Source organism: Leguminivora glycinivorella, chromosome 25, assembly GCF_023078275.1.
Source record: "Leguminivora glycinivorella isolate SPB_JAAS2020 chromosome 25, LegGlyc_1.1, whole genome shotgun sequence".
In the NCBI taxonomy this organism is placed as follows: Eukaryota; Metazoa; Arthropoda; class Insecta; order Lepidoptera; family Tortricidae; genus Leguminivora; species Leguminivora glycinivorella.
Window position 1 is genome coordinate 7,392,512 of NC_062995.1, and position 144,179 is coordinate 7,536,690.

At 39.0% G+C, this 144,179-nt stretch overlaps 6 protein-coding genes and 1 non-coding gene across 13 annotated transcripts in view; 4 read left to right on the forward strand and 3 right to left on the reverse strand.

Annotated features, from left to right (window-relative positions):
- Nucleotides 1-1,244: 1,244 nt before the first annotated feature.
- Nucleotides 1,245-55,612, reverse strand: LOC125239212. The gene is made up of 5 exons (XM_048146734.1): nt 55,521-55,612; nt 48,187-48,338; nt 10,857-10,997; nt 2,700-2,867; nt 1,245-1,574 (listed from the first exon to the last, which is right to left on the reverse strand). The coding sequence occupies exons 2-5, from the start codon at nt 48,329-48,331 to the stop codon at nt 1,501-1,503; spliced, it is 528 nt and encodes a 175-aa protein (XP_048002691.1). The 5' UTR covers nt 48,332-48,338; nt 55,521-55,612; the 3' UTR covers nt 1,245-1,500.
- A 12,472-nt stretch (nt 55,613-68,084) lies between these two features.
- LOC125239225 (prion-like-(Q/N-rich) domain-bearing protein 25) lies at nt 68,085-84,743 on the reverse strand. The gene is made up of 14 exons (XM_048146753.1): nt 84,596-84,743; nt 82,945-83,088; nt 81,927-82,019; nt 81,241-81,444; nt 78,366-78,473; nt 77,770-78,015; nt 76,352-76,471; nt 75,688-75,852; nt 75,245-75,391; nt 73,028-73,147; nt 72,349-72,477; nt 71,378-71,518; nt 70,112-70,240; nt 68,085-68,194 (listed from the first exon to the last, which is right to left on the reverse strand). Exons 1-14 carry the CDS (start codon nt 84,624-84,626, stop codon nt 68,124-68,126), a joined length of 1,848 nt encoding a protein of 615 aa, XP_048002710.1. The 5' UTR covers nt 84,627-84,743; the 3' UTR covers nt 68,085-68,123.
- Nucleotides 84,744-95,296: 10,553 nt separating this feature from the next.
- Nucleotides 95,297-95,369, forward strand: Trnav-uac. Its single transcript has one exon. It is a non-coding gene; the product is annotated as a tRNA-Val (tRNA).
- Nucleotides 95,370-97,292: 1,923 nt separating this feature from the next.
- On the forward strand, nt 97,293-107,373 carry LOC125239220 (venom protease-like). 6 transcript variants are annotated; one of them, XM_048146744.1, is made up of 10 exons: nt 97,293-97,367; nt 97,655-97,839; nt 99,018-99,105; nt 100,050-100,238; nt 101,218-101,285; nt 102,269-102,429; nt 104,515-104,709; nt 105,521-105,710; nt 106,257-106,420; nt 107,137-107,373. In XM_048146744.1, exons 2-10 carry the CDS (start codon nt 97,776-97,778, stop codon nt 107,308-107,310), a joined length of 1,293 nt encoding a protein of 430 aa, XP_048002701.1. In that variant the 5' UTR covers nt 97,293-97,367; nt 97,655-97,775; the 3' UTR covers nt 107,311-107,373. The 6 variants fall into 6 exon arrangements, with proteins under 6 accessions (XP_048002701.1, XP_048002700.1, XP_048002705.1 ...); XM_048146743.1 differs by having other exon boundaries at nt 97,313-97,403; XM_048146748.1 differs by having other exon boundaries at nt 97,314-97,403; nt 100,050-100,169.
- Nucleotides 107,374-114,284: 6,911 nt separating this feature from the next.
- On the forward strand, nt 114,285-118,588 carry LOC125239378. 2 transcript variants are annotated; one of them, XM_048146942.1, is made up of 4 exons: nt 114,285-114,372; nt 115,715-115,969; nt 116,688-116,786; nt 117,777-118,588. In XM_048146942.1, the coding sequence occupies exons 2-4, from the start codon at nt 115,717-115,719 to the stop codon at nt 118,160-118,162; spliced, it is 738 nt and encodes a 245-aa protein (XP_048002899.1). In that variant the 5' UTR covers nt 114,285-114,372; nt 115,715-115,716; the 3' UTR covers nt 118,163-118,588. The 2 variants fall into 2 exon arrangements, with proteins under 2 accessions (XP_048002899.1, XP_048002900.1); XM_048146943.1 differs by having other exon boundaries at nt 114,291-114,445.
- Nucleotides 118,589-119,777: 1,189 nt separating this feature from the next.
- Nucleotides 119,778-121,661, reverse strand: LOC125239379 (transmembrane protein 267). The gene is made up of 2 exons (XM_048146944.1): nt 121,279-121,661; nt 119,778-120,406 (listed from the first exon to the last, which is right to left on the reverse strand). The coding sequence occupies exons 1-2, from the start codon at nt 121,558-121,560 to the stop codon at nt 120,077-120,079; spliced, it is 612 nt and encodes a 203-aa protein (XP_048002901.1). The 5' UTR covers nt 121,561-121,661; the 3' UTR covers nt 119,778-120,076.
- Nucleotides 121,662-134,416: 12,755 nt separating this feature from the next.
- LOC125239294 (tubulin beta-2 chain-like) overlaps nt 134,417-144,179 on the forward strand; it is a 62,316-nt gene continuing 52,553 nt past the window's right edge. The window contains exon 1 of the mRNA XM_048146836.1: nt 134,417-134,592. Within this exon, the coding sequence (XP_048002793.1) occupies nt 134,536-134,592 (57 nt within the window). The 5' untranslated portion in view covers nt 134,417-134,535. The remainder of the gene's footprint in view (nt 134,593-144,179) is intronic.

Consider the following 144,179-nt stretch of genomic DNA (forward strand, 5'->3'; position numbering starts at 1 on the left):
TAATAAAATTAAGGAATGCATTATACGTATTGTAACTTGAGTAGGAAGGTTAATATAAAATTACTTAAATAAAATCCATGAGTCAATCGGTATATTCGGTATAGATTTCTAATCAGAATTACATAGTACATATAACCTCTTCTTCTTCCTCCTACCCTTATCCCACGTTATGTGGGGTCGGTACAACACGTCTTCCTCTTCCATTCTCCCCTATCTCTCGTCATCTCAACACTCACATCTTTCTTTCTCATGTCCTCTTTCACACAATCCATCCATTGTTGTTTGGGTTTACCCCTCCCTCTCCATCCATCAACATTCATCTCCAACATTCTTTTGCCTATATGACACTCATCCCTCCTCATTACATGACCGTACCACGCCAACCTGCCACTCCTCATCTTTTCCGTTATAGGCGCTCATTTCTGATCCGATCCATTCTGGTCATTCCACACATCCATCTCAACATTCTCATTTCCGCTACGTGCACCCTCCTTTCATCCTCCACCTTTGTCGCCCAGCATTCAGATCCATACAATACAACAGGCCTCACAATCGTCTTGTAGATTTTTCCCCTTAAGTTTAAGGGGCATCCGTCGATCGCATGTTGTCCCTGAGACCTGTCACCATTTCATCCATCCCGCATTTATTCTGTTTTTCACGTCACGGTCGATGCTTCCGTCATTTTGGAATAATGACCCAAGGTACCGAATACACCATCTAAGGCAATAGGGGAAAAACTGGATAGACCACCGAAATCGCAGAACATATGTTCCGTTTTGGTTCTACTGATTTTCAGTCCCACACTTTCCAGTCTTTCTTGCCATTTTCCCAGTCTGCTCTGGACCTCAAGAGCATTTTCCCCAATGTCACATATAACCATAATATAATATAAAGTATTTTTCACCACACCAACTTGTAAATGCCCTCTTGATTCTTCGAAAACAAATAGTCAAATTGCATTTTCTCCACAAGAGTGCAAAATATATGTATTTTATCAAAGTAATTTCAGTACTAATTATAACTTCATGCCCCAAGCTGGCTGGTAGAATTTACATGTAAATGACGACTTTGAATCCTAAATAAGTATTGAATAAACTGATGGATTTGATTTAGTTTGATATTAACTAACTTGTTCCGTCTATTGTCCTTTGAGTCGTCGGCAACCCGAACCCTCCTTAGAACTTGTACACTCCTTTTTGCTGTGTACTTAACACAGCAAGAGGGAATGTACAAGTTTCTAATGGGGTGGCAACGCGCATGTGACACTGTCTGAGTTTCAGGCGTCCATAGGTTACGGTAACCGCATTACATCAGACGGGCCGTATGCTTGTTTGCCACCGACGTAGTATAAAAAAAAATTAAACCGTTATTATTTGTTCGTGTTGGCGTGGTGAAAATTATTTCTTTAAGTTGTTGTTTTATGGGTATGTCATACTGAAATCTTTTGATATGAACTAAAATAAATGATTTTTACTGATGTGCGTACACTCGTGTAGTAAACTAGTTCGCCAGGATCTTTCTTATGCAGGAGACGACGACGATGGCGAAGAGTGACGTCTTCAAGATGTCAGCGTCTGAAAAAAGAGTGCATGATATCAAAAAATATTATATAACCTTTTTTTTGGGATTGAATATATACTTTCCCCAAAAATGTAAAAAAAACTGACTTTTGGGACATATTTTAGGGTAAAAGGGGGGATTGCGTCAGGTGGGGGGCAGGGGACGCTAGTGTGCGCAAGGCACCTTATACCCTAAGGTATCAAACCGTATTTCTTTTTTTTTTTTTCGAAAAACGGTTTGACCGAATCATTTGTTATCCTACTTACTATGGTCTTCATACCATACCTGCAGCAGTTCGTCATCTAAAGTCACTGTTGTTATTGCAAGGAGACAGTGAACTTACTATTCTTGTTTTGGAACTACCACTGCAAGTGTGGTCCTTTTCTCTGAACCCGCTTTCCGTATCACAAAGGCAGATCGTGTCATTAGGCCCCAGCATGCGGAGATGAGGGGCCTTGTCTGTCTGTCTGTGGCATCGTAGCTTTCGAACGGATGAACCGAATCAGATTTAGACTTTTTTTGAAAGCTGAATTAGTCGGGAGTGTTCTTAGCCATGATTGATGGAAATGGGTCCACTATCTCACATTATTTGACGACCGGTCTGGCTCAGTCGGTAGTGACCCTGCCTGCTGAGCCGCGGTCCTGGGTTCGAATCCCGGTAGGGGCATTTGTTTGTGTGATGAGTACAGACATTTCTATGTATATAAGTATGTATTTATCTATTTAAGTATGTATATCGTCGCTTAGCACCCATAGTACAAGCTTTGCTTAGTTTGGGGCTGAGTTGATATGTGTAAGGTGTCCCCAATATATATTTAATATAATATATATATATATATATATATATTATAATAAAGAGTACTATCGTACAGTATGGCCACTCCCGCTCCCCGCTGAAAGTGCCGCCCACCCCCTCTCGGTCACCTCACAGTTACCGCCTGTCAAAAATACGAACAGTCGACCTGTCATATTTCACTCATAACAAGCATAGTACGCGTTCACCTACACGAGCTAAGACTGTGTGCTAGGAATGCGCCTCTTTCAATATATTTGATCGCCAGTGTCCGAGGTGTGACTATGTCGAGGGTTTTTTCTTTGATTTTGTGGTGTGATTGTGCCACAAAGGTTAAGTTACTTACCACTGCAAGTATGGTCCTTTTCTCTGAACCCGCTCTCCGTGTCGCAAAGGCAGATCGTGTCTTTAGGCCCCAGCATGCGCAGATGAGGCGCCTTGTCCGTCGCGTTCGGTGTGCCGCAGGAGAGACCATCGTTGCATTCCTCGCTTGTAGTGCAGGCGTGGTATAACGCTGGCGACATAACAATATATTCATACTCATACTCATTTATTCATAATATTCTTAAAATATTAGATGTCAATACCGGGGAATAAATTATTTTGTACCATCAATTCATCACATTATTTACAACGGGTAATAAAATTATTAACATCTATAAAATTAAGAGTCAATATTACAATAAAAAATACCATTTAGGTACATTTAAAATAGATATAGATAATAGTTATTTGTTATACAAGGGTTTTCATCACTAGATTCTCCCACTTTTATCAATTTTAAAGCAGGTAATTTTACTATAATCAAAGTCAAATTACTTTATCCACTAGTGGATAAAATGCGTTTTTACCCGCTGGTAAAGGATAAAACGGATAAAACATGTGTTTCCGAGCTAGTGAGCGGAAAATAAATATATTTTGACGCTGAGGGGACGTCATGAAGCGCTGGTCTTGCGGTAAGAGGGTGCGACTTTCGATCCGGAGGTCGCGGGTTCGAACCCCGGCTCGTAACAATGAGTTTTTCGGAACTTATGTGCGAAATGTCATTTGATATTTGCCAGTCGCTTTTCGGAGAGGAAAACATCGTGAGGAAACCGGATTAATTCCAATAAGGCCTAGTTACCCTTTTGGTTGGGAGGTCAGATGGCAGTCGCTTGCGTCAAACTAGTGCCTACGCCAAATCTTTGAATTAGTTGTCACAGCAGACCCCAGGCTCCCATGAGCCGTGGCAAATGCCGGCATAACGCAAGGAGAATGACGATGATGATGATGAGGGGACGTCATGGCAGAATATTCGCGTCCCCTATATACCAACTTTATAGGTAATAAAACTGAATCACAAATAGATGAGCTAACTCTAAAAATAAAATAAAAAAAACTTAAAATTAAATTAAAATCTAATCTAAATTCAAATATATGTAAATAGGGCCCCCGCGGCATTGTGGCAAAGATGCTGGCGGCATTTCCTCGCTGAATAGCAATGCTTATGCGTTGCGAGAGAAAGCCGCCAGCTCTCTGGTCAACGTAACTTTTTTGAGTTCGTCATTATTTTTTTTAGTAAGTTATAGGTTATAACTGAAAAGAAAATAATGAAAGTAGATATTTCATTATTTTCTATTCACCACGGACAATTGCGAACTAACACGAAAGCGTCATTAAAATCAAATTAAAGAATTTGACATGAAATGTCCGGCACGATGAAGAAACTAACATTAATTTGGTTTATTTTTCATACTTTCTGTATTCAATGTTGGCGCTTTCTACTTTTTGAATTATTTAATTGTGGGATTCATTCAACATCGAAATAGTACATTACGATACAAGTGCGTAAAAAAGGAAGTTCGAAACGAGTGGCGATAAATTAAAACACGACCAAAGGGAGTGTTTTAAATCGACACGAGTTGCGAATCCTTTTCGCACGTGTATCGTACGACGTTTTTCAGTACAGATGGCCCTCCGAAGTTTCGACCTGTCATATAATGAACCACTTCTCGCACTAGTGCGTAAAAAAACACCATCTGTACTGAAAAAATACTATTTTGACTGTTAAAAAAAACATCTCAATTATGTTTTTGAAAATATAATGTTTATTATTTCTATTTCCTCTTGCATTGTCTAGCAAGAGTAAATAGGTATCTCATAGGTAAGCGTGATCCACCGTAGACCGCATCATCACTTACCATCAGGTGTGATCGTGGTCAAACGTCTACCTATTCATACTAAAAATAAAAAATAAAATAAATAAAATAATTATTTAATTATCATTAATTTGTTGTTAACTTCTAACGTGTTTCGTAACGTTTCGTTAAATAAAGTTTACTTGTGATTTGATCGTGGTTTGATTGTGGAACCACGCCTTATTGATGTCGAGTCGAGCTCCCGCCTGCTTTCTTCCGTGATCAGGATGCATGCAACTGCGTCGAAATATCGGGAGCTCGACAAAAAATTTAAATCTAATGAAAAACCGTGCATTTTTCAAAACTCTCAATGTCATAATGCTCTGATGTTTTTTTTTATGGGATAGGAGGCAAACGAGCAGACAGGTCGCCTGATGGTAAGCGATCACCGCCGCCCATGGACACCCGAAACACCAGAGGTGTTGGAGGTGCGTTGCCGGCCTTTAAGATGGGTGTACGCTCTTTTCTTGAAGATTTGAAGGTCGTATCGGTCCGGAAATACCGCAGGCGACAATTCATTCCACAGTTTAGCTGTGCGGGGCAGGAAGTTTCTGGAGAAACGCACAGTTGAGGACTGCCAGCCATTACTCCTATTTCGAGATTACAAGCGTGAGTTTACATATGGGTATGTATGTATGGAGAAGCTTGCGGAGAAGCGGACGGAGTGGCGAAAGTGCGTTGGAGATGGTCGCAAGTTCGTCGATGAGACCTGGTTTGCGGCACTTGCTGACAAAAGGGAAAGAAGACACCATAGCGAAACGTCGCAATCGGTTGGAAGCTTCCCTTGTCAGATGTGTGGCAAAATGTGTCGCTCTCGCATAGGTCTCTTTAGTCATCAAAAGCGATGTCTTTCGGACATTGCACCATAAATCGTCTGAAATAGACGCTAAGGCCATATATATATATATATGTATGTATGTATGTATGTACGATATACACTACTGACCTTTAGGCTGGAATTAATTGTGACATGCAACCTTTCTTATAATTGCGGGCCTCTACACGAAAGGCCTTATCTAGGACACGAAAAAGAGTTAACAAGTTGCCGACAAAGCTAGTATTTTACGATAATAAATACTTTAAAACCGAAATAAATTACACATATGAAAGAAAAAGTGACCAAGTCCTCTGGTGCCTGAGGCTGGAATCGAACCAGCGTACTTTCCAATCGCGGGAAATGCCTCTTAATCCGCTCGGCCACCCAGGTCACAGCTGTCGAGGTCGAAATTATCTCTCATATGAGTAATCTATACAAGGACTCGTAGAGCCCTCTGTCCATCCCTAGGGCAGAACGGTATGGTTCTTGCCCCCCGTGTAAACCAAACTCAAGTTGGTTTCGACACAGCTCGAGAGATGCGCTGCTAAATCAATTCTAATGAACACAAGTTAAATTATAATCTATTGAAAATATTTCAACTTGTGCTGTCTTAAAGTAGTCACACTACTATGTATATAAATTAAAACCGAAAAACAATAAACCGAAAGATAATAAATACCTCGTAACTTTTGTTTCAAAAGGGCCGACTGACTATCAGTTTGCCGGATGTTAACGGCCTGTCAGTTATACTGCAAAAAGGAGACAACGTTTTCGTACCGCTCTTTGTAAGCATAAAACCACAAAATGTAGAGGTATACAGGTATAGTGGGGAGTTATATTTTTTTTTCATTTCAACCCTGTATGATATAATGTTGGATAGGTATTTAAAAATGAATAGGGGTTTACTAAAGTCATCTTTTGATAATGTTCATATTTTCGGAAATAATCGCTCCTAAAGTTAAAATAAATGTGTCCCCCCCCCCCCTCCCCGCTAACTTTAAGTTAACTATAAGTTTAAAAAATATGAAAAAATCACAAAAGTAGAACTTTATAAAGACTTTCTAGGAAAATCATTTTGAACTTGATAGGTCGAACAGTTTTTGAAAAAAATATGTGAAACTACGGAACCCTACACTGAGCGTGGCCCGACACGCTTTTGGCTGGTTTTTAACCCCCGACGCAAAAACGACGGGGTGTTATAAGTTTGACGTGTCTGTCTGTCTGTCTGTCTGTCTGTCTGTCTGTCTGTCTGTTTGTCTGTCTGTGTGTGTGTCTGTCTGTGGCATCGTAGCTCCCGAACGGATCAACCGATTTCGATTTAGTTTTTTTCATTTGAAAGCTGTGTTAGTCGGGAGTGTTCTTAGCCATGTTTCATTAAAATCGGTCCACTATGTCGCGGTCGGAGGTTTTTTCAAAATTTTAATTTTGTGGTTAGGTTATAATATTAAAGTATGGATTCTGGATTACCAATTTAATAACTTCTATAAATAACCTAACCAATTTTGAAAAAACCCCCGACCGCGACCTAGTGGACCGATTTTCATGAAACATGGCTAAGAACACTCCCGACTAACTCAGCTTTCAGACAAAAAAAAACTAAATCTAAATCGGTTCATCCGTTCGGGAGCTACGATGCCACAGACAGACACACACACAGACAGACAAACAGACAGACAGACAGACAGACAGACAGACACGTCAAACTTATAACACCCCGTCGTTTTTGCGTCGGGGGTTAAAAAATACTGTCAAAGTCATTATAACGCTACAGGTACTTCTTAACAAGTCTCAGCAGATCGATACCCTTTCGTGCAGTGAGGCCAATTAAAAGATATCGTATACTCAATCAAGGTTACCCCTTCTTTAAGCTTATACTTTAATATTAAGTAATATGTGAAATTTGCCCGATTTGAGAATAGATTGGGGAGGTACGCGATAATAAGCATGCATTATTAAGTACGTTCTTGAAATGTCCTTCAATGGTTAGTCAATTAGTATTTAATATTTTTGATTTTTTATGAAATCGTTGATTAAAAATCGGGTAAAGCAATGAGGGCTGATATTTACAGTAGATATTTCCTCATTAATTTATTTATTTTATTTTATTCGGAAAACCAACAGCTTAAATATCTAAAACTAAGTTAGCAAAAATGTGTATCTGAAAAGCCAATTACAGGTTTCCACAGATAGGATGCGAAGGTAATTTACAGGCTAGCACAAAACAATCAGAAATTAATGAGATAGCAGCGTCAGGACATGCCACGGAAAAATAATGAGGTATTGATTTGATACATATTAAACTTATTAAAAACGAGACCTACCTTAATCTTCTGCTGGCGGGGGAGCAAAGAAACTAGATACTATAAGGTTCTTTACTAATGCGGGTTTCAATAGGTGCAGATCCAAATGATCATTGCTATGACACAGCTCATTCATCGACCTCGCTGCTCGGATAAAGTATGAATTTTTTTCTACTCCCGTACTGTTATTCGTGAGTTACAAGGTCGTGCATAGAACTTAAAAACCCTACATAAAAGATGTCAGGACAAGTCTATCTAGTCTATACCCTGAAAACATTTAGTAGAAGTAGCACGATATAGCTGTTACAGTTCAGTAAATACATTGCTACCAACTTAACAAACCAATTCGCAGAGTCGAGACTCCTTCGTTTTCTGCTGCGTTCATTGGCGACGCGTCGAATCGCATTCAAATGTATGAGAACTCGATTCAACTCGGCTCGATTCGTCTTAGTGGCCAGGCTTCAAAGAACCATACCATAGACAGTTTTATTTTCATGTTTGCACTCAAACTGCATATTAAAAATGGTAGGCGGTCCACTAGATAACTAAGATGACTGAAAGTAGGTATTTGTTGATTTATAATTTTCTTTCAAAATAAGTGCTTGGTCGTAGAAAAAGTATTGTATGCAACGGTGTTTAACTGAGTCAAAAAATGCTCGTGGCGTCTTTATTAACAATTTTCGGCTTCGCCTCAAATTGTTACCCACGCCACTCACCTTTTTTGACCTCTTTTAACCACCAGTTGCATAAAATACTATTACGATAGTTGGTTTTGGTCGGTGGAAGAGACAAAGGTCGGTAATGTCTGGAGGTAACAGCTCTAGGAAACAGGAAATACATGCATATTGTTTTTATAAATTTTGTTAAATTCGGAAAAAAAAACAACAATTTTCTTACATAATAAAATGGCTTTATTGAGTGTGAAAGAACCTTAAGAATAAATCGCAATTTAAGAATTTACGCGCGCGAAGCCGCGGGCAAAAGCTAGTGAATAACCTAACCACAAAATTAAAACTTTGAAAACACGCCCGACATAGTGGACCGATTTTCATAAAACATGGCTAAGAAAACTCCCGACTAACACAGCTCTCAAACAAAAAAAAAATCTAAATCGGTTCATCCGTTCGGGAGCTACGATGCTACGCCAGACACACACACAGCCAGACATACTGACAGACAGACACGTCAAACTATAACACCCGTCAGTTTAGCGTCGGGGGTTAAAAAGCAGCGTGTTAGTCTGTCAGTTGATTTCAAACATCTGACGGGAAGGTACTACCCTTCTATCCTCTTATTATATCTACTGTCTCCTAATATATTTTATACAATCGTGAAATGAAATGAAATGAAATGAAATGAAATAATACAAAGCTTTTCAGTCGAGTACCATGTTTAGGCCACGAAGCTTGCTGAGTGGCCTAATAGTACGGTACGAGAGTGAAAAGCTTAATTATATCACTATTGTATACAATACTTTTTCTACGAATCATCGTCTTCATCATCAATGGACGGAAATATCATCATTCATGCAAGTTAAAATTAATGTTAATAGAGTCGTTCACCGTTGTATCAACATCGAATTATCTAGCAACCAATTGTTTGTAATAACCGTCTCTCATTGGCCGATAACGCGACAGATAAAAAAAATGTGTTTCAGATGTAGGAAAATTTGCCAGATATCGCAAATTAGTATAGAAATTGTATGAAGTTCTATTTTTGAAATTATTACAGTTAACTAAAGTCAACTATAATGAGCTTATTATAATTGAGCCGGAACTGCCATAGAGTATCCAACACTAAAAAGTTAGCACTTATAGTTTAGTCTGTGGTGCCCTAATTGACAGATTACACTCGACAAGTAGAAAAAGTAACATATATGTCAATATCTATCAGACCATCACTCTCTGGAGTTAGGCGGCCAGTAGTGATTAAAGCCTTTGTGGTGGTACAAAGGCAATCACGATATCATAGTAACACTTACTTTTCTCATACAAAAGTGACTCAATAGTTGCCACGTGCGAAACGATTTACGTAGACGGTGGCGCCCCCATTATTTTCTACTCTTCGCCAGGCTATATATTACTAGACTTTTCCCTGCTTTTGACCGCGTTCCGGGGGCCGATTTTCGAATTCGACCGCTCGATTACCTGAGTACGTAGCCGAATGGCACAAACGCTCACGAAACGAAACGCTCGCAGATATCTATCTCTATCGCTCTTGCGTATTGGCGCAACAGAGCCAGAGTACGTTTCGCAACGTTTCGTTTTCTTTTCGCGTCGTAGAAATGCCATTCGGCTACGGGGCCTGTTTTTAGTTTCTGATCCTACCGACTGTGCCATGTTGGAGGTATACTAACGATTATTCTGAACATAAAACTAATTTATTCATATATCTATTACATACATACATACAATCACGCCTGTATCCCATAAAGGGGTAGGCAGAACACATGAAACTACTAAGGCTTCAGTGCCACTCTTGGCAAATAAGGGGTTGAAAGAAAACGAAACTGTGACATTGCAGTGACAGGTTGCCAGCCTCTCGCCTACGCCACAATTTAACCTATATCCCGTAGTCGCCTTCTACGACACCCACGGGAAGAAAGGTGGTGGTGAAATTCTTAACCCGTCACCACACAGGCAATATATCTATTAGCCTGACAAACTACCTTGTATATCAAATAGAGTCACTCATACGTTTAATAAATAGGTGCACTATTGTCCCCGCAAATACACCTCATGTGTGAGTCGAAATCAGTAACACGTAAGTGCTATATTCTACTCACTGCGGTCCCTAGACACTTCGTCTGTGAGTCGAAGTGAGTTATCAGTGTCATCACGCATTTGCTGCTAATACTACTCACATTTGGTCAGCGCCTCACACTGCCCATTAATCGGCTCACTGTTGTCCACTATAAATATACCCCATCTATGAGTCGAAGTGAGTCCTCACACACAGATGGCTGCTGTATTCTACTCACATTTGGTCAGCGCGACACTGCCCATTAATCGGTGCACTATTGTCCCCGCATAGACACCTCGTTTGTGAGTCGAAGTGAGTCCTCACGCACGAGCTGCTATAAATGTTATTACTCTACTCACATTTGGTCAGCGCCTCACACTGCCCATTAATCGGCTCACTGTTGTCCACCATACCCTATCTGTGAGTTGAAGTGAGTCCTCACGTAGACTACTGTAATATATACTTACATTTGGTCAGCGCCTCACACTGCCCATTGATCGGCGCACTGTTGTCCCCGCAGAGACACCTCGTCTGTGAGTCGAAGTGAGTCCGCACGCACGAGCTGCTTGCGACCGCGATGCACTCCGCTTGTCTCGAACACGGCTTGGCTGTAAAATATAATGTTAATTAGCATTTTATAAGTATATAATAGAACGGGATAGATATATTTTTTATTGTAAACACAAATTACACACAATAAAAACTGCTGTCACTGCCTGGAAAGAAGAGAAAGGAGATTTCCCGGAAGTATGCAGGACTTGTTGGCAATTACTTATACACCGGAAGAAAGCGATTGGCTACTTAATTTAGATGTTAAACTGTAATTTTTCCTATGTATATGACTTAATTTAATTTTATCAGGAATGGTTATTCCTGACCACATAATAACTGCCTAATGGCATCATTTTTTTCTAAGGAATTTTTAAGACTTTGAAGCACGCTGTACCCCGAATCCACAGCGTTTAGAGTGTCAATCAGTCTTAACATTTCAACAAAATCACCGAATTTGGCAGTATTTGATATCTCCATTCATCACCGAGATGTAAATTATAAACAATTTGAATACAAGGTTTATTTATATTTTCTGCCAATTCTATTAATGGCGACTTTATGCCTCTTTAAAGGTCGTCATAATCCATAGGGTGCATTGGGGTAATTTCGAAAGTCGTCCAATTTTGAAAGTCACATAAAGTCAACATTACTTCCGTCTTAACAAGATTCCCCTGTCGAAATTACTCGAGCATTTCTGTGCTCCGAAATTACGCCAATGCACTCTACTTAATATATTATAAATGGGAAAGTGTGTGTGTCTCTTTGTTTGTCCGTCGATCACGGCAAAACGGAGCAACGAATTGACGTGATTTTTTGAGTGAAGATAGTTGAAGAGATGGAGAGTGACATAGGCTATTTTTTGTCTCTTTTTAACCCGCCACTTCCCTAAAATAGGGGGTAGAAGTTTATATGGAGCATTCCGCAATTTTTGAGTTCAACGCGTTTACTAGGCTCATTAAAAAAACTGTTTATTTCTATAATAATAAAAACTTTTACAAAAAAATCCAACCGACTTCAAAAAGAACAATCATCATCATGAGGTTCACTTTATGAAAGTGCTAGTTTTCGAGAGAAACTACTCGAGTTACTTAAGAAGCCACCGAAAGCAACATACATGTCATGTACCTCAACTCTTCATGGATCCCATCATCAGAACAGCTCCAGATTAATATGGGACCACCTTGGAGGAAGCTCCTTTCAAACAAAAAAATATTAATAAATAAAATAATACTAAATAAAATGAACCCGAGTATGTAACCTCCTTCTTCTTTATTTTCAGTAAAGAAGTAGGTTGAAAAATAATAACAATTAACTAATTACTTACTTACCTTCTTATTGATTACTTTCATACATTTTGTCAAGTGTCTAGAATAGAAAAGCGTCACTGGTGTCCCTCTCAGCAAAAAAAAACATCACTTTGACATTTCCTAGCTACCACAAAATTAAAATTTTGAAAAAATCCCCTACATAGTGGACCGATTTTTATGAAACCTGGCTAAGAACACTCCCGGCTAACTCAGTTATAAAAAAAAACGAAATCTAAATCGGTTCATCCGTTCGGGAGCTTTATTAGACTTTATTAGATTTCGCCGGCTCCTCTTTTAATAAATATCAAGCCTTTAGGCACTGGTCCCACCGCGAGCTAGTAAGCTATGAGCTATCGGCTATAAAAACGAACAAAATATAAGCACTCCCGTGCAAATAAAAGAGACAGGGCTATATTGATAGCTCACCGCTGGGCGAGTAACTATAAACATCGCCGTGTCTCTTTTATTTGCACGGGAGTCATTATCTTTTGTTCGTCATTGTAGCCGATAGATCATTGCATTTTTTGTGTTGTTTTGCGACAAATCTTTTAGCTTGAATTTAATATTAAATAAATTATTTCTTAGCATTGTGTAGTGTCTTGAAAACTGAATTGAACTTTAGCACACATTGTTATAAAGTAACTTATGTTTGAAACTGAAACTGTAATCGTTTCAGCTTTTTCAGGTCGTTGCTGCTAGGGTTGTCGATCATGGAGAATTGTTTTATTTTTTCTGAAAACCTAGTTTTTGCAACGTGTTACTTACTTTGTCACTTTTTGCCATCTATCAATAAGAAGAGATTGCATGGCATGAATATGCATGCGGTCCACCTGATGGTAAGCAATCTCCGTAGATATAACGATACAGAGTACACGACGACGATTGCATTCTTTCAAACTCTTACCTCTGATTTTAAAAGGGTAAATATAGTTTTACTGTATCCGCTTAGCCACACCTCGGACACTGGCGACCAAATATATGAAAGAGGCGCGTTCCTAGCACACATTCTAAGCTCGTGTAGGTGAACGCGTACCATGCTTGTATAAGTGAGATATGACAGGTCGACTCTCCGCGTTTTTGCAGGCGGTAACTGTGAGGTAACCGAGAGGGTTACTGTACAATAGTACTCTTTATTATACTGTGGCTTAGAATCGGGCGGGCTGTTTGCTTTTACTACCGATATTGTATAAATAATAAGAAAATAATTAAATCGATACCATTTATTTAGTAATGTGACAGACAGAGTCGCAAGGTTCCTTTTGTACCTTTTTATTACGGAACCCTAAAAACAGTAATTTTAAAAAATTGATGTTTTTTCCTCACAGTTGGTAACCTTAAGTTACACAAATCAAGCTGGCGTGAAAAAGTATGCTAATAACGTGCCCGAATGATAGCAAAAACTGGAGCAAAGGTTAAATGTGGACTTTTGTTTAGTTTTACAGTTTTATACACTTATTTGGAAAGGTTTTTAAACCTAATACAAATAGATAGCAAAATTGCATTAGGTATATCCACAAGAGTGCAAAGTAATTTTATGAAAATTGTAACTTGATGTCTTAAGCTGGCTGGTAGATTTTACGTATAAACATAAATTAAATATAACAAGATCATACCATCCCATACATTAAAATGCGACCGCCTAAGACCGCGCTTACACTCCATCACACATAGATGGCGCCACAAAAAAAATGTCTTGTAGCTTTCAATTGTACTTGTAGATGGCGTTAAGTGTCACTTTTGACATAGATTTATGGGTTGGAATTGACATTTAATGCCAATCTACAAATAATCGGTGGCAACAAGGCATTTTTTGTGGCGCCATCTATTGGTGGAGTGTAAGCGCGTTCGTAGGCGGTCGCATTTTAATGTATGGGATGGTATGATCTTGTTATATTTAATTTATGGTATAAATGATGATTTTGAATCATAAATATTGAATAACTTGATGGATTTGATTTTATTTTGATGTTTTATACTTAGTCAGTATTTTGTTCGTGTTGGTGTGGCGAAAATTTTTGTGTTTCACTCGGTGGCATATTTTTAATAACGGCACGTGCCAATAATGATACCCGAGCAAGAAAAGATTCCAATATTCAAAAAGTGGAATCTTGAGCGTTGCGAATGTATCAAGGCACAATAACTTTGCCCCCTTGTAAAACAAATAACTATTAATTCAGTCAATGTATCTGTAGGCTACTTTACTTTTAGTCAAATCAGCTTCTTTTTAATAGAATAAAATAGAATAGAATAGAAAAGTTTTATTCGTAAACACACAGACAATAAACAATATTTATAAATGACATAGGAGAAGTGCCACGAAATGGCCTCACCTCAGCATATTGCTGGCGACTTCCAGCGCTGGTCTTCCGGTGAGACCATTAAGTGAGAAAAATGACTTTCGAACCGAATTTGAACGACTTGCTAATATGGAATTTATATGAAATCGAGTTGAGTGACGTCACGGTCAACTCATTTACTTTATGTATTTATGTACTATTAATTTTAATTTTTTTAGAGAAAGAAGAAGTTTATTTTTCTGTCATATTAAAAAACATTACATATTTAAGCACTAACGTTTTAATATATTTGATGAAGTTTAAAAATAACCTCAAACAGACTTTATTGCCTTCGTGTGAAACTCTTATAAGGCCTAAATGGATTCCGGAAGTAACATTTTGCCACGTGTTTCAGTTGACCTATAGATTCTGTTCAATTGTCTATGGTCTGTTTCTATGGTAACCCGGAAATGTATAAAAAATACAAACAACATTATAATAAATATGTTATATCTACTTTTTATATAACTTTAATTATATTATAACAAATAAAAATAGATACATTGTTGAATGTTATTATTGTGAATGATTTACTTGTATTAATTGTAAAATAATGTATAATGTATGACTTGTAAATTGGCTTTATATGTATATCCTAACCACAAAATTAAAATTTTGAAAAAACCCCCGACCGCGACACAGTAGACCGATTCTCATGAAACATGGCTAAGAACACTCCCGACTAACTCAGCTTTCAAACAAAACTAAATCGGTTCATCTATTCGGGAGCTATGATGCCACAGACAGACACACACATAGACAGACAGACAGACAAACAGACAGACAGACACATCAAACTTATAACACCCCGTCGTTTTTGCGTCGGGGGTTAAGGCCATGCATTGACAAATATTAGGAGTTTAGATTCACTGGTGTGCTTAGCCCCGGAAAGTTTTGGATATGTATTTCTTGACTATATGATTGAAATTTTTGTACGGGTCGAAACACGAAAGCTTACAATTTTCTCGGTAGAAATCTAATCCAAAGAGAGGCCTTAATTTTTCGTTTGACTAACATTGTGAGAAAAATATGCAAAGTTAATCAGCCTAACCTACTTTAAAGTAAAGGTTTCCAAATTATCTAGTCTGTCGCTGAAGGAAATATTTTTTATTACCGTATATCCAAAGATTTATCAACATTTACGATATCATGAATTCAACAGAAAACGGCCATTTTATGCGGTTTCGTTTCTCTTTCTTGACTGACTGACAATGACTATAAAATATAGTTTGTCAATATTGGTTCACTGAATTTGACACGACGAAGACGCGTGACACATGTGAGCAATGGACACTGTTTAATAATGTAAAAATTATAGACCATGAAAAAAACACGATTAGTTATAATTGCGCGCTATTCTACATGTCCCCTGCCGAATAACAATCATAGTAAAATTAACGAAAATACTTCGGATAGGATGTTTTTTTTATTATTTATCTACAAAATTTAAGTTCAGATACGTTTTGAACGTAAAATTTAGAAGTTCGTATTTTTATCCAACTTGTATCAAAGTGAGGAAGCAGTTTTTTTTTTTTTTTCAGTAAATGCGCTGTTTGTCGTCACGCTTTTATAAAAAGCAACTCGTGAAAACTCAAAGGTTTTTTTAATAAATTATTTTTTCATTCAAAATTTGTCAAGGATTTAAAAAAAATTCTTAACTTCGAAAACTACAAAAAAAATCGTCTAAGTAAATAATTCTGATAGCCCATAATATAATCTATCTTCTAATACCCACTTGGCCGGTAATTCTCATTTTCTCGGCCTCAGATGTAATGTAGATCTTACGTCACTTTTAAAAAAGTCAAAACACTACCAAGCTCTAGCAATAAAAACTACTAATAAATTTATTCCTACAATCGCAAGTCGCAACTACACTACAACCTAAATCCAACCGCCCTTATCACTCATTCTATTTTCAAATGCTGTTCCATCTGAAATTCAAATTCAAATTTAAAATACAGATAGAACAGTAGCGTCCGACTGGCTCCACGGAGCTCTGATAACGAATGGAAATACTATCTTCACAGTTCAAGATATGATGGTAAATGTTCTTAAAAGCCAGCTTAATATGGGCTCTTTTACGAGTCTGTAGCAGAGTTGGGCAAAAAGTAATCGACTAACGATTAACGATTAAAATTAGACGATTAATTTATTGTAATCAAATGAAATGGACGATTATTAGTTGTAATCGAAAAGCGTCGATTAACGTCAAATAATGTTCAGCGATTAATTACTTCTATCGATTGATTATTCGAATATTTTTATCACGATTACTTTTCGGAGAAAATAAAAAATCATGTTTTTATTAGGGCTCTGGATACACGTGATTCACGCCGAACCGTAGCTACGTGATCTTAACACCAGCGGTACTAAGATCACGAATTTCACGAACACGGCAAGGTACGTACCTCGTACGCACGTACGTACGTACTTGCCTTAGCGCCCGGATTCACGTGACACGCCGCGGGCCGTGACACGCCGCCGCCCGAACTAAGTTCGTGTGCAGAGTACTTATCGTACGTTTTGTAGATTTAACTCGCCCGGGAGAAAACCAAATCATGACTATTATTGAATTATCACTTAATACCTATACTTAATACTGGACGAAATTTTTTTTACATATGAATTAAACTTATATTTATGTTTTGCTTCGATTTTTATACAATACATATAACTAGCGGCCCTCCCCGGCTACGCACGGGGATTATGATAAAAATTGTTATAATAAGTTATCCGTAAAAGATAGACATATGCCATCGCGGACTTTTTTGTAGACCTATTAGAGAGACACAATTTTCCAATACATTATTTTGATATAGCTCAAACGGTTTCGGCAGCGTTTTCGATTAAAGCTCTCAGCCAGCGGGATTTTGTCCAACTCGATTAGAAAATATCGTCATATTTCAACCAATTCAAACAAAACTTTAACAAATTATATACCTGAACTTTCCTCAAGAATTACTCTATTCATAAGTGAAAACCATATGAAAACCCGTTCAGTTTTTGAGTTTATCACGAACACACAGACAGACGCGGCTCCCCGGGAGTTTATTTTATAAGAGAAGATTAAGTGATTTACGGCGTTATTCTGTTTCCGATTTTATTGAAATTAAAACTAGCAAACTGTCCGATGCCTTACACTATCTATATACCTGTATGGTAAATGTCAACCTGTGTTACGTTACGTCTTAATATTGTTTATTTTTTGACATGTGCCGTCAGAATCCTCAAATACTTGACACTAACTTAAAACTGTATGTGGTGACAGTTTAGTATAGTATGGAGTAACTATTGTCCCAGAGCTGTAAGAAGTGTAAGAACCTCTTTTTCACACATGACAGCGTCCACAAAACGTAAAATCCTGTAATAATGGTTAAAAAAATCAGGTACTTAAAATAGTATTTTATACAATCGCGATATAATACAAAGCTTTTCAGTCGAGTACCATGTTTAGGCCACGAAGCTTTGCTGAGTGGCCTAACAGTACGGTACGAGAGTGAAAAACTTAATTATATCACTATTGTATACAATACTTTTTCTACGAGTCATCATCTTCATCATCAATGGACGGAAATATCATCATTCATGCAAGTTTAAATTAATGTTAATAGCGTCGTTCACCGTTGTATCAATATCGAATTACCTAGTAACCAATTGTTTGTAACAACCGTCTCTGATTGGCCGATAACGCCACAAATAAAAAAAATGTATTTCAGATGCAGAAAAATTTGCCAGGTATCGCAAATTAGTATATAAATTGTATGATGTTCTATTTTTGAAATTATTACAGTTAACTTAAAGTCAACTATAATGAGATTAAGTACATATATTATTATAGTTGAGTCGGAACTGCCATAGAGTATCCAACACTGAAAAGTTAGCACTTATAGTTTAGTCTGTGGTGTCCTAATTGACAGATTACAATCGACGAGTAGAAAAATAATATTTCCCTTACTTTAAACATAATCTAAAACATGTTACATTTTTACGGATCTTCGTTAGTATTTTACGATATTAATTTATAACGCAAGATTTACTTATTAAACCATTTATCATTAATTTTTATTTTTAAACTAGTGCTGTGGCAGAGTGTAATTTCGATTCAAATGACATTTCAGTAAGTTGATAGAAATCGTATATTTGTTTAAGCGCCTCCTTGTCCATAGGGCCTAATCGATTCAACCAATTCGAAATTAATCGTTAGATTTGGCAAACGATACGCCTTAGCCACATCGCAACATATGTACTTCAAAACAAATGTGTCAAAAATGTGAACTTACGGATCCGGGACAATAGTTCTGATGAAATTCAGCAACACGACGCTTAGCCATATATTTCTGGTCAAGCATTATTATGTTATTCTTAAGGTTTTCACATTTATTCTTTCATTTATTATGTATGAAAATGAAAACCTACCAAGTGGCTTTAATTAATTAATATTTAAGCTTGCTCTTATGTAAGCATATAACGTAATCTTAAATGTAAACAAGACAAACAGGAGTGTAGGTGAACAAAAGAGCAAGTTTATGATGACTATTATACTCCAGGCAAAAAATATGCACACATGTGCGCGGGGCCACGGCTAAGACAAAAAAAATGACAGCTGCAGTTCTTATCAGTTTCGGTACATTAAATAATACTTTTAGATAGTATATTCCTTTATAGCACTGTATTGTTTGACGAACGAGCTCAGCTATCTTACTGTGGTGGTATTTTGCAAATAATAAGCGCAGTTCCACCACGTGGTAATAAAGACAGTAAAATTTACGAGCAGCCTTTTGTACGTGAAGCTGAGTGAAGTGAGCGATGTGTTATTTTTACATTTTAGGATTTTTTATTTAATCTGGATGGGGCAGTTTAGAATTTTAGTTTATTTCAATTAGTCACTTGTAAGATCCCAGTTGATCAACACTTGAAGGCCTTGACATTTTACTTTAGCGGTGAATTTAAAAGTTATTGTCTTGTTGTTTTGTTAATTTTTTGTATTGTTACTGTTAATGTTTGAAACTCTTAACAACGAAGAAAAGTTTGGTGTGGAGATATGCCACCAGAGTCGGAGATTCAACTTTATGTAGTCTCTGCAAGGATCGGACAAACAATGAGTTTCCGTGTCGTCATGGTACTACAGGATCTATCGCGAGGCATTTGACGTCAGTTCATTTGAAATCTGCTGTTACTGTTACGACATCAAACGAGTAAGTCAATTTTTTAAATAGGTGTAATCCATAATAAGTAAATGAAAGCAGCAAAGGTCTAAGTTTAAATACCATGAAAAAATAATTTTAAAGTTATTGCATGTAAATAGTATAACGAAGCTCACTTTATTAAGCAGTGCCTATTCATTATTTTTGAAACAATATATCAGTCATAAAACAGTGTTTACATCTTAATAAAATGATAATCCTGCGCCTTGAACCCTCTTAAAGTAGACTTTTTTTACTACCATCAATCTTATTACTATATAACGTAATTACACTAATTACCTAATTAAATAGTGGCTATAACAGTTAAGTAAGTTCGCGTAAAATGTATAACATAATTATTAACTAGGTATGTGTTAAAATTACGTTTCCGTGGATGTCATCCTATCGTCACATTCTTAATTTTTATACTAAATTGACAAATTTCTTACTCCTTGCATCAATAATTGAATGGTACCGTGGATACTTATCTTCCTATTAAATCTTATTAATCAGAGGGTAACTAGAGAGTTTTTGTCAACGAACATTGCAGAAACATAATAAGCAGATTCAAGGGTATCACGGTGCACGGTTAAGCCCATATTACCACGTTAACGCATGGTATTTTTCAACCACAACCACTCAACAGATAAGCTTAACAAAGGATAAGGTATTAGTCATGGTATAGTGCCATTTTAATAAACATAAAAGTAATATTTTAGTGAAAGTATAAGCATTTTTTGAATTTGTACTCGAAGCGTCGGTTGTAGCGTAGAGACAATGCTAACAGTGGTTATTTAATAATAAGTCGAATTTAGAATTATAACTGTTGAAAACCTTTAGATAGAGTAAAAAACTCAAATGACTGGAAGGAAACTTTATCTGAAACGGTTACCAAATCTAGCAGTTACCCTTACAAAAGGTTACCTACCCATATCGTTGGTATTTTTATAACCACTTCTAAATTAAGCCTATCGGAAACCCCGGATCGTTTATTTAGTTATATTTATTTATTACTTACATATTAATATTTGAAAAACCGCAGTATTGAATATAAATTTTAATTCAAAAGTAATTAAGATATAACCTCACGATACCTACATTTTTATTCATAACTTATAGAGACTGCATCCGATCTTATCTTCTCTCATGAAACGCCGCTGGCGGACCGAACGGGCGTGTCACGTGAATTCGTACGTACGTACGGACGGATCTACGAACGTACGTACCCTAATTTCACGTGATTTATTTTCACGTGACGAACGAACCAGAAATCCGTTGCCGTGTATCACGGCAACGTGCGTACGGCTACGTGTTCACGATACACGGTCACGACCGGGAGCCCTAGTTTTTATAGGTTTAGGTAATGCTGGGTGGCTAGCCGAATGGCACAATCGCTCACGAAACGCTCACGAAACGAAGCGCTAGTAGATATCTATCTCTATCGCGCTTACGTATTGGCGCGACAGAGCCAGCGGCGTATCGCTTTCGTTTGGCGTCGGAGAAATGCCATTCGGCTACGGGGCCTGGTTATAAAATTAATGACCAATTTCAAACTCCTTGGTGTAGAGCTGTAGAGTTAGTTAGCTTAGCCTGACTTTACGTACAAATTGACTACATGTCGACTTTCAATCGAGAATTAATCTTGAAATCAATCGATTAATATACGGATTAAATCAATTTTATTGTATGGGTCGATTAAATTAATCGTCGACTAATTTTGACGATTAATTTTTGAAATCGATTAATTAGTCGAATAAAAAGTTAATCGAATAATGCCCATCTCTGGTCGGTAGTAAAGGAAATGGGGTCTACTTTGAATGGAAATTTCGATCTAAATCTGCTTCCGAATGTTATCGGCCGCCATCTTGGAATTAGGTCAAGACTTGTTTAGTCGTGCGTGTGAACTAATTGTTTGACTGTTTGGGGTTAAGTTCGTGATTAAGTTGACCTTTGACAGTTAGGAATAGGTTGCGCGGTGGAACCGTAGTTAGACGAAAGGGGAATGTTTGGGACCGATTTTTCCTTGTTCTTTTTCCTTTGACATGTGACAAAAAAAGATACAATACAATATGATGATGTTTTTAGGGTTCCGTAGTCAACTAGGAACCCTTATAGTTTCGCCATGTCTGTCTGTCCGTCCGTCCGTCCGTCCGCGGATAATCTCAGTAACCGTTAGCACTAGAAAACTGAAATTTGGAACCAATATGTATATCAATCACGCCAACAAAGTGCAAAAATAAAAAATGGAAAATAATGTTTTATTAGGGAACCCCCCCTACATGTAAAGTGGGGGCTGATATTTTTTTTCATACCAACCCCAATGTGTGATATATTATTGGATAGGTATTTAAAAATGAATAAGGGTTTACTAAGATCGTTTTTTGATAATATTAATATTTTCGGAAATAATCGCTCCTAAAGGAAAAAAAAGTGCGTCCCCCCCCTCTAACTTTTGAACCATATGTTTAAAAAATATGAAAAAAATCACAAAAGTAGAACTTTATAAAGACTTTCTAGGAAAATTATTTTGAACTTGATAGGTTCAGTAGTTTTTGAGAAAAATACGGAAAACTACGGAACCCTACACTGAGTGTGTCCCGACACGCTCTTGGCCGGTTTTTATTTGAAGATTCATTTTTTTAACACGGAAAGCAGGTAGCCTTACTCACATTTTTAGAAGCATTGAATACGATAGATACTGATAATTATTTGATCTGACATTTTTAAAAATAACTTGTTTTTTTTTATTACACTTAAAGTTTATTTGAAATCGCAATGCACTGCGAACTTTGATTTGTTTTAATCGTATCCAGCATTATTTAGTATAGTTCTAATACTGATGAAAATGTTCATTAAAATAGTATTTAAATTGAATACAAAAGAGAAATCTATAAATTTCGTAATTACTTATTCAATGTTGTTAATCGAAAGTTATACTGTTCGCATAACAGGATGCAACCTGTATAAGTTAGAGTAACTTATACAGGTTGTATCAAATTAGTGATGCACTCAGTCAGAATACTGCAATAAACTTCATAGATTATAGGCTAGTTTCCTATACCTAAAATAAAATATTTTATGCAGTACACGAGATAAAGCTCCACATAATTAGAAGAAGAAATATGGACAGTAGGTAGTTATTATGTTTAAACGTAATTTATATTTAATAAGTCAAAGAGAAAGATATAAAGTAAACGAATTGTCCGTGACGTCACTCGCCACTATTTCATAGTAATGCCATATTGGCAAATCGTTTTGACAGTTCTTAAAAAGAAGCTGATTTGACTAGTACTTTAGAATCGGCCTCTTGTATTGTAAGGTTTTAATATTACACTTTCTACGAGCTACGAACACTACGGTAGTTCGTAGACTTTGTAGCACAGAACAATAGAAGACAGCCAAAGCTTACAATTAAATATTGATACATACATACTTCAGTCACCAGCTTAAATATGTGATGATTCCTACACCTTGTCACATTAACGTCTTGTTTGAAATGTCATACGAAATTGTCAAACGAATAAAAGCGACAAGGTACAGAAATCATCACTTATTTATGCCGGTGACTGTTCAAACTGCAAAAGCGATATTTCTTCATAGAAGTTTGACGTTTGAACAAGATTTTAACAAAAACTTACGCTTCGTGTACTGTACAGGGTGGCCCAAATTACGTTGACAAGGAATAGGGAAATGTTGAAATAAACCAAAATATCGAAATTACCGAAAATATTTTTTGGGCCTATATAGTATATTTCTACATTCACCATGGATATTTCAAAAGCATTCATGTCCATTTCGCAAGGTTTGCAATGTAGACTAATTGTGTAGACATTTTTTTAGATTCATAAGCTCGATACGCCCGATAGCCCGTTTATTGATTAAAAAATAGGATATTTTACAAGCTATACGTGCAATAAGTTAGACGAAAGTCATACTTGAGGTGCAGCGGCATGTCGTTACTTTTTTGTTCTAATATTTGCGTTTGTACTTCAAAGCCAAAGGAGGATATTTTGAAGACGATTCGATTTATTTGGTCAAAAATTATTAAGGTTTCACATTTTAATTTGTAGCACAATCAATAAAATCATTCGTGTAAGGATCGAAAAATAATTATACAATCGTTTGTCAACGTATTTTGGGCCACCCTGTATTATTTATCAAAAGTCATAAAAAACGTTCAAATTAAAAGCGGAACTATCATTCCAACTGTCAAAACCAACAAAAAAGCAGCATAATGACGAAATTATAAATAGAGTTCTGCAACAACATTTAAATATTTCCAAGGGAATGCGCAAAAGATATAATTATGTAAATGTGCCGTGCTACACTGGCGTACGTCACTCCGCTTCCGTCCGGCCATCTTGTTTCTACTTTTTTTTTAAGACCAAGGCGTTGTGCTTTCTGCCAACTTGTTTTTAACACGTTTAGTGTTGTACCAATAACTGCATGTAATTTTCAATAGCAAAATGTGACATTATTTATGTAAAACTGTTTGCCCGCGGCTTCGCTTGTGTTAAATTCGAAAATTGCTGAGTGCTTCGTACAAACTTCCGCCCCCCATTTTAGGGAAGTGGAGTGTTAGAAAGAGACAAAAAGTAGCCTATGTCACTCTTCTACCCTTCAACGATCTACACATATTAATCTAAGCCTAATAAAATAAAACTTTTTATATTTAAAATGAATTTTTAAACATGGTCTAAAAAACACTTTTAATGAAATTTAATTTTAGTGAAGGGGTACAAATTAGCCTACAAATAAAACTAAATTAAATCTAAAAACCTAAATACCTTTAAAACTAAAAAAACGTATATCAAGTATAAAAAAAAATACTGGAAGAGGCCTCCCCGCGCCACCCCTATTTAAAATATTTATAACCGATGTGTTGTAAGCGTATTAAAAAAAACTCTTATGCAGAAGACTAAGGCATTTTTAAAATGTCATGATTGCTTGTTACCTAAACGCTATTAAATTTAAATAGCGCAATTTTTGAACTGTTCCGAGGTGTTATTTATCATGTTGTATGCGAAGCACGCGATTTACAGTAATTATTATGTTTAAAAGAATAGTTTACTGAATTTTTCTGGACGTTATATGTTTGGTGAAATATTTTTTGTTTTTAGATCATGTCAACACAGGTAAGAGCGTGCGACTTTCAATCCGGAGGTCACGGGTTCGAACCCCGGCTCGTACCAAAGAGTTTTTCGGAACTTATGTGCGAAATATCATTTTAGGTATCGAGACAAACCTTATTGGTTTAACGATACTGTGTAATTAATTAGAGATATTTGTTTGTAATTACCTAAATAAATAAATAATAATATGTATTTTCTTGTCGATAACATCGTGAGGAAACCGGACTAATTCCAATATTTCCAATAAGGCCTAGTTATCCTTCGGGTTTGAAGGTTGTGTAGTTTTAAGTTTATTACGAATAAATATTTTGATTGATTGATTGAGATGGCAGTCCCGTCAAAGAGGAAAATCGAAACGGGTAGCGATAAATCTACACGAGCTACGAATTTCTTCTTAGCACGTGTATCGAACAACGTTTTTCAGTACATATGGCCCTTATAACTCTTATAAGTTTCGACCTGACAAAAAAATGTAGGTACTACTTTGCGAAATAGTGCGGAAAAAACCTAATCTGTATCTACTGAAAAGGTCTCTTTCAGTTTACGTAACTGAAGTTAGCCTAACAAAAAACAAATATGTGAAACTATGCCAAGAACATTTTCATGGCTTTAGCCATAAATCAAAAATGATATTCGAGACAACCTTCGTACCAATACGTGCTGGAACCTTAAAGACAATGTCGAAAACATTTCGATTAATGTATTGTTTGAAATAAAGTTCCTTTTTTTTATAATAAATGGGCTTAGGTACTCTTGGCTACAGACTATAGCCAAAGTGGCCAAAGGCAAAGACGTGGCCTACGATGGAGTGAGCTCGCCCTGCTCGCCCGAAGATGCCTGTTCACTCTTGATTTCAAGGTTGCCAGGTTTTCAGTACAGATGGTGCTTTTTTTACGCACTAGTGCAAGAAGTGTCTCATTTCTTGTCAGGTCGAAACTTCGGAGGCTCATCTGTACTGAAAAACGTCGTACGATACACGTGCGAAAAGAAAATTCTTAACTCGTGTCGATTTAAAACACTCCCTTCGGTCGCGTTTTAATTTATCGCCACACGTTTCGAACTTCCTTTTTTACGCACTTGTATCGTAATGTACTATTTCAGTACAGATGGAGCTTTTTTTTACGCACTAGTGCGAGAAGTGGCTTATTTTTCCCTCATTGAGCTATGTCGAGGTATTCCCGATGAATTACAGTACCGTATGTGGGGTTCTTCAAAAAAGGAGTGTACAAGTTTCTAATGGGTCGGAAACGCGCATGTGACACCCCTTGAGTTGCATGCGTCCATAGGTTACGGTGACCGCTTTCCATCAGGCGGGCCGTATACCTGTTTGCTACCGACGTGGTATAAAAAAAAATCTTGTCAGGTCGAAACTTCGGAGAGCCATTTGCACTGAAAAACGTCGTACGATTACAAGTGCGAAATGGAAATTCATAGGTCGTGTTTTAATTTAATATCGCCACTCGTTTCGAACTTCCTTTTTTCCGTACTAGTATCGTAATGTACTATTGCAACTCCCACAGTAAATGTGCAAGCACGCAGGCGGATTGGGAGTTATAGAAAAATCGTTTTCCCGAGGGCGTTATGAAATTTCTAGTGCCGCAATTAATAATAATTGCAAACTCGATTCTTTGGCAAGCTGTCGCGATTTAATTTACTCTCGTTAGTAATATTCAACTTCCGCCCCACGTTGCACAATGGACTATTTCTTTTTATGCTTAAAATTTTTCATTGGTTCGACACTACCTACTTATTTGGCCTAAATTCACGTAAAAATGTGGTAAAAAAGCTCTCTTTGTCAACTAAAGCCTATTTTAATGTAATTTACATTAGATTGCAGCACAAAGGAGCAATCATGTATAATGGCGGCCCGGAAACCTTGATTTATTGAGGCGCCATCTAATTTAGCAGAAATGTCTTCCTTCCGGAGCTCTGTATCTAGGTTAATCGTACAAGAGGCTTCGATTAATATTTTTTAATAAGGTCACATTAAAAAAATCGAAACGCACCAAAAATTAAACATTGCTTTGACCATACAACTTGCAGTATCTTACATACATACAATCACGCCTGTGTCCCATGAAGGAGTAAGCAGAGCACATGAAACTACACAGGTTTCAGTGCCACTCTTGGCAAATAAGGGGTTGAAAGAAAACGAAACTGTGACATTGCAGTGACAGGTTGCCAGCCTCTCGCCTACGTCACAATATAACCCATATCCCACAGTCGCCTTCTACGACACCCACGGGAAGAAAGGGGGTGGTGAAATTCTTAACCCGTCACCACACGGGCTACTTGCAGTATAAACGCCTCTAAAGTCTCTTTTATTTTTTTTTATTGAGAAAGAATAGCGATTTTTTTGATTGAAAAAATGGCGTAAATTTTTGAAAATGTAGGGCTTAGGGCCAATTGTCTTAATGAAACGCGTGCCTACTTAAACCTTGACGTTGGCGGAATCATCGACGAGCCAAAACACTTAAAAATTGATTGAAAATGTAGGCGCGAAAGTTTAATACTCATATAAAAATAGGATTTCGCGCCTTTTTTATTGCCCAAATTTGGTTCTTATTTCAGTTCAACATTTGGTTGTCCATAAATTGTCATGAAACAGAGATTTCGTGTGCGTCTTAAGACGCTAAGTTTATTAAAAAGTAAATGGCCAATAGGTTACTCTATGGTGTGCAAAATCAAAGTTCTATTTTTAAACACTGGCCGCCAGACATCGTGCGTAGGTAACTCGTAACGCAAAACGAATAAATTACAGCATACGATCAATACTAGGTACAGTCGATTTCATAAATATGCGTACATTTTTCCACTTTACTACAACGAGTTAAGGTGACGACATGTACACATTATTTATGAATTCGACTGTACCTAGCACGTAGTATTTTAGCCTATTACCTACCATGAGTTTAAGGTGAAAGTCCGCACGCTTTTGTGCGATTGTTTTTTTTAAAGCATGCTTTTAACTTAGATTTAAAAACGAAACCTATTGTAATGCAAAAATGATGAAAATATTGGCCTCTGCGTTGGCGTTTCAGTTGTATTCCTAAATATATTTAAGTTGAATACCTTTTAAGTGCTATTATTTTTCATGGAAAAATAACTATTGAATGACATACACCTACACTTATCTGTAAGTACGACATATTTCCATATTTTTTCGTAAGTCCAATATCTGTAAATTACCAATTCTTTTGTAACGTTTTCAAGTAAAATGTGGGTGTACTATTGTCACTTTCCACTAGCGTGAAATTTGCTCGTATCGTTTTATAATACGAACACTTGTAGTCTGTTAGAGCGTCCGTATGCTTAACCGACAATTTTTTTTAATACCACGTCGGTGGCAAAACAGGTATACGGTCCGCCTGATGGAAAGCGGTCACCGTAACCAGACCTATGGACGCCGTACTTCAAGGGGTTACACATGCGCGTTGCCGACCCATTAGAAACTTGTACAATCCTTTTTTGAAGAACCCCATACTGTTCATCGGAAATACCTCGGCAGGGCTCATTCCACAGCCAGAGAGTCCGCGTGGTACCATCGGCTACACTGTTAGTGCGTTTTCACATTATCCGATCCGATATCGGATGTCGGCCCAATATCCCATACATTACAGGCGCCATCTTGGCTTTATTCTATTGAAATCCTTCCGACATCCGATATCGGATCGGATAATGTGAAAACGGACTTAGCTGTACATTTGTAATTCTTATTACAAGGGCTTAAAGTCTACCGATGGTTAGTTAAGTGTGTTGCTGCGTTGTTGTTGTTCCTAATCTTTTACTTATATTATTCTCAATCTTTTTTATAAGGCGCAAATTTGACAGGGAGGCAATTTAAAGTAAGTAATCGATTTTTTCCGTGTTTTACATTTTTTTCATTGTTAAATAGTGTGTCCACTAGTCATATATGGCATGCGTGTTTAATGTACATACCTTATAGTAGGTATATATATTTTTTAACGTAGTTTACCTAATTAAACTGTCGTCATAGATGATTTCATTCATGGTTTCTTTTTCTTTTATATATTTGAGCGAGAGAATGTAAGGACATTTTTTTTTTTCGTTTTCGCGGTAAACCCTTTGATTACCCTTGTCAGTCACCCTATTCGCCCCTCCCCTCCCCCTTTCCTTGCATGGCATGTTATGCTAACGTCTCTTCCGCTTTCTGTCACGATTGCCCAATTTCCTTGCGCCCATCGGTGCTGAAGAATTACTGTAAGTTACTAGTAACGTCATATTCATTTTGAATACAGAGTGGGGCCTGTAACAAAGGCGAAGAATTGAATTCTAGGCTATCCTCCTTATACTGATCAACATTTGTTCGGCGACTTTTAAAAATAACTTGTATTTTGATTTTTATCACCCTTGAAAGTTTTTTCTAAGAGGTAATGTATTGCGAATTCTGTTAAGTCTAAACTGTGACAGACAACGTCAATGACAACAATAATGGCGTACATTGAAGCTAATTAATATTTATTTTGCATGAAAAATTAAAAATTTAAAGACTTCATAATTTTTAAAAGACACTGAACAAATGTTGATCAGTATAAAGAGAATAGCCTACAGTTCAATTCTTCGCCTTTGTTACAGGCCCCACTCTATAAACTTCATTTGTCGTACTTTTTGATGTAACTTATTGTCTAAATTTATAATTGTATCTACAAATATAAATGTTATATATTTCACATGAAGCAAAATAAATATACAATAAATTATTTGTTATTATGTTATTAAGTATGTAACTATGTACACATTGGACCGTGGAGACCGGCGCAACACTAGTGCCGTGGAAACTAGGTAGACCCCTGTTGTGGTACGCCACATGCGTGGACACATTTGCGCAGTTCCACATCCAGGCTACCTGTTTACAGGCCGGCGCTGCTGCCGACCAGGCCCAACTACTCAAGTGCAAATACTCGTCTTTATTACGAGACTACGAGTTTGCGGCGCTTGCAGTGGAGACGATGGGAATGGGACCTTGGTTGGCAGACACGAAGTCTGTCGACACGGCTGATAGACGAATCCGGCGACCCGAGGGCTGGTGCTTACCTCTCCCAGCGTATATCGCTGTCAATTCAGAGAGGAAATGCGGCCAGCGTCCTGGGGTCGATGCCGCATGAAGACTCGCTGTGCATATAATAATAATAATAATAAAAAAAAAAAAACCGCTGACACTGACGGACGTGTCTTTGGATAAATTTTCACAATTTTATTTATTTTTATAGTATTTTTATCGCCGTTTTGGTTTTTCTGGTTCAGTTTTTGTGTATTTCTTACGCTACATTAAATCATGTATAATAACGAACATGCAACGAACTATCTACAATCTAAATACACGGTTATCAACATGAACTGTCAAACGGCGATAAGTGCATTGTGAAAATGTTAACAAGGTCACGCACCAGAGCGGCACAAAGAAACGCACGCCCACCATCCCCGCCCGCCTCGTCCAGCTCCCCGTCCGCATCCTCGTCGGGCGACGAGTTCGCCACGGCGCCCGACACCGACGGGTCCAGCGACGAGAGCGGGCCGCCGCCGCCGCCGCCGCCACCACCTGCGCGACGAGGGCGGCCACCGCTGCCGGCACGCTTGGGGCCTGCGGGACATCCTGCCCCGCCCACGGCTCCCGCTGCCGGTGGTGTAGTGCGTCGCATGACATGGACTCGACAAATAAACGAGAATGTCATGCGCGCCTATTACGGGGCCACAGAGGGGGGAACCCGGCTATCCGCGTACCGTTCAAGAATGCTACCTCTGTTCCAGGCACTCGAGCCATCCATCACCGTGTCGGAGCAGCGGCTATCGGATCAGGTGCGCGTCATTCAGCGGTCAAAGCGGTTGGATGACGCCACACTTGATCGGCTCCGCCAGGAGGCTCTCGCTACTCGCGCGGACCCCGCCTCGGGGCGGGATTTGCCCGCCATGTCGCCGGACCCGGTGCCCGAACCCGACCTGGCACCGGAGGCGCCGCGGGTTGATTCCGGTAACGACGGCGGGGACTTCGCGAGTCAGAGCGAGAGTGAGCCTGCCAATGAGCAACTGAGGAGGTCTTTGGAAGAGGCGATTACGCAGTATCGCTCCACAAACAATCCTAGGCCACGATTACCACGTCTGCCTATGAATAGACGCAATCTAGCGTTAATGGGAGCCTTAAACGCTTTACTAGAGCCATTTATACGGACTAGTAAAGATCTAGATGATACACACTCGATCATGTACTGCGGAGCCATCGCGGCGTGCCGTGTTGCTCGAGTCAAGTTTCCGGACGCTGACCGTGCAACTAGGACCGTCGGAGGTGTCCCTGCATGGCAAGTACGGATCGAGCGTCGTATCAACTCGTTTAGGACTCTCATTGCAAAGCTGATCTGCTTCAGAGGGGGTAATAATCGCCCCCGAGTAATGCGCTTTGTGAACCAGGCGTTCGCGGGGACGGACATCAGGCCCCGCGACTATTTGGCCAATGTCACAGAGCGCATCGACTTCCTGAAGCAGAAAGTCTATGCATGGGCAAGCCGTATTCGCCGCTACAGAAAGCGTGTGGACCGATTCCAGCAGAATCATCTTTTTCAAAGCGACCAAAGGAAAGTATACCGGAGATGGGAGGAAACCGACCCTCGTGTGTCTGACGTGCGGCTGCCGGATGCTACTGCCATGTCTGATTTCTGGCGTAGCATCTGGTCGGTGCCCGTCGAACACACGGAGGGTGAGTGGATGACCGTTGTCGAACGCGGGTGCGAGAACATCGAACCTATGGGGGCTATCACCATCAGCCCCGACGACGTAAGTTGTGCTACCCGTACGGCCCAGAACTGGAAAAGTCCTGGACCTGACGGATTGCACAACTTCTGGCTAAAATGGTTTCGATGCTCGCACTCGCGTTTGGCAACGCAATTTCAACAAGCCCTCGATCTTGGTTCTCTCCCACCTTCCTTAACAACTGGTGTTACTTTCCTGCTCTACAAGTCCGGTAGTACCACGGAAGCAAAAAACTACAGACCCATCACGTGCTTGCCTACACTCTACAAGCTCCTTACATCCATTTTAAGAGCAAAAATTAACGCGCATATTGTCGCTAACAACATTCTGGCCCCCGCTCAAAATGGATGTAGGGTTGGGTCCCGTGGTACTAAAGAGCTCCTCCTCATAGACATGACCATTTGCCAACAAGTTCGGCGGAACAAGGGGGCCATCTCGGCCGCTTGGATTGACTATAAGAAGGCCTATGATTCGGTGCCTCATTCATGGCTGAGAAGGGTATTGGAGCTGTATAAACTTGATGCAGCTTTAATATCCTTCCTAGCTGCATGTATGAGGCAGTGGACCACAGTCCTTCGTCAACCAGGAGGCAAGGATGACCCCACTGGCCCGCAGGACTTCATAAGGATTGAGCGAGGAATATTCCAGGGTGACAGTCTGAGTCCATTATGGTTCTGCCTAGCTCTGAATCCCCTCAGCACCCTGCTGAAGGATTCTGGGCTAGGTTGCCGGCTTCGGAGAGAGGGTGAAGTCATCTCTCACCTTCTGTACATGGACGATCTCAAACTATTTGCACCGAACACCCAAGACCTGATGGTGCTATTGAAAACCACAGAAGTTTTCAGTACCGCCATCAGAATGGAGTTTGGTGTCGATAAGTGTGCGGTTATGCATGTACAGCGGGGGGAGGTTGTAAATTCAGAAAATTTACAACTTTCTGAGACGATGTCGTTCAGATCTATCTCTGAATCAGAAACCTATAAGTACCTTGGTATGTCACAGTCGTTGGGTATTGAGGATGTTGGCATTAGACGGTCGGTGAAGGAGCGCTTTTTCAGTCGGCTCACAAAAGTCCTTAACAGTCTTTTGTCAGGAGGCAATAAAGTGCGCGCCTTTAACGCCTGGGTAATGCCTCTACTCACATACTCCTTTGGCATACTAAGGTGGACCCAGACCGAGCTGGACGCCCTGGATCGGAGGGTCCGGTCACTGCTTACCACACACCGTATGTTACACCCGCGCTCGTCTGTTATGAGATTGTACATCCCACGGAAGTGCGGAGGTCGAGGCTTCCTAAACGCCAAAAATCTCCACAACCGTGAGGTGTACAATCTCAGGAATTACTTCCTTAACAACGAGTGTGGGATGCATCGTGATGTGGTGGCAATGGACGGAAACCTCACGCCGCTCTCCTTGGCGAAAGAGAACTGGCGCAAACCTGTGGTACTAAGTACTGCGGACCGCAGGGCGGTATGGGAGAGCAAGCAGCTACACGGGCGGTTCTACAAGGCCCTCACGGGACCCGATGTAGACCTGCTCGCATCGGTGAACTGGTTACGATTCGGGGACCTCTTCGGAGAAACTGAGGGTTTTGCCTGTGCAATTGCGGACGAAGTTATGATGACGAACAACTACCGGAAATATATCCTGAAGGACGGCACGGTCGACATTTGTCGGGCATGCCGCCGTCCCGGAGAATCACTCAGGCATATCATTTCCGGTTGTTCTCATCTTGCTAACGGTGAGTACTTGCACAGGCATAATCTCGTAGCCCGGATCATTCACCAGCAGCTTGCTCTTCAATACGGCCTTGTGGACCGCGAAGTACCGTACTACAAGTACTTACCTGCGCCAGTTCTTGAAAATGGCCGTGCCACGCTCTATTGGGATCGATCTATTATCACTGACAGGACTATTGTAGCCAATAAGCCTGACATTGTGATAATAGATCGACCGCAACGCCGGGCCGTGCTCGTTGACATCACCATCCCCCATGATGAGAATCTCGTGAAAACCGAGAAGGACAAGTCCAGTAAGTACCTAGACTTGGCTCACGAGATAACCACCATGTGGGATGTTGATTCAACGATCATTGTCCCGATAGTCGTTTCAGCGAACGGTCTCATAGCGAAGAGTCTCGACCAACATCTTAAGAGACTCTCGCTCGGTGGTTGGATCAAGGGCCAGATGCAGAAGGCGGTGATTTTGGACACAGCGCGGATAGTCCGACGGTTCCTCTCTCTGCAGCCCTAACCACCGGCAGCTTGGGCCCTGCCCCGCTGCTGGCGGCACCCTAGGTTAGGTTTTTTATAATGTGTTTATATGTTTTATATTGTTTTGTAAGTGTTTTATTTTATTTTACTTTTATACTCATATTGTAAAAAACCTAATCTAAGAAAAGAAATAAATAAAGGAAATAATAATAAAATTCTTTATTCAAATATAACACAACTAACAGTTACATTATTGGTAGATAGGTATCAACAACTGTCCGATTTACATAAACAGTAAAACTAATTAGTTGCAAGTTATAGGTACATAATGCGAAGAATGAGTCCATTACTTCCCGTACTAGTTAAAAACTGTATCACGGTGAAGTAAGATTCGTCACCCGTAAACAAAATATCACCAGATGCATAAAATGTTTGTTCGCAGTTAGCAACAATTCTTCAATAACATTTGAACCTTACGTACATTATTTTAAGATACAACAAATAATATCAGGTGGTGGCATATTTGCGTAATTTCAAGCAAATGCACACCTGGTTACTAAGAGATAACTTAAACGTAAACACATAGAGTACGCAAACAATACAGATGCATTTAATATTATATTGCCCTAAAATGCTAACTATAATTAAATGGTTTATATGAGATAGTTAAGTTGAAAATGGTGTAGTATGTATAGGGATGTGTGTATGTGTGTATCTTACTGCGACACATATATGTAAAGTTAACTAAAAAAAAGTAAATTTTACTAAATTTACTTTTTTTTTTACTAAATTAATTTACCGTTTTAAACTATTCTCACAATGCTAAAAATTTTATGTGTAGGAGTAAAATTATAATAAATAACACTTTAAATTCTCGCGTTTGGAACCTACACATTTTTAACTCATTTTTAATGCCGGAATAGTACATTACGATACAAGTGCGTAAAAAAGGAAGTTCGAAGCGAGTGGCGATAAATTAAAACACGACCGAAGGGAGTGTTTTAAATCGACACGAGTTACGAATTTCCTTTTTGCACGTGTATCATCGTATGACGTTTTTCAGTACAGATGAGCCTCCGAAGTTTCGACCTGTTATATAATGAACCACTTCTCGAACTAGTGCGTAAAAAAGCGACCATCTGTACTGAAAAATATTTATTGCGTCATTTTTTAACATTTAACTATTACCCACCAAATAAAACAAAATATAGACAATTAAACCCAAAAATAGCAACAAATAACAAATCGTTATACCATTCATAAATAATATACCTAATCTCGAGCCACGTAATGATTAACCCTTTAACTCGCAGTGTCAAGTATACTTAACACGAGATTCAAAAAATTATTGCAACGTAATTTTCACTTTATTTCAGTACTTTTATGAATAAAATAATAGTGTAAACCCTAACGTATCTTCGACAAGTGAAATCATTGGCCAGGCGCATATATTTCGAAAGTTATTGTCAGGATCACGAAGTGACAGCAATCAGCCTTGGGACACTAGAAAATTATAAATTTCTAAAAAATATTTATAACAAAGATATTTATTTACACACCATTACAATGTGTTCTTAGGTATATTTTCTTTATGTTATTATATATTTCTAATAATATAGACGCCCAATGAACACTAGACAGAGCTACAAATATGCGTGTTAAGTATGCTTAGCTTTGCGAGATTCTTAGAAATGTACTTATTGGTACGCATGTTAAGTATACTTAGCATTGCGCCGCTATGAACAAAGTACATTATTGTTAGGCTGTTAAGTAATTTTAACATTGCGAAGATAAAGTTACCATGAGTGAAGACGTATCATATATACATTTTTATGTTTGTTTCGATATAATCTATATATTTGTAATGTGTTTTATATATTGACACTGTGCGTGGGTGTTTTTTGAATGATGCATGTGTTTTTGTCTGGTTTTTGACCTTATAGCAAAATAAAATGGAGAATTGAAGAACTTCTGGAGTTCGAGCCTCTAGAGTAACACCCCCTTATCTGGCAGCAATAATGAAGAAGAGCATATAAATCAATCTGACATTTCAATTGCGAGATCAGACAAGATACCATACCATAATTATGTTCTTAAAGGACTAAATTTAGTTCAGATGATGGAGTCAAGCACCTTGTCTTCTCTTTTTCTCAGGTGAAAAAACGACTTTAACCCTGTAATTTGAGAACTACCCTAATAAATCTCATTGCCAGTGTTTAAATGATCAACTTTTCTATCACTACGAACACTTTCTGCCGACAAAGACCGAGAACATAAACACTCAAAGCGATTTTACTGACACTCTTTTTCAATGACAGAATACGAGGCAGACATCAATGTTTCCCGAAAAACAAAATAAAGAAATGAGGCTTTTAAAGTTTTTTGTATTGGTACGTGCTGGCGTATCTGAAATTTTCAATGTTTCACTGAATGGTTGCTGTATCGGAAACAAGCCGCTGCTACGGAAAATACCATGCCCCTAAAGAAATTTAGATTACAACTAGCAGTCATAATCATCCTTGACCTATCGTGGTTTATGGCATCAACTAATCTCAATGATTGGTATAAGCATTAACTTTTAGAAAACCAGACTAGACTTTATTGGGATTAATTCGGTTTCCTTAAAAATTTTTTTGTTCAGCGTAAAGCGACCAGCTAATATCAAATGATTATGTCTCCGCGACTTCCAGATTCAAATAAATTCGCACGTTCTTACCGCTAGGCTTTACCGATATTACAACTAGCAATTAAGCTGATAAAACACAGGGCAAAGCCTAACCAATTGCATTTGTCAGAAAGGCAAACGGTAGTTCCTAGACTTTCAAGAAAGACACATTCAGGAAACCGGACTAATCCCAACTAGCCCTAGTTTACCGTCTGGAGTGGAAGCACAGGCATTCGCTTTCATGAAACTAGTGTCTACGCCAAAACCTGTGATTGGTTGCAAAAAACGGACTCCAGGCTTTCAAGAGCCGTGGCAAAATGCTGGAATAATGCAAAAAATACACGAGTTTTATGATTTATAGTTCAGTAGGTACGATGGTACATGACGTGACCCTTGCTGGTGTATATCTTTTACGGTACATGTAGGTATTGCAAAGTTGGGAAAACAAACATTTAGGGTTCAAATTGCAAATTAAGATTATGCCTCGTATCAAACCAAGGTAAGTTGACAGCTCTTTTGATGGCACAAACTCCACAAGTGTCATTTATACGTCAAACTTCAATGAAATTATGACGGTTACTTCACCCTTGAACATGTGGATCTATCAAAACTACTGCCAACTTAGCTTAGTCTGACTCTGGAAGTGAATATAAATTGTATTTCGACGTTTAAAGTTACTCCATAAATACTTTTAACATAAAAACTCATTTTTTTTTAAATTAGTTATCTCTCTAATCCGTTCGCAATGTCAAGAATACTGAACATTGGTTATGAAAAGTTATTTGCTGAAAGTTGGGCAATGTCAAGTATTCTTAGCATATGTTTTCTAAAACATAACACACAAAATATTTTTTTTATTATTTTTCTGTGGTTCATATTACCCCTAAGAACTCATTTATGTGCTTGAAACCAGAAAAAAATAGAAAAAAAATTTTGAGCGTTAAAGGGTTAATGATGACAAACTATTGTGCCTTATATAACCATCACCAGAAATGGTACAGTCAAGGTACTAGGTACAAGGTACCAGTACTTTATTTTAATTATTCTATTGTATTCTAGTGTATAATTGTATGTGCCTAATCTATAATAAATAACCTAGTTTTAAGCTAAATGTATTATTAACAAAAATATGGGTCGATAGACCTGAAATAAAGAATTTCAATTTCAATTTCAAAATTAATTATCTACGCGGACAAAATGCCAAAATTATGTATTCACAACCATACCCAAACTACGTGACCACATTTGTGCCGTTTTTTGTCCCCCTCCACCCCTGGGTGACCAAGCGTAGTATATGCCAAGATCCGCTCCTCCCCCTGTAGTTTTCACATAGTATTTATAAATGAAGTTTTAAATCAATTTTTGCAGAAAGTTGTTAATAAATATTAAGCGCTGGTAGCCTAGCGGTAAGTACGTGCGACTTTCGTTCCGGAGGTCGCGGGTTCGAACCCCGGCTCGCACCAATGAGTTTTTCGAAATTTATGTGCGAAATGTCATTTGATATTTGCCAGTAGCTTTCCGGTGAAGGAAAACATCGTGAGGAAACCGGACTAATTCCAATAAGGTCTAGTTTACCCTTCGGGTTGGAAGGTCAGATGGCAGTCGCTTTCGTAAAAACTAGTGCCTACTCCAAATCTTGGGATTAGTTGTCAAAGCGGACCCCAGGCTCCCATGAGCCGTGGCAAAAGCCGGGATAACGCAAGGAGGATGATGATGAGTTGTTAATAAATATTCGTGTGTCTATATCTAATATTTGTTTAATGACGCGTGTTTGTCATCTTTTTTTCCGGCCTTTGATGATTTTCATCCCATCACCTTCGTCATCATCACCAGCCTATGTATAAGCGTCCCACTGCTGGCCACGGCAGGGCCAATATTCCACAGGTTACGTGACAATAAATTAGACCCTCCTCTCCCTCTCTGTGACCCAGCGTAGTATTTACGACCTCCCTCCCCCCCCTTAACGTGTCACGTAGTTTGGGTACGTTCCCTAAGAAATAAAGCCGTGTATTACATATTTTTGGAACTTTGTCCGCATCTATATTTAATACAAAATGTTTGTGAATTAATAATCTTTTATAATAAAAACAAAATAAAAATAAATAAAACGTTTATTCAGAACGTAAAGCTTAACCCTATTACATATCTTCTGCCAAACCACTTTGTGGTTTGTTGGCAGACGAGGCTCCCATACACTTATCAAGCTAAAATACCTCATAGTTTTTAGATATATGTATAATATTTATATATATATATATAAGTTCATATTGTGGTCTAAGAAAGTTCAAAGTTATTATTTCATGGAAATATATTACCTTTTGTGAAATGTGGATCGTTTATTGTATGTAAGTAATCAATCAAGTTGCCTGATGTTTTATGTTCGCTCGAACCAAAGAGGATCGAGTATTATAGAGAGTTTTACTGTCGAAGTAAAATGTGTAAGTGCATAGACTGCCAACTCTTGAGACAGGCTTAAAACTTTTGAACCTCAGTTTTGACAATTTGGCCCATATTCTTAGCTTGATATGTTTTAATATGTCAGTGAAACCTGGATAAGTGAGACTTCAAGGGACGACAAAATTTATCTCACTTAAAGAGGTATTCCACTTATTCAGGGTCTCAGTTAGATAGGTGTAATACAATGTTTGTCTCACTTACAGAGGGTATCACTAATAGAGGCCAGAATAGGGGGATGTGTCAGTTATAGAGGTGATAAGGTGTTTTTCATATAGTTATTATTAGTTGCATACTAAAAGAAAAGGTAAATAAGCCTTGTCTTTAAATAAAATATAAGACTTTTAGTGTCATTGTGTCATAGCAATTTTATATTATGAAAGTTATATTTTTTTATAATTTTTATGTTACAAATCGAAATTTTAGTTTTAATTACTTAAAATAACCGAAACACAAAGAATCAATTAATTTACAGATGGGCTAAGAATTATTAAAAAATATAAAAAAAGATTTTTAATTTGATGAGATGATTAATTATCGAATGATCTGTACACCCCACATTGTTTATGGTCTCTATGAGACACTAACTCTATATATATCTGTGGTGAGCTGTCACTGCTCTCTTGATTCTCCTCCGCTGAGCCAACAGCCAACAATATGGCTCCTATATTTTTATATTAAATCGTAGTTAATCCGTAATGCGAATATTATAATCTGACACACAATGTAATGTTTTCAATATATAAACAATATTAAAAACTGCATTGGCTGGATTTTGGGTGTTTCAATTAATCTCATGTAAGTACCAACATTCTTTATATTTCACATGTCGGCAGCGACGCAAATTCACTGCGCCCTTCGTCTGCTATTAGGTTACTAGTGCCCAGATATGAACGCTGCACGATTGGAAATTTGTAACCTGATTTGTTAACACCAAGACGGTTTAAGATTTTGAGGTTATACATGTGACACAAGATTTCTCTCCCCTCGAGTAATCTGATATATTTCCCAAATCTCATCCAATTCGCATTTATCAAGATGACTACACCAATGAAGAATACGGACCATAATATCCCTGTCGAAAAACTTGATGGCATCAACTCCTACGTCAACTGGAAATTTGCTATGCAAATGTTGCTGACCCTGGAGGGTCTATGGAAGTGCGTCGAGGGCACCAATGCCGATACGACCCTAGACAGCCGTGCTTTGGCTCGCATTTGCCTCTCCATCAAGCCCAATTTATACCAATATGTCAGAGATGCAAAGACTGCTAAGGAGGCTTGGAAGAAGCTGGCGGATACGTTCGAGCCAAAGGGCCTTTACAGGAAGGTACTTCTACTTAGACAGCTTCACAGGATTGAATACAAGCAGTATTCCAACATGTCAGAATACATAGAGGCTGTCATGCGGCTAGTACAACAGCTTGATGACATCGGGAAGACCATTGATGATGCTGAGGTTGCTGAGATACTGCTGTCTGGCCTACCTCAAGAGTTCGACAATCTTGTCTCAGGCTTGGAGACTGCCTGTTTAACCAGTAATTTGAAAAGTGAGGTTGTCCGTACGCGTCTGCTTCAGGAGGAGCACAGGCGCAACGGCGAGGAGAACTCCACGGCTTATTATGTTAAAAAGAAGAAGGGTGCCTTATTCTGCAAATACTGCAAAAGGAATGGACACACGGACAAAAGGTGCTTCAAGAAGAAAAAGGATGAGCAGAAGAATCCACACGAATCTATGTATGCTTGTGCGAATGCAGCCTTCAGTGAGGATTCCAAAGAGTTCATTCTGGATTCCGGCTCGACGTCCCATATGTGCTCAGACAAGGACCTTTTTAGTGAAACCCAAGGTAAAAGTTCTATTGTTTTTATTGCTAATGGTCAAAAACTAGTTAGTAGTAATACTGGTAGGGTTCCCATAACTTCTAGTATAAGCCTAAATAATGTTCTCCATGTGCCAGACCTCACTAGTAATTTGCTGTCAGTAGGACGTGTTGCAGACAGGGGATATACTGTCATTTTTAATAAGGATAACTGTCAAATATATAAAGAATGCAAAATCACAGGCAACCATGTTTTAACTGCTAGGAAAGAAAAAGGGTTGTATAAAGTTAAGGTGCAAGGGCGGCGTGTCCTTGAGGAGTCTCTCAAGCCCATGCATAGGCAAGGGACAGAGAAGGCTCATGCTGCGTCAAGTGTGTCTATGGGCACATGGCATTCACGCCTTGGACATTTATCAGAAGAAGGTATGCGGACACTGGGTGATGGGAAACATTGCATGAATTTTCGATTTCAGGCTCAAGACATGCATGGTAGTTGCGAGTCGTGCTTGGCTGGGAAGATGCCTCGAGCTCCTTTCCCGGTCAGCACCAGCCGTGCTTCCCAACCGAACCAGCTCATACATTCAGATGTCATTGGCCCGATGCAAGTACGCTCATGGGGCAACGCACGCTACTTGCTAACCTTCACGGATGACCATACCCGGAAGACATGGGGATACTTGATGAAGAACAAATCTGAGGTGAGTTCCCATTTCATTAATTTCAAAAACCTAGTAGAGAAACAAAAGGACTTGCCAATTAAAGTGCTTCGCACTGATAATGGTACAGAGTATGTTAATCATAGACTCAGTAGTTATCTTCAGAAGCATGGCATTATTCACCAGACTACTGTACCCTACTCGGCACAGCAAAATGCCAGAGCTGAGCATGCAGGAAAAACTATATTTGATAAAGCAAGAGCAATGTTACAGGAATCTGGCCTTTGTAATCGCTACTGGGGAGAAAGCGTAATGTGCGCGATTTATTTGAAAAATAGGTCTCCTACCAGAGCTCTGTCGGGTGACATTCCTGAACGCTTATGGTCTGAATCTGAGATAGATGTTAGCCATTTACGCGTCTTTGGTTGTCTTGCTTATTCTTTAATTCCTAGTCAAAAACGTCGCAAGCTAGATGCAAAAGCAAAAGCGTACATTTTTGTGGGTTACGGTGAACATTGCAAAGGTTATCGTTTGAGTGATCCTGCCAATCCTCGTAACGTAATACTTTCAAGGACAGTATCTTTTATAGAAAATAAATTTCCTGGTAAAAATGACAGGTGTAAGGCAAAATGCGGAGATGATTTTTATTTTTATAATGTTGACATGAGCAATGGCAATTTTAATGTTAACAATTTTAATAATGTGGATAATTTAAATTCAAATAAATCTAGTCATGATGTTTTAAATAATGAAATGAATTTAAATAATAATGCCAATTTTAATAATGAAAGTGATAAATCTAACAAATCTTGCTCAACTAGCCCTCGTCAAATTTCAGATGCGGAGACGCTGACGCCACCTGCGTGGTCGCTGTTGTCTGAAAGATACTGTACTGGCGATGAAGGTGATGATGACGCGCGTGATGGGGACTATGTGCCGGAGGGCTCAGAGTCTTCGCTTCCTGCGTCATCACTTGATAGTAATGACAAAGGTAATGGAGCTTGTGTCCCACTGGACATTGTGTCTTCTGTGCCGGAGTCTTCTTCACCTGGTAAGGAGTCAATGTCGTCGGTCACTGCCGACACATCTAACTCTCGCCCCGTACGTAGTACGAGAGGTACTGTACCGAGCAGATTTGACAGCTGCGATTTATCCATGTTATCAACCATGGCTGACGGGTCATTAGATGAACCCTCGTCATATGAAGAAGCGGTCAACTCTCCAGAGAAGGATAGTTGGTGCGAGGCGATGCAAAGTGAGTACAGCTCTATGATCAAAAATAAAGTTTGGACGCTAGTTGATAGGCCCAAAAACGAAAATATTGTTAAGTGTAAATGGGTTTTTAAAAGGAAACTAGATGATTCAGGTGAAGATTCTAAGTTTAAAGCTAGACTGGTTGCTCGGGGCTTTAGTCAGAAAGAGGGGATAGATTTCACTGACACTTTTTCACCCGTAGTGAGGCACAGCACCTTGAGAATTTTATTTTCTTTAGCAACTGAATTAGAATTAGAAATTGATCATATAGATGTCACTACTGCATTTTTAAATGGAGAATTAAATGAACGAATTTTTATGGAACAACCATCAGGTTTTAAATCTAATGACAAAGTTTGTTTGTTAAATAAGAGTATATATGGCCTGAAGCAGGCAAGTAGGATGTGGAACGCAAAAATCCATTCAGTTTTGGCACAAAATAATTATATACAAAGTAAATGTGAACCTTGCATATATACTAAGAAAACTGAGACAGAATATGTAATTATAGCCCTGTATGTTGACGATTTCTATATTTTTCATAATAATTGTATTAAAAATGTTTTAAAACTTTTGCAAGATAATTTTGAAGTTCGTCATTTAGGTAAATTACAAAATTGTTTAGGTATGAATGTTTATAGGAAAAATGGCATAACTACATTAGATCAGTCAGCATACATAAGGCGTTTATTATTAAAGTATAATATGATGAATTGTAAGGCTGTTTCCACACCACTACCTGTAAATGTAAAATTTGAAAAATCAGAAAAAGCATGTATTGATGATGATGCATATAACTATAGGCAATTGTTGGGCAGTTTGATGTATTTAAGTGTTTGTACAAGACCTGATATATCATTTGCATGCAGCCAGTTAGGCATGTTTAGTAATTGTTTTGATGAAACTCACTGGCGCGCTGCAAAACGGGTTCTGCGTTATTTAGCTGGTACAATTGATTATAAACTGTACTTTACTAAAAGCAATAGTTTTGATATTAATGCTTACACAGACGCGGACTGGGCAAACGATATATCAGACCGTCGATCTTACACCGGGTTTGTCATAAAATTAGGCAATAATGTTATAAATTGGGAGGCCCGAAAGCAGCGTTGTATTTAGGGTATGCAAAAACCGGTTAACTTAAAAAAACCGGTTAATAACCGAAACTTTTCCTTCAAAACCGGTTAACCGGGTATTAACCGGTTTTGAGGATTTTTAGTAAATGGCCGTACTACGCAATAATTACCATTACCTTTAATCTGATGTTGATGATATCGTAGCAGGTATTATTTGCACGATGAAAATCATTTTTATCCAGTTTTTAGAAATTTGGTAAATGCGGAAATTGCTAAAAAAGGCTTGTGTGGTTTGAATGTGATCAGTTTTGCGTTTTCTAGGCATGTCGCGAAGGTCTACAGCTCCCAGAGCCCCTAGTAATACAAGCAATTGATGTAAGAAAACCAAGATCTCCATTTTACCTTTCTTTTAAAAAATATAGTTTGAAATATACGGTAGACTCGTACTAACCGGATGTCGTACAAAACGAATTTCATTTCTTTTAATTAAAAGTAATATTTATTTACATCTTTATTACTAAAACATTTCAATCAATAGGTTTATTTACAGGGTATTATTATCATAGTATTAATACCTTATTTTATTGTGACTTGTTTAGTTAGAAAAGTCCTTTTTAGTATGCGTGCTTGCTCATCATTTGTAAGTAAAGCTAGTTTATACGCAATCGAAAAATACAAATTGGGTTCTATTTAGCTTATAAGATTAGACCCGAGGCGAACAAATTGTTAAAATTTTAAAAGCAATACTTCAAAAAGTTACATGACCACAATGTAATCTTGCTACTTGTTGTAGGCAAGACAGGGGGCCGTGCTCGGGTGGAAGTAGCTTTGTTTCCTCAATTTACTAGTAAAACTAAAAACGTTGTCGCTCGTCGTTGCAACCGGACTTGACGGACGGATTCTGTGTAAAATGTGTCGTAAAAAGCGGCTGGTCGTTAAAATCGGAGTCGTAATAAACGGATGTACTTTCATACTATCACATACGAAAACCAAATAAATACCTGTGCTTATGTCGTTGTAAGAGGTTGGACGTTAGGTCTATGCGGAGTCGTAATATACTAACCGGACTCTACTGTATTGTATAAAATGTATAATTGAGTAGACTCGGGACTAATTTTTAAAATAAAATCATTACAGATAATAATGTTGTCAATGAAAAGTAATGAATAAATCTTTATTATTACAAAAAATTAAATAATTACGTATTTTTGAACCTTTTAATGCCTAATTTTCCAAATTTTGAGAAATAAATACACTTTCGGTTATTAACCGGTTAGAGACTATAAAAACCGGTTTTTAACAGAGGCCAAAAAGTCTCGGTTAACCGGTTTTTCGGTTAACCGGTTAACCGGTTTGCACACCCTAGTTGTATTGCTCTATCTAGCTGTGAATCGGAGTATATAGCTATTGCTGACGTTTGCAAAGACATTTGCTTTGTTAAAAGTTTAATTTCTGAAATTCTAGACAAAACTTATAATGTAGTTGTATTTAACGACAGTCAAAGTGCACAAAAGTTGCTTCTTGTAAAAGATCACTCCCATAAAAGAACTAAGCACATAGATCTAAGATATCATTTTGTAAAAGATTTAGTTCAAAAGAAATACCTAAGTGTACAATATTTGCAAACTGACCATATGGTGGCAGATGTACTAACTAAGCCTTTATGTAGTCAAAAACATAACACCTTTGTGAAAGCATTAAATCTCAAACCGTAGTTTCTAAAATGTTTTGTTTTTGTGATGAACTGATGTTATTATGTAAAGTTATGCATCATTTACTGTTTTTATTCTTAGCATGCTATAATATAAGATTGTATGAAAGCTTGTTATATTTAAGCTCTACATAAATGTTCTTAACTAGAGTTACGTCAATATAGTAGAGCCATATTTAAATATAATATAATCCAATGTGATGTGTAAGGAGGAGTATCGAATGATCTGTACACCCCACATTGTTTATGGTCTCTATGAGACACTAACTCTATATATATCTGTGGTGAGCTGTCACTGCTCTCTTGATTCTCCTCCGCTGAGCCAACAGCCAACAATATGGCTCCTATATTTTTATATTAAATCGTAGTTAATCCGTAATGCGAATATTATAATCTGACACACAATGTAATGTTTTCAATATATAAACAATATTAAAAACTGCATTGGCTGGATTTTGGGTGTTTCAATTAATCTCATGTAAGTACCAACATTCTTTATATTTCACATGTCGGCAGCGACGCAAATTCACTGCGCCCTTCGTCTGCTATTATTAATGTCCAAGTTACAGAGGTCATAGATTGACTGTATCTCAAATACAGAGGTAAATTTCTATAAAATTCTTAACAAACAATTAAGTTAATATACATTTCAAATATAGTCTCAGTAATAGAGGTAAAATACACACTCTGTCTCACTAATAGAGGGAAATGTGACAAAAAAATCTAAAAGGCTAATCTCAGTTATAGAGGTCTGTTTTTTTTGTCTCACTAACAAGGTAAATCGGTGCGAAAGTGTCGGGACCGCACCTTGGGTCAAAGCCAAAGAGGTTTCTCACTTATCCAGGTCCCACTTAACCAGGTTTTACTGTATTAGTATGGATATTTGTTTGACTAGAATCTCAAATATCAGTCAAGTCAACTGATACCACGAGTTTATTTTGTATTCTTTATTTTGAATTTAATTTAATTATTTTATTTTAATAAAAGCTTAATAAAAGCATATCAAAATGTTTTCACGTTTTCAAATATTACCAGTTCGCTTTTATTCGTTATTACTCGGGTACGATTTAAGTACCAACGAAACGTATAAATTTTCAACACACACACACACACAAATACACACAGATATTTTAGACACTTACCTTGGGTCCATTGCTTGCATTTCTAATTTTACTTAAACATAAGTAAGTAGTTAATTTGATATTTTGAATGTTTTCATAAATTTAAGACAATAGATATCAATTGGGATATAAAAACTGTCGACTTCCTCTCACATACAAATAAATATCCCAATGAAATCTCTTTATTTACATGAACATTAACGAAATTATATAAGAAACTAAAACTAAACTTAAAAGCTGGCTAATGTCTAAAATAGGCCCTTGAGGCAATGTACCAAGGATACTGGCGACATTTCCTCGCTGTATCGCAATGCTGATACGTTGTGGTCACAAGTTTAGTCTTAGTTTCTTATATAATTATGTTAATATGTTCATGTAAATAAAGAGATTTCATTGGGATTTTATTTGAATGCTGAGAGGAACAGAGAATGCATGTTTTTTCTTTCCCTCTCAGTAGAAAACGTCGAATAAAAAGGCAGACCGTTATAGTTCTCTACTTGTGGAGTATGACTTGTATAAATAAGGTCGTTGCTTTATACAAGCACAATTTAGTCATTCATAATATATGCTAATCAAGTGTAATATTCAAAACATAGTTAATGATGGAAAGCTACATTTAGAATGAAGTCTGGCAAACCAATTCATCACAAGAAATAGGCAAAGAATTCTAAATTATTAAGTAAAATCGAAACAAACCAAATCTTGTCCCTAAAAAAGGCGGCAAATTGTCTACTTAAGGGACCGTCCCCACTCAAGAGACGCATGTCCTGAGGCGCGGAACGGACGTCCGCGCCACGCCACCTGAATGTAATTTAAAAAACGTCTCCTCAGTACATTTTGTATAGGAAGGACGCGCAAGGGACGCGCAATAAGAGACGTCTCTTGGCGCGCTCCAGGCGGCGCGGCGCCGGCACGCGCCAAGCGACGCGTCGCCTGGGGGCGCGTCTTACGTCTTTCTTCAAAATGTACTGAGGGGATGTTTTTTAAATTACATTTAGGCGGATACATTTAGATTTTCAGGTGGGGATGATCCCTAAAACGCGTACATGTCTTCCTAAACCCTAAACTATGACGTTGGGGGAATCATCAAATGAAGGAGCCATTTAAAAATTGTCACGCTTTTTCTTAGTGGTAAGATTTGGTTAACCGTATATACATTCATTTATTAAATAGGGATGACGACTACATAAAAAAAGGCATTCTGTTTAGTCCGTCAGTTAGATCGTCCAAAAATACTGAACACATATTTTTCATTAATTATACATAGAGCATCAAAGTTCCGGAGTGGGGGCTTGTGACGTCACTTCTAAGTAAAAATTGTACCTAAGCGTGACGTCACGCGAAACTTCAACGCACTGTACTGTCGTCATTTTTCGTTTACGAGAAACAAGTAAAAATACGTGTCTAAAATTCTTTGATAATATAACTGACGGACTAATTAGTTTTTTTTAGTCGTCTCGCCCATTAACGACCTTTTTCTGGTAAGGAATTGGTTGTCCAAACTTTTTAAAAAACATTTAATCCAAGCGTAACGAAAACAAGCAGTGCTAACTCACCAGGGGGCGCTGTCGGTCCTACTTCTCTTGGAGCTTGTGTGTTACTCTTGCCGAAGGTCGTGAGGGCCTGTGACGAGTCCCCGGTGAACCACCCGGCGAGGAGGAGAGGCAAGATGGCCGCGGCCGCTTGCTTGCGGCACCACATCTCGAATCTCCAAAACACACGCATCGTGTATGTCTAGCTTTATAACTCTATTGTCTTTGGTTTGATTTTTATTGATATCAAGGTTTTTGTTTTTTTTCTAAGTGAATTTAAAAGGGTCCAAAATACTAGTTGGAAATTTACAATTGGAGGATCAAATCGCCGTTCCAAATTTGAATAAGTTCGACATAACGGTTTAATGAGAACGCGCGGTAAGATTTTCTTTAAGTTTATAATAATTTACATGTTATTATGCCCTTCTACATTCTTAATTTAGGTTGTTGAATTACGAGTAAATTGTAAGTTGGGTGTTGTATAGTAAATGTTATTTATCTTTAAATATTTACTTCTTTGTCATCTCGCAATAAAATATGATCTTGTTTTTGATAAAAGAATAGGTAAAATATTAAAATTTTGTGTATGTATAATAGATTAAAATTTTGTTAAATATGTTTCAATTTGTAGTTTATTGAAGTACGATAATTTCTTGTTTTCTAAATAACAGCTGCCGTAGTCAAAAATACTTCCTCCAAAATACTCCGTAAAATACCTGTCTAGTATTTTACGCTAGACGGTTACTTACACATTCTGCCATCCTGATTTTAAGCACATCATGCATTTGACATCGAGTGTGCTTGATTTACAAGGAACAGCCAAGAAGTGTGAATATCCTGTCCATGTGTGCATGTGGTTGTGATGTGTTCTACGTCCATGACTGTTCTTGTACAAGAACCTCTCATGCTACATTTTGATAAAAAAAACGGCATTGCGGAATTTTCGGATTTATAAATCCTTGTGTAAGATCAGTAGCGTCACGTTACAAATATAATAGACATGTAAGAAACGCAAGCAATGTTTCATAAGACGCTTCGCTACTGATTGGTAAAATTTTGTTAACAATTTAAACTCCAAAATTTTTGGTTAAGTAATACTAATGAGATTTATTTTTTGCTGCGAATGGTAGAATGCCGTGAAACGATGTGATTAGTGTCATTATAGTGAATATATTTTTAATTATTTAAGTATGAAAGAAGAAGATGCAATTTTCGCTTCTTATTCCAACTAGTTAGTGTCTGTGAAGTACTAAATGTAGCATGAGACGCTGTTTGTTTGTGTCATTGTAGCGTGAAGCTTGTCCTAGAGTTAATGTCTTACCCGGTGCTGCGGCCGGTGTGACGGGTTTAGGAGGCGGATCGGTGTTGGCCTTCCCAAAAGACGATATGCCACCAAATGCTTCGCTAGTACGCATCAGACATCCAGCTAAAATCACTGGCAGTATCACCGCCGTTTTGCACCACATCTTTTTTTTGTTTTTATGCTACTGTCAAATTTGGAATCACAAGTTTTGAAGCATCAATTAAAAGAAAAAGCGGTGTTTTGTCAGTTTTGTTCGGTTTTTTTAGTTTGTGTGTGGGTATAATCCAATTTTAAGGCTGTTCAGAATGAATGGGAAAACCGAATTGTCTTTCCACTCATAAAATTCTGTAGAAAAAAAATCATTAGTGATTGCGTCATTGAAGTAGGAATGACTTGGTAAGTAGTTACTTATATAGTGGGACTACATAAAACAATAAATACATACTCAATATATATATATTTGCACATTTAGTGTACAAATCAAATTATTTTGTTAAATATTTTGATTTGTTTTTCAGCGTCAGCCACTGAAAAGCTTGGAGACATTTTCCATAGCTCAATGTCATCAATTTTAAAATTTCAAGTTTCGTTTAAATCAATTGCAGACGCAAACTAATAAGGGTCTATTGTGTACCTTATTAGTCATGTTAACAGTCTGCAATACACTTATAAAGTATTAACAATATCAAAAAAAGCCAATATACATGCCAATTAACATTGATATCACAACATCAGTTTATGAAGTGTGAAAAATTTGCTACCCGACTGCGTATATAGATAGTTGTATATACAAAAACGCTTCCATATTTGTCTTTCTCAAATAGTTTTATGCAAAGATGAAAGTGTGACATTTTCTTCAGACTTTGCCTCGGACGAAGTGCTGACGAGTAACATTGAATTGTGGAAAAAGAAAAAAAAGTGAGTTTCGCCTTCACTAGTCCGATCGGAAGCGTTTGCCACACAGTCGGGTGTCGTCCCATTATAAAAGAATCTCTTACCAGGCGATGCTGTAGTCGTGAGCACATAAGGCGATTCGGTTTTTGCGACCCCAAAAGTCGAAACGTAAGCGTGGCATTGTCCAAACAGCCATACAGACAAGAGTAGAGGCATTATAACAGAAGGCCGTTTCCACATAGACATCTTGTTTTTTTTATTTTATTCTGAAACTGATTCTAATGATTTGTTTTTTTTTAGCCTTTTAGGCAAACCGATACAGCGATATTTCTGTCGTCTACTGTTACTTCCTAAACTAGTAATTTTTCTACATAATGGGACTTTATTTCTCAATCCCCTGTAAACTCAAATAGTTATTCTCGACTACGTATTCATCGTGTAACATGCTGCTGTTATTCGTGTTGGTAACCAATTGAAAAAGTAGAATTGAAGAAAATTTTGATAATTTTGTGATAGTGTTTGCCAATGTGTTTTCTCTGTGTGAGTGCTTCTAAACATTCAAATGTGAGGAAGTCCCATTATATGAAAAAAATTACCAGGCGGGGCTTGTGGCGTCGGTGGCTTAGGTGGGAGCTGGGTGTTGGTCACTCCAAAGGTGCTAAGGGCTTCGGAGGAGTCCCCAGTCAACCATGCCAACAGTAGATGCAGAATAACTGTAGCGGCTTGCTTTCGACGACACATCTCCAAACGAGCCTAGTACGCGAAATACTCATTCAAAAATACTAGGTAAAAATACTTGGTAAAATCGCGCATAACGCGGAACGTATTACGCCGTTGTCTATGGTTATAAAAATTTGAAATGGCGATTCAATTCTGCGTTCACAAGTTAAAATGTTTTTCCGTCAATTTGTTTAAGTATTTCTTAACTTGTGCACACAGATTTTAGAAAAATAAAATATTGCATAGATATTAGCAGCGTTTGCGCTGAATCTCTTAAACATATCAGGCCTTAGAACTAAAAAGCTGCATGCATTAAACAACAACAAATTTCTAACTTAAATCTAGAAAAAAAACTGTCAAAATACTGTTACCAGCAAACGTAAAAAGCTAAACGGTATCATTTTTTCATCACAAAGGCCTATCGTACTTCTATACTACCTAAATTATTGAGCTAGCAATCACTCACAAATACCTATATAAAAATCTAAAACATAAATGTGATATTTCTATGAATGTGATATACTGGCCGGTACTGAATACCAAATTATATATCTCATCCTGTTTTTGTGACTAGCATCATATCAACAAATAATAGATTAAAACCCCATAACGACCTTAAAATCGGATCCACGGGCAGCAATTCTAATGATAATGAAAATTATATTTTATCATTAGTTGTCAGACTTATATTGACCGGGATATAGACCATGATTACCTTTTTGATTTTTGCCGAGCTCCCGATATTTCGACGCAGTTACATACATCATGATCACGGAAATCTAAAATGTAAACTCCGTCCAAATATCGTAAGCTCGGCAAAAATCAAAAAGTTAACAATGGTCTATGGTCAATGGTCAACATCTCGGTCAATTTTCAAAAAATCATTATTATATACTTGAAAATAAGTAACTTAAAAATATCTCTTAATTAATGATAATACTAATCAATTATTTTGGAAGCTCTGGTGGCCTAGCGGTAAGAGCGTGCGACTTTCAATCCGGGGGTCGCGGGTTCGAACCCCGGCTCGTACCAATGAGTAAAGCTTTTCGGTAAAGGAAAACATCGTGAGGAGATCGGACTTATTCCAATAAGGCCTAGTTACCCTTTGGATTGGAAGGTCAGATGGCAGTCGCTTTCGTAAAACTAGTGCCTAGCCAAATCTTGGGATTAGTTGTCACAGTGGACCCCAGGCTCCTATGAGCCGCGGCAAATGCCGGGATAACGCAAGGAGGATGACGACTAATCAATTCTAGTAACTACTATGTTGTCGTTGATTGAAGAAATTATATGATATGTATACACCTTATACAGTCAACCAATTGGAACCTTAGGCCACTGTAGAACTATGTCATAGTGACGTTATAAATCAAATTGTAAGAAATCTCTTACTGCTTGTCATTTTGACATGATTGTAGAGTGGCCTAGGGTCCAATTGGTTGACTACTATATCGTCACCACTTTTAAATAACCTAACCACAAAATTAAAATTTTGAAAAAACCCCGACCGCGACCTAGTGGACCGATTTTCATGAAACATGGCTAAGAACACTTCCGACTAACTCAGCTTTCAGACAAAAAAAACTAAACCTAAATCGGTTCATCCGTTTGGGAGCTACGATGCCACAGACAGACACACACACAGACAAACAGACAGACAGACAGACAGACAGACAGACGGACAGACAAACAGACAGACAGACACGTCAAACTTATTCTTCGTTTTTGCGTCGGGGGTTAAAAATCTCGTATCTCACGCTGCTCCTCAAAGTTAAAACGCAGTAAGTCTATATGCATTCCATACATACTCACAACGATTTTCTTTTCATTGACAGACGAAGATACAAGTTTTTTTAAAAGTGGTGACGATATGTTTATAACCTCATTAACGAAATGTTAAAATCTTAGTTATATATTTTACTTAAAAATAAAGGAACTTTTTAAAATCATACAAAATTAAAAGAACGTGGTTTTAGTGCTTATTGTGCAGCTCATAAATTAGCTGATATGAAAGTGATGAATAATGTTTGTTTAATATTGGGATACCCTTTAATTAAGTACAATTAGGTGGCGTTTTATGGGTATTTTATGTCTGATAATACTTTTACAATTGTTATTAAGTAGGTATCGAATTATTTCGATATTACCCTAAGTGCGTTTTCACATTATACGATCATATCGGAAGTAGGAAGGATTTCAAAGGAAAAAAAATCAAAGATGGCGGCGTATTATATGGGATATCGGCTCGACATCCGGTATCGCCTTGCAATTCCGAAGAGGGAGTCTTGTTATGATAATTGTGTGAAATTTAACCTATTTTAGAAATTACCCAAATAATATATATGTTAAGCTACTATTAGATCTAAAATATGGTATAAATAAGTTTGATTTTCATACAACTACTTATATCAGCCAATTTGTGAACATCAATTAATATAATTAAAGCAATGTACACATATAAGCTAGCTGGTGCCATAAAAAATATAAATTATATCTAACTGTGCTAGCTTTTGTATTTTCTGTCTCTACAAAAATAGTACATTACAATACAAGTGCGGAAAACAGGAAGTTCGAAACTAGTGGCAGTAAATTAAACACTACTGAAGGGAGTGTTTTAAATGGACACGGTCGAATTCTCTTTTCGCACGTGTACTGTACGACGTTTTTCAGCACAGATGGCCCTTTGAAGTTTCGACATGACAAGAAATGTACTACTTTGCGGTACTAGTGCGGAAAAAAGCACCATCTGTACTGAAAATAAACTTTAGGTATTATTATGACAATTTCTAGGCTGTCTTTTCCAGAGAACAGGGGATCGATTTTTGAATTTGGAACGCACGAATTCGCCTTTCGAAAGTCTGGAAAACGACGTAATGCTATTTTTGAAAAAGGACGGCTAGTAATTTTAAAACTAGTGGTAATGACCACTCGTTTTCGATTCTGTTAGTAGAATTTAAATCGCTAGTAGTGGAGATATTATTGAATGAAATCGAATGGCCGAGATTCAAAAACCGGCCCCCTGGTGCGGAAAAAAACACCATCTGTACTGAAAATAAACTTTGGGTATTTTTAGGACAATTTCAAGGCTGTCTTTTTCCAGGGCATAGACTGATTTCAATTAAGTATAGGTACATTGTTTTGGCATGGGGCTATTTTGAAAGTTAAGGATATTTGGAACTGGGCCATTTTTTTTAAAGGTTTCCACGCCACTTTTTATTTGGATTTGGAAATTTTTATGTGGTTTCCAATCAGAATCGCGAGCTCTTTCGATCCTAATAGGAGAAAAAAAGTGTCCCAACGTTTTTTTCCAACTCGGTAACGGAATGGAAAGCCTGAAAAATGTATGGAAAACTTGGGGCTTTTTTTCTCCAATCGGGATCGAAAGACCTCGGATTCTGTGTATGAATCGTATAAAAATACCTATGTTAGAAAAAAGTGGGATGGACAACTTTGAAAAAAAAAAATTACCGAACTATAAATTCATACTTTGAATACCTGAATGTGTAGGTCCATGTTTGTAATTATAATTATTTGGAATTATTGTATATTTTAACATGTTTGTAGGTTTTTTCCTTTTCACATGTTTACTAACGAAACTGTCAAAATATTCCCACAAATTTACGAGTCTTTAAAAATGTAGCGCATAATTTTCTAAAAAAAAGAAAATTACGCGTGGATCAGTCTTTGTTTTTTTTTTCTGCTAAGGTAATGCTGGTTTGTTACATCACTGCCCAAAACCCGGATGGGCTATTTTTTAACATAAAAATACGAAAAGTGTATTACTAATTATTAAGCATAATTTAAAAGGATATTCAGTTCTTGCTCATTTATTCAGCGTCACAAAAGTTATTAAATTGAATAAAAACAGATAATAAATAATTTTTATTATAATATAAACCATAATATAAAGAACGGCTATTTAATTTTAAAAAATGTCATGAGATAATTACGGTTTATTATAATTTTATTGAAAATAGGTAGAACTGAAAATCATTTTTCTTTCTTTCTAAATATAACACAAAACTTAAGACCATCTTGTACTTTTTTTGAGTATATCAGGTGGATATTTGGTCATTTATCTAAAATCCATAGGTTTAAATATCTAATATAAATATTAGACATTTAAAAGAACAAATATGCATTATAAAACAAAGAAAATAATTATTTTTCTGTTATAAATATAACATTAATTTATTTATTTTTGTAAAGCTGCTTCTTGCTTAATTTATATCTATCATCAAACACGTAAAAAATAACAAAATACATCAATCAACAGTTACGAAATCACAAAACAAAACACATAATACTCACAAAAAAGTACAAGACACATTTAAAAAAAAGAAGCGTGCGTCAGCGTTCAACTTTTTAAATTCCGCTTTTAACCATAAACAATGTCTGCTTTAGTTTTAATTTTATCGACACCCGTGGTAAGGAAGGTATTTACGGTTGGTTGCTGGTGCGGACGGCGCGGCACTGGTGTGCCGAGGCGAGCCAAGGTTGCCGTTTCTTGGGGTTGTACAGGGTGCGCTGTTTGTAGTCAGGGTCAGAGTGAAAAGAAAGACGAAGTTGTTTTGTTTAACCTTTTGAACGCCTCTCATTTTGAAAAAAAAAAAAGTTATCAATTATCATCATCAATTATTTCATGTTGTGTGTAGTTGCATAAGTACTTGAATTGAATTTAAATTTTGTCATATGTTTTTTTATTGATTTCTAGATGTTTTTTGTTTTTCTGAAAAGTCTTGCCGTTGGCGTACGCCTTGACTTTGTCCCGAATATAGACTTTTCGTTATAAAATAAAGCCAGAAATTTACATGCAGAAAAATGAAATGAAATTATTTTAATTAATTGTTTAATTGTTAATTATAACAAGTATAAAAGTTAAGTATAGAAATCCAACCATAAAACTACCACATACGAGACATTTTCAGTTTAACACATGCACCGAAATTTAAAGTTTGCGAGCTGTCCTCTATAAAACAATTTTTCAATTTGAATTTTAAAACTTATTTAAATGTAAAAATGTTTTTGTAAAACTCAATTTTAAATGTACCTATTGATGATCTCAACTGTAGGTACATACGTCAGAGCTTGATTAAAAATTAAATTTAGAATACTGGTTTTTTATCCGAATATCCATAACTAATAAATCACTGACGCTAATAAAACACGCATAAGCTAATCATTTTTTTCTGTTATTACACTATGATGTTGAGTTCTACATGTATCCACTAAACACGCCTACCATATAAAACCGGTGGACACTCTATTTAATACTGCAGACATTGTAAAAAAATTGAAAAAAGGACCAGTTACATTTGTCCCCCAATCGAGATTTGCCCCGCTGTACCTTACTAGAATTGATTCGATCATGAATCATTAGAAAACTACCTACTTATGGGTCCGATCCGATCTCCGTCATCCGATTTTTTTCGTCATTCTTCAAATCTTGTGCGTAAACTACCATACAAATAGTTCTACGGCTATGGCAGATTCGGATTCTATCACGGATTCGGATCGGATTCAGATAAAAAAAAAATCGGACGTAGTACGAAACTTCTTTTAGGCACTGGTTCCACCAAGAGCTAGTAAGCTATGAGCTATCGGCTATAAAAACGAACAAAAGATAGTCGCTCCCGTGTGAATAAAAGAGATACGACGATAGCGCGGGCGATTTATACTCACAGAATTACAGTTAAACCAGAATGAGTAGTTAGGTCAAAAAGTGTGTCCATGTCCACATGAGAGGTCATTGTTTGGGCTGGTATCCCTCTCGCACTTACTGACAATGTCAACATTATTCAGTGACGTCATCACTGTCATACATTGGGGATACCAGTCAATTTTCAAAGTAACTACCAAATCTACTAATACCCATTTGAACATATTTTTTAATTATACAAATCTTTGATTTATTGGCATCAAAATAATTACATTATAATTATTATCCAATTCTTTGAAATATATCGAAACCCTAGTTTGAATATAACACTAAAATAATATAAGAAGTTATAAAGTCAGGTAATATACAGATAAAAATACTACTACTATGGTAACCTCATTAACACTGGTCACACGTGCGAGAGGGACACCAGCCCAAACAATGCCCTTTCGTTAGTCTGATACGATCACCTTTCTGTCTTAGTGATAAGGTTCAATTTAGTATGGCAAAAAATGTGATTCCACAATCTAGTTTCTAAATCTATGGTTATACTTCGTAGCCGAGCTATGAGCTACAAATCGCTCGCTCTCTCTTTTATTTGGGCCATTTTTTTCAAAGTTGTCCACCCCACTTTTTTTGTAACATGGGTATTTTTTACGCGATTAATACTCAGAATCGCGAGGTCTTTCGATCCTGATAAGAGAAAAAAAAATGTCCCAAGATTTCCATACATTTTTTCGAACCTTCCATTCCGTTACTGCCATACATAATGTATGAAAAAATGGTAACGGAATGGGAAAAAAAACCCTGGGACACTTTTTTCTCCTATTAGAATTGAAAGAGCTTGCGATTCTGAGCGGTAACCACATACTTAACAATTTCCAAATCCAAAAAAAAGTGGGGTGGACAACTTTGAAAAAAATGGCACATTTACTCGACTATATTTTGTTTGTTTTTATAGCCGATTTTTGTGAGACCTTTGCAATATGCACATAATGTTTCGTTACTTCGAAAATACTATTTCTAAAGCATTTATCCGAACACCCTGTAGTTTGCAATTAAAGCATGGGGGAGGCAACCCCCCCTAATATAATACTCGAAACGTGAAAACAGTGCTTTTGCGCGGACCGAAGGCGAAATATAACTGGACTTTTGGTGATTAGACCAATTTTACATGGTTTTAATGGAATATTTAGGTAAAATTTTATAATAAAATTTATACTGCCGTTTCTAAACTTCCTGCCCATGCAGAACAGCTAAACTATGAAATGAGCTGTCGCCTGCGGTATTCCCGGACCGATACGACCTTCAAACCTTCAAGAAAATGCGTACACCTATCTTAAAGGCCGGCAACGCACCTCCGACACTTCTGGTGTTTCGGGTGTCCATAGGAGGCAGTGATCGGTTACCATCAGGCGACCTGTCTGCCCGTTTGGCCTCCTATTGCATTAAAAAAAAAATATAGAACTTCTGGTTGCAAGAGCGTGTGACTTTCAATCCAGCGGTCGCGAGTTTGAATCCCGGCTCGTACTAATGAGTTTTTTTTATGGGATAGGAGGCAAACGAGAAACGCCTGATGGTAAGCGATCACTGCCGCCCATGGACACCCGAAACACCAGAAGTGTTGGAGGTGCGTTGCCGGCCTTTAAGATGGGAATACGCGCTTTTCTTGAAGGTTTAAAGGTCGTATCGTTCCGTAAATACCGCAGACGACAATTTCAACAGTTTTTCGGAGCTTATGTGCAAAATGCCATTTTATATTTGCCAATCGCTTTTCAGTGAAGGAAAACATCGTGAGGCAACCGGACTAATCCCAATAAGCCTAGTTACCCTTCGGGTTGAAAGGTCAGAATTACAGTTTTTTATGGAACCGACTACCAAAGCGGATTGGGATTAGCTGTCAAAGAAAGAGATAACGCAAAGAAAGGATGATGACCAAAACATCCATCGAGATTCGAGCCAGATTTCGATCGAACGTCCATGCGCTCAAGGCCACGTCCACGACCGACGACCGATAGTTTGCACGGTCAAGTGTATATTCATTGTCTAGATCCGCGTCCGCGGTCGCGCGACGGCGGACGTCCGCGTTATATGTTCCTAGCTTGACCGTCTAATATTAAAGTATAAAACCAGCAAGGTTGCAGTTGTGTAAACTAGCGTGTTTACCGAGAGCTCGAACAGTGTTGTCTTTGTAAACACGTCTGTCACTTTTCCCGCCTTTTCTAACTGCCGTAATGTTATTACTTTGGTTTAATTTTAGAAATGAATGTGTGCAGTGCATGCTAGCTTTTAAACCCCGACGCAAAGTTCGCAAAAACGACGGGGCGTTATAAGTTTGACGTGTCTGTCTGTCAGTTTGTCTGACGGTCTGTCTGTGTGTGTGTCTGTCTGTGGCATCGTAGCTCCTGAAAGGTTGAACCGATGAACTCGAAGGTATCGCTTGTGGAATTCTTTGGTTAGGTTATTAGAGGAATGGGAAGGTAACACTTGTGATGTTACAAGCGTCCATAATATTCTAGTCTGACCAGAAATATATGACTAAGTATTGTCAAGAGGGCGCTGTTGTTCTGATGTATGCTTTGATAATTCAGTATAGTATGTATGAAGATAACCTAACCACAAAATTAAAACTTTGAAAAACTCCCCCGATATAGTGGACTGATTTTCATGAAACTTGGCTAAGAACACTCTGATCTCCCTTCCTATATTTGTGTTAAAGCACCTAGCACTTTCCTACCTAATCAACCTCAATTCCATCAAGTGTGAATGCAACCAGTGGTAACGCTGAAAGTGAACGCAGCCGACGCGCGCGAAGGAGGGTAGATCGCGCGCTGTCTACGCAACTTTCACATCCACCCGCCTTCGTCAGTTTTCCGTGAACATGATGCATGCAACTGCGTCAAAATATCGGGAGCTCGACAAAAATCAAAAAGGTAATCACGGTCTATATCCCGGTCAATATAAGTCCAACCTCAATTTCTCCATACAAAGTCCGATCTCGACCTTTGCCCAAGGCCGACAGCTAATTGCTTTTATATATTACATATGTTGCCCTTTGGGTTGCGTGCCGACGCCATTTCTTTTTGGTAGCATTTAATATAGGCGTTTAATAAGCCCTAGAGGTTATTAGACTCGGTTAGGTTCCTTTGTACAGTCAGCAAAGTTATGGATCAAAAGGCTAGTTTCCTACTAGTCAAATCAGCTTCTTTTTAAGAACTGTCAAAACGATTCGCTAATATGGAATTACCATGAAATACTGAGGAGTGACGTCACGGTCAATTAATTTACTTTATATCTTTCTTTTTGACTTATTAAATAGAAATTATGCTTAAACATAACTACTTTCCATATTTTTCTTCTAATTAATGTGGTGCTTTATTTCGTGCACTCCATAATTAAGCTTTTCACTCTCGTACCGTACTATAAGGCCACTCAGCAAAGCTTCGTGGCCTAAACATGGTACTCGACTGAAAAGCTTTGTAGTATATCACGATTGTATAAAATACTATTATTTCAAGTACAGGAAACTAGCATAATAGGAATAGACAGCCTCTTAAAGTGCGAAAGTCTGTTATAGCTGTTACGTAGCAAAAATTTAAATGTGACGCCATATTCGTCACTAGAACAACGCGGCAAATTTAAAAAATGTAGGCGCGAATTTACTTTCATTTAAAATTTGCAGAGCTTTTTTCTCTTGACATACCTACTTGTTTGGCCGGCTGTACGTAATAAATGTATACATTTCACAGAGTAGGCTAGTTTCCTATACTTCAAATAAAATATTTTATGCAGTGCAGGAAATAAAGCACCTCTTAATTAGAAGAAAAATATGAACAGTAATTATTTTTAAACATAATTTCAATTTAATAAGTCGAAGAGAAAGATATAAAGTAAATAAATTGACCGTGACGTCACTCCTCAGTATTTCATAGTAATTCCATATTAGCAAATCGTTTTGACAGTTTTTAAAAAGAAGCTGATTTGTCTAGTAGGAAACTAGACTGTTATTATTTGCCTCAAATGCAATGAGAGAAACCTCAAAACACGCAAAAACGGTGCAAAATAAATAGTAGGTACATATGAAAGTCATAAAGCTGTCTCTTTTATGTAAAACATCCTTTCTAATTTAATAGGTTGCATACTACGATTTAAATTTGCATTTAAAAACTCTTATAGTTCCTTCTTTCTTGTATTATTCAAATTACAAAGCAACCAACGCGTGCAGAAGTATCTACTTGAGAGCAATCGGTCACTAGAAGGCAGTTTTCCAATAAATCCAACTAAGGGCACATGCCTACACTGACCTTTGGCATAACACGGCAATACTTACGTCCACCTAAATTAAAAAATAAAAAGTAAATGCCTCATCAATCAAAAACAAACCTTACCCTATAGAAATAAGTTTGAAATTTGAATGGAACGAATGTCGGTTTGTTTCTTTTTAATCCGAACCATAAAGGATTTTCTTATTTTTTTTAATCGGACGTTTCGTGCCAGATGCCTATGTGCGTGATCGCGCTTTTGTGTTAATTTGAATAAAGAATTTTGGAAAAAACGCGAAGGTGGCCGGAAAAATTCGGTTTGAAATTAATATTACTTACTTTAACTAGTTTTTAGGTATAGTTTTGCGTATTTTCTGTACATTTAAAGTTAAACAGAATACAGGCATGCTTGTGTCATGTACGTAGCGTCTATAAGTGCACAATACTACATAGTTCACAGCGAAGCTTTGGACTAATATGACCTTGGGAATTTTATACAGAGTCAGATGGTTAGCCACGAATTATTTAATGAAATTTTATACTTTTGACTTTTTTTACTTTTACTTTTTGACTTTTTTTGTACTTTTTTTATGCCTACTTAATATAGTTTTTTTTTGGGCTTAAAAAGTTTTCTCGTCATCAACATTATTATCAGAATTTTATTGGCGCGCTACCATTCATCATCAGTGTCTAGTCTGTATCAGCCCTTAGCGAATAGGAGGTGGTCCCACATGAGACCGTGGGACCACCTCCTTTATAACAGCCAGTGTGGTTCTAGGGGGTTTTATTTTTCGTATAAGGTACAGCGGGGCAAATCTTGACTGGGGGGCAATTGTAAATGATCCATTTTTTTTCATTATTACACTACTATGATGTTGAGTTCTACATGTATCCACTGAACACGCCTACCATATATATGGGCACAGGGAGGCCAGGGCTAGATTCCAGGACTGGGTTTCGTGTGGTAAGCCGAATGGTGGGTCCGTTTTTGAAGCAATGACTCATAGTCGTAAAATCTTTAAGTCTAAGCTCAGATGGGTCCAAAATCATCAAGACCAAATAAAAATGGACTTACTTGCCGCACATCACAAGAAAAATGATTTTCGAAATTTTTGGAAAATGACAAAAAAGTTGGAAACTAGGCCTGGACTTTCTGTAAGCGTAGACGGAGTTTCAGACCCTAAGGGCATTGCGAATGTATTTAAGGATCATTTCAGCGTTCCACCCGCTGCATCAACCGGGGCCCGGCGGCAGCAGCTGCGCGATTTTGGGGTATCGGAGGGGAGTGACTTTCAAGTCCATTTCACTGCAGATGACGTAAGAAAAATAATAAAAGATATGAAAAGGGGAAAGTCGCCCGGTCACGATCACTTAAGTGTCGAGCATCTGCTGTTTGCTGGACCTCACCTGCCCCGCATACTGGCAATGTTCTTTAACCTTTGTATATGTCACTCGTACTTGCCATCTGATTTGACCAAAACCATTGTAGTGCCTATTGTCAAAAATAAAACGGGTGACATATCCAATAAGGCTAACTATAGACCTATATCGTTAGCGACAATAGTGGCTAGGGTGCTCGACGGCTTGCTCAATGTACAATTGGACAAATGTGTAATGTTACATGATGCTCAGTTCGGCTTTCGACCTGGTTTATCCACCGAAAGTGCCATCATCTGTCTAAAGCAAGCCGTTGAGTACTACACACGAAGAAAGACACCTGTATATGCGTGTTTCCTCGATCTATCCAAAGCCTTCGATCTTGTTAACTATGATTTATTGTGGAAGAAGCTTGACGAAGTGCATTTTCCTATGGAACTTACGCGCATATTCAGGTGTTGGTATGGTGGCCAGCGAAATTGTATTCGCTGGGGTAGTGAGTTGTCGGACGAGTATGGTCTGGAGTGCGGGGTGCGGCAGGGGGGGCTAACCTCACCTAAGCTTTTTAATTTGTATATCGATGCCCTGATTGGTGAGCTCAGCAGTACACGTGTCGGTTGTCATATTGATCGGGTTTGTTTCAATAACATTAGCTATGCCGATGACATGGTACTGTTGAGCCCATCGATTGGCGGTCTGAGATTGCTTATTGAGAGGTGTGAGGTATATGCCCGTGCGCATAACCTTAAATATAATGTGACCAAAAGCGAATTTATGGTGTTCAAAGCGGGAAGCAAGTGCCCATCATACATCCCACCCATTCGTTTGAATGGCATGCAGCTGAAAAGGGTTTCATCATTTAAATACCTTGGGCACTTGGTAACCGACGATTTCCGTGATGACGCGGACATTGAGAGGGAGAGGAGAGCGTTGGCCGTCAGGGCCAACATGATAGCTCGCAGGTTTAGCAGGTGTACAGCGCAAGTGAAAATCACATTATTTCGAGCTTTCTGTACATCGCTGTACACCTGCAGCCTGTGGACTCGGTACACGCAAAGGACGTTTAACGCCATGCGCGTACAATATAATGACGCGTTCAGGGTGTTGTTGCGGCTGCCGCGGCATTGCAGCGCGTCCGGCATGTTCGCGGACGCGCATGTGGACGGGTTCCATGCGACGCTGCGTAAGCGCTGCGCCGCGACGCTGCGCAGGGTGCGCGATAGCCGCCACAGCCTCCTGAGCGTAGTTGCTGAGAGATGGGACAGTGGCCTCATCAAGCACTGGTCCTCTCTCCACTTATCTCTAGTACCTAAGTTAGTTATTTAAGATTATTTTTAAGTTAACCATAGTTTTATGTTTTAGGTTAAGTTATACTAACAAAATATGGACCTTGTTTGTCTGAAATAAATGCATTTTATTTTATTTTATTTATTTTATATAACCGGTGGATACTCTATTCAATAATGCAAACATTGTAAAACATGGAAAAAATGAATCTGTTACATTTGCCAAGTCGGGATTTGACCCGTTGTACCTTGTACTAATTTAACTACAAAAGTCAGCTGCAACGCTGTAACATTGACCAAAAAGTTTCTTAGTCATAAAAAAATCAAGGACGTCTTAAGTTATTTATATTATATGATAAAGATTTAATGACTCAATATCGTGTTACTCAGGTCCACGTATGGCGGCCATTTATAAAGCAGCCATTAAAAAAATATTAGTATACTAAAATGAGAGACAAGTATGTATAAAGACTTACCACACTGACTTACCGCGAAACGCCACCGAAACGCCGCAGAAAGGTTGGCTCTGTCGCGCCAATATGCAAGAGTGATAGAGATAGATAGCTACGAAAGAGATATTATCGTGAGCTTTTGTGCGTTCGGCTACGCACACTGGTAGAGGATCTCTTGATTATTTGAAAACGGACGAGAAAGACGCATTGTAGCCACAAGAATGCAAAGTTAATTAATACAAATTTTGACTTAATTTAATATCCAAACCAAAACTAACTAGTAGATGATTTCCAATCGTACATTTTTACTAATCAGATGGATTTGATTTAGTTTCATGTTTTACAGTTTTTATTTTCCTTGTGATGCAGTGGTGAAAAAATGTTGTGTTTTACTCTAGGGCAGAATTTCTAAATCTGTACTTATTTGCATAGTTTTTAGGGTTCCGTAGTCAACTAGGAACCCTTATAGTTTCGCCATGTCTGTCCGTCCGTCCGTCCGTCCGTCCGTCCGTCCGTCCGCGGATAATCTCAGTAACCGTTAGCACTAGAAAGCTGAAATTTGGTACCAATATGTATATCAATCACGCCGACAAAGTGCAAAAATAAAAAATGGAAAAAAATGTTTTATTAGGGGGGGTCCCCTACATGTAAAGTGGGGGCTGATATTTTTTTTCATTCCGACCCCAACGTGTGATATATTGTTGGATAGGTATTTAAAAATGAATAAGGGTTTACTAAGATCGTTTTTTGATAATATTAATATTTTCGGAAATAATCGCTGATAAAGGAAAAAAAAGTGCGTCCCCCCCTTCCCCCCTCTAACTTTTGAACCATATGCTTAAAAAATATAAAAAAAATCACAAAAGTAGAACTTTATAAAGACTTTCTAGGAAAATTGTTTTGAACTTGATAGGTTCAGTAGTTTTTGAGAAAAATACGGAAAACTACGGAACCCTACACTGAGCGTGGCCCGACACGCTCTTGGCCGGTTTTTTTTAAATATTATAAATGGGCTTATTCTTGGCCACAGGCTAGCCAAAGGCAAAGACGCGGCCAATCGCCCAGAAGATGCCTGTTCACTCTTCATTTGAAGGTTGCCGGGTTATTTAAGCTCGGAAATACAGCCGCCGGCAAGGAATTCCACTCCTTGGCAGTGTGCGCATTAGAAGAAGCAAAGCGCTTTTTATTTTGTGATTTGCATTTTTTTAATTATTAGTTTAGGAGTACGAGTCTTTATTATTTATCCATCTCTTATCAAATGTACAGCTACATCGTTCGGGGCGTGCCGTAAACTTAATGTAAAAGTGCTGTTTTAGGTAGATTTTAGTTTCTTAGGTCTGAAGTACTAAGATTCAGCTTTCTACTTAAACAAAACAATTTTGTTCAGTGTCGAGAAGATCACAACCATATACAGTATATCGGAGGCTCTGTAATAATCTCTGTAGTCCTAGCATGGGTTGTTGACAACTATAACCCTTAAATGCATGGTGATGTATATATGCATCAAATATTTGATGGCCCGTGGCTCGATATGTAGCTATCCACAATCACATTTATTGCTTATTTGTTAATTATTTATTATTATTTCATAAACAATTAAATAAATTAAATAATATAATGATTTACCATTTTTATTTAAGGATTAATGAAAAAAGAGGACGATGGCGATTTTTAGTATGTGATTTAGGCTGATTTTTTCGGAGTTAGTAATTAGTTTATGTTTAATTTTTACATTTTATCATAGAGGTTTCATAAATAGTGTACCTTTTTAATAGTAGTTAGTTTTTTAAAATAAAACTTACCAATTACGATGTATTTATACAGCGCGTAAACCTAATAAGGGCGATAAATGAAACCAGGCATATAATTCAATATTGTTATCATTAATCAAGAGGTGTTTTTGAGTTACTCTTAATTTTCACCCCATAATGAATTTTTGAAAAAATTCCCAGCAGCAATAGTAAACGTTGTTGCGATGACAATCAATGACAACTGTCAACGAGCGTTAAACGCGAGTGTGTTTGCATTACGTTGCGGGCCGAATTAATTTGTATGGATAAAAAAAATATTTCAATTTTAAGTAAAAGTTATCTAATTCCATTTTTTATGTCCTATACTCACCACCGTTAAGAGGTTCGCCCGTATTAGGTTTACAGCCTGTATAAATAAGATTTGGTCTATTTAACTTCTAACAATGATATAGTATAAAAAACGGTTTTAAATTTTTTTTTTATTATTTTTCCCAGAGTCAGAAAACCATTGTCTATCACATATATTTAATATCTCGTCAAAATTCATGCATTTAAGGGTTAAGAATACTTAAACGCCAAGGAAAGTATTTGATGGCTCTCTCTAGTAATTAACCGCTTAGGAGTGACTGCCTTTTGTTCGTTTTTATAGCCGATAGCTTATACAGGGTGTAAACCTAATACGGGCGAACCTCTTAACGGTGGTGAGTATAGGACATAAAAAATGGAATTAGATAACTTTTACTTAAAATTGAAATATTTTTTTTATCCATACAAAATAATACGGCCCGCAACGTAATGCAAACACACTCGCGTTAAACGCTCGTTGACAGTTGTCATTGATTGTCATCGCAACCACGTTTATACATTTATTACAGTACATGCAGCTGGGAAATTTTTCAAAAATTCATTATGGGGTGAAAATTAAGAGTAACTCAAAAACACCTCTTAATTAATTTTTTTTTTTTTTAGTTTATTTAGAACACAAACAGTCATAATAAACATCATACATATATGTAGTACATAATGTACCAGAAACTAAAGTAATACAAATAATAACAATAATAATTAATGACCGTTGGCCGTCGTTGACATCACCATCCCCCATGATGAGAATCTCGTGAAAGCCGAGAAGGACAAGTCCAGTAAGTACCTAGACTTGGCTTACGAGATAACCGCCATGTGGGATGTTGATTCAACGATCATTGTTCCGATAGTCGCTTCAGCGAACGGTCTCATAGCGAAGAGTCTCGACCAACATCTTAAGAGACTCTCGCTAGGTGGATGGATCAAGGGCCAGATGCAGAAGGCGGTGATCTTGGACACGGCGCAGATAGTCCGACGATTCCTCTCTCTGCAGCCTTAACCACCGGCAGCTTGGGCCCTGCCCCGCTGCTGGCGGCACCCTAGGTTAGGTTTTTTATGTGTTTATATATTTTGTATTATTTTGTATGTGGTTTTGTATTTTACTTTTATAATCATATTATAAAACCTAGCCTAAGAATTAAAATGAATAAAGAGGAATAATTAATGATAATTTAACAATATTGAATTATATGCCTAGTTTAATTTATCGCCCTTATTAGGTTTACGCACTGTAGTTTACTTGCTTTCAGTGGGACCAGTGCCTTATGTAAAAAATATCTTCTACCGAGGGTGTTTAAATACTTAAGTAGTTTCTAGAACCGACCACTCTGACAAAGTGGAAAGGCCCGTCAGGGAAAAGAAAACAGGCACGACCTTGCGCAAGATGGGAAGACGAGATCATAAAAACAGCAGGAAGAAACTGGCTACAAACAGCCCAAATAAGGGAAGACTGGCTAACTTTGGAGGAGGCCTTTACCTGCAGAGGGGTTCTTGCAAAACCAATTTAAAAAAATAAATAATATTAAAAATAAATAGGTATATAGTTTAAAAATACTTACTACTTAAAAAAGTAAAAATTTAGTCACTTGTATGCAAGAAATAAAAGGCTTTTTTATTTTATTTTTTATTTTTATTTTATTATAGAACCGACCAATAACCATTGCGTGATGAGAGATGTAGGACATGACATGTGTTAGAGCGTTTTCACATTATCCGATCCGATATAGGATGTAGGATCGATATACCCATACATTACAGGCGCCATCTTGGATTTTTTCCATTTAAATCCTTCTGACATCCGATATCTGATCGGATAATGTGAAAACGGACTTAGGGTTTAAAAACAATAAAACAATTGTTATTAAATACAAATACTTATATTTAATATAAATAACATTTATGAGAATAAGTACGCCAACGTCGTTATTAAAATCATACAGCTGCTGGTCAATATGGTTGCAGATGACCCTGAAACAACGACATTTTTTTTCTATACTACGTCGGTTGCAAACAAGCGTACGGCCCGCCGGATGGAAAGCGGTCACCGTAACCTATGGACGCCTGCAACTCAAAGAGTGTCACATGCGCGTTGCCACCCCATTAGAAACTTGTACATTCCCTTTTGCTGTGTTAAATACACAGTAAAAAGGAGTGTACAAGTTCCAAGGAGGGTTCGAGTTGCCGACGACTCAAAGGACAATAGACGGAATAAGTCAGTCCTCCCGTCATCAGCACACCGTACCCTCGTTGAGCTCTGGCAGCCTTACTCACCGGCAAGAACACAACACTATGAGTAGGGTCTAGTGCTATTTGGCTGCGGTCTTCTGTAAGGCGGAGGTACTACCCCAGTTGGGCTCTAAGGTCCGACCGAGATCTCGGTCTCGGTCTCGGTCTCGGCATTCTCGGCCGAAAATAGGGCCGAGAACTCGGTCTCGGTTCTCGGCCCAAATGGGCCGAGAATCTCGGCCCCGGCCGAGATTAGGCAATGAGCGAATTGAGCGGTGATTGGCGCATTTAAATTTAGCGCGCACGGCCACCCGCTTCCATGACACCCGTTGGTTACATTGCTCGAACAATGTGACGTTTTGATTGGTAGTTTTATCACATTTTAAGCCAATTGCATTTCAAATACTAGATGTAAGTGTTTGGATAGGCACAAATGCCGCATTTGCAACAGTCGCGTGTAATGACTTGTTTATTGACGTGATTCTTTTAGTTTTGTTGTCATCTAATAAATAATAAATAACTTATGAGAGAAAATTATGATATAAATAATTAAATAACTTAACTAATTGTTGTTTGACTACTGAAACTTGATGTGAATGGAAAGTGTTTACGCGATACAAGAACAGCAGTGGCGAAAAACTTCTTGTCGGCACCACCAACGAGTGTTGCAAGACTTGCAAGCGAGCAACTTTTTAATAGAGCTATCTGTATGATGAGCGTCCGCATAATTTAACTTTATGGGAAAAATTGTTGTTTTTGTGCTACAACATAAAACTTTTTGATTTTAAGTACTAATATTTGAAATAAAGTTTTTTGTGCAGAAATTGTGTTTTTTATTAAATTTTCTAAATTCTCGGTCTCGGTCTCGGTCTCGGCCGAGAATGACTTTGAGTCTCGGTCTCGGTCTCGTTCTCGGCCGAGACTAAAAAGGCGTTCTCGGTCGGACCTTATTGGGCTCTGCTCTAGATTCGAGCGAGATGATATCCGCTGTGCTGTGCCCTACCACACAAAGCGGAATATCATTCGCTATGCCCTACCCCCTACATTCAATCTTAATGTTACGTTACGTATTTTATATGGTGATAAAAGGGCGGCGGTGGCACCAACTCAAAGAGTTCATCAGAACATTCCCCGTTGTACAGCAGCAATTCCCGTCAACTTTGTACAAAAATTAAGGGAAAAGTTAAATTTGTTTTTATTAATTCCTATTTTGTTACCAAGATTTTGTTGATAAATTGTGATTTTATTAAGTTTTATTTCGTCATTAAGGTTCTCTAGTATCTATATTTTCTTAATTATAACAATTAACCTGTATATATCTTACGAAAGTCGACTTATATTACTAAATGTACAAAGTTGCCGGGAACTGCTCAAAGAATGAATGAAGGAATGTGTAAACGAATGAATGAATAAATGATACTCACTGCACGTATGAAGCTCCTCAGAGTAAGGATAGTTGAAGTCGCACTGGCACAGTCCGATATGAATGAAGGAAATAAAGAATGAATGAAGGAATGTGTAAACGAATGAATGAGTAAATGATATTCACACGTGTGAAGCTCCTCAGAGTAGTAGTAGTCGAAGTCACATTGGCACAATCCAATATGAATGAATGATTGAATGAATGAATGATTGAATGAATGAATGAATGATACTCACTGCACGTATGAAGCTCTTCAGAGTAAGGATAGTTGAAGTCGCACTGGCACAGTCCGTTTCTGCACACCACCCTGTCCGTCAGCTCCCCGAGGAAACACTGGCTACTACGAGAGCACGTCTCGAATAGACCTGGGAACAAATAAAAACGTCGATTGAATATTGATCGGTGTGATATTTTTGGTGACATATATTATCTAAACCTCAATGCTTTGGTTGAAACTTGAAACCATCGAGATATAAGTAAGGAAAGAGTTGTAACTCCATACGTCAGTAAATGCAAGTTATTTGTAGTGATATCTAGCGTCAATCACGCGTCAAATAGCGTAAATCATCAGTACCACTACTCGACTACTCGACACTAGGTGCCAACAGTGTTGCGTCTGCCAAATATGTAATACTAGCTTTTGCCCGCGGCTTCGCTCGCGTTAGAAAGAGACAAATGTAGCCTATGTCACTCTCCATCCCTTCAACTATCTTCACTTAAAAAATTACGTCAATTTGTCGCTCCGTTTTGCCGTGAAACACGGACAAACAAACAGACACATTTTCCCATTTATAATATTAGTATGGATTAAAACAGTTTACAACTTACATTACAAGCAGAAGGAATTGAAAACAGAGTACTGATTAATACTATTGTAATATTAGCTAAAAATTGTTGAGCATTAGACGTTTTGTTCGTCATGACATCTATTAGCAAGTAGCAGTACTGATAATTTACGCTAATTGACGCGTGATTAACGCGTCAATGACGCTAGATGTCACTACAAATAGCTTGCGTTACAACTATTTCTTTACTTATTTCTCTATGGTTGAAACAGATCCCCACGTGTCCATGTTCTTTTGACCTAGAGCATTATATTATTACGGCAAGTATTAGTCATGTACCTATACATACATACATACAATCACGCCTGTATCCCATAAAGGGGTAGGCAGAACACATGAAACTACTAAAGCTTCAGTGCCACTCTTGGCAAATAAGGGGTTGAAAGAAAACGAAACTGTGACCTGACTGACTGAGACTGTACCTATACCACAGTATAATAAAGAGTACTATCGTACAGTATGGCCACTCCCTGCTTCCCGTTGAAAGTGCCGCCCACCCGCTCTTGGTTACCTCACAACCGCCTGTCAAGAATACGACCAGTCGACCTGTCATATCTTATACAAGCATGACACGCGTTCGCCTACTTGAGCTCAGATTGTGTGCATGGGAACGCGCTTCTTTCATACATTTGATTTTGAATGCAAAAGAGTTCTTACCAGTGACAGGCCAGCAGCCGCCATCTTGGAAGTGGAAGTTGGGGGCACAGAGGCAGGAGCCTTCTTGGCACACAGCATTAGCGCCAAGGGAGCCGTAGCATTGTGCCGCCACTGTGCAGTTTGCTTCGTAGCCGTTGGAAACTTGTGAAAGAAAAAAAGTTTTTCTGAAATTCTGCAACAATTCATACGAAGAATAATGCCTGCGATACACAATATTAATGCATTAAGTCCATGCCATTAGGCATTAAGTCCGCCATTTGTACATTTTTGTTTTATTTGGCAAAAAAGTTTAAATAAATAAATAAATAAATAATGCCTGTAGCTTGCTGGTGGCTGGTTGGCTCCAACTTTAAACCAAAGTACGTGGCTGGCATGCCAGTTGTGCTAGCTACAAACATATATATGTATCGCAAGCCTAATTGAAAGCTTTTGATTATTCGCAGGTTGAGAAAGTTTTCAAATATATTGTAAATTTCAAAGCATATCAAAATTTTATTCCTGAGGCCAAAAACGTTTGTAACTTCTAAATGAAATGATGGCACATTCAGTGTCGACCAAACAGGTATAAGTATTTACTTTAAAATGTCACTATTACTTTTCTTATACGCACTGCCAAGAAGTGGAATTCCTTGCCGGTGGCTATATTTCCGAGCTCATATAACCCGGCAACCTTCAAATCAAGAGTGAACAGGCATCTTCTGGGCGAGCTCACTCCATCGTAGGCCACGTCTTTGCCTTTGGCTAGTCTGTGGCCAAGAGTAAGCCCATTTATAATATTAAAAAAAAAGTTTTGTCAATTTGGTCCATATTCTTAGCTTTGTCAAATATTAATATTAGCGCCATCTAGCTGAGCTTACCCCAAAGGTGTAACGCCATATAGGCGACCGTACCTTTTTCTTTATGGTACTGAGGTACGTTTTTTTTACTTTATCTGTCTATACGGAGTTATATATGTCTTTGCTGTTACTTACCCTCCCAGCACTCGTCGTTATACTCTACAAACTCTTCAGTACACTGACAGGTCATGCCACCATCGCCGCTAACGCAGGTCGTGTTGCTGATGACACAGTCAGTGACTGCCGAACAGGTTCCGCCAATAACTGCAGAAGAGATATTATAGGAATCAAATACAAAACAATAAGCACTAAGTTGACTCTTATAGAAAATTTGAAATTCAGCCCTTTAGGCACTGGTCCCACCGCGAGCTAGTAAGCTATGAGTTACCGGCTATAAAAGCGAACAAAAGATAAGTAAACATGGCGATATTGATAGCTCACCGCTGGGCGAACTATAAACATCGCCGTGTCTCTTTTATTTACACGGCAGTGATTATCTTTTGTTCGTTTTTTATAGCCGATAGCTCATAGTTTACTAGCTCGTGGTGGGACTAGTGCCTTAGCATTTAACAAGATGGATGATGATTCATCGCGTAATAGCGACGAAATATGAAACCCAACTCGGTCGCACGAATGAAGAGCAATTAAAAAAGATAACTATGATACGCTACTCTCTCGTTGCGGCGGAGGCCAAGATTCACTTTGGATTACTGAGCCAAAATAGTTAGTTATGAAAAGAGTGTTATTGTCTACACGGCTTAGATCTTGGCCTTGAAATCAAAGGCGTTAAAAAACGTATAATAAAAAAACTTACTTGGAGCACAGAAATCATCAAGTTCCTGGTAACCGTTGTCACAAGAACAGCGGCCAGTTTCGCAGACAGTGTTTACGGTCCCAGTACACTCCTCCGTCCTTTGGCACGAGTCTCCCAGCTCTGTTAGCAATCAAGAGAACAGTGTATGAGTCCAGAGACAATAATATGGAACCCACAGGGTACCATAGATGGTGTACATCGGGGTAAAGGCAGACCGAAAGGAGATGGTGCGACGACTTGAAAATTGTTATCCGAAAAAAATGAAAATGAAATATTTGTTTTTCAAGTCACCGGCTCTAACCCTACGCGTCAGTCTCGAGAAAATTCAGTCCCCCTCAGTTGGAGGGGGTATCCACTATGAGACCGTCAAGAAACTCGACGGGCCACTTTTTTCAAAACATTACATCTTATAATTAACATTCATTAAAAATAATAATATACAATTTTAACATGCAAAAGTATTCATCAAAAACTAATAACAGACTTAGACCAGGGCCCTCTCCCTCACGGCTCAGCCACGACATAGCGCGACAGCGATGAGCGGCAGCATACGTGCGAATGAAAAGTCCCATCGCTCTGTCTTGCTCCAATGTATGGCCGCCGCTCACCGCTGTCTCACTTAGACCAATGTCGTCGCCGAGCCGTCAAGTGTCTTCCAACCTCCCCGAAAAACACTGTACAGAGATTTTATTGTCCCTCCTGTCTAAGAGTTAAGTAAACGTAAAATAACACGATCACCGGCGGGGCTGACCGAATTACTGCCAACGTTCATCAACGTTGTTAGTATGACCAAAGAGGATCGAGTATTATAGAGGGTTACTGTCAAAGTAAAATGTGTAATCACATTGCATTGACTGCCAGCTCTCTACACAGGTTTAAAACTGTTAGCTTGATATGTGTTAAAATGACAAATTTAATATTAATATTAGCGCCATCTAGCCGAGCGTTCCCTAAAGGTGTAACGCCATCTAATCCATCGTATCTTTTTCTGTGGGCTTTGAGGTACGTTTTTTTCTTAGACTTTATCCGGCTATACGGAGTTACACGTGTCTTTTGGTACGACTTTGTCTTAAATAGTTGAAAAGTTTCCTTTGCACCAATTTCCACTATTAAAAAGATACATCAAGGATTCAAACTTACTTACTTAACATATAGCCTAATAGATCGTTATATTTTACGATGACGCACAGATTTGTCAAATCTATCATTAACAGCATGACAATCAGAACCAAACAGAATAACAACGAAGATAAAGGTAACTGGCGCAGCCGGTAGGATCGTCATGACCCCCCCCCCCCCCCCCCCCCCGGAGCCTAAGTTGGCCATACAAATAGACCACGTGACCCCCCCCCCCCCTCCAGGGCCCCGGGCCTTTACCACGTGACCCCCCCCCCCGGCACGAAGCTGGATCCGCGCTTGGGATCAGCATTGCAAGTTACTACTGCCATAGAGGAATAAGTAAGGGAAGAGTTGTAACTCCATACATCAGTAAATGCAAGTTATTTGTAGTGACATCTAGCGACAATCGCACGTCAATATTGCGTCAAACAGCGTAAATTATAAGTACCACTTGACACTAGGTGCCAACAGTGTTGCGTCTGCCAAAAATGTAATACTAAAACACTTTACAACACAGATGTCATATATACCATAGATCAAGCAAACGTATCTACTTAGCGTGTCAAATGAACTCAGTGAAATCCACTGAGTTGTCCGTCTTTACTCGCAGCTTGCAGCTTTCGGGCGTCAATTTTTGTAAGTTGAAGTCAACCAAAACATAAAAAAAGCCTCGTTACGTGATATTCAATTGCAACAACACAAAAATTATGAACAATCAAGAGCCTGAGACATATTTAAAATTACAGGCAAGAATCAACTTCAGTACAAAATTTGACACGCTCGGCCCCTATACAAATATACGAATTTGTTTCTTCTATCTAAATTAAGTTCTGTGCTTTACAACTTATATTACAAGCAGAAGGAATTGAAAACAAAGTACTGATATAAACTGTATAATATTAGCTAAAAATTGTTAAGCATTAGATTTTTTGTTCGTCGCGACATCTATTGACAAGTAGCAGTACTGATAATTTACGCTAGTTGACGCGTGGATGACGCTAGATATCGCTACAAATAACTTGCATTTACTGATGTACGGTCAACTCTTCCCCTTCTTATTCCCCTATGGCACAGAGTGTAAAACCATCGATCACTTACCAAGTCCACTGCTAAGACATAAGCCCTCAGAAGCAATAAGGCCATCAGGACAAGCGCAGTAACCTTCGCCTTCTTCGTTCAGAGCGCATTGGATTTCCAGTTCGCCAGCCATGCAATCGCTGTCCACTTGACATGTTTCGCCGAGACCTGCAAGTTGAAATTGACGCCAAAAAAATATTTAAATAAATTATTGAAATATTTGCCAAAAATATAAAAAAGGCATCATTGTTTCATGATTAATTCTGCGTAATATGTACGCCAATGAGGAGACACAATGAAAAATTAGGACGTTAGAGATGTTTCTAGGTTACTATTAGGCTTAAAATGCCTCCTGTCTCTGTCGGTCGCCTGTCTTTATTTGCCTTTCTTTATCTGTCTGACAGATTGTTTGTCTGTCTGTCTGTCTTTTTGTATGTCTGTCTCTTTGACATCATCTTACTAACCAGCGAAGAGCCTGCACATGCCCCTCTGAGCGTCCCACACAGCTTGCTCCAAGTCACACTCGCAGGAGCGCAGCCCCCATTGCCCTGGCGCTCCGCAGAACGCTGCAGCCCCAAACGTGTGACATTGTTCGTCGAATATGCAGGAATCAGTGATGATACGGGCCACTGGAAATTAATGTGGTGTTAAATAAAGTATCTCTAGTCGTAATATAAATTCAAAAGCAGAAAAGTACTGCCTTGAGTGAGACTTGAACTGCCGGCCTCTGGATCTATATTCCAGCGTTCTGCCAACTGAGCTACCAAGACTTGAACCAAGACAGCGAAATTTTCCACCATATTGGTCTTGTAGCGACATCTACCGTAAGAACAGCAATCGGAGTTCTACGTGGTCAAACGTTTGTACCTAACCCAGGTCCCAGGGAGGGGTCGTGTGGTCAATTTGAATAAAGGTCTGATTTTTGCCATTTGGCCATGTCCGGCCCTCGAAAGACCAGCACTGTAATAAAAATGCATTTTTGGTGTAAATCTGGCCCTCTTCTAAAATTCTTTCATAAATATTTTGAAATGCACCCAATGAAAAAAAAAATTCCTACCACTGCTATAGATGTACAATAACCCTCAATAAGTTCTTTCGTTTAACTCTTTATTAACTTCTTTTATTTACCTTTAACGCAATCCCTCATATTCTCATCGAAGAAGAAGTTGGGAGGACACGTGCAGATCCCATCTTCTACCACAGCCAGGAGGCCGACACACTGCTCTTCGGATGAAGGGGAACCCAGTTCTAGAATATAATGAAAATGGGGTAAAACTTCATAGGAAAAAAATTGGTAAACGATAGACGATAAATGTTCTCCAGTAACAAAAGTATGGGAGCCGATTTTTGAAATTTGAGTGGTCATTGCCACTGGATTCCAAAATACTAGCGCTAGTTTTCCCAAAAATAGCTTTCCATCGTTTTCCACAGACTTCCGAATGGCAAAATCGTGCGTTCGAGATTCAGAAAATCGGTCCCATGCTGAGCTTGATTCGATAATGTCTGCGATGTGGTCCACCGATTTCACGGAATAAACGCCACAAATAAAAACATTTTCCAAAAAAAATCAACCGACTTCAAAAAGAACAGTCATCATCATGAGATACACTTTATGAAAGTGCTACCTAGTTTTCGAGAGAAACTACTCGAGTTACCTACTTAAGAAAACACCGAAATCATAATCATAATCATAATATTTATTAATAATACAAATTACAAGTCACATAATTGTATACAGCAGGTACATAAAGATTAAGATCCTATCCTAGGTTTTTCATTAAAGAACTCTTTGTGGTCATAGAACGCTTGCTCGACTAACCACTGTTTTAACTTGTATTTAAAGACTACTGCGCTATTAACGGCTACTATTGCATCCGGAAGACAATTGTATACTCGTGGGCCCAATATGTGAATAAGCCTATCCGACTTGGCCAGCTTGTGCGGTACGGGGGCGAGCCTGCGGGCGGCGCGGCCGCAGCGCGCGGGGTAGCGGCGCGCGGCCGCGTGAGCTGGCTCCGCCGGGGCGCTATCTGCTTGCGAGCGTGCATATATTGCAGCTTCAAATATTAGCATCGACGGCAAGGTTAAGATGCCAAGGGCTTGGAAGTGAGGTTTCACCGATTCTGTTTGGCTGATTCGGACTATGGCCCGTACGGCGCGCTTTTGTAGCCGAAATACTCGTTCCCAGTCTGCGGCTCGGGCCCACATCTCGGTCCCGTATTGAAGATGTGCATGCACCGATGCAAAATAGCAGGCTCTCAGCATATCAATCACCATACATGTGCCTTTAAAAATTGAGGAGTTACCTCAACTCTTCATTGATCCCATCATCAGAACAGCTCCAGATATGGGACCACCTTGGAGGTAGCTCCTTTTAAACAAAAAAATAATTTTTGAAATCGGACCACGGGTCTCGGAGTAATCAGGTAACGTACATAAAATTAACCCGAATATATAACCTCCTTCTTCTTTTTTTTTCAGTAAAGAAGTCGGTTAAAAATCTGACATGACGCTGCCGGTTTACAGTTTCTTTTAAGCGTACTTACCAGCTAAACAAGTGCTGCCATCTTCACTCCCATAATACCCAATAGGGCAGATACAATGCCCCCAACTGGCACACTCAAACGGCGCAGCACAAGGGCTGGCAGCGCTACACACAGCGCCACCATTTCGGGGCATCTTTGTGGCAACCATCTTTGACGCCATTACTGTGGCAGCCATGTTCGAAGATGGCGTGTCCGCCATTTTGAGAGTCGAGTTCTGACGAGCTTGAGTCGCTTGCTTTGAAGTCTCTGAAACCAAATGCACCATATTATTTAATTAATTATACGAAGCTGTAATGAAGTATACTTTGCATAATTGTTAAAGTAACCTAACCACAAATAAAAGAAAAAAAAAACGCCGACATAGTGGACCGATTTCTATCAAACATGCCTAAAAACACTCGACTAATTCAGCTTTCAAACAAAATGTTGCTTATGTTGCCTATGTCCATGGGCGGGGATGACTGCTTCCCATCAGGCGGCTCGTCTGCTCGTTTGCTGCCTATTTCATTAAAAAAAACTAAATCTAAATCGGTCCATCCGTTCGGGAGCTTCAATGCCACAGACAAACAGACAGACAATAAAAGTAGTAGGTATACCTTCTTCAGGATCGACGACTGTTCTGTCGTAACAAACGAACTCGAATGCGCGACAAGCACCATTTTCAAACTGACAGTCTTCGTTTAGCACGCAGCCTTCGCCGACAGCTGAAAAATATTAAGTCAAGTTAGTTCTTCTGGTCTAGAGATGGGCCGAATATTAGTACATTACTACAGAGGCCGGGACAAATGGGGTTGCCGGCCGAAGACATATAGACGGTCTCGGATAGGTCTGAGGCGGACAACCCCATTTCCCGCCGAGGTATGTATAGTGCTTTTCTCAAACATGGTATGAAATAAATAAAGTCTACTGAAAATAGAATAGATAGTCTAGTGAATGATGAAATGACGGATGATAGGGAGGTATGGAAGCGGAAGACATGCTGCGCCGACCCCAAATGAATGGGATAAGGGCAGGCGAATGATGACTGAAAATAGTAACTTTGGATGGCTGTATCTCCTAAACGGTGCGTCGTAGCGCAAAAATAATTGAATTTTCGTTCCCCTTTAATGCCCCGTATACGCCTATAAAAAAACAAAAAATTAAAAAAGAAATTAAAAAAAAACGAAAAAATTTTTTTTGTATGAAAACGCACCCAAAATCAAATATTGTCTAGGGCCCGTACCAGTTGCAGTCGGCACGTCTATAAAGCCCCTTATAGTTTTTTTTTTTAATTGGCTAAATACCTGGATGTTAGTGTTTGGAAATTAAAAAAGAAGACTTTGCCGGCCTTGGCCTGCAAGGTTTGTATGAAATTCCATTATCTATCAATCGTCCTAGCCGCACCTGCAACGTCATACTTCGCTGCCAATTATAAGGCACATAACATCAATATTTCATACCATGTTTGAGAAATAGTACATTACTACAGAGGCCGGGACAAAGGGGGTTGCCGGCCGAAGACATATAGACGGTCTCGGATAGGTCTGAGGCGGGCAACCCCATTTCCCGCCGAGGTATGTATAGTGCTTTTCTCAAACATGGTATGAAATAAATAAAGTCTACTGAAAATAGTAACTTTGGATGGCTGTATCTCCTAAACGGTGCGTCGTAGAGCAAAAATAATTGAATTTTCGTTCCCCTTTAATGCCCCGTATACGCCTATAAAAAAAAACAAAAAATTAAAAAAGAAATTTAAAAAAACGAAAAAATTTTTTTTTGTATGAAAACGCACCCAAAATCAAATATTGTCTAGGGCCCGTACCAGTTGCAGTCGGCGTCGGCACGTCTATAAAGCCCCTTATAGTTTTTTTTTAATTGGCTAAATACCTGGATGTTATGTCACAATTATCTGTGTTTGGAAATTAAAAAAAACCGGCCAAGTGCGAGTCGGACTCGCCCACCGAGGGTTCCGTACAAACTTTCTTTCAAACTACCTAGTAAAAATAATCTCAGATTTTCATATAACTCTAATGACTTGACTAGAAGACAAAAGTATAGGCACTAATGAGTATTATAGTGTATAGCGCCATCTCCCGGTCAATTTGCTAACTAATTTGCGCGACCTGGTTTTTCAGGGATAATTCTTTATAATGTTAACCGATTTAAACAGTTTTTACTTTATTGGACAGAAGATGGTTTACGTAACACCTCGTATTAATTTGAAGTACGATATACATCCGCAAGGGTGGGTAAATTGAAAGGAAAAATCTGAAAAGTTTTTTGTGAATTAAAAAAAAAGTATTCAAAATACAAACACGATTATATTTTTTCTGTAATATATAGCATAAAACCAATGCTTACAAAAATTTTCATAATTTTTCGTTGGTAAACTTCGGAGATAAGGGGGGGGGACGGTATTTTTTTTTACATTTTCCTTCAAAATTCTTTTTTTTTCCACAACAAAAAAATTATAAAAAAATAGCTTCTTTACGTTCAATTTGAGCTCTTTCCAACGATACCCCACTTGACCTAGAAACTTGAAATTTACAGTTTGCCCCCCTTTCATTTTGGCCATTTTCTACAATTAAAATTAATATATTTAAAAAAATTATACTTTCTATTTGTAGAGATTTACAATGTTCACAACTATTCCAAATTTCAAGTTGATAGCATTAGTAGTCCTCGAGATATTTAGGAATGTGACAGACGGACAGACAGACGGACAGAGTCGCACCATAAGGGTTCCTGTTGTACCTTTTTGGTACGGAACCCTAAAAAGAAGACTTTGCCGGCCTTGGCCTGCAAGGTTTGTATGAAATTCCATTATCTATCAATCGTCCTAGCCGCACCTGCAACGTCAAACTTCGCTGCCAATTATAAGGCACATAACATCAATATTTCATACCATGTTTGAGAAAAATACTTTACCGAATGGGCCATTTTTTTCAAAGTTGTCCACCCCACGTTTTTTGTAACATGGGTATTTTTTACGCGATTCCTACTCAGAATCGAGAACTCTTTCGACCCTGATAGGAGAAAAAAATGACTTGTTCATGAGACTTACCTGTAGTAATTTTCCTGCATTCTCCCCTCGTCCTGCTCTAATATCCATCAGCACACTGACAGGTTCCGTCACAGACCATGCTGTATGGATGTACACTCCTCATTGTTGGTGGAAGGTTGTTCCTCAGCGGACCACCAGCTATAGCCGGATTACCAGCAACTCGGTATATAAGGATCTTATCTGACGATGTTTTGGACTTGTTCATGAGACTTACCTGTGGCAATTTTCCTACATTCTCCCCTTTGCCTGCTCTAATATCCTTCAGCGCACTGACAGGTTCCATCACAGACCATGCTGTATGGATCTACACTCCTCATTGTTGGTGGAAGGTTGTTCCTCAGCGGACCACCAGCTATAGCCGGATTACCAGCAACTCGGTATATAAGGATCTTATCTGACGATGTTTTGGACTTGTTCATGAGACTTACCTGTAGCAATTTTCCTACATTCTCCCCTTTGCTTGCTGTAATATCCTTCAGCACACTGACAGGTTCCGTCACAGACCATGCTGTATGGATCTCTGATGACGCCCATACACTCCTCATTGTTGGTGCAGGGTTGTCCCATCTCGGTGGAGCGCCAGCAGCGGCCGTGGAAGTAGTGGTGGCCGGGTTGGCAGAGACAACTGCCGACTGGGAAAGAAGAAGATATATGTATATGCTTTAAGGTCCATCATCGATGGACCGACCAATTGGAGTCATCGCTTTCAGACCCTTCAATTACTGATCATTGTATTGCGTTTATAATGCTATCCCCATTATTGTAGCTATGGGTATTATCTTCATACAATATTGGCCAGGAATGAATTGAGACTAGGGGCCGGAGGCATCAAACCGTCTGTCACCGTTAAAGCGTTCGTTAAATTTTATTGTATGGGAAGTTCCATAGACATCTGCTGCGTGACGATGACGTGTCTGTCAAATGTGGTTGATGCAACTGGCCCTAAATGGTCGGGACCTTTTTATTTAGTCGAGATATTAGAGACCCCTAAGTATGGCCAGAATAAATAAAAACTAATTTATGGTGGCCATGTGCCGTATTTTCAGGTGTAAAAAATTTTCATGGAAAAGCAAATAATTAAACCACTTATATGAGCCATTACTTGGATTCTAACCTGTTTGGTCCTCGTTTCGTCTGCATTCGAACGTGGTGAACAGTCTTGAGCATTGGAAGTCATCTACACAAGCTGAGGTGTAATATGGAGCATCTGGAAATAGAGTGGTCTTAATTTAAACATAGTGATTTTTGTATTTGCAACAACAAATCTAGCATTTACTGAATCTCAAGTCGTGTCTTCAAAGAACTTCAAAGTGGAACTGCCAATGATGACCAAAATGGAACTCTTTATGGTGCATATTTGTCAGATTTGGGCAATTTGCTAAAGGAGTTAGGTTTTATAGAACATTTTTTATACTACGTCGGTGGTAAACAAGTATACGGTCCACCTGATAGAAAGCGGTCACCATTATCATGGACGCCCGCAACTCAAGGACATTCTTGTCAAGATAAAGTTCTGATGATGGACTCCTTGATTATCTTCTGTTCGTTCTTCCCTTTGATACCGCAGCCTGTTGCAAGCTCGTGCAAGCGCATTTCCCTGATGCTCTCGTAGAATGCGAGACTGCTAGTAGCAGTATCAGGAAACTACACACGCATACAGTCAGTACATAACGTGCCACCACCGACGACTTGTTGCGAGCTTGGGCATTTGCCCAATACACACTACACTGAAGCACAGACGCTTCCTATAAGAGCGGCCCCGAACCTGGCCCCGCTCAAACGGTATCACCAGGCTAGGGGTCGCGGGGTTGGATAACGGCCGGTAGCGGTAGGACTAGCAATCACCGGATCGCCAAGCCGTCCACAAATAGACGGCGTCAGACCGCCCCACATGGTTGGGGCGCGCCCCGACACAGCCCCCACAGCGCTCAGCGCGGAAGGGGCCACTCACACCACCACCACGTGCCGCCATCAAGAACTTGTAACAAGCTCGGGCAAATACACTGCCCTGAAGCACAGACGCTTCCTGTAAGACCAGCACAGTCTTCATATGTGGAACAGATCGCGAGCGAGAGTGTCACAAGCCTGTTACACACATTCAATGTTACACACACACATATCCACATACTCACAGTCAGCACACAACGTGCCGCCAGCGACGACTTGTTGCGAGCTCGTGCAACCACATAGCCCGGCAGCGCACACGCTGCCCGTAAGCGCTCCACAGTCCTCGTCTGTGGAACATTGCCAGATCGCAAGAGAGGGTGTGATGAGACCTGTAAGTTGTTAAGGGGTTACATGCAAGAAGTATAAATGGGAATAGGAACGGCTACGCGTAGGGTCAGTGGGTACATACCTTCATACATACATATACAATCACGCCTGTTTTCCAGAGGGGTAGATACAGATCACGGATTTCCATTTACTTCGATCCTGATAAACTATGGGGGGGGGGATATTTTGGATAACACAAGATAAAATATTAGAAATTTAATATTTATATTTCTTTCTCATTCTGAAACTCTACCTCTTTAATAGTTATTTGTTTTACACTGGGGCAAAGTTGTTGTTTAACCGCACATGCCAATATTGATACCCGAGCAAGCGAAAGATTCCAATATTGAACCGCGAACGTAGCGAGTGTTTCACAAAATTGCATCTTGAGCGTTGCGAGGGTTTCAAGGCACGAAGGTTAAACAAACTTTGCCACCGAGTGAAACACAATCTTTTTCACCACAACAACACGAACAAAATACTGACTATAAAACATCAAACTAAATCAAATCTATCAATTTATTCAATATTTATGGTTCAAAATCATCATTTATAGGTAAATTCCACCAGCCAGCTCAAGATATCAAGTTAAAATTTGTATGAAATTACTTTGCACTCTTGTGGATAAAATGCAATTTTGCTATCTGTTTTCAAAAAGCAAAGTAAGCCTTTACCAGTAAGTTGGTGTGGTGAAAACTTATTTGGAGTCATACGATACAAGTGCGGTAAAGAGGAAGTTCTGAACGAGTACCGATAAATCACATGACCGAAGGTATGGTTCTTTGTAATTTCGACAATGACAAGAAATGCACTAAGTACTTTGCGTACTAGTGCGAGAAAAAACACCATAATTACTGAAAATAAATAGACGCAGGACTATTTTAGTATGTAATTTTTTTGTATAACACATACATACATACATACAACATACATACAATCACGCCTGTATCCCATTGAGGGGTAGGCAGAGCACATGAAACTACTCAAGTTTCAGTGCCACTTTTGACAAATAAGGGGTTGACAGAAAACGAAACTGTGACATTGCAGTGACAGGTTGCCAGCCTCTCGCCTACGCCACAATTTAACCCATATCCCACAGTCGCCGTCTACGACACCCACGGGAAGAAAGGGGGTGGTGAAATTCTTAACCCGTCACCACGCGGGATAACACACTGACGCATACATACATACATACATTCACGCCTGTATCCCATAAAGGGGTAGGCAGAGCACATGAAACTACAAAAAGTCTCAGTGCCACTCTTGGCAATAAAAGGGTTGAAAGGAAACGAAAATTGTGACATTGCAGTGACAGGTTGCCAGCCTCTCGCCTACGCCACAATTTAACCCATATCCCACAGTCGCCTTCTACGACACCCACGGGAAGAAAGGGAGTGGTGAAATTCTTAACCCGTCACCACACGGGATAACCCACTGACGCACTAATAAAAAAACTCAACCATTCCACTTTCGTCAAACAGCTACTTTTCTTAGTTAGTAGGTACTTACACAAAACTAAATATAAATTGCTGTTCCACATTTTTCCTTTTTGCACTATATATATTTCAGACTTATAACATAACACCACACCACTCCAATCGTTCGATACAAAAAGAAATATTACTGAGTTTAATCACTATCTATCGATAGATAACAATAGATTAATTTGGCAGCTGATATCAAATGTTGACTAATTACTTAGATTTTAAATAATGATCTTAAATAACGACTCAATGTGGGATTATAGTACCTAATAGTGGATACTTAGACTGTGTGAGAATGACTCTTCTTAGATTCTCGGCCGGTTTCCATCCTTGGTTAGATATTCCGCCAATTCGCACGAAGCGCTTTGCTTCTTCTTTTCTTATGCGCACTGCCAAGGAGTGAAATTCCTTGCCGGCGGCTATATTTCCGAGCTCATATAACCCGGCAACCTTCAAATCAAGGGTGAACAGGCATCTTCTGGGCGAGCTCACTCCATCGTATGCCACGTCTTTGCCTTTGACTAGTCTGTGGCCAAGAGTATGCCTATTTACTTATAATATACGTAAAAAAACCGGCCAAGAGCGTGTCGGGCCACGCTCAGTGCGTATATCTCGTATTACTTACCCAAAAAAAAGTGCGCCCCCCCCCGCTAACTTTTGAACCATACTTATGTTTAAAAAACATGAAAAAAATTACAAAAGTAGAACTTTATAAAGACTTTCTAGGAAAATTGTTTTGAACTTGATAGGTTCAGTAGTTTTTGAGAAAAATACGGAAAACTACGGAACCCACTGAGCGTGGCCCGACACGCTCTTGGCCGGTTTTGAGGGTTCCGTAGTCAACTAGGAACCCTTATAGTTTCGCCATATCTGTCTGTCCGTCCGTCCGTCCGTCCGTCCATCCGTCCGTCCGTCCGTCCGCGGATAGTGTCAGTAACCGTTAGTTCTACTTTTGTAATTTTTTTCATGTTTTTTAAACATAAGTATGGTTCAAAAGTTAGCGGGGGGGGGCGCACTTTTTTTTCCTTTAGGAGCGATTATTTCCGAAAATATGAATATTATCAAAAAATTATATTAGTAAACCCTTATTCATTTTTAAATACCTATCCAACAGTATATCACACGTTGGGGTTGGAATGAAAAAAAAATATCAGCCCCCACTTTACATGTGGGGGGGGGGGTACCCTAATAAAACATTTTTTATCCATTTTTTATTTTTTAACTTTGTTGGCGTGATTAATATACATATTGGTACCAAATTTCAGCTTTCTAGTGCTTACGGTTACTGAGATTATCCGCGGACGGACGGACGGACAGACAGACATGGCGAAACTATAAGGGTTCCTAGTTGACTACGGAACCCTAAAAATGACCCCAAGTGACTGATATACCAGGACAGGAGAATGATGATGATGTGAGATAGTGTTTCAGCACTTCAGCTCTCTACAGTAGATGTACCACTAGTTGACATCTGACAGTGGTGTGCCGATGAAAATGTTCTCATTTCGAGAATTCCTTCCCCAAGAAAGTTTCGCATAAATTTTCAACTTACTCGAAAACATTCTCTCTGACTAGTAAACATTAGTGCTCTATCTTATAAATCTTACAAAAAAAAATCTTAAAATGGAAGATCCATAACAACAATGGAAAGTTTCATACAGACTTCCTGAAACATTTTCGGAATCTGGTAGGTCTTGCATAGCATCGTGTAGCCTACCAATTTAAACTATTTTTCCCCTCACTAGCTCGGAAACACGTGTTTTGTTCTGTAATACCAGCGGGTAAAAACGCATTTTATCCACTAGTGGGTAAAGTAATTTGAATTTAAATAAAGTCAAATTAACTGCTTTAAAATTGATAAACGGAGGTGAATCTAGTAATAAAGATGATTTACCACCTGTGGAACTACTGGAAGCAGTGATAAACGCATTTCTTGCGTTGTAGTTTCCTTCCTCGCTATAGTGAGGGGAAAAGTATTGTGTTACACTCGGGAGCAAATGTATTTTACTTCTCGTGTTTTAAAAAAATCGCAAGTTCGGGATTCTATTCCCGAACCACTCGCTTCGCTCGTGGTTCAACTATAGAATCCTTTCACTTGCTCGTTTTTCAATTCCACACTCGGCGTTAAAATACAACTTTGCCCCCTTGTATAACAAATAACTATTAGTTTTAGACACCTGAACCTTATCAGACAGATTAGCATACGAGACTGCAGGTGTTCGAATATCTAACCGATAAGGTGACATTGCTCAATTAAGTCATAAAATTTGATTACAAATTCAATTGGTGTCGTATAGCAAACGACAGTATCAGTAATAAAGAGTACTATTGTACAGTATGGCCACTCTCTGATTCCCGCTGAAAGTGCCGCCCACCAGCTTTTGGTTAACCTGAGTAATGAAGCCAAAATCATTGTTCCTTACTTTAATTTTCTCTCTTTTTCTTTCGCCGCCATCTTTCATTTCCATCGGATCGGATAACGTGAAAACGCACTTACGCTTACCTACTTTTTTAGGGTTCCGTAGTCAACTAGGAACCCTTATAGTTTCGCCATGTCTGTCTGTCCGTCCGTCCGTCCGTCCGTCCGTCCGCGGATAATCTCAGTAACCGTAAGCACTAGAAAGCTGAAATTTGGTACCAATACGTATATCAATCACGCCAACAAAGTGCAAAAATAAAAAATGGAAAGAAATGTTTTATTACGGTACCCCCCCTACATGTAAAGTGGGGGCTGATATTTTTTTTCATTCCAACCCCAACGTGTGATATATTGTTGGATAGGTATTTAAAAATGAATAAGGGTTTACTAAGACCGTTTTTTGATAATATTAATATTTTCGGAAATAATCGCTCCTAAAGGAAAAAAAAGTGCGTCCCCCCCCTCTAACTTTTGAACCATATGTTTAAAAAATATGAAAAAAATCACAAAAGTAGAACTTTATAAATACTTTCTAGGAAAATTGTTTTGTACTTGATAGGTTCAGTAGTTTTTGAGAAAAATACGAAAAACTACGGAAACCTACACTGAGCGTGGCCCGACACGCTCTTGGCCGGTTTTTTGTGTATATACGAGCACTTATTATATACGGGCATTTTCAGAATTTGGGACCCCCCAATTAGCGAAAGTTGTTAACAAAAACTCACTGTCAGTTTTGTGACGACAATTAAGCATGAAATCTGTCTAAAAATTTACACTTTTCACATTCTGTATGTAGATTATCGCTTAAAGTTTATGTAATTAACCCTTAAATGCATGACCTTGACAAAGGTTTATTCGAATTTGAATTTTGCCATGCTGTCATTAGCATCAAAAATAGATGATGCATATATATACATCACTATGCATTTAAGGGTTAACACAAAAATAATATATTTTTATTGAAATTTCATGCTTAATAGGCTACTTGACCCTTTTTCAAAGTATGTCTTATATTATTAATTACTGTCTAATTAAACGAAAGAAAAATAGTACCATATTTTATTACGACTTAAAAACCCACAAAAAAATTATTTAAAGTTTACTTTTACGTGATCAGGCAAAAACAACATCAGCCATATTAATCTATAGAATATCTATGACATGACGTCAGTATATTTAGAAAAAAATATTTCACATTGTCACACCCGTCAACGACTATGAATTTTAATACAATAGAGGTTGCTTCTATGGAGATCTGATAACTACCTCTGTTCCATAGTTGATCTGAATTATGTGACGTCACTCGGCCAACACCGTTTTCGGAGTCCATAATTAAAAAAAAACACACACATCTTTAATTAAAAATACGCAGTCTTCACGCACTTTTAATGCCCGCAAGCTATAAATATTGATTTTTTAAGTCAAATACTACAGAAAACAATAACTTGATGTGCTAAATTCGATACGAGTCTAATAGCCTATTATCGTCACAAAACTGACAGTGAGTTAACTTTTGTTACCAACTTTCGCTAATTGGGGCGTCCCAAATTCTGTAAATGCCCATACGAGCGAGATGCATGGAAAAGTAAGTAACAACACACACGCTATCAAACATGTCAGTACCAGGTCAATGCCAAACTCCTGATAAAGGTACGTTTTACGCGTCAAAATAAATCATATCAACCCAAACTGACTTCCAATGCCAACATAGCACAATTTTCTTGTTAATTAAAGAAATATATAACAATATAATAATGCAAGGAGAAAGGTCACAGACCGACTCACGCATATTTGACGTCATAGGCCTGGTTACGTCATAGGGTAGCTTTATTAGGTAATAGCATCGGCCGCTAGCCTTTACTTGTGATTGAGTGAATCATTTGGCACCCTTGGGGCTATAAATAAAATGTGATTTTCGTTTCATAATGTTACGTTGGTCACTCTCTGCTAAGGTTATACGCGCACGGGCAACTTTGTCACCGCAACTACGGTGGCCCAAAAATACGTTGACAAACGTTTGTATAATTATTTTTCTGATCCACGAATGACTGTCCTATAAATTGAAATGTGAAACCTTAATAATTTTTGACCAAATAAACCAAATCGTCTCGTCTTCAAAATATCCTCCTTTGGCTTTTAAGTACAAACGCAAATATTAGAACAAAAATTAACGATATGCCGCTGCACCTCTAGTATAACTTTCGTCTAACTTATTGCACGTATAGCTTGTAAAATATCCTAATTTTTGTAATAAATAAACGGGCTAGGGTTTAAAGACGATACAGGAGGGGCCAATTCTCCATACAAACGCTCTCGACTATTTCCTTCCTGGTTTTTGAAGATAGAGCAATGATTTTTTCAACACAGATTATTATTATTTTTATCTATACCTATATATATAGATACTCAAGATTGGTAACAATTAGCCAAAAAAACTAAACGGTCCTACACAGACTATTTCATTGTTATTCAGATTCTCAAATTTCGTTCCAATTAATTAAGTTTTGAAGGAGGAAATAGTCGAGAGCGGAACCTCGATTTTAAAGATTTTTTCGCAATATCTTTTAACTAAGTTGTTCTTAGAGGACAATTTTTTTTCGATAAATCTAGTTAATGACGCTAGTATATTTAACTAAAATTCTTTCCATTTTAGCTTTTTTGCTCCTGTATCGTTTTAAGATTGATTACAAACTATAATTTATAGTTTTAAGTTAGGTGATTTCGCGTAAGTAGGCTGAAACGTATTGAGCTTATGAATCTAGAAAAAATGTCTTTACACAATGTAGACCACATTGCAAATCTTGCGAAATGGACATATGCTGTTGAAATATCCATGGTGAATATAGATATGTTACTTACAATAGGTAATATTTTCGCTAACTTCTATATTTTGGTTTATTTCAAGATTGCCCTATTCTTTGTCAAAGTAAATATTCTTTGTCAAAGTAATTTTGGGCCACCCTGCATTTACGCTTCTGCAACCAAGTTATGTGTGCGCCACAGAGAACCTCCTATAGAGTGCCAATATTGTAAATTTTGTGCGCGCTACAAATCACCAGTGCTTGGGGCGCGAGGAGCGGGAGGGGAATGTGTTTAGCGCGCTGCGATTGGTCGTTTCAAGGACGGCAGGCAGTCGCGCCTGTACGAGTAAGTTGACCTATGCCGGCTCTGAATAAATTATAAATATGACTTATTTGTGGAATGTAGTACCGTCTGTTTTTAAATTTGATCTTCTTGTTACCTTTCCACACCATTTCACACTACAGGTGGACATCTTTAAGGCATCAAAATACCCTTTTTAGGGTTCCGTAGTCAACTAGGAACCCTTATAGTTTCGCCATGTCTGTCCGTCCGTCCGTCCGTCCGTCCGTCTGTCCGTCCGTCCGTCCGTCCGCGGATAATCTCAGTAACCGTTAGCACTAGAAAGCTGAAATTTGGTACCAATATGTATATCAATCACGCCAACAAAGTGCAGAAATAAAAAATGGAAAAAAAGGTTTTATTAGGGTACCCCCCCTACATGTAAAGCGGGGGCTGATTTTTTTTTCATTCCAACCCCAACGTGTGATATATTGTTGGATAGGTATTAAAAAATGAATAAGGGTTTACTAAGATCGTTTTTTTATAATATTAATATTTTCGGAAATAATCGCTCCTAAAGGAAAAAAAAGTGCGTCCCCCCCCCCCTCTAACTTTTGAACCATATGTTTAAAAAATATGACAAAAATCAGAAAAGTAGAACTTTATAAATACTTTCTAGGAAAATTGTTTTGAACTTGATAGGTTTAGTAGTTTTTGAGAAAAATACGGAAAACTACGGAACCCTACACTGAGCGTGGCCCGACACGCTCTTGGCCGGTTTTTTAATTTTTTATTGCAAAAAACACGAGCTGCTTTCGGGTCGGTTACTTGGTCGTTACTGATCGGGCACGGCGAGCGCCCGCGTTTATATCATGGCAAATACAAGTAAGGCTGGTGACCGCGAGTCGTCTTGTAATGGATGTCTATAGGGGTTGGTCTGTGGTTTGCGCACTTTCATACTAGCCCATAGATAGACAGGATGTGTGAGCGACTACTTAGGACACAAAGTTGCTCGTAGGCACATACCGCTAAAACTGATAAGTAGATTAGACCATAAATTAAATATAACAAGATCATATCATCCCATACATTAAAATGTGACCGCCTACGAACGCGCTTACACTCCACCACACATAGATGGCGCCACAAAAAAAAATGCCTTGTTGCCACCGATTATTTGTAGATTGGCATTAAGTGTCAATTCCGAGCCGTAAATCTATGTCAAAAGTGACACTTAACGCCATCTACAAGTATAATCGAAAGCTACAAGACATTTTTTTGTGGCGCCATCTATGTGTGGTGGAGTGTAAGCGCGGTCTTAGGCGGTCGCATTTTAATGTATGGGATGGTATGATATGATCTTGTTATATTTAATTTATGCCGTAGGCGCATACCGCTAAAACTGATAAGTAGATAGCCCGATTCTGACTCACCAAATTGTTACAGTTTGAAACTGGTTTTGATATCACGTTTGTGCATTGCCGTTTTTTGTGCTCACCAGTTGGCGCCACTGTAGAAAGAGGCCCAGAAAAACCGCTCAATGAAATTAAAATAATAAGGTACGTATATATTATATTTTAGGTACTTTCATATTATATACTATTTATATTTTGACGACCGGTCTGGCGCAGTCGGTAGTGACCCTGCCTGCTACGCCGCGGTCCCGGGTTCGAATCCCGGTAAGGGCATTTATTTGTGTGATGAGCACAGATATTTGTTCCCGAGTCATGGATGTTTTCTATGTATATATGTATTTATATATTATATATATCGTTGTCTGAGTACCCACAACACAAGCCTTCTTGAGCTTACCGTGGGCCTCAGTCAATCTGTGTAAGAATGTCCTATAATATTTATTTATTTATATTATTTATATAATTTTGACGACCGGTCTTGCCTAGCGCGTAGTGACCCTGCCTGCTAAGCCGCAGTCCCGGGTTCGAATCCCGGTAAGTGCATTTATTTGTGTGATGAGCACAGATATTTATCGCTGAGTCATGGATGTTTTCTATGTATGTATATAAGAATTTGTATATTATATATACATATATATCGTTGTCTGAGCTTACCATGGGACGCAGTCAATCTGTGTAATAATGTCCTATAATATTTATTTATTTATTATTAAATTTGCGTCCCACTCCCACTGCTGGGCAAAGGCATCCCCTTCCTTTCTCGGCTTTCTCCACTTACAAATTGTAAAAAATCTTACCTAAGATTTAATTTGAATAAAGAGGTACATTGCTTATATTATACTTAATTAAAATTCATGACCTTAGGTACATAAGTAACTACCAATGCAGTGCAATATATGAAACTAAACTTTTGTCGTATAATCAGGTATTGCAACACAATAATTTAAAATTCCCCACACGATCATTTCAAATTGCCAACTTACTAATTGCTATAGCGACTTATTGACGCTAGTCACAACATTATAAAATGTGTCCGTGTTCATGAAACGGGTCCTTAATAAGGACTCCTTATGGCTTTTAATTAGAATCTTTGTATAGCTAAGGACCAAGTTGACCGAAGAGCTGGCGACTTCCTCGCACAACGCATCAGCATTGCGATACAGCGAGGAAATGTCGCCACTATCCTTGGTACAATGCCTCAATGGCCTATTTTAGAGATAAGCTAGCTTTTAAGTTTAATCTTAGTTTCTTATATAATTATGTAGGTAGATATGTTCATTAGGTACATACTTGTCAGGACCAAGTCAAAAACAAGTCAAATTATTTAACTAATAGTTATTTGTTATACAAGGGGGCAAAGTTGTATTTTAACGCCGAGTGTGGAATTTAACACACGAGAAGTAAAATACATTTGCACCCGAGTATAACACAAAACTTTTCCCCTCATCACTATAGCGAGGAAATTACAACGCAAAAAATGCGTTTATCACTGCTTCCAGTATTTCCACAGGTGGTAAATCATCTTTATTACTAGATTCACCTACTTTTATCAATTTTAAAGCAGTTAATTTGACTTTATTCAAGGTCAAATTACTTTACCCACTAGTGGATAAAATGCGTTTTTACCCGCTGGTATTAAAGGACAAAACACGTGTTTCCGAGCTAGTGAGGGGAAAATAATTTTTTTTTCAGGAGATATGGTGTTTTTTATTACGCACTAGTGCGAGAAGTGGGTCATTATATGCCACTCGTTTCGAGCTTCCTTTTTTACGCACTTGTATCGTAATGTAGGTACTATTTGGTGATTGTTCTCGCAAAAATGTCCAATATGTACCTACATATTTTTAAATAGGTATCTTATCTTACTTGATCCGGCAGGTGTGTGTTCATGTTCAGCTGTTTATACGTTTACGTTTGGCGATCATAGCAATGGTAATCAATGAATCATTCTATGTCCCAGAAGTTTTTTAATATTTCGAAACCATGTTTTAAATGCGTTACTTAATCCAAAGCCGTGATCCACACACAGGCGATGCATGTCCTGACGCAGAATGGACGTCAGCGCCGCGCCGCCTGAGTATAATTTAAAAAACCGGCCAAGAGCGTGTCGGGCCACGCTCAGTGTAGGGTTCGGTAGTTTCCCGTATTTTTCTCAAAAACTACTCAACCCATCAAGTTCAAAATATTATCACAGAGATTATCCGCGGACGGACGGACGGACAGACTTGTCGAAACTATAAGGGTTCCTAGTTGACTACGGAACCCTAAAAACGTGTCCTCAGTACATTTTAAGGAAGGACGTAAGACGCGCCGTCGTGTGTGTGTGTGTGTGGATAGTCCCAAAGAGAATCTTGGCCTCCAAAGCGAGAGCACGCCACTTATCCCGATCCGCGCGCGCGCAGCTTCCTGCCAATTATCGGCTTGTAGCTGACACAGATCCCTATGGGCCTAAGGTACCTTTTCACAAGAAACTACACATTTTAAATAATATTGTTTCATGTTTATTACGTTTCCAAATTCACTTCTACGAGTAAATCAACCTTTAGTCCAAACAAATAAGACGTGCTTTTTTTTTTACTCAAACTACTAAGTACCTCATTTCCGCTACCTTAAGGTTGTCTGGAAGAAATCGCTCTTTAGCGATAAGACCGCCTGTTGTTTACCTTTGTTCGTGTTGCTTCCTTGTTTTGTATTGTTGTATTTTATCAAGGTGTGCAATAAAGAGTATTGTATTGTATTGTATTGTACTAATATTATAAATGGGGAAGTGTGTGTGTCTCTTTGTCCGTCTTTCACGGCAAAACGGAGCGACGAATTGACGTGATTTTTTAATTGGAGATAGTTGAAGGGATGGAGAGTAACATAGGCTACTTTTTGTTTCTTTCTAACCCCCCACTTCCCTAAACTGGGGGATGGAAGTTTGTATGGAGCATTCCGGAATTTTCGTATTTAACGCGAGCGAAGCTGCGGGCAAAAGCTAGTCTAGAATATTTCTATTTACTCAAGGTCATTGATAATTAGGTTTCAAATAATTACTAAGTATAGTCGAGCCAAGCTAATATTGTACTTCAGCGATTTCCTTATCAGCTAGGTACTGTGCACATTATTAGTGTTATTGCAAACAAGAACGGCTATGAAATTGTACCTAAAAAAAAATTATATGCAGAATTAGCTTAGTTCCTATGTATCACAATAAATTAAATGTAAAATGTATCCACGAATCGAGTGTCAACACAAACCTGACAGGGTTTCATGGCACTCTGGTGTATGAATAAATGTAAGATTTTTAATATAGAATAAATAAATAAATAAAATAATAGTTAAAGTTTTCCAAAACTCCGAACTTATTAAAAATATATTGCCCTCAATGATACTTTATTTAATTTTATGTAATTAAATTTGAACGAACTTAAAGTTAAAGTGATTGACTGATTGTAGACAAACAATCATCTTAGAGTTTTAAGAACATCGAAATATCGGGACGTACCCCTAAGTCCGTTTTCACATTATCCGATCCGATATCGGATGTCGGAAGGATTTCAAAGAAAAAAATCCAAGATGGCGCCTGTAATGTATGGGACGTTTATCGGTCCTACATCCGATATCGGATCGGATAATGTGAAAACGCATTAAGTATGCTATGTAAAGTTTGAAATATCATAACATAAGAACGCGTCGCTTTCTCGTTCCATTAAAATTAATAATTAAACAAATTACTAAAATCATAAATATTGTCATAATCATTAATGTGTGAAGTAACTAGCTTTATTCATTTAGCTTAAGAACAACATTTTCGGTTTCGTGCTCGTCTGGTTCCGTGGTGTAGTGGTTATCACATCTGCTTTACACGCAGAAGGCCGCCAGTTCGATCCTGGCCGGAATCATATCTTTTTGCTTTTTTTATTTATTTTGTTGGAATTTTTTTTTTTACTTTACCTGACTTACTGAGCAATGTATGTGGGTAATGATTTCTTAATATTTACGATTATTTTCTGATCTTTACATACTTTTATTATTAATTATTATACAACTTTCATAACATAGGGAATTGATCAATAAGGAAAAACTAAAAGTAGACATTTTAAAAGCTCGTAAATATTCCTTTTGATATTCCAATCAGATAATATTCATAACACAAAGGCTCTTGTTGCGTCATTCTATGAAGTAAACAAAAATAGCAGCCATGTACACTAGCGACATCTGTTAGTGAATAGAAGATTGGATTAGCGGTAGACATTTCAATAAAGTATTATTTTTATATGCCATTATACATTTTATTACATATCGAGATTCAATAAAACTAAAATATTTAAGAACTATATTCTCAGAAATACCTCGCTTAAATTGAGTGTTTTGCCGATGTTTGCAGAATTGATTTTAGCGCCATCTACCGCCGAGTAGTCAAACTTTTAAGACACTGACCTAGCTCTACCGACGAAACATGAGAATAGGAAGTTCCCATAAGTTAGGAGAATCGCGTGACGTTGCTTATCTTTTGCATCAGTGTCCTTCCACGGGCTGTATTTGTATAAAATTAGCATGCATTTGCCGCCGTCGGAATCGGTAACACTCAGGATTTATGTTAATAGCGATAGCAGTCATAAAGGGAAAGTAGGTCACATTGTACGTACATAATAGGTGTACGCTTGTTATGTTAATCTATTTCCAAAATGGTAGGTTTGGTTTTTTACGAAATTGAGGGGTGGTGAAAATATACGAATCTCTTAAAAAATCAGAATAAATGGGAATATACTTTACCTAATTATCAATATTATAAAATTAATTGATGCTATTGTAAAGTGATAAAAAATGAATTAAGGTTTAAATATTATTAAATCTATTAATTACCTACTTAATTGATCAGAATCAAATAAATTAACATATCATTAAGGTTTCTTGCTTCCGTCATAAAGAATATGCAGAGTCAAAGTTACTAATACCACCTACAGCGCTTGTGTAATGAATCTTGAAAAAAAAAATGTAAATGTAAAAAACGGCCAAGTCCAAATATTGCAAGTACTTAGTAAAATATTGGACGAAAATGTTGATTGGGTGTACAATTTACACGATGTCCAGTCAGTCGAGTTCAATAACATCTAAGCATCTGCAAGAACAAAAAATATCTGAACATGAGGCTAATAATTATTAATTTCATTATAAGCATGAAACTTCAATTTGGGCATGTTTCGAGACAATTTATTTTATTCTTTCCTTATTTTGGCTTCAGAAAGTCGTGGTTAGAATCACGTTAGAATCCTACCTAAGATCCCTATATCAATTTTAAAAGGTTATTTTTTACAATTTATTTTCTAAACGAAACAAAAGTGATAGAAAACTTTTTTAGTATGTATGCATACTTAATTTTATTAAAATAGAAACTAAGACAACTCATAATAAATAGACTAAAACTAAATAACCTAACAAATTTTATATAAACCTAATAAAAAAATACCTAATGACTAATAAAAATAAAAACATACAATTATCCCGGTGCTAAAACTTTTTTAGCGTTTGTCTAAAATAAACAAGAAATTTACAAGGATCACAAATCAATAGGTAATAAGGTTTGAACTTAGTTGACACCTTTAGGACAGGAAGAAAACCGCATCTTTTACCGTAAATACGCATCATAATTCTTATTCCATATTGTTTAAAGTCTATTTTCATTAAATCTATACTTCGTGCGATATAAACTGGCTTCTAAAAAACAATAAAGAAATCCGGTTTAAGATCCGCGCAAAAACAACTTTAGAATAAAAACGTCATATTACTGAATAACAATTTAAGAAGTTACTACATTTTGTTCACCAGGATAAAACGTGCACATATACAACAGTATGAGTCGCGTACGGACTTCGTAAACACGTTTTCCTTGTGGTCATGTAAATAAATAAACAGAGACGTTATTGCATATTAATGTAACTTTATAAATTACGAGTTAAATTTTTTTTTTTTTTAACCAGGGGGCCGATTTTTGAGTCTCACTGTCACTAAAATACCGGTTGAAAACGGTGAATTGCCTATTATTTACAGTGACAATTTTCTGAATTCGAACGCCGTGGGACTCAAAAATCGGCCCCCAGAGCTGTATTAAATAAAATTGTGTGAAGAACCTTTAAAACTCAGTGAAATATTTTAATTAAACTAATTTGTTTGTGTTTATTTACAGCTCATACTTATACTAGGTACTTTAATTGGTAGTTTGTTGTTTGTAGAATAATAATATATGTAAATATAAACAAAAATGTGTTTAGTGTGACTTGTGAGGTTAGAATTAATATCATTTAGAAATGTTTGTTTTAAAAGTGTTGTTTATTTTGACACTCGGCCATAAAGTTATAACACAAAGGAATGGTAAGTTGAATGAATGATTGATAAGAATCTACGAATTAATCACTAGATTCATTTTCATTCATAAATATGAAAATAAGGAATAATTTCTATTATTCCTTATTTTAATATTAATTATATTACTTATGTCAGTTTTTGCTATACTAAAGATAGCTGCTGAGAGTGCTGAAGTAGGTACCTACAGCAAAACTTTCATTACTCGTAACTAGTTCGTTTTTTTGTGTATTGTATGTATGCATAATTACGACTACCAATTAAACTATAATTTTCTTAAATAATTTACAATGCGTATATAACATCTTTTAACTATTGTAAGGTGTATTCGGGCAATATCAAAAAGGGACTTTTATTATGATTGATATAATAGGTATTTTTATTGAGGTACTCTTATTTCAATGTGCAAATGTAGCACATGTGCATGCTGTACCTACCTAAATAAGTGTCCTTAACCTTTAAGAAATATTTTTAAGCATTTATAATGTATATATCGATTAAGGAAAATCCGATAAAGGTTTTATGTTTAGTATCGTTTTGAAAATATAAAAATACGTTTTCCTGTTATCTTTGTTTAGGTATGGACGGTGGATAATCCCCTATGCATGTCAATACAAATTAAAGTTAATAGCTTAAATTATGTAGATATGTTCTATTATGTATAATATTTTGCGATTCTAGTATGCATCTGCTATGAGTGTTATGTCTTGACACCATATGAATACCCGTAGGCTATAGAATAGATACTTATACCTTAGTTAATTAGGTAAGTCTTTCATCCACGCAAAAGCTTGAATTAAATTATGTATTTGTTTATTTATATATCGTTGTTTGAGTAACACAACTACCCACAACACAAGCCTTCTTGACTTTACTGTGGAAATCAGTCAATCTGTCCAATAATATTTAAAACTAGCTTTTTCCCGGGGCTTCACCCGCGTACTAAAAGTAATGTATTAAAACGTTGAACTTTGGACTTTTTGGTGATTTTTGAAAAATTATTTCTTTGTGCTCCTCTACACCTTATAATGAACAAACGTGCCAAATTTGGAGTCTCTAGGATCAGCGGTTTCGGCTGTGTTGATATGTCAGTCAGGCAGTCAGTCAGTCATTCAGTCAGTCAGTCAGTCATTCAGTCAGTCAGTCAGTTTCTTTGTTTTATATATTTAGAAAAAAATTGTTTACAGTTGGAGATCAATGCGTGGACCAATACACAAACACAGTCGGCCGGTGTGCCCCAGCCCAGCAGTGCGAATCGGCAAGACAGGACTTTCAGTAAATACCTACTCTCTCTCTTTCTCCCCCTCACCTTGTCTCTCTGTTCAGTTGCACTCTTTTAACCTTGAACCTGGTAGTTAAGCCCAGGGAACCTACAGCAGAACTGAATGGTGAAAATGCGTCTGCGTTGTGATACATAATTATAAATGTTTTTATTTTTTTAATAATTTTTACATGTCATTCACCGACCTAATATTCTGTTACCTACTGTATCATAAAGCTAGGAACATACTACGCGGACGTCCGTCGTAGATCGACCGCGGACGGGAATCTGGACAATGAAATTACACATAACCGTGCAAACTATCGGTCGACGGACGTGGACGTGGCCTTGAGCGCATGGACGTCCGATCGAAATCTGGCTCGCTGGATGTTTTGTTCCGTGCACACTGATCGGTCGTGGTCGCGGTCGATTTACGACGGACGTCCGCGTAGTATGTTCCTAGCTTAAATCACAACATCATGTACAGTCGACTACAAAGAGATGTATCAACTTTTTCACCTTATTGCATTGTAACAAGTTGAAAAAATGGATACATCTTTTTGTAGTCGACTGTACTACATATATGTTAATATTAAGTATTCTGGCAAATAAAACTATTCTGATTTTGAATAGTCTTAACAGAGGTTCCTGTGTTTACTTCGAAAGAATATAAATATTTATTCCGTTAGATGGATAGCTTTTTATCTATCAGTTTACAATCATAAATTACAAAAAAAAAACATTTATTATATTCACATTTCATGTTCATAAATCAATTAACAAATAATATTGTTGAAATTATATAACACGAAATTAAAACAATTAAATCCGTTTCGATTTAATCCGTTTTCCATAATGATATTACTATTGATACAGATATTTATATACAGTACTATGGGGATTTTGACACTTCAATTCACCAACAAAATTAATAACAATATGAATATCTTAATTTCAGACAAAACGGTATAAGGCCGACATTCTGCTCGCAGTCGTTCGACAGCGCCATCGTGTGCTGCCGGGACGGGAACAACATCTTCCAAACAGCGCCGCCGCAGGTCGTACAGAAGAATGGCGAGTTAGTAGATATTCGAGAAAAGGATTGTGCGGCCGTGCCGCTTTTTTGCTCGACTTGGCGTATGCACTGGGGTGCCCCTCAATAGTACAGTCAGGATACGTAGCCAAATGCACAAACGCTCACTATCTGTTTAATAATAGCTATCAATATACAGAGTGTAACAAAAATGTTGGTGATCCGTTTAAGGGCGTACTCAGTATCGTATTCTTATCAGGAAAAAGTAGAAGAAAATTTTTTTTTCGCTAAAAAAATTTTCACTTTTGTATGAGCCGGGCCGCGCGAATCGGTCGAATCTCCATACAAAGATAAAAAAAATGTTTGCGAAAAAAAAAATTTATCCTACTTTTTCCTAATGAGAATACGATACTGAATACGCCCTTAAACGGATCACCACCATTTTTGTTACACCCTGTATTATCAATTCCTATTTCTATCGTTCTTGCGTATTGGTGCGACAGAGCCAGACTGCAGTTCTATCATTTCCTAACGTCGACGATTACCATTCGACTACTCCGGCTGGGACCACCTGGTAGATCACTTTTTGGATTCAAAAATGTTTCATAGTTTTCATACATCATAAATTAATAAATAAGGATAAGAGACCTTTATAATAACACTAAAGTTAGTGTCAAGCATTTGAAGTTATAATGGTTGTAAATACTACGTTAACAGTTATTATTATTATTTCATCTATTTATCTCTTTTCTTATTATTATTATTTATTGAATTATTATACAGTCGACAAATACCTATTACAATTTATCACAGGCCCTGCAAAACTGTTTAACAGTTTGACTGCAGGATTTTAGAAAGCTGACTTTGACTGCAGGAGTTAGAAATAAGACATTGGTTTCTTAGACAATTTAATTGTAATTGACCTAAAGAACCTTCCCTTAAAGTTAACGGAAATCAATAAAAACACGTAGTATATTGTATACATATCTCAATTTTTTGGTAACCAAAGTTGAAAACGACGCATACTCTAAATATTGAACTTGGCTCTCGTTTCATATTCATATTTTTATGGGATTTTTGTTTAACTTTTCAGCAGGCCAGTTTGGGGCACGTCTGGTGCCAGTAACGGGCAAACGGATAGAAGAAGAGTTAGTCAAAGAAGTAAGTCTATAAGGGTCACTTGCACCACCGATAACCTAACTACAAAATTAAAATTTTGAAAACACCCCCGCCTGCGACATAGTGATCCGATTTTCATGAAACGTGGCTAAGAACACTCCCGACTAACTCAGCTTTAAAACAAAAAACTAAATCTAAATCGGTTCCTCCGTTCGGGAGCTACGATGCCACAGACAGACACACACACACAGACAGACAGACATACAGACACACGCAGATAGACACGTCAAACTTATAACACCCCGTCGTTTTTGCGTCGGGGGTTAAAAATGGAGGGTTATCCCACCATTTTATATGGAATTTGACAGTTGACAGGCCACTAACCTAAGCCCTACTGCCCCAAGACACTTTAACTCTATGAGTTACCTTTATGTAGATTTGATTGTGTTCTACAATTTTATTACTTTTTTTTAACTTTTGATTAGCAGAAACCTGCAATCGGTACCACTAGGCTTGGAATAAATTTAACAGTCTAAAATTCCTTGGGTGACACTTAAACTCACGGCCTCTGGATCGATACTCCAGCGCTCTGCCAACTAAGCCACCAAGACTTCAACAAAGCCCGCGAAATTTCCCACTACTTAGGTCAATGGGACTCGTAGCGACATCTACCGTGAGAATATTAAACTCCGCAACCGGAGTTTCAAGTCATATCGGAAATTCACCAGTTACGAAGCGCTAACCAGGAGGGCAATTTTTGAATCTCGCAAACGGGATTTTGTCACTAAAATTCGCGCGACCGTCGCCGTCGCGTCTCATACTTCCATATTGATAAGGTTTGATTACGTATGCGTCGCATCGCCGTCGCGCGACCATCGCGCGACCGTCGCCCACGCAAGCCACGGCGTCACAGTTTTCTGAATTCGAACGCGTGAGACTCAAAAATCGGCCCGAAGCCGTTAGTTTAAGTCTCAACTAAGGCAGACACTTTCCACTTTCAAACTACTTGTTTATCCTGTTTTCAGAGTGTGAAGAGTACAGCAAGTCCGTGGTTCAGACGTTCAGTTTCCTCCCGCTAGTGCCTGAGCCCGAGACGGTGTCCATATCTGCACCGAAATGCGACTACGTCAAAGTTGAGCTGATTGTAGGCGGGGAGAACGCTCAGCTTGGGGAGTTCCCACACATGGTACGTTATCTTATCTTATATCTGACTAGCTCTTGCCCGCGGCTTCGCTCGCGATAAATTCGAAAATTGTGGCATGCTCCGTACAAACTTCCACCCCCCCCCCTCAGGGGGTTAGAAAGAGACAAAAAGTATCTTATGTCGCACTCCATCTCTTCAACTATCTCCACTTAAAAAATTACGTCAATTCATCGCTCCGTTTTGCCGTAAAAGACGGACAAACAAACTTAACAAACAGACAATAATATTCGTATGTATACACTTTGACCCACGGGGATCTTTTGCGCAAATGATTTTGATGATGATGACCCCCTATGATTTTGAGATTCGTCAACTAGTTATTCAGGAGCTTCTCGACCGTCTCCATATGGTGCGTGCTACTCAACTGTAGATGGCAGCACTATAAAATAAATATTATTCGGCCATCCTTACCCGCCTAAGACCCTGAGTACTAATACAGCAAGTCCATGGTTCAGACGTTCAGTTTCCTCCCGCTAGTGCCTGAGCCCGAGACGGTGTCCATATCCGCGCCGAAATGCGACTACGTCAAAGTTGAGCTGATTGTAGGCGGGGAGAACATGGTGTGTTATCTTATTTTATTTTATTTATTTATTCTATTTATTATTTATTTAATCAAAAAGTAACGCAGCGTTACAGTTTACACTAAGGCACTGTGAAACTACAAAATACAAAACAAGACACAAACGATAAATATTACAAAAAATAATACAAATTAAACATTACACTTGGGCGACGATGTAACAGCGTAGCTCCGTTGCGTCGTCTGACTCGGCGTAGGATTCGGCAGGTTGCCCCGGAACCGCCGAAATACCACACCCTTCGGCCAGAAGTCTGCGCACGCGATGGTGTCCCGCAGCGTGCGCGGCACGTGCACAACAAATGAACTATATCTATATATGATTTATATCTGACTAGCTCTTACCCGCGACTTACTCCATAGTAAATACAAACTTCCACCCCTCATTTTAGGGATGTGGGAGGTTAGAAAGAGACAAAAAGTATCCTATGTCACTCTCCATCCCTTCAACTATCTCCACTTAAAAAATCAGGTCAATTCGTCGCTCCGTTTTGCCGTGAAAGACGAACAAACACACACACACTTTCCCATTTATAACATTAAGTATGGAAGTATGGATGGATGCACCTACCCATGTTCCTTATGTTCCTTCAGCCATTCAAGATATTCTCGGTTACCCTTCATATTATATGGTACGAGCTACTCGACTATAGATGGCAGCACAATAAATTAAATAAATATTATTCGGGCATCCTTACTCTTCTCTAAGACCCTAAGTACAATTTTTGTTCATAGTCTTATTTCGAACTTTTTTAGGAAACAAATAAATAAATAGATATTCACTACATCTAGTATGATCTCATACAGTCAGTATGAACAGTATAAAACAACACACCAAAAAGTATCTGATACCCTAAGATAACTTTTATAAATATGTTATAGATAAATCTGTACAGTTCGCAGTCTCAAATGACTGTTTAGTTTTTCCACACATATCTTTAAATAAATGCGGTTACCAAATGATAATTACCTACTTCTGACGTATTATTTCATCTGCTACTTTTGACGCTCGCTGTATCACAATGACGGCCACAGGTGTTTCCTTCGAGCTGTGACATGGGGTTCTTCAAGAAGCAGGTATTAAGGGTTCTCAAAGGTCGGCAACGCATAAGTGGCTCCCTTGATGCTGCTTATGTTCATGGGCGGCGATGACTGCTTCCCATCAGGCGGCTCGTCTGCTCGTTTGCTGCCTATTTTATAAAATAAAACAAAAAAATACTCAAAATATTTAACGTGTACTGCGAGCCGATTTTTGAGTCTCACGCGTTCTAATTCAGAAAATTGTCACTGAAAATAATAAGCAAGTCACCGTTTTCAACCGGTATTTTAGTGACATAATCCCGTATGCGAGATTCAAAAATCGCCCTCCAGGCAGGCACTTACAAATAGTGCGATAGGGACGACCTGATGTTTTATCATTTATCGGGCGACCATGATTGCCTGGTCTATGTATAATTTAATGTATGTAAATATTAAAATGTGTATTCCAGGCAGCAATAGGCTGGGTGAACTTCGAAGACTCATACTCGTTCAACTGTGGGGGCAGCCTCATAAGTACCCGCTGGGTCCTCACAGCGGGGCACTGCACGCGGGACCCTAGGGCCAGGGACCCCAACCCGGCTATCGTCAGGCTGGGGGACCAGAATATTGACCCTAGCGTGCAAGATGGGGCCACTCCTGTTGAGGTAATATTAATGTTCTGGGACCTCTTATATCAGATTTTTAAAAATCAAAAATATGTCTTTCCAATCACGGAACAATGGTGTTCTGGACCTTTGGGAGGCGTGGGCGGCGCCGAAGCCAACGCGTAGAGGCCCTTTTGTCACTTTAATGAAATGTAAGGGGTACACCGAGCGGATGTTGCCCTTGCCCGTATCATGTGGGACACACGCAGAGGCAGCATCCGCCAAGGTGTAAGGACTATTTGACAGTTGATGGAATCTAAAATGAACTGGGCTATTGGATGAACGTATGGACTAAATACTGGGCTATGGGATGAAAAACCGGATGCCTGCCTAATAAAATGGTATCCAATTTCAAAAGTATTCAATAGATTTCAATAGTTTATTCATGGTAAACACATAATTATCTACATGAGTATTACATACATTTTACAATTAATATTTAAAAAAATGTATGACGGGTTTACCACGAAATGGTCCCGCCTCAGCATAGATGCTGACCCAGGGGGGGTCAGCGCTATCTTCCGGTATTATTATTATATTTAGCGGCATGTACTTAAGTCAATCGGGGTTTTGCAGAACAGAACTATGACAGCAGTAGAAATTCAAAGTTTGATGTCCATATTTCGAAAAATAAAATGTCCCTTTTAGAAGATATCTTCAAAAGACGCATTTAATCCACAAGACGCAAATACCCTAGTAAACCTTAGACATTTTATCAATACTGCCACTGAAGCTCAGTTTAAACATGTTTAAATGAACGCCAATTTTAAATAAGTTTTGGCTAATAAACATTTTCCATTTCCTATTGCAGGTCCCCATAAAGCAGATAGTGAAACACCCAGAGTATAAACCCCCCCGCCGCTACAACGACATCGCCCTGCTTGAGCTGGCCACCGACGTGGATTTCAGCAACACCATACGCCCTGCCTGTCTTTGGCAGAGAAATGATTTTGACAGCTATACGAGGGCAGTAGCTACGGGATGGGGGGTTATTGACGTCAGTAAGTAACTTTGCCTACTAAAGGAGTTTTTGGGGCTTCGAATCGAGAATACGCCACTCTTCCCTATCCTGTGCCATTTTCTGCGAATTATTAGCGTCAAACTGTCAATAAGTAGCGCTCCCTCTTAGAATTGGACACCAAAACAGAGATTTCAGGAACACCATACGCCCGGCCTGTCTTTGGCAGAGGACGATGTTGACAGTTAAGTATACGAGGGCAGTAGCTACGGGATGGGGGGGTTATTGATTTCAGTAGGTAAGTACCTACCTATTTTTCATTTAAACATTTTAGAAATACCCGTTCTCTTAAAAATGGACAAGAACATGGACATATTCTTTACGGGTCTCTATAATTCTCACCGTTGTCGAGCTCAGGCGACAATTCATATACTTATGATATAGTTAGGTGGTATTTGCCGTTTGTAATAAAATTATACCTATATTCTCAAGGCTCCAACAAACGAGACTACGTATTTTTGGCAGAGATCCATTTAAATTAATGTAAAACAAAAAAAAACATCCTATCTTGACACTTGGTTTATTTCAGATACGAAGGAAACATCAAAAGAGCTCCAGAAAGTGTCCATCTCACTACTGGAGAACGATTATTGTGACCAGCTGCTCGCCAACTCGAGGAATAGGAACTGGCAAGGGTTCGCGCCGTCTCAGATGTGTGCGGGGGAGCTGCGTGGTGGCAGGGATACTTGTCAGGTATATTATATATCTCGCTCTGTCGGTAATATAAGAGAGAGAGAGAGAGAGAGATAGAGAGAGAGAAACATTGAATTTATAAACCGAGAGTGAGAGGAATGTCTCGGGGGGCATTTTTTTTCAAAGTTGTCCCCCCTCACTTTTTTTTTATTTGGAATTTTTTATGTGGTTTCCACTCAGAATCGCGAGCTCTTTCAATCCTAATAGGAAAAAAAGTGTCCCAAGGTTTTTTCCCATTCCCTTACCATGTTTTCATACATTTTGTATGACGGTAACGGATGGAGAGTTTGAAAAATGTATGGAAGTCTTGGGACTTTTTTTTCTCCTATCAGGATCGAAAGACTCGCGAATTTGAGTATGAATCGCATAAAAAATAACAATGTTATAAAAAAGTGCGGTGGACAACTTTGAACAGAATGGCCGGGTGTGTGTGTGAGAGAGACAGAGATAATCATATCACTACTGGAGAACGATTATTGTGACCAGCTGCTCGCCAACTCGAGGAATAGGAACTGGCAAGGGTTCGCGCCGTCTCAAATGTGTGCGGGGGAGTTGCTAATCATATGCTAACCATGCAGTACTTATAATTTACGCTAGTTGACACGTGGATGACCTAGATGTCACTACAAGTAACTTGTATTTACTGATGGAAGTACATCTCTTCCCTTATTCATCTGTGGCCTGATTCTATCGATCTTATAATCTTTGTCACGCAGGGCGACTCAGGCGCCCCACTGCAAGTGGCGTCCCGCGACAACCAGTGCATCTTCCACGTGGTGGGTGTGACGTCGTTCGGCGCGCAGTGCGCGCGCAGCGGCCGCCCCGCCATCTACACGCGAGTAGCGAGCTACCTGGACTGGATAGAGAGCGTCGTGTGGCCCAATCAGTAGACAAAACTAAAAAATATATAATCTAGACAGATGTATTTTGGAATAATTATAGTATCTTTAGCACTATTGTGTTTTAATTCCAACTATCTACCGGCTGGTGGTGGCATGCAGCGCGCAACATACGTACGTGGCGCAAGATCGCACGCTATGGAGTGGAGACGCTGTGCCCCCCACAGAAGAAAAAGAATCTACCGATACCGGTTGATAGCACTAAAAATTATTCTAGACTACAATATAGCAAAGATTTGAATATAGTGAGCTATCAACAGATATTTTATACAAAGTACCATAGAGGAATAAGTAAGGGAAGAGTTGTAACTCCATACATCAGTAAATGCGAGTTATTTGTAGTGACATCTAGCGTCAATCACGCTTCAATTATCAGTACCACTACTTGATACTAGGTGTCAACAGTGTCTCGTCTGCCAAAAAAAATTAAGGTAGGCTACGTCAGGGACACAGCCGCAATGGATAACGTGAAACGTTGGTGTGGACCACCGCTGGTGAGGAGGGGACGTAAGTAACTAGCGAAGGCCGCAGGCCGAGCTGCGGACAGACCGTGCTCCCGCACAGAGCACTAAAAAATGTGTGTAAAAAGCGAAGCGGCGGGCCGGAGGCCCAACGCTGAGCTTCGAAACCAGGGAAGGCCGAAGGCCGAGCTCCGCGTAGGGCCGAAGGCCCGGAGCGTCCCAGAAGCGCTCCCAAGCACGCGAGGCCGCAGGCCGAGCTGCGGACAAATAGCGCTCCCACACAGAGCAATAATAAAAGTGTCTAAAAAGCGAAGCGGCGGGCCGGAGGCCCAACGCTGAGCTTCGAAACCCAGCGAAGGCCGAAGGCCGAGCTCCGCGTAGGGCCGAAGGCCCGGAGCGTCCCCGAAGCGCTCCCAAGCACGCGAGGCCGCAGGCCGAGCTGCCGACAGATAGCGCTCCCACACAGAGCAATAATAAAAGTGTCTAAAAAGCGAAGCGGCGGGCCGGAGGCCCAACGCTGAACTTTGAAACCCAGCGAAGGCCGAAGGCCGAGCTCCGCGTAGGGCCGAAGGCCCGGAGCGTCCCCGAAGCGCTCCCAAGCACGCGAGGCCGCAGGCCGAGCTGCCGACAGATAGCGCTCCCACACAGAGCAATAATAAAAGTGTCTAGAAAGCGAAGCGGCCGGCCGGAGGCCCAACGCTGAGCTTTGAAACCCAGCGAAGGCCGAAGGCCGAGCTCCGCGTAGGGCCGAAGGCCCGGAGCGTCCCCGAAGCGCTCCCAAGCACGCGAGGCCGCAGGCCGAGCTGCCGACAGATAGCGCTCCCACACAAAGCAATAATAAAAGTGTCTAGAAAGCGAAGCGGCCGGCCGGAGGCCCAACGCTGAGCTTTGAAACCCAGCGAAGGCCGAAGGCCGAGCTCCGCGTAGGACCGAAGGCCCGGAGCGTTCCTGAAGCGCTCCCAAGCACGCGAGGCCGCAGGCCGAGCTGCGGACAGATAGCGCTCCCACACAGATCAATAACAAAAGTGTCTAAAAAGCGAAGTGGCGGGCCGGAGGCCCAACGCTGAGCTTCGAAACCCAGCGAAGGCCGAAGGCCGAGCTCCGCGTAGGTCCGAAGGCCCGGAGCGTCCCCGAAGCGCTCCCAAGTACGCGAGGCCGCAGGCCGAGCTGCCGACAGATAGCGCTCCCACACAGAGCAATAATAAAAGTGTCTAAAAAGCGAAGCGGCGGGCCGGAGGCCCAACGCTGAGCTTTGAAACCCAGCGAAGGCCGAAGGCCGAGCTCCGCGTAGGGCCGAAGGCCCGGAGCGTCCCCGAAGTGCTCCCAAGCACGCGAGGCCGCAGGCCGAGCTGCCGACAGATAGCGCTCCCACACAGAGCAATAATAAAAGTGTCTAAAAAGCGAAGCGGCGGGCCGGAGGCCCAACGCTGAGCTTTGAAACCCAGCGAAGGCCGAAGGCCGAGCTCCGCGTAGGGCCGAAGGCCCGGAGCGTCCCCGTAGCGCTCTCAAGCACGCGAGGCCGCAGGCCGAGCTGCCGACAGATAGCGCTCCCACACAGAGCAATAATAAAAGTGTCTAGAAAGCGAAGCGGCGGGCCGGAGGCCCAACGCTGAGCTTTGAAACCCAGTTAAGGCCGAAGGCCCGGAGCGTTCCTGAAGCGCTCCCAAGCACGCGAGGCCGCAGGCCGAGCTGCGGACAGATAGCGCTCCCACACAGATCAATAACAAAAGTGTCTAAAAAGCGAAGTGGCGGGCCGGAGGCCCAACGCTGAGCTTCGAAACCCAGCGAAGACCGAAGGCCGAGCTCCGCGTAGGGCCAAAGGTCCGGAGCGTCCCCAAGTCGCTCCCAAGCACGCGAGGCCGCAGGCTGAGCTGCGGACAGATAGTGCTCCCACACAGAGCAATAATGAAAGTGTCTAAAAAGCGAAGCGGCGGGCCGGAGGCCCGACGCTGAGCTTCGAAACCCAGCGAAGGGCGAAGGCCGAGCTCTGCGTAGGGCCGAAGGCCCGGAGCGTCCCCGATGCGCTCTCAAGCACGCGAGGGTGCAGGCCGAGCTGCGGACATACAGTGCTCTCAGGCAGAACAATAATTAAAGTGTGTAAAATGTATTCCGCGTGGGAGCACTATCTATCTACAGCTCGGCCTGCAGCCTCGCGTGAAAACACAAAAGGTAAACAAAAGACAAGACCTAGGTACATAATTATAAATAAATACCTTACACAGATCAACCTAGCCCCAAACTAAGCAAAGCTGCACCATGGGTGCTAGGCGACGACATACATACTTATTATACAGAAAACATCCATGACTCAGGAACAAATACCTATATGTGTTCATTACACAATTAAATGCCCTTACCGGGATTCGAACCCAAGACCGCGCGCCGCGGCTTAGCAGGCAGGATACTATAAACTACGCCAGACCAGTCGTCTAAGTGTCAGTAGTATCTAGGTACCTACGTATAATGTCGCTGGCACTCATAGTACAATTAGTACATAGCTAGTCTTACAATTAGTTTGAGGACTTTGACGCTAATAGGTTCGTTCTCTGGAAGGTGTCTTCCAATATACACATTTGAGTATTTTTGTATATTTACAACTATAAGTTTTCGACACCCATTAAAAAGACCAAATTCTCAAGCAACCGCTGCCGGTTCCATTTACTGCCGCCGCGCCGCTACAGATTCTGATGCATTATTTGAGAATGTTAATATGTTACTTACTGAATTTGAACTACAATGAATCATTATTGTTTGATCTTAGTAATAAAAGTATTTCGCGGCTGCATACGATGGCCTTACACGAATCGAAACAGACAACATTTCTTCGGTATGTTATAATGCGGCCGCCGGCGCCATATATTCTAATACTTATTTGAGGTGATGAATATGTTTTTTGTTTTACTATAGAAAATGTATATTTATTGTGATCTTTATTAGTTAATCTTAGTATTTTTAATAATTTTTGATTGTTTTATGCTTTAATTTTTCATACGGTTGCCTTAAACGAATCGGAAGAGTCACGATTGCAAGTTTCAGTACATTGGCAGCCGTTGCCGCCGCCATAGTTTCTAATGCATCATTTGATAAGATGAATAAGTTTTACTATAGATAATGTATATTTATTTTAATCCTTATTAGTTAATCTTATCTTATCTTATCTTATCTTAAATCTGCGGGGGCCCTTACGGATACACTTCGACCCATCGGGATCTTTTGTGCAATTACCCCCTACGATCCTAAGATCCTTCAGCTATTCAGGAGCTTCTCGACCATCTCCACGTATCGGATGATGAGGCTCATGGGTAGCTCTCTGAAGTCCTTCGGTGCCAGGTAGCCTGCTCCAAAGTTCTTCATTCTTTGTCTGGCGAGGGCGTGACATTCACACATTAAATGTCTGACGGTCTCTTCCTCTTCGCCACACATGCGACAATCAGTGTTGTCGGCGTGTCCCATCTTGGCCAAAATTCCTTTGACCCCGTAATGGCCTGTGAACACCCCCGTTATAATTTGGAGTTGTCTTTTGCCTAGCTTCCCTAGCTTTTTGCTCCATCCAGAGTCTACCCTCTGCATAAAGAGCTTTGAATGCTTCAGACCAACCAGGGCATCCCACTCTTTTTGGTGACTAGCCTTTGTTTGGTCTTTCATAGCCATTCTGATGGTTCCTTGTGAAAGGCCCACATAAGGTTCCGGACCTATGAAGTTGTCTTCAGATCCGGCCTTGGCAAGTTCATCAGCGTTTTCATTGCCAATGAAGCCTTCGTGCCCCGGTATCCATACCAGTTGCACCTTGTTTTGCCTTCCAAGCTTGTTAAGAGCTTGGATGCCGTTTAATACCAGTCTAGAGGTAACTCTGGGCGATGTGAAGGCTTTGAGTGCCGCTTGACTGTCGCTGAGTATATAGATAGTCTTACCTTGGATTTGTCTAACTATATTCTCATGTACACAGGCAATTATTGCATATGTCTCGGCTTGGAAGACCGTGGCATAATTGCCCATGCTGATACTACCACTGTAGTCATTTGCATAAATGCCTGCGCCCGTACCAGATGCCATCTTGGACCCGTCTGTATACCAGATGATGGTGTTGTCATCAGGGGTGGGTGTCTCCAGACCCTCCTTCCATTCGGCTCTAGTATGGACTTTGGTTTTGAAGTTTTTGTGGAAGATGAATTTCGGTTGCATTTTGTCGCAGCCCATACTCATCAGCCTTCCCATAGAATTGTTGTATTCCATGCTTGTGTGTTTAGTCTTCGGCATGCTATCGCTCCAGAGGCCTGTTAAAGCCAGCCGGTGTAGCGATTTCAGTGCCTCAGACTGTATCACTAGATGTAGCGGCGGGAGATCCAATAGTACCTCCAATGCTGCTGTTGGCGTCGTTCTGAACGCACCCGTTATAGCCATGCATGCTGTCCTTTGTACCTTCATGAGGACATCCTTGCATGTGCTCAGTAATGTCCTTGGCCACCAGGCCAGGCTTCCGTACAGGATTATAGGTCTCACCATCATGGTGTAGATCCACCTTAGTACCTTTGGGTTTAAACCCCATGTTTTGCCGTAAGCTGACCTACACATTCCAAACACTCTAAGTGCCTTGGCTGTGGTCAGTTCGACGTGTCTTTTCCAGTTCAGTTCTTTGTCTAGTGTTACCCCTAGATATTTCACTTCATTGGAAAGTTCAAGTACCCTTCCATAGAGCCTTAGTTGCTCCATGCCAGTAAGGGCCCTTTTCCTGGTAAACGGTACTACCACTGTTTTGCCTGGATTGATGGAGAGTTGTTGATGGTTACACCACCTCTCCACTTGCCTCAGTGCTGTATTCATGATTTCTGACACCGTTCCCGGGAATTTCCCGTTTATGAGTATCACTAAATCATCTGCATAACCCACTGTATATACTGGGCCCTTATTTAGTTCTTCCAAAAGTGAGTTCACTACCAGGCTCCATAGAGTCGGAGAGAGAACCCCACCTTGTGGACAACCTTTTGTTGCTGTGGCTAGTAATTCTTCCCCCATGAGGGAGGACTTAATTAGCCGGCTGTTCAACATATTACCTATCCAGCGGCAGATGGTAGGTTCTATGCCATGTTTGAGTGCAGCATTATTGATTGCACCATATGTGGTGCGATCAAAGGCACCTTCGACATCCAGAAATGCAGCAAGACATAGTTCTTTGTTTTCTATGGCCTGCTCCGCTCTAGTTGTCACCAGGTGTAGTGCTGTCTCCGTGGCTGGTATGCACATTGCAAGCGGTGTAGTGGATGTCTCTTGAGCGGACCATCCCTGATGTGTCTGTCCACCAGTTTCTCCAAAGTTTTAAGGAGAAATGATGATAGACTTATGGGCCTATATGATTTGGCTTCTGTGTAATCCTCTTTGCCTGGTTTGGGCAAGTATGTTACCTTTACTAACCTCCATGCACGTGGTACATGTCCGAAGGCAATACACGCTTTAGTTAATCTTAGTGTTTTAAGTAGTTTTTGACAGTTTGATGCTTTAATTTTTGCATACGATGTCCTCAAATATGAATAATCGCCATTTTTTTGTAAAAATTGCCACATTATTGAATATTTCCAGCTGGTCATAAATAAATATGTTAAGTTTTTTATAATATTTCGATAGTTCAGCACTAGATCTATCTAACAATACCATTTTATGGTACAGCACAATACAATTTTTGTAAGTAATTGCTGAACAAACACTACAAAAAATGTCATTTTTGGCCCGAATTGAACGCTTTTACCCCAAAAGTGGCGCCATCTGTATCAGCAAATTATGTATTTCCAAGTAATGGCTACTTTCCCCTATACGGTCATATTAAAATTATCTATGTAGGTATTATAGTTACAGAGATATAAGCCACCGCGCCATAACACTTTTCGTTACACCTGGTTTTCGGTCCGGTCACTCTACTACGGGTTTTTAAAGACATTCACCTAACGTTTCACGTCAAAAATAATAAAACAGTTTACAACTTATATTACAGCAGAGGGAATTGAAAACGGAATACTGATGAATACTATTGTAATGTTAGCTAAAAATTGTTGAGCATTAGACTTTTCGTTCGTTGTGACATCTATTGACAAGTAGCACTAGGTACCGATAATTTATGCTATTTGACGTTATATGCTACTAAAAATAACTCGCATTTTCTGATGTACAAATTTTTCCTTATTTATTCCTCTATGTTCTGAAGCGTTAAATTCAGATTTTGCAGGGTATGGTATACTCCTACATTTTTAACGTCATCTGTTGTCAAGTAGCAGTAAGTTTAAAATGCCGTTCAGTAGAAAGGAAAGGTTATTCGAAGTTAATTTAATGCGAAACAAAATGTACATAATTCAAACTTCATTTTGTATAAGTTTTCAGTGGTTTTTTAAATAATCTTTATATTTTATTACGAGAATTACCAAGAACCATCTTCATATTTTTAAAGTTTCAAAATGTACTCTTCCTAACAACTTTGACACTGACAGTGACAGTAGACACACTAGACACACACACAGTACAGTAGTACACTACTTTGCAGCAAGAGCTTATTTTTATGTGAATAACAATAATAATCTTGTAAAATCTCATCAATATATTAACGCAGGTAGAAATTTATAGATACTAAATTTGATTTACAACAATAGCATTCTGCAGGATCTTAGTTGCTTCAAATAAATGTAAAGTCGCCGTCAATGGAACTTCTAAACAATGTAAACAAACGGCATCACATTGTTTTGTTACTGTTTCTCCTTGAATTTTCACACTACCTCATCAAACACCACTGAAACCATAAATTACTGAAACGATCCTATTATCGTAACATGCAAAACCTTATATTAATAAGTTAATCTAGAGATTTCAATAAAAACTTGAAATGGTTTAAAAGTTAGGTTATTATGACGAATCAAAATGACGTTTTTGTTTCTTTTAAGTTCTACAATTGTCTATGATGGATAGGGCTGGGACTAAAGTTGCCGATATTGTAAAGCCAGCTACACACTACCCAACTAACGCTCTATACCAACCACGTAGTGATTCAATACTCTTTGTACCAACCATCATTGTTTAGGTAGGTAAAAGAATAAAAAAATGTCGGTACTGACGGTTTCAATATTATTTTACTCGTTAATGGCTTTTATTGGCATGTACGCATGCCGATGCCGCGAACACGAGTGTGGACACTTTCTGCGTATTCTGCGCTTACTTGACATTTGGACATTATTTGACAGAGTATTTTCGCATCACTAAGAAATTCATCATTCAGAGACAATTTCAAAATGGCGGTTTGTTTACATTATTTGGAAGTTCCATTGACGGCGACTTTAGGTACTTTATTACTATGCTGTTTACCGATTTTATTCTTTAAACTAGCTATGTCTGTGTCTGTGTAGCTAACATAAATATATGGACAGCTATATGTTTCGGGTTTAAGCCGTACTATAGGTTAAAAGTATAAAGGAAATGATCATTAAATTATTGTGCTTCGGTATGTGCTTAGTTTGTTTTTACATACCGAGGGTATACTGGTGAAACCCGATAAATCGAGATCATACGCTGGTTTACGTTCGGAATAGGAATTGTTTATACAATAAGGATTGCTATAAGTGCCACAACAGTTTATACGCCAAGATATTCAACATTTTGTACAAATTAACACTAACCCTAATTAACTCTTATTATATTGCAACCTGGTTCTAGCTAGGTTTGGCCTAGTGGATAGTGACATTATTGACCCTGCCTGCCAACCCACACTCCCGGGTTCGAATCCCGGTAAAGACATTTATTTGTATGATGAACACATATATCTATTCCTGAGTTATGGATGTTTTCTATAAATTTAAGCAACATATTGCTGTCTAAGCCACCACAAGCTTTTTTGACCTTACCGCGGGGCTTAGTCAATCTGCTTAAAAATGTCCTATAATATTTTATTATACATATTTCAGCAATGAAGGAAGCAGCTGAGAAACACTACCATGTCGTTCACTTCACATCGGCATTGCCATATGCGTCTTGCAACCGGTTTCATTTCATCCCACGAACCTGGATTAAGGACTACTACGAGTGGATGTCAGCGAATGAGGCCATCGCTGTTATATATTATCCGGATCAGCCCGTCAAGAATATGTGGATATTGAAGAAGCTGAAAAAGCATCAGGCTTCGTGGAAGGAGTTTATTGTTGATGTTGTGTATTCTTCAGGTATGTTTGTATATTTTTGACACAAGTATTAGCCTAGGTATGTCCATGCCATCTAGAGCGATTAACATTAGTAAATAATAGATTCAGTACAAGAGCGATGTCCGCAGGTAAATTTCAAGTATCTATAGTGTCTAACTATTATGGGGATAGAACTCTACAAAAACGCGTACCCTATCTATTAAATTCCTTACCGGCGAACATTGTTCTTGAACGGAAAAAACAGTGTTCAAGAATAAACTTAAATACGGAACCCTAAAAACATCTCTTGGATATCCTATAGGAATGGCGATGGCCATTACTTCCTACCGGATCGTCCAATAGATTATTCTGGATAATATAGCAATATTTTTGTTTTGTTATATTAGCGAGCTCTGACTCCACAGTCAAACTATATAAATAGTTTTGTGGAGCAATATATTTAAAATAATGTTCTTGTATCCACATGTATATTAATTGAATAAATAAAAATAAAAAAAATAAAAAATGCATTATCACTCTGTAAATTAAATGTAAGACCTCAACCTAAATTTGAATGATTTTCAGTTACAACATAGTTGCGAATGTTTTTTTCATTTAATTCTCTTCACCAGCAGATTTAGTATTTTTTTGCCTTGTAATAGTATACAATTATGTCAAATAATTAATTTCCAGTCTCCATAAAGGACTTATAATCCAAAAAATTGTCCATGCACAATTTAATTTACCCAATATTTTTCAGATGATTTTGAAGCAGCGAAAAAAAAATTAAAGTGGGCGCGAAAAGGAAATTACCAACCAAAGCAAATTCCTGATAGTATCTCCGAACTAATGAACATGGGTAATATATCTTTTATTGGAGTTTGCATTAAAATGGACAAAAAAAGAGTTGAGAGTCATATATAAACTAATATGCTGTTCGATTCATTTTGACGACCGGTCTGGCGCAGTCGGTAGTGACCCTGCCTGCTGCGCCGCGGTCCCGGGTTCGAATCCCGGTAAGGGCATTTATTTGTGTGATGAGCACAGATATTTGTTCCTGAGTCATGGATGTTTTCTATGTATATAAGTATTTATATATTATATATATCGTTGTCTGAGTACCTGCAACACAAGCCTTCTTGAGCTTACCGTGGGACTCAGTCAATCTGTGTAACAATGTCCTATAATATTTATTTATTTATTTATTTGGTTCCATGTCGCATAAACATCCGCGTATGGGTTAGCACATGATTGCCGCGAGAGTATGTCGCCGCGAGATAGGTTACCCAATTTACCCATCCTTATGACATTAGTGCAGTTAGAAGAAGACATGTGATCTATCTCGCGGCCATCATGTGCTAGGCCTATATCATAAAGGGACTGGAAGGAAAGGGTGGGATGGTGGAAAAATTATGAATGAATTCATTTAATAAATTCGCCAGGCACTTTTACAGCTAGTGGTTCACATATTGCACATAATAATCCGTCCGGTTTTTTATCCATAGCCCAGTATTTAGTCCATCACTTTCATCAAAATAAACCAGTTCACTTTAGATTCCATTAACTCTCAAATAGTCCTTACACCCTGGCGGGTGTTGCCTCTGCGTGTGTCCCATGATACGGGCAAGGGCAACATCCGCTCGGTGTACCCCTTACATTTCATTAAAGTGTCGAAAGGGCCTCTACGCGTTGGCTTCGGCCCCGCGCACGCCTCCCAAAGGTCCGGAATACCATTGTTCCGTGATGGGAAAGACATACAAATACATAATATGTATAATAGGACATTGTTACACAGATTGACTGACATTACCTTTTATATGTAGTTTTAAATTAATTTATACTTTTGCAGGAAAACTTGTCGCTTCACCATCTTCCGACTCATCTTCACACGAAAGAACTTCATCAAAACTGATCCTCAAACTGCCAAATCAGCCAAGAAAAGAATTTAAACCGCCCATGAAGAACATCGATCCAGTCACAAAACAACGTCTAATCAAAGAAATTATCACGAAAACCGCAAAAGTTCTTATAAATCGAGTTGATGTAGATCAAATACCAACGAGAACGGAAAGTGATATGTCTGTAGATGATAGTGATATTTTGGAAAAACTTGACTTGTTGGAAGTAATATTTGAGGACGCAAAAAAGAGTTTGTTTAAAATGAAAGGAGAACTTGATGAGCAGGCGAAATTGGCGAGGATTATTTCGGAATATCTAAAAACAATAGAACAGTAATGTAAATATTACGTTTTGACCAACAGTGATGTGCCTATTACTTCAATAAATTCTTATACATGTGACACAGTGACATAAAGGGGACCGTTCAAAATTTGCACTGTGACTACGTGAACTACAACCGATGAACTACAGTATGGGGTTCTTAAAAAAGGAGTGTACAAGTTTCTAATGAGTCAGCAACGCGCACGTGACACCCCTTGAGTTGCAGGCGTCCATAGGTTACGGTGACCGCTTTCCATCAGACGGGCCGTATACCTGTTTGCCACTGACGTGGTATAAAAAAAAATTAGCTAATTTTATTATGGGACCAATGCTGAAATCGCAAAAAAAATTGGCTGTTCCAATACATTCCGACTGTTATGAGTATGACGCCGCTTAGGCTGAGCGCACACGGAGGCGACAGTTGGACGGCGACATTTTTTGTCTCTGTCTTGGACGCATATAGTAACGACAGAGACAAAAAATGTCGCCGTGCAACTGTCGCCTCCGTGTGCGCCCAGGGTTATTTCTATGGAACTGCCAAATTTTATTTCGCGATTTCAGCATTGGTCCCATAATAAAAGTTGTTCATTATGACCTCAAAAGTCACTATGCAAAGTTTGAATGGTTCTTTTTATTTCACCCTGTATATAACTCTGTGTGAAAAATACCTTCTTGCATTTTGATAAGACTTATTTTCACTTAGTTAACCTCCTGGGGTTCAATGTCCTAATACTAGGACAAAACACCTACGATGGAATTTGAATCCACGTAAAATGGAATTGAGTTGCTTTTGTTTTGATTCGTTCGATTTTCAAACAAAAGAAATTCAGCCCTGTTTTCTAGTACTGTTGATTCAAATTTGATTGGCAAATTTTTTGTATGGTGGGCCGCTAGAGGTTCTAGGAGCTAAATGAATGATATTAAATAAAATAAAAACATTTATTATTAAGTTGTGATGTAAAACGTTTAATGTATATAATAAATAGATTTTTGTATTTTTAATAGCTTAATATGTTTTTTACAAATCATTATAGTATCCTACTGCTGCTGGACAAAATTCTCCCCTCTTTAGGGGTCATCCACATATTACGTAACACCGTACGTGGGAGGGGGTCATACCAATTGCGACAATACATGTCAAAAGGGATGCAAAAAAATCGTGACATAAGGGCGAAGGGGCTTAAAAAAAAATTTGCGCGACGTAATATTTGGACGGCCCCTTGTTCCCACCACTGGTTAAAACAGGTAATTATAGTTTACTTTCAATAAAATAATTTAATAACTTAAACCACTGGTTAAAAACAACCAAGTACTCTTACCCTGAGTTTGACACTTGTCAGTGTTCATTATTTACCTAATGAATATGTTAGATCTCCTTTATACAGGATACAGGCTTCAATAACTAGTAAATGGTAACAAACTTTTAATTTCATGACATTCACACATAATTTCATCTCATAATAACATCACTGTCATGAAATGAAACTGTTACCTATTACTATTGTCAATAACAAGAATTTAAAAAAGGTAAGGTATATCTATTAACTACAAATGACTAAATTGTGCTTACTGTGATGTTCATGTTATTAATTTTACTATGATTTAGTTACATGGGTAAATCAACATTTACTTTTCACATGTTGCCATCTCCTAAGTTGTTACTTATAAACTGGTTTTATTTTATGGCCTATATACAATTCAATAAAAAGTCTTTTAACAATTTTCACTAGTGGCAAAGCTGAAAGGCATAAAATCTAACAAAAAAGATTTAACCCACTCACATACCTATATGGTCAACAAATTTGAACTCTAGGGCACTCTAAAACCTTGTCCTAATTGACACTGTACTTTATTTTCCATATAAGTCACTTGACGTTTACTGCAAAAAGGTTCTACAATTGCCTAGGATTCAAAGTTGACTTGTAACTTTTACACCAGCATATATTCTACGGTAGTATCCTTCAATAACATTGGCCGCCATTGTCTACTCAACATACCGAATATATGCGGTAACGCCACTGTTAAACACACATACATATACTTCGTCAACGGAGGTGTATGTCCGAATGGATACATCCAGATTCCTCTCCGGTTTGCGTCCCGTATATGGTGGCTTGTGTAAGCTAGGACTACCATCCAGGTTAGGATGTATATGTTTAGCTTTTTGTATATGTGACTGTAGATTAAAGAGGGTATTGTGATGAGGAGCCAGAAGGTGGTGCAGTGAAATACGCCTCGCTGCTTGAGAGTGGTGAGATCCTGTGAAGGAAAATCTAATATCAACAATAAATACTTAAATTGATACAGATACATATACTTTATTGATAAAAGGCAGTCACACGACACGACGCGACACACGCTGCAAGAGTGTGGTTTGTACGACAACCAAAAAGGCCCTTTTCAGGGCCAATTCTACAGGTCAATTTTTAAACTTATAATAATATTGGCGACAATTATTTATTTAAAAGTTGTACAGTCATTAAACTAGAATTTCGAACCACTTGTTACTGTAGTTATATCTACTTAATTTAGCCATGTCATGCAAATTGGTATGAATTTTCTCAGGGTTCGAAAATATCCGATATTTATAATAAATATCAAAATATCGGATATTTATGATATATATCGGATATATATCAACTTTGATATATATCCATTTTGTATGGAAGGCATATTTTTATTTTATTACATTATTTATGAATACTACTTTAGATAAGGAAAAATCTACTAAAAATATATAAAATTTTGTAGAAAAACAGTAACAAACACTAAAATGAATGTAAAAATTGTAACATTGTTAAAACCATAGTTTTGTTTTAACAATGTTACAATTTTTACATTCATTTTTGTATTGCAATATTCATAAAAAAATGATATATATCGGATATTTATATCCATTGATATATATTGTCAAACCCAGCTGAATATATATCGGATATATATCTTGTTATATATCCTCGAACCCTGAATTTTCTGTTTTTTAGGTAGTTAACTAATTTTACCTAATGTTGCATAATTTTCTAAAATACAGATTTTGCTGATATAAGTAGCAATTCAGTCTGATAATTGATACCGTGAGTAGTGTTACTGTGTTTTATGTATTAGTAGTTAAATTACACACAATGTCTCACCTTCCACTGCAAAGATCGAGCCACCAGCACATGATCTACGTCTATAAAACTAGACATAAACGTACAAAATAGAACGTTAAACAGCTTCGCATGGCCTATGACACTAGTCTCATGACTAAAGAAGATCAACGAAGACAGAAACCCTATAGTAGCATGGACCGCACTATCCGAAAATGCCCTAAACACTTGTGATGAGGAAAACTTTGATTTGAACACTATGTAGTCTCCAACATAGGTCGAAGAACATAACAGTAAGGTTAGGACGATTTTCGCGTATTTCATGATTGCTTTTTGTAAAATTCAGGCCATTTGGATATTATTTAAGGTTTCTCTTACAGGAATTTGGTTTGTTTACGGTGTTATCAGAAAATTCAGAAATGATGTTATTGACATTTCTATTATTTCTAATCAAAATGACAGATAGGTGATATATGCGTTCAGAAACTTAACCCATGTTTTAAAGGCCTATCCAGACAGTCCAGTTTTTTTTAAGGTCCGCTTAAATTCTTAACTAGAAGGTTAACCAAATATTGGCACCAAAAATGGAGCGAAATTATAATTTTCTAAAGGTATAGAAATAATTCGTAGAACAAATTAATTTATCCTCATAGAAAATAATTTAATTTGTATTTTTTAGTAGACACACTACTGTTTCAGTGTATAGAAATAAAACCCTTGTCCCTACATTTTCAAACTATTTTTATAAAAGATTTAGTTAGACGGTCAACCACTTGGCAGTCTTGGCGCTAAAAAATGGCGGCAAATTTGAAAAATAACTATAATAAACAAAATTTCCAATACAGTAAATGCACACAGATATGGATTGATAACAAAAATAACCACACCTTAAGTAAGTAAATGATCTAATTCTGTGTTAATCAGCATTTTTCGCGTCCACCTTACAAAGACCTCTCCAATGTGTTATCAGGGGGCCTACCGCGACCGCTACCTCTCTCTCAATATCAGAGTAAAAGAGAAATATGGAAATTGCGAAATACGGCGCCCGCGGTAAGCCCCGTACCTAATCCACAGTCGGGCTAATCAGTCATCATTAAGTATTTTTAGTAGAATTGAGTTTGAAAGGTTTGAAATGATAAAAAAATTATGACGTCATTTGGACGATATCGTAGAGTTACTAATATTTTACCATTGATCTAGATACCTAGTATACCTACAATGAATACCTGATATGATATGATACCTGTAATGAATGAAAAATTCATATAGTCGCAACTGGTCTCCAACGCAAAACAGGTATTAGGTAGGTTAGGTTCGTTTTAAATAAATAAATAAATATTGAGGACACCTTACACCAATTACACAGATCAACAGAACTTAGCCCCAAACTAAGCAAAGCTTATACTATGGGTGCTAAGCGACGATATACATACTTATATAGATAAAACATACTTATATACATATAAAACATCCATGACTCAGGAACAAATCTGTGTTCATCACACAAATAAATGCCCTTGCCGGGATTCGAACCCAGGACCGCGGCTCAGCAGGCAGGGTCACTACCGACTGAGCCAGACCGGTCGCCGTTTAAGTTTTTTCAAATGGCCGAAGGCCAAACTGCATAGAATACCTCACTCGTTAAGCGGGCTCCGTCGATATCGCTTTAAAGTTAAGATAAAACGGGAAAAATACATACATACATACATACAATCACGCCTGTATCCCATGAAGGGGTAGGCAGAGCACATGAAACTACTAAAGTTTCAGTGCCACTCTTGGCAAATAAGGGGTTGACAGAAAACGAAACTGTGACGTTGCAGTGACAGGTTGCCAGCCTCTCGCCTACGCCACAATTTAACCCATATCCCACAGTCGCCTTCTACGACACCCACGGGAAGAAAGGGGGTGGTGAAATTCTTAACCCGTCACCACACGGGCAAAATATGTGGATATTTTGCGTTTTTGATCAGTTGGTACTACCACAGAATATACATATAATAAGTAGTACAAATACAGAAGGCTCACTCCCTTGATGTTCCCACAATGCCGCCATTCTAAATTATTACTACAATAACAAACGGACCACACATGAGCACTATGAGCAGCCGACTTTGAGTTCTAATGCGCCGCGTGAAGGTCGTCACCACTGAATGGGCCGCGAATTCGCGGCCGCCGGCTTGTAGCTCGGCGAAAGAATCGCGGAGTGAGCCGCCCCTTGTACTACGTTTAGGCCGACAGTCCACTATCATATGTTTATCATAGAAATATGGTCACAGGTCTGTATGCCTCTCTTTTTCTCCAACGTGAAGAAAAAGGACAGCATGGTGCCTATGATCATATTTCTATGATAAACATATGATAGTGGACTATCGGACTTACGAAGGCACGCGTTTTATAAAGACGATTGGCCGGTGAATCCCACATTTTTCAAATTTTCCGCCTTTTTTAGTGCCAAGGTATAATAATGTAGGTATCAAGTAAGGCTGGTGTTGGGTATTGATAATGTTGCTTATCACAATCTAGGTCCGTTAGCCGTTATCAGTCAATTCTGCTGAAACGTGAAGGCTGAATGGTTTATAGAATTTAAGGTTTTTACTTTCTAGTTTTTTAATATACAATTTTATTGTTATATAGACAACGTCCAATAGTACATTACGATACAAGTGCGTATAAAAGGAAGTTCGATAAATTAAAACACGACCGAAGCTCGAAGGGAGTGTTTTAAATCGACACGAGTTACGAATTTCCTTTTCGCACGTGTATCGTACGACGTTTTTCAGTACAGATGAGCCTCCGAAGTTTCGACCTGGCATACAATGTACCACTTCTCGCACTAGTGCGTAAAAAAAGCACCATCTGTACTGAAATAGTACATTACGATACAAGTGCGTAAAAAAGGAAGTTCGAAACGAGTGGCGATAAATTAAAACACGACCGAAGGGAGTGTTTTAAATCGACACGAGTTAATATAAAGTCGCTTCTAATGTATCTGTATTTCGTATATCAGTTTTGACTATCTGTTAGGCAATAAAGTCTAAACGTGGTATTCAAACAATTACTCACATCGCAGTCCAAAGTTTGACGTTTCGCTTCAATTCCATAAAGTGATATAAATCATCCATCTACATTTACTTTAGCCCTTTTAAAACTAAAATATAGAACCACTTATGATTCAAGCACTACAGATCTCTAGAAACTCGATAATCTCGATATCATACGATAATGCTGATTATGTTTAGTGAGTGACACTCTCAGTGTTGCCAGACCGTCCCAAAAGGGACGGTTTTCCGTCCTTTTTAAAGCTAGGAACATACCTACTACGCGGACGTCCGTCGTAAATCGACCGCGGACGGGAATCTGGACAATGAAATTACACATAACCGTGCAAACTATCGGTCGACGGACGTGGACGTGGCCTTGAGCGCATGGACGTCCGATCGAAATCTGGCTCGCTTGATGTTTTGTTCCGTGCACACTGATCGGTCGCGGTCGCGGTCGATTTACGACGGACGTCCGCGTAGTATGTTCCTAGCTTAATGGTCCACCGTCCCTTGTCCGTCCTTTCCAGGCTACCGTCCCTTTTGGGCCACATGCGCCACTAACAAAAGTGTCGTTTATTTTTCATCTCAAATGAATAAGAATGGGACGACACCACAATGCTGGCACTTTTTTATTTCAACTCGGACTTGTGACCTTGTGATTTGAGTTATAGTATGAATTTTCTGAGATGAACTTTTCGGTTTCACACCTTTGGCAGGACTCGAACCTGCGATCTCTGGCCTGTAAGTCCGTGGCCATTGCATTGCACTGCATGGCCACGGATAAAAAACATTTAATTTAAACACACTTAGAGAGAGAAAACAACAGTCAACAGTATCCGAATAGAACGGACTAAATGGGGTATAACTGGTATGAACTGGTATAAGCATATAAATACGTGATCAGGTTAGATTCCAATAGTGAAAATAGCCCGTTTTTATTTTATTTCCAGATTTCCTCTAGTCGGAATAAACACAGAATCAGATAAAAAATATGTCTATTAAGTAGTATGTAAACTATCGATTATCCAAATTCCAAAAATACGGTGAGAGTGGAGTGCTCTTGAAATGATCAGATTAAATGCATCATACGTCGCACCGGTGTGCCGCTGACTAGGTGGGCCGGGCGGGACGTCAAAAAAATCACGCCGATATCAACATTTCAACCTAAATTTGAAAAGTTAAGTATCCATGTTTGAAAATCTATTCCTGGCGCGCCTTTCTTGTAGAAAGACAGTATATCACTGGCGTCCACATAAAGCCTGGCGTCCACTAGGCGCGCAAAGTCTGCATTTCTTATGAGACTGCGTCTGCGTCCATTAAGGCGGAATCGCATTCTAAGGCTTCCCACAGACAGTCTTAAAAATTCATAATCTTAAAAAAAACTTGTATGCAATCTGACAGTTCAAACTGACACTGACAAGACACTGACAGATTTGAACTGTCAGATTGCATACAAGTTTTTTTTAAGATTATGAATTTTTAAGACTGTCTGTGGGAAGCCTAAGGCTCCCCACAGACAGTCTTAAAAATTCATAATCTTAAAAAAAACTTGTATGCAATCTGACAGTTCAGATCTGTCAGTGTCAGTGTCAGTTTGAACTGTCAGATTGCATACAAGTTTTTTTTAAGATTATGAATTTTTAAGACTGTCTGTGGGGAGCCTAAATTGTACATATGAGAACTCGATTCAACGCGGCTCGATTCCACCTTAGTTGACGTCATGCTTTAATGAGATATGGCGCGCCAAGCCCAGTGCACGCCAGCATTTACTCCAAATTAAGGCGTAATTAGAATGTTAGAGAAAAATGCCCACAATTTGCGAAATTCGGTGTTCACGATGTTCTTATACATATAGAACTATCGCCTAAAACATGATGAATAACATAAAATGTGGGAAAAATTGGTTAGTTTTGAGCATTTACATTGAACTCAAATGCACTAATTACGATTTAAAAAAGCAAGTTTATTTTTCGTCCCCTTAGGATAAAAACCGTCCCTTTTCAGACTACATATCGTCCGGAATTAAAGCAAATATTTATTGGACAAAAATAACACTAAATATTTTACAACCCAGTATCCGCAACGCAGGCTTCGTCATGAGGTTACAGCCATAAATCAGCAACAGGCGTCGTCCTTACACACAAACAATAAAGCTATCCGCAACAGGATTCGTCATTTACCCATATGTGGGTGTGGGTGGGTGGGTGTGTGGGAATTAAAGTAAAATTCATAATCCTACGGACTAAATTGACAAATGACTGACAGGTAAAGTGTTACCAGGAACAGCAATAAAATAGTGAAGGGTATGTGTCGATAATAATATATCGACAAGTTGTTAAAGTACATCAACAGACAAGTTTAAATCAAGAATAAGTATATTTTGGTATGTTCTATGTATTTTCGAGGTAGTGGATGGATACCATGCGATTTTACCCACTAGTTTTAAAACATAAAAAGGTTTCCGAGCCTGTAGGTAAAAAATAAAATACCATGTCCGACGATAATTTTAGTCTTTATTATAAAATATTATTCATTCCCAGCCGGTGTATTATGCTTTCAATTTTATCACATATCTATGGGGATAAAGTATCCGTCACGCTATTAGGGGCTCTAATTAGGGGTGATCGATCCGGACACCATACTCACTTTAGTTTAGGTATATATTTAGGTATTTTTGAATTCATGTCCTTTCTCTTATATCGTAAAATGGAACGCAAATCTATTAGCGACAGTACGTAGGGTAGTTTCTTCGAATTAATTTGACATTTATAAAAGCCAGTTGAAGGTAGATCGATTTGATGGCTGCTCATTGCCCTGTGCGCAAGCTCGTTCGTCGCGAAAAGCAAAAACTCGCTAAAATTGTCGATTGAGGTGATCAAGGCCCTCACCGCGACGTCTCCAGCACCAGCCCGCCATCGAGGAGAGTCGGTACCGACCAGCTGTTCGCCGAGCGGAGACAGGGTGAGTTGGCCTTTCGATTTGATTCGCTTTCACTGGCATAGATCGTTAGATTTTCTCAACTACAATTTCCCTACTCGAGGGCGATTGTACATTTGGTCCTTCGAACCGGATCCTCCTAAAACTGAGAACAGCTAACCTGTCTCGGGGCCAGGAGTGACGTAGAACCACTTTCGTTTCGTTAAAACTGTCGCTAATTTCGTTTCGTTACCAAAATATCGTTAGTTTCGTTTCGCTCATATTCATACATAGATACATCGCAAAATTACATAAGTACTTAATCTTGGCAATCGATCACTTCGCTTTCGTACCTACCTAACCAACCTAGCTTCCAAAGTCCGACAATAAGTAATCATTCATTTCAACTGCTTTAGACATAACTACCTCAAAACAGGAACTTTCTGGATACTAAGTTATTTCAAATTTCGATTTTCGAACGATCAAAATTGATGATGTAATCATATTATACGACCAAATAAAGTAGGTGTTAAATTTGTTGTCATAACCCGTTGAAATAGAATACTTCGTAATTTGGTCGGATAACACTGCACCGCGTGCTATTTTGTGATTACGTAATAATTACCAACCTACATAGTGTTGAATTGGGACTTTAAGAATAGCGATAATTACATTTAGTTATTGTTATTTTGTAAAGTGGATAATACATAATAGTTAGACAAATATAATTTACATAATAGTACGAAAACATAGATAAATTAGTAATATTGTTTACCACGTATTTAGTCTATACATATATCGTGCATTATTATTGAATAATGACCACAGATAGATGTCCATTATTATTCACATAGGCAAATCACATAGTTTTTAATCCTAATCAATTAACTACTTTCTGCTAAATATTAATTACGTTACGTACTCATAATCGGCACAAGCCCACAAAGTATTCGCGGACTTCACTCCTATCCATTAGGGTCTATTTTCCAACGGCAACACATATCAGTGCGAACCGAACTGCTTGTTTTTCTAATTGAAATAATTTACCTAACTAGTGTTTTTGTCTTCCCTTTATTAAACTCATTTAAAAATAATACGCTAGTTTAGGCACTCATCGTTATAAATAATTACTCTCACTTATCAATTGAAAGAAATATTTTTCTGTAATAGTGTCGTAGCTGGTGGACCTTACACCATAGTAAATAAGGTCGAAAATTGTTTGTACTACAAGTTGTTTTTATATGTCGAATAGGTTACATTTACATTAAATTAACGTGGTCATTACACATTTGAAGTGACAATGTCTAAGGCACTCGCACGTCGTAATTTGCAATTAAAACGTGAAATATCGATCAAACGGATCGATGAATGTTTAGCGGCCGGATTACAGGCTAAGGTGGATTCCTCGCGATTGCCGTTGTTTATGTCTAGATTTAGTAAAATAGACGGCTATTGTTCTAGTTTTGAAACCCACCACATGAAACTCATTTCGGAAATAACAGATGCGAACGAGTTAGAACAGGAGGATGTCGTGCGTCAAGAATTTGACGACAAATATTTTCAAATAATTGAAATTCACACTTCGTTGTCCTCCGCGACCACTACCGAGGGCGAGACAAATAGAACCGATTTGTCCGTCAAGTTGCCTCGTTTGAATCTCGTCCACTTCGATGGTAACATTAAATCATGGGGAACATTTTACGATATGTTTAACACAATGGTACATCAAAACAAACGACTGTCAAATATTGAGCGGTTCTCAATTTTGATGACACTTCTTTCGGGTGAACCATTGCAATTGTTAAAAGGTTTTCCTTTATCGGATAGCAATTATTTAGATGCCTACGCGGCCTTGATCGATCGATACAACAACAAACGAAAATTAGCTTTTCGTCATTGGGAGGAAATTCAGAACGCTTCGTTGAAATCTAATTCTCCCAGTGAATTACGTCGACTGGTAGACACCTTCAAAGAAAACATCGCGGTTTTGAAAAACTTAAGATTTCCCGTCAACGATTGGGACTTCACATTGTTCTATTTGTTGATCAATAAATTGGACCAGGACACCCGCCGTCGTTTTGAGTTGCAGAACGACAGCAAGGATGTACCTTCTTTCGAGTCGTTGTTGGAATATGTGAATAAGGCCGGTCAAGCTTTGGAACTCGCCTCGCTCACAGAGAGTGTCGCCGCTTGGCCGCCGCGCGCGCCCGCCGCCGCCGCCGCGCCCGGGCGCCCCGCGCGCGCGCCCGCCGCGCCGCGCTCCGCCGCCGCCGCCTGGCGCGCGCCACAGGAACGTACTCCTGCGGCCGCCGTCTATAAAACGTTAGTGGCCACTAGCGCCGCTCCGATTGAACCGTGTTGTGCGTTGTGCAAGTCGAATCATGATCTTGCTAAATGCAGTGAATATCGGAACAAGACTCCTCACGAGCGTTTTTCTGTTGTCAAAGACAATCGGCTCTGCGTCAACTGCTTACGCTCGGGACACGTAGTCAAAACTTGCCCATCGAAATCTCGTTGTTTGAAATGTAACGTCGCCCACCACACTACTATTCATTTCGATGTCGATGGTGGTAATCCCAAGGTCAGTGTCGGCTCCTCGGCCGCCACTAGCCCTGGCGCCGCGACTTGCTCGTCGTCTTCGCTTCTCGATACCCCGACGCAGGTGCCTGATAAACAGGTGACCATGATTGCGTCTGGTTCAGCACCTGTGGGTCAAATTTCGCTTTTTGCCACAGCATACGTGGAGGTACTCGATAATTTCGGTAGTTATCAAAAAATTCGTCTTGTCATAGACAATTGCAGTCAGCCCAATCTCATCACGCGACGTTGCGCCCAGCGACTTGGACTTCCGATTCGACATAAATACTCCTCGATCGAGGGTGTATGTGAGGTGTCAACATTGTCGACCTCCTATACCACTCTTAATATTCGCAGCATGAAGTCTGACTTCGAAATGTGCATCGAAGCCATTGTCGCACCCAAAATCTGCAGCGATCAGCCTGCAGTAAAAATTGACATCGACCGTTTGCCATGCGTCAACGCATTCGATCTCGCCGACTCTAACTTTGACAAACCTGGGGGTATCGACATTTTAATGGGAGTAGATGTTTTTTGTAAAATCTTCATGGGTAACCGCCACGAATGTGATAACGGACCCACAATCTTTGAGACCAAACTTGGTTGGGTAGTCATGGGAAGCGCTCCTTCCGCCACTCCCCATTCGCAAACTTCGTTGTTTTGCTCAATCGAATCGCTCGATTCCCAAATTCGAAAATTTTGGGAGATAGAAAGTCTTCCGAAGGCTTCGCCTTTAACTGACGATGAAGTCATGTGCGAGAAAATATTCGCCTCGACTCATACACGTGACCCGAACGGACGATATATCGTGAACTTACCGTTCCGAAACGTCGATCCGCATTTTGGTGACTCGCGCGCTCTTGCCGAGCGCCGCCTAAACTCTCTCGAAAAGAGACTCTCTCGTGAACCGGAACTTCGGACAGAATACAATAACTTTATGCGTGATTATCTCGATGCTGGACATATGGACCCGGTCGCACCTCGATCGGATGGCCGAGCTTACCACTTGGCACATTTCTGCGTGCTTAAGCCCAGCAGCTCCACTACCAAATTGCGGGTAGTTTTCGACGCTACTGCTCAGCCTGCTGGAGGTCCCTCGTTGAATGATCAGTTGCTGGTTGGATCGAAACTGCAATCTGATCTCGTTTCGATATTACTTCGTTTTCGTTTGCATGCGGTTGTCTTCACAGCCGACATACGTCAAATGTATCGACAAATCTTAGTCTCTCTTAGTGATCGAGACTTTCAACGCATTTTGTTCAGGTTCTCACTCGACGAACCTATACAAGAATTTCGCTTAAATACCGTGACATACGGTATGTCTTCATCTAGCTTTCTCGCAATTCGTGCATTGATCCAATTAGCCATCGACGAAGGCAAAGAATATCCTCGTGCAGCTGAAGTCCTTAAACGGGACATTTACGTCGACGACGTAGTGACAGGCGCTGAATCTGTCGAATCAGCGCTCGACCTTCAGTCTCAGGTCATAAAGATCTTAGAGAGGGGATGTTTTGAACTCCGTAAGTGGTCGAGTAACTGTCCCCGTCTGCTCGAGAGTCTCGACCCAGCCCATTGTCATAATAAGACGCTCTCTTTCGATTCGGAACCGACATCTCCTGTTAAGGTGCTCGGTATGGAGTGGAACCCGTCCACAGACGCGTTCACCTTCACTGTCAATCCGCTTCATGAAAAGTGCACCAAAAGAAACATTCTTTCAGAATTGGCGCGCATATTTGACCCTCTTGGGTTTCTTACACCCTTGACACTCTCGTTTAAACGCATAATACAAGATCTTTGGAATCTTGGTCTGGATTGGGACGTGGTAGCACCCCCAACATCAACCAAAGCTGGCTTCGTTATCGTACAGATCTCGAGTTATTGTCGTCTCTCGAGATACCTCGATTCATCCTATCGACGAAGTCCTGCAGTGTTCAACTGCATGGCTTCTGTGACGCTTCTGAAGCAGGATATTCAGCGGTCATTTACTTTCGCATCGAGCACGGTGATGGTAGCATCACCACCCATTTGATAATGTCACGCTGCAAAGTCTCGCCTTTGAAACGCACCTCTATTCCTCGACTGGAACTTTGCGCTGCAGTTTTGCTGACAGACCTCGTTGTACACGTAAAGGAGATCTACGACAGAGACATCAAATTTGAAGACGTATTCTGTTGGTCAGATTCTACCGTAACACTCTCTTGGTTACGCTCGCCATCGCATCGTTGGAAGACTTACGTCAGTAATCGCGTAAGCCACATACAGGACAAAATACCGGCTGGTCATTGGTGCCATGTCACGTCAGAAACCAATCCTGCCGATTGTGCCTCTCGCGGAGTAACCGTCCGAGAACTTGTAAACCACCCTTTATGGTGGACAGGCCCCGCTTGGGTTGCACTTGACAGTAGCTGTTGGCCAAAGCCACCATCAACCATCGAATCGCAATCGGATCTATCGGAAGAACGAAGTGTTCTCAAGCAGACCACACTGTTCATTGCTGTCAATCAGCTTGACGATTTCTTATCCAGACATTCAAGTCTGAATAAAACTAAGCGCGTCGTCGCTTACATTCTTCGTTTCGTAAATAACTGTCGCTCCCCTGACAGTAGACGTTTCGGCCCGCTTGTTCAATCGGAACTCGACGGTGCTCTTACACATCTAGTAAAACTAACTCAAGAAAAGTCATTTTCTGACGAGTTTAATGCCTTAAAAACAGGTAAAAAATTGCCCAAGCAATTCAAAAACTAAGCGTCTTTATCGATAGGTCAGGCTTGTTGAGGGTGGGCGGTAGACTGGTTCACTCCGAACTTGATTATGATTGCAAGCACCCCTTACTTCTCCCCAGCCAGGACCGTATGACGCACCTCGTTGTCGACAAGTACACAATGATAATCAACATCCGGGGTTACGCACACTCCATTTCCTGATCGCACAAAATTTTTGGATCCTCGCATCTAAACGTGTAATTAGTTCTCGCCTATCGAAATGTATAAAATGCTTTCGCGCTAATCCAAAACCTTTGGTGCCTCGCATGGCAGATCTCCCTAAGACTCGAATTTCGCAAGTAAAGCCTTTCTCGTGTATAGGTGTCGACTTCGCGGGTCCCTTTCCCACGTACATTAAACGTTATCGTGGAGCCAGGCCCTTTAAAACACACGTATGTTTATTCATATGTTTCGCGACTAAGGCCTCTCATATCGAACTTGTTATAGGACTAACCACAGAAGCCTTTCTCGCTGCCTTGCGTCGATTTATCGCTCGTCGTGGCCGTTGCCAGCGCATACATTGTGACCGGGGTACGAATTTCGTAGGAGCTTATAACGCATTGCTGCCACTCATGCAAGAGGCGGTTTCTCGTGAGAATATCGAATTCTCTTTCAATCCACCAGCCGCATCCCATTTCGGCGGCCTGTGGGAATCTAATATTAAATCATTTAAAACACATCTCGCTCGCGTTGTAGGAAACCAAATCTTAACTTACGAAGAATTTCTGACGGTGGCAGCTCAAATCGAGTCAACGCTCAACTCACGGCCACTCTGTGAGATGAGCTCTGATCCTAATGACATGTCCGTGCTATGGACATTTTCTCACCTTAGAGCCCTTGACTTCGCTCGTAGACACTTCAACCATCGAAACGAATATGTCCATCTCAAATCGCTGGCAGCTAGTACAGAAACTTCACCGCGATTTTTGGAAGCGATGGCATTTAGAGTACTTGCATACGTTGAATCAACGCGCGAAATGGCATTCAGATATTGATGAGCCCAAGCTCGGTGCATTAGTATTAATTAAAGATGAACAACTGAAACCGCTTCATTGGTCACTTGGTCGTATAGTATCGTTGCATCCGGGCAAGGACGGAACCTCCCGCGTAGCCACACTTCGGTCACAGTCAGGTCTAATACAACGACCTCTGGTAAAGGTGTGCCCTTTATCCATAGACTAGCTTATTCTTAAAATACTTCGTATTTGGTGGGCGGAATGATCGATCCGGACACCATACTATACTCACTTTAGTTTAGGTATATATTTAGGTATTTTTGAATTCATGTCCTTTCTCTTATATCGTAAAATGGAACGCAAATCTATTAGCGACAGTACGTAGGGTAGTTTCTTCGAATTAATTTGACATTTATAAAAGCCAGTTGAAGGTAGATCGATTTGATGGCTGCTCATTGCCCTGTGCGCAAGCTCGTTCGTCGCGAAAAGCAAAAACTCGCTAAAATTGTCGATTGAGGTGATCAAGGCCCTCACCGCGACGTCTCCAGCACCAGCCCGCCATCGAGGAGAGTCGGTACCGACCAGCTGTTCGCCGAGCGGAGACAGGGTGAGTTGGCCTTTCGATTTGATTCGCTTTCACTGGCATAGATCGTTAGATTTTCTCAACTACAATTTCCCTACTCGAGGGCGATTGTACAAGGGGTCTACAGACCTTTTGATCTGTCGAAATCACAGAAAAAGTTGGTATATTGATTAGCCGATCAAAGTGCCAATTTCATTGTCCCGTCTGGGTGCACCTTAAATCTACGATGTAATAATAATTTTCATATCGATAACACGACACTGGCCAAACTGTGGCAACATTTTTTGTTCCCACTCTTGTCAATTTGGTCCGTAGGATTATGGATTTTACTTTAGAGATATGCGCTGGCAACACTGGACACTCTGCACTGATACGTAGTATCTTCTTAGTAGTTTGTGCTGCACTGTATCACGGTTGAAAATAAGGCTATTATAGTGCAGTTATTGTATAATTTAGTGAAAATGCGTGAGATAGTGCATGTTCAGGTTGGGCAATGTGGGAACCAGATAGGATCTAAGGTAAGACATGTGTTTTACTATAATTACTATGTCTATGCTATATAGCATTAGGTGAGTTTTTCTAAACTTATATGTGCGAAATATCATTTGATATTTGTGTTGAAGTGTGAACGCAAACCCCTGCATAAACTATCACTGTAATGTTGTTGGCATAACTTTCGTGCTCGTCGAAAACCCTATCTCTGCCTAGCTAATTTGCCGTGTCATTACTACTGTAATTTCATTTGTTTTTCTTATTTAATATAAGTCTTAAAAGTCGCTTGTGTTATTTCATCAGGTTATGGGCCTCTCCCTACCTGTTAAAGTTAGTTTCGAGAAACGTTAAGTGTTTGTTGCAAAACAATAAAGTATATAGTGTCAAATTAACCTCAAAAGTCGGGAATAGTTTCGGTCGCCGGAGTTATTTTTTTCAGCTTAAAAAGTTGTAAAAGATGGCATCAAACAGTCATATGATGGCCATAGATAAGCTCACAGGCCGTGACAATTGGACAAGTTGGAGTTTTGCCGTCCAAGCCTATCTCCAACATGAGGAACTTTGGGATTGTGTTCAAGGTACAGAAACAGATACTAAGAAAGATTTAAAGGCAAAATCAAAGCTTATATTCTTAGTGAATCCCATGTTGTATGTTCATATACAAGACGCAAAGTCGGCAAAAGAGGTATGGGACAATTTAACACAAGCATTTCAAGTAGGGTATGCAAACCGGTTAACCAGTTAACCGAAAAACCGGTTAAACGCCATATTTTTAAAGAGGATGTTCATTAAAACTATTTAATTAAAACTATAAATGATTTATAATGGTTACTGTTAGGCCGTTTTCACATTATCCGATCTGATATTGGGTGTCAGACCGACATCCTACACCCGATAAACGCTTCCGATAATGTCGGATGTCGGTCCGATAAAACGCATTGTTCCAAATCAATGAAGTATGATTTTGTATCAAAAAATATTTTAAAAAAATTTTATATTTAATAATTATAAGCACTATATTTAAAATATTTTATTGTAAAATTAAAATAACGAGCATAAAAATACTCAAGTGTGTGCAGGTAAAATAAATAATTTTACATTTAACTATATCTACTAAAACATGAAAAAATTAGTATCCGCAATTCGGACCGATGAATTACAATCTTTTTTTTTCAACAGAAATTCATCATTAACAGCTGTTTAATAGACGCCATTTTTGTCACGCACACTACTACAAACGTATACCTACATTATATACGCACACATACAAATATTATCAGCAGACAGCTGGCGGGGCTCCGGCATGCCAAAAATGTCGGAAGCGTCCTGCCGATATCGGCAGTTCGATGGTGCCTCGGACAAAAACTGTTGTAGGAAAGTGCCATCTGCATTAAATCCGCAATTTTTGCGTTTTATATCGTTTTTTAGTAATAATGATCTATCAAATACATAAATAAAGACCTGGAAGCGCATAAATCTTACATTTTACATCCTTCCTACACCCGATATCGGATCGGATAATGTGAAAACGGCCTTAAGTATCGGGACGGGATGAGTGAAACGATTGCTGCTCGGATACGCACTGACGTTTATTCGCAATGACACCTTATTTTAACCTATACTAGTACATGCATACGTAACATTTCTCCCCGTTTTTAATGGAGAGTAGACTTCTTAAACTAAGTTACAGTTTTGTGCGGTTCATACAATAAAAGGGTTTATAATCTGTTCGTGGAAGTGGACGTAACAACATGCCTGACAACCCACCCCTTGAACTCTGGTCAGTGGGGGTAGCTAAATCCTGCGACTCAACATTGTCATCTCAAGAAATTTCTCCGCTTCTCCACCTGACGTGACGGTTGGGGTGGACCCGTCCGAGGTACCATCTTCCTCTTCCCTTTCAGCTGGTGAAGGTGAGGGAGGCTCATGATTGCCGCTGACCGGCGGGTAGGACGACTCAACCTCGTTGGTAGCAACACTGCCGCTGGCCGCCGGTAAGGGCGTAGCACTACTGTCGTTGACCGAGGGTTCTTCCGCTTCCACCAAACTTTCATTACTGGGGCAACGTAATCTGTTATCGTCCACTCCTTTAATCGGTACCAGTTGAGTGATATGTTTTTTTAGTTGCACTAACGTAACGTGATCCTTAACTAAATATACAGTTCTACCTATCTGCTTCACTATTACACCTTTCTTCCAAATGAATTTTTTGTTACTACAGTGTTTCTTATACATTATATAATCACCCGGTTTAAAACATGGCCTTTCTCTTCCACCAAAGGATTTACTCTGTAAATACTGTTTACGCTCCACCGATTTAACATGAGCGTGGGACGAGGACAGCGATAGTGATGGAGAATGTAATAAGTCCCAGCGCGATCGAAGCTTGCGGCCGAATACGATCTGGGCAGGTGAAGTTCCCGTAGTGACATGTACAGAATTTCTGTAATCGAATAGGTATTTGCACAGACTTTCATCTGCCTTCCTCTGAGTAGTACTAGCCATAAGGCAAGAACGTATGCCCCTCTTGGCTATCTTTATATAAGCTTCAGCCTGGCCATTACTGGCTGCGTGATAGGCAGGCGAAGTTACGTGCGAAATTCCGTTCACAGCGCAAAACGCACGGAATTCGTCAGATAAAAAACATTTATTTATTTATTTAGTAAAAACATGTTTGCATGACATTACAGTAAAACCAATGCGTCACGAAACTTAGATAACAAAAAACACAGAAAAAAATGAAAACAAAATTAAAAATAAAATTAAACAATTGATTTGGGCGATGACGTCACAGCGTGGCTCCGTTGCGTCGTTTGCCCCGGTGTGGGATTTGGCAGGTTGCCCCGGAACCGCCGAAAAACCACACCTTTCGGCCAGAAGTCTGCGCTCGCGATGGTGTCCTGCAGCGGCCGCGGCACGCGCACAACGAACGAGCTGAAGTGCACGTAGTGACGCGACTGCAGCTGTTGCACCCTCAGCGTGTAGCCAGTCTTCCGGCGAACGTAGTCCACCACCTCGTCGGCCATGGCGGAGTAATGCAGGCGAGACACGTAGAGCGCCCTACTCGGTGCAACATCACATCATCTCGGTGGAACATGTGGCATTGTCACTAACTAGCGTGTGAATTAATCCGAATCGTGACATAAATTCATATAGCTTTGATACAACAACTGACGTTGAAGTCGAATTTACACTATACACCTCCACCCATTTTGAGTACGCGTCTACTAATACTAAAAATGACCTATTATTTATTGGGCCCAAGAAATCTATATGCCATCGATTTTAACTTTAGATCGATGCTATATGCACCCTATAAAATGCCTGCTTAGGGTATGGCCACACTGCGAGCGAGGCGCGCGTCGGCGATGGTCTCAGCTGGTTACAAATATCACAACTACCTATCATATTTTCAATAGCACCATCTATACCAGGAAACCATATTCTACTTCTAGCTTCTGCTTTACATTTAACAATGCCCAAATGAGATTTATGCAACTCCGACAACAATTTAGACTTTAACGACTCAGGTATAACTATTTTATGTCCCCGCATAATTACACCGTCTTCTATTGCTAATTCGTTTTTACAGAGCAGGTACGGTTGAATACCCTGCATGGTTACTTTTTTTGGCCACCCGCTGGAAACGAATTTCATCACTTGGTTTAATAAAGGATCTTTCTCGGTTTCTTCACGTAATGTCTTAAAAGTAACAGGCAAGCTATCGTCAGCTACATAGTTTATGTACGACGCCCTATCGTCGATTGACACTGGTGCCCCAGCCTTAGTGTGGCCGGCGCCGGCAGCAGATGAGTCATCATTGTTTACGCTCGCCCGCGACAGATAATCTGCACTATTATCAGCGCTGCGAATGTACTCAATAGTGTAGTTATAAGCACTCAAGAACATCGCATAACGCTGCACAGATAGAAAAGATATTTTAATTTAAGACGGAAAACTCTCTCAAACACTGTTATTTAAAAGGAATAATATAATTCTTCATCTAATAACATGGTCTTAACCTAAAGGGATATTCCTTTTTCAAAGAAGAATCAAAATTGTTCAGTCGTAACTTTATATACATTTGGTACAAATAGGACAGATTTGAATCAAAGAAGTATTTATTTGCAACAAAATATTACACCGTTTTAGTATGAATATGCTAGTTCTTAAAAAACGTCTTTGGTTCAAGTAACCTTTATCAAAGCAAAAATAAAAACCTGTTAAAAGAAGATTCACCACAATTTAACTACAAGAATTCTGCGTTTTTAATAGGAAATCATAATTTCTTAATTTAACTTTTACGTTCTACAGTCAAGACATAAAAGTTTAAATAAAAAAAATACACGGTTTTACGTCAAGATTTAGTTCAATCTTGGCTTGATTTTAATAGTTCTTGATTTGATGCTTTGCAACTCCATTCAAAGTTCCAGAATAACTTAAAACAAAAATAAACACAGATTTATGTCAAGATTTATTAAGTTCTTGGCTTTGTGTCACAAATTCTTGATTTTATGTCTACAAGCTCCATTTGAGAATCAACAAGTTCAAATCAAAAAATATCAAGGTTTTACTTCAAGATTTAGAACAATCTTGGCTTGATTATTATAATTCTTGGTTTGATGCTTATAGACTTCATTCATAATTCGAGCAGGTTTTAAATAAAAAATCAACACGGACTTAGGTCAAGATTTATTACATTCTTGGCTTCATATCACAAATTTTTGATTTAATGCCTACAAGTTCCATTTGAGAATCAACACGTTTAGATCGAAAAATAATAAAGTTTTGCTTCAAGATTTAGTTCGCGCGCCGAGCGGCGACACCGGTTTAGTTACCAAAAAACCCGCTAGATGGCGCTGACCCCAGCCCATAGAATTCGTACATCGCGGTGTTAAGATTTTTCCCGATTTGGTTAGGCTCGCCGGTTGGAACTTGATATGTATCGAATCATAGGAATACAATACAAATTCCGACATAATAGCCCCCTGCTTCCCTCTGGGAACTACGCGCTATTATTGAGGACTATCCTAAACGTGCTTCCGCTCCAGTTCTCTCTCTCTCACTTTACGTTCCTTAAAATGGGCTGGGAAGTATCGCTTTTTGGGCGCAACAACTCGAGAGGACTGTAAAGGGATTTCATATTATTTTTCAGGCCTAGGCCTGCAAAGTAACTTTTTTTTATAAAATATTGTCCTTTAGAGCATTTTTTTTTATTTCATTGTATGTTTGAGAAAAGCACTATACATGTCTCGGCGTGAAAACGGATTCCCGGCCTCGTATCCCTATCCGGCCTCGCTCGCACGCTCGCTCGGCCGTATATATCCACTTGGCCGGAAATCCTCATTTTCCCGGCCTCTGATGTAATGTACTATTGTTCTACTATCAGCTGTTTGTTGATAGACACAGAATAGTCGGCGTCACAGGTCGGCGCACAGGCGCAGCGACCCGTCTCTTTTCAACACAGGCACGATCGGGGATGCGTATTCCGAATGTTCAACCGGTTTTAATATGCCTACACTAACCAGCCGGTCCAATTCCTTATCAATCTTATCGCGTAAAGCAAAAGCCACTGGTCGCGCCTTAAAAAAAATCGGTTGAGCATCTTTTCTTAAATTAAGTTTAACTTTATATTTATTAAACGTTCCCAATTTATCTGAAAAAACAGAAGGAAATTTCGAATGCCATTGATCGATAAGGTTAGGTGATTGCTCACAAAAATTTACCTGCACCAATTCCAAATTATTCTGCGATATAAAATCCCTACCTAATAATGGTCCTGCCCCGCCGCGAATCACGTGTACATTTAATAAATTAGTTTTCCCTGCATACGTAAATGGCAACGGTACGATACCTAAACAATGCATTTTATCACCTGAATAAGATACTAAACGCTTATGAGTTTTAGACAATGCCACATCTTTAAAATAACGTAAATACGTTTGCTCTGATATTGCGGTAACCGCCGAGCCCGTGTCGACCTCAAACTTTTTTTTTTTTTTTAATTTATTTACTCAAAAAAGGTTACACAGTATTATTCTAATTATAGTATTTTCGCCAAACTGTATGACAGTTTGTTGGCGAATGCAAGCACTCACTATTATTTCCTTATCGTCTACTGTGTAAGGTAGGTAGTAACAGCAACACACTTGTCTGACCAGCTGGTGGCCATTATCTAACTACAAAAACAAGTTTTGAAGGCGGTCGGAGAACTGTGAAACCATTGCACAATTTTGATGCTGATTCATACTTAATCTAATTAAACTACATTACTTAGGTACTAATTCTAATGTCTAATTGATACATTTACGCTAACCCGTTTTCTGATAATTATCTAATAAAAACTTTTTTATCTTATTTTTGAAGGACACTAGGCTATTACAATCGTTATGACATGGAATAACATTAAATATTCTAGGTATTAAATAGTATCTAGTCCTCTTACCGTAATAGTTACTAGCCTGCGGTTCCATAAAGGTTTTCCTCGCTACCGGTAAGGATCTTAGGGAACTAGGGTACGATTTAGGCGTTTTGAAATTTGACCAGTTAAATTGATTGACTGCTAGCAGAAATTTAAATTTTTCTTGCACTGGTAATACATTACATTTTTTAAAAAGTGTTTCATAACGTTTATTACATTTCTCTCGAGTTTTTTTATTTACTAAGGTTTTAATTAATCGAAGTTGAAGATTGTATATTCTATCTATTTGTGTTTTAAAAGCTAAAATTTTCATTGGCACTTTATTGACCTGAACCTGTGCCATCATCGGATTACCTGATGATGACCGAATATTATAATAATAGCACTCACCGTCATCGCCCGCATCGCCCCCACAGACTTCACCTACGTAATTTATTTTTTTACACATACGGCGCAAATGACCTTTCTCATGACACTTCCGACACTTATGGTTAGCAAAACGACACTTTTCGGCCGTGTGATTATTAAAACCACAAACGGAACACAACACTTTAGCACTTTTTTGATCTTTCGAAGCAATTTTAAACACTGGATTAGAGTCCTGTCCGACGGTTCCTGTCCCGTAGCCGATGTTGCCCCGGCGCGTGCACAACGTCTGCTTTCTGCCAGCTCCACCGCTTTCGAAAGTGTCAAATCTGCTGGGTTCTGAGCGAATAATTTTTCTCGCTCCGATCCCGGAAGCATTCCCATAACAAATCGATCAGTCAATGCCTCCTCCACGTTTAGAAACCCGCATTCTGCCGTTAGGCCGCGAAGTCTTGCCGCATATGTTGTTCATGGATGTTTTCTATATATATAAGTATTTATATATTGTAAATGAAAATGAAAATGAAATGAAAATGAAATATTTATTTTTCAAGTAGGCATATTACAATGCGCATATGAACGTCAAATAAAGCTACGCCGGCTCTAACCCTACGCCTCAGCCTCGAGAAGATTTCAGTCCCCCCTCAGTTGGGAGGGGGGTATCCACTATGGGACCGGCAAGAAACTCGGCGGGCAACTTCTTTTCAAAACATTACATCTTATAATTAACATGCATTAAATAACAACATACAATTTAACATGCAAAAGTATTCATCAAAGAATATGAACAGACTAGGTACTCTATGGAAATCAATTTCAATAAATTATATTATTGCTTAATAATATGTCGTTCTTCTTCAGAGAAAACATATCAAATTGTCATAGAAGAAAAAGATAATATGAATCTCAATATCATTAAATATGTAATTTACCTACACAACATAAAATATGGTAAAATATTTGATGTGCTTTCTTATCTGAACTGTGTCCTCTATACATAATACAATTATTTTAATTGCTATTCGTTTTTTGTAGTTTCTGGTTCGGGCCATGCATGTTTGTCTGTCAAATAGTCCTCGACTCTGTAATAAGCCTTTAACATCAATGATTTTTTTAAGTAGTTCTTAAGAGCTGGGAGGGGTAATCTCAAAGCAGTGTCAGGTAACTTATTATAAAAATGAATGCATTGCCCAACAAATGACTTCTGTACTTTACGGACACGAAACTTCTTTATGGCAAGCTTATTTTTGTTTCTAGTGTTATAATTATGGATATCAGAATTCTTAGTGAAACAGTCTAAATTCTTAACAACATAAATTATACTATCATAAATGTATTGGGAAGTTACAGTTAAGATATTAATTTCTTTGAAGAGTTCTCTTACTGATTCACGTGTTCCTAAGTTGTAAATAGAACGAATGGCTCTCTTTTGTAATACAAAGATAGTCTGTATGTCAGCTGCTTTGCCCCAAACCAGAATACCGTATGACATTACACTGTGAAAATAACTATGATACACTAGGCGAGCTGTCTCAACATTAGTCAGTTGCCTGATTCTCCTAACGGCGTATGCGGCTGAACTTAATTTGCTTGCTAGTTTCTTTATATGAGGACTCCATTGTAGATTTTTGTCCAATGTTAAACCAAGAAACAGTGTTGTATCTACCATCTCTAAGCATTCATCATTCAAAAGTATTTTTGTATCGATTGGTTTAACATTCGGCAGAGAAAATCGAATACATTTGGTTTTCTTAGAATTAAGAAGTAAATTGTTGACAGTAAACCACTGCAGTACATCAGCTAACGTGCTATTAATTACATTGTAATCCGTAGATTTTCGGTCAACATTAAAAAGCAGTGATGTATCATCAGCAAAAAGTACTATTTCACAAAAGTTTTTCACTATACATGGCAAATCATTTATATAAACCAAAAACAGGAATGGACCTAAAATTGAGCCTTGTGGCACTCCTAATTGGACTACAGTCCCGCTAGAGCGAGTTTTGTTAACAACTACTGTTTGTGTTCTATTGCTAAGGTAAGAAGACATAAAGTTTAGGGCATTTATAGACAAACCATAGTGTTCTAATTTCAAAATGAGCGTTCCATGATCCACACAATCAAAGGCTTTTGAAAGATCACAAAATATGCCAATTGCATCACAAGAATTTTCCCAAAAATTATATATATGTTTAATGAGTACCGAAGCAGCATCGGTCGTGGAACGGCCCCTTGTGAAACCGAACTGTTTGCTTGTAAGTAATCTATGTCTGTTGAAGTGTCCCAGTAGATCATTTAACATTAGCTTCTCAAAGACTTTACTTAGTACAGGAAGTATTGATATGGGACGGAAATTGGTTATATCACTCGAATCACCCGATTTAAAAAGCGGTATGACTTTGCTACATTTCATAAGATCTGGAAAGGTGCCTTGTGAAATTGAAATATTATATATTACGGCCAAGTAAGGTGCTATTATATCTATGACATGACTAATTACTTTAACTGATGTTCCCCATAAGTCTTCCGTTTTCTTTAAATTGAGTGACTTGAATGTTTTAACAATATTTACAGAGTCTACTTGACTAAATTCAAATGAATTATTACATTTCTTAACATTAGCACAAAGTAATGAATGGGCTTGAGCCGCAGAAGAATGTAAACATTTTGTGGTGTTAACGGCTATATTTGAGAAATAATCTTCGAATGCCGAGGCAACATCGCTGTTCGACACTATTTGTTGATTATCTGATACAATGTTGACTTGACAATCGCGTGATTTACATTTACCAGCTTCTTTATTTATAATACTCCAAGTTGTTTTCA

What these genes read in the sequence shown, in the direction of transcription:
- LOC125239212 (XM_048146734.1), bottom strand. Translation starts at nt 48,331, where the DNA reads ATGTGGTGCCGCAAGCAAGCGGCCGCGGCCATCTTGCCTCTCCTCCTC. An exon ending in AGGACCGACAGCGCCCCCTG is followed by an intron (nt 10,998 to 48,186) that starts GTGAGTTAGCAC and finishes TATATTTTACAG; the next exon opens with CCAAGCCGTGTTCGAGACAA. An exon ending in GTGTGAGGCGCTGACCAAAT is followed by an intron (nt 2,868 to 10,856) that starts GTAAGTATATAT and finishes TTATGTCGCCAG; the next exon opens with CGTTATACCACGCCTGCACT.
- LOC125239225 (XM_048146753.1), bottom strand. Translation starts at nt 84,626, where the DNA reads ATGTGGAACAGCAATTTATATTTAGTTTTGT. An exon ending in AGTCGTCGATCCTGAAGAAG is followed by an intron (nt 78,016 to 78,365) that starts GTATACCTACTA and finishes ATTTGGTTTCAG; the next exon opens with AGACTTCAAAGCAAGCGACT. An exon ending in TATGAGGGATTGCGTTAAAG is followed by an intron (nt 75,853 to 76,351) that starts GTAAATAAAAGA and finishes ATTAATTTCCAG; the next exon opens with TGGCCCGTATCATCACTGAT.
- LOC125239220 (XM_048146744.1), top strand. Translation starts at nt 97,776, where the DNA reads ATGTTTGTTTTAAAAGTGTTGTTTATTTTGACACTCGGCCATAAAGTT. An exon ending in AGTTATAACACAAAGGAATG is followed by an intron (nt 97,840 to 99,017) that starts GTAAGTTGAATG and finishes AATTGTTTACAG; the next exon opens with TTGGAGATCAATGCGTGGAC. An exon ending in GTGGCAGGGATACTTGTCAG is followed by an intron (nt 106,421 to 107,136) that starts GTATATTATATA and finishes TTTGTCACGCAG; the next exon opens with GGCGACTCAGGCGCCCCACT.
- LOC125239378 (XM_048146942.1), top strand. Translation starts at nt 115,717, where the DNA reads ATGAAGGAAGCAGCTGAGAAACACTACCATGTCGTTCACTTCACATCG. An exon ending in TGATGTTGTGTATTCTTCAG is followed by an intron (nt 115,970 to 116,687) that starts GTATGTTTGTAT and finishes AATATTTTTCAG; the next exon opens with ATGATTTTGAAGCAGCGAAA. An exon ending in CTCCGAACTAATGAACATGG is followed by an intron (nt 116,787 to 117,776) that starts GTAATATATCTT and finishes ATACTTTTGCAG; the next exon opens with GAAAACTTGTCGCTTCACCA.
- LOC125239379 (XM_048146944.1), bottom strand. Translation starts at nt 121,560, where the DNA reads ATGAAATACGCGAAAATCGTCCTAACCTTACTGTTATGTTCTTCGACC. An exon ending in CTCGATCTTTGCAGTGGAAG is followed by an intron (nt 120,407 to 121,278) that starts GTGAGACATTGT and finishes TTTCCTTCACAG; the next exon opens with GATCTCACCACTCTCAAGCA.